This window comes from Micropterus salmoides, unplaced genomic scaffold (assembly GCF_014851395.1).
Source record: "Micropterus salmoides isolate LMB-PRFRI ecotype aquatic unplaced genomic scaffold, ASM1485139v1 Ms_hic_scaffold_19, whole genome shotgun sequence".
Lineage (NCBI taxonomy): Eukaryota > Metazoa > Chordata > Actinopteri > Centrarchiformes > Centrarchidae > Micropterus > Micropterus salmoides.
In genome coordinates this window covers 6,472,277-6,616,455 of record NW_024041039.1, presented here as the reverse complement: position 1 = coordinate 6,616,455, position 144,179 = coordinate 6,472,277, and the positions used below count along the sequence as shown (strand labels likewise).

Sequence of the window (144,179 nt, the reverse complement as noted above, 5' to 3'; positions counted from 1 at the left end):
GATAATTAAAACCAATGGAGGTGGGGGAGGTGTGAGGGGAGTGTGTATGTGTGTGTGTTTTCACATGTGCATGTTCACATGTTTGTGAGAGACGAAGAAAGAGGGATAGGCCATGAGAGGCAAAGGAGTGACAAGAGAGAGATAGACAGAGAGAGAGAGGGTGAACCCCACCAACAAAAGCAGAGATGTGTCCCCCCCCCGCCTGCTGTGGGCTTCCAATAGCCAGACATCTGCCTCATTATAGCCTGCACTTCACTGCATGCTGCCCATTGTCCGCAGCCATTCTGTTTGTGCACACCATTCTGAAGCTGGCAGAAATAGCTGCACAGCCACAATGTCTCTTAACACAGAACGAGTGGTGGCCCAGAGGAAGTGTTTTGTTTTGAAAAACCTGCCTTGAAATTGGCCATTGCTGGGGAGAGACAGCGATACCTGAGAAGCAAAGTGGGGAAATCACACTTCTTGTTCTGGACTTTTTTCACTCCGATTCATGTGCCCTTCACAGTCTGGTCAGAGGAGAGGTGCCACCCAAATCTGCAGGTTTCATTCAAACACTTTTAACAAGACAGAAAGCATCTAATCAGTGAAATCACCTGCTGTACTGAGGTGAAACTCGGACATTTTTGGGCATAAGCGAGACGGGACACACATTAAGCACTTCATTTCCTGCATTCTAGATATTTTTTTTGTAAATATTTCTGCCTTTTCAGCATCTATTTTTGGTGGAAATGTTGACATTATTGTAGAGGGAAACACATTCTGTATTGCTTTCAGATATGTAATCACCTATAGATCAACTTTTCCTTGCTGAGTCAACACACATGTGGGCATGATTTAGCCTTGAATTCATTTGAATGCATTTATAAACCCCTGAACATATTAGCTCCTGTGTTTCTTTCTGTTTTCTGCCCACGTTTCTGCACATTAAAAACAACGCCACACTGCAGTCCATGAGTCATATGTGCATACTGACACATGCGCATGACTCGCAGCAACCAATTCTGTTATGCCTTTATTCTTCAAATATTGCAATTTTTGTTCTCATTATGACTTAATTCTCCAAATCTCAGATTACTATTCTTTTTTACCCTAATAGCCATCGTAGGTGACAGACTACAGTTCTGTCTTTTGGTTTATGTTATTCTCTTGCTAATTAGGGGCTGACTGTTAACCGTTTGTGTACCATATGATGCCTGTGTTCCATGTAGTTGTTCAAGTTCTAAGATGCTATAGTTTTATCCATGCTGGCTCACTGCCATTCCACTGAAATGGAACAGAGCCATCTTTAATGTTAGTAGTTACACGTGTTTTTTTGATATTACAAGTCAAAGTGTTTGTGTGTTAATTGTACACAAGTTTGGTGAGCTGAGGTAATTCCCAGCATAGATGTGCCCAACGTTAAACTGAGAAAAGATCTAATCAGCCATATTTACTGAAAACAGATTGATTGGTGTCACCTATCCTCTGGAAAAAGTCTAGTGAACAATCCCTCCAGGAATTCATGGCCATTGCAGTTGTAGGAGTTAAGGCAATATGTTAAACTTAATTAATGCTTGCCAATTTTTATTAACCAAATCATCCAATGTAAAATCACTTTTACAAGACAAAATCAAATAAACATCAAAGCTCAATCTTCACAAACAAACTTGAGATTGATAGAACATGGTAAAAGGCACTAACGTTACCTTATAGACTAAATTCAAGACAAAATGCAATTTGATTTTTTGGGTCACAATAATGGAAAAGGAGTTTTAGATCTTAGATGGACTGACTAAAAACTAAGTAATAATATTTAATATTCATAAAAACTCTGCTGGGTCCTTTCCTGACAACCAGCTGTACTGTTTATTCAAAAGTCACAAACTGAACTTGTTCTCTGTCAGCTTCGGCTGCTGCTGTCACTGATTTACAAAACCTTCTGGAAGAATTTTGGGTTTCCAAAGAAGGCAGAGACACAGACAGCTTTTAAAGGACGACACTAATAGTTTGCGTGTGTCTGTGTGTCTGTGGTAGGTGGCAGTAGTTACACAAATACACACTATGTGCACTTATGTAGTCCTCCTGAATGTGTCTGAGTTAGAACACTGATAAAGACATCTGAAGTTATTTTCTGCAAATGACCTCTAGCGTTTATGTCTCTTGCTCACATAAGAGGAAATAATTATAATTTTCAAATTAACTATTCTAATACATACAGTTAGACTGACATGGGGTTTGAGTGCTAGGGGTAAAAAGTTTGTTGAAGGGAGAACTGATCATAGTTGCTTTATTCTATTTTTTGCTTTCTTGCTGTTACTTATTAACTTTGCCAAGCTGTTTCCTATGTGTTGTCTGCCAATGATTTTGCATTGAAGCAGCTGATGCCTTATTTTATGTGCCAGTCTTTTGCAAGTTATAATACAAACATTTAGGTTTTTTGTTTGTTTGTTTTTCAGGATTTCGCTTTTATCACAGTGGAAAATCCACTGAAACAGCAATTAGGCCATCATGGGACACTAAAACTAATGATGACTAATGAAACTTGATTCATTAGGAGAGAACACTGATTCACAGCCAGTATATACTTTACCTTTATCTTCTCATGAACATACACTTCACAATGTCAGCACATGCAAATATACTGGATGTTTGAACACACACGTTTCTTCATTTCTTCATGTTTTGTTGTCATTTTGCTTAAAACTAAAAGTATTAGACTTGCTGACATACAGTCCAAGTGCATTTCATCAGTCTTGGTCTACAGTGGGTGTGGATTTAGTCCAAGGTTAAGTAATAGCTTACTCTGAACTCTAACTTTCATAACAAGCTATGACAATCTAATCTGACTGACTTTTGTTAATTTTCTGCACTAATTACATTTGCTGGGTTTGCGTAGTAAAGGTGTTAATGCATCTGGCTAATTAATCTCTGCAGAAGATTACCCTGCTGCCTGATCTGCTGCATACATTCAAAACTTGAGACAAAAAATAAGAGAGAGAGGGAGAAAAGGGGATCAACTGTGTATATTTTATTAACCTTAAATTCCACTTTTCATCTTAAGGGTCTACAATGACTAAAAAATACAGGACTTGAACTAATTCTTTTGATGTTTTCTTCTGATGAACAAAACAGGTGAACCTCAGAGAGCAGAGCTTTTAATGTGAATATTTAAACATGTAAAAATTTATCATAAATTTTTTATTGCTTCTCTATTTTTTATCATAGATAGATATATAGATAGGCTGCCATTTATGACACAAACCTATCAAACTACTCAGCCACATCTTGATTTGTAAGGAATGCAAGCGCCCCTCACAAAAAAAAGTAAATAAAGGCGCCAGGACAACCCTCGCCTGCCTGCACATACCAAACAGGCACTTAGTTTCAAAGTAGCGCTGCCCAGCATGGCTTGCATACTTTCATATACCGTGCTCCCTTTCTCCTCGGGTCCTGAGGTGAATGTGGCCTTTGAGAGTTGGGGGAAAGCAAACATGTAGCCGGCAGCTCTCGCCTGGGAAAAGAACATCCAAACTGAGTGGGCTGTCTTCAGAGCGACAGCCTGAGCAAACAACCTGAGAGGGTTTCATGAGAGTGGGGGGGCTGCTGGGTGACTAAGGGGCTTCATGGAGCCAGCCAGGGTCCTACCTTTCATACAACATAGGCTCTGTAACATTTCAGCCTGCCATCGGAGTGAAAGACGGTGACATATGATACGAAACGACATTTGGAAAACACAAAACCTACAAAATGATTGATAGCGCAAAACCAAAACAAATTAGCGTGCCCCTCTGTAGCTTCAATTGGCAGCAAGAGGGAAGTGTTTGGGAAATTTATATTTCAAAACCCTCACCAGACCAGTGCGATGTTTTATACCTACGGTTGGGTTTTGATAGCATTTTCTCAAATCTGTATCCAATATTAAATTAATTTATCAAATCTGAATCCTTCTTGCACTTCTTGCTGCTTTTGGGGTTTGTATTTGATTAATGACCTTCTGGATCTGTAAAAGCATCCAAACCATACATCCAGACCATACACCATAGCTAAATATGGGCATGTGCTAATTGAGAATAGATGATGCAGCTCTTCATAATTGCTACCTCACTTTAGATTGAATATTGGGTTTGTTAGGTAGCACTAACAAATCTAAAAATGGTAGGCAACTTGGATCATTATTTGTGAAAATAACAGTTTAGGTAATTACTTACAGTATTTTTAACTAAAGTGATTTTTAGGTAGGGAAAGAGAATAAAACTCTGTAATTTGTATTTCTTTCTCATTTTGCCTATCAACGAACAAACAAAGAGGTTTAAATACGGAGCGATGCGGGCTGTGAGCAGGGGGTTTACTAGCTTGTTTATCCAAGTCGTGACTACTGTTCACACAGCCAGGATCAGAGCCCACAGATCCAGGCTTTGAGTGTTTAGCCCATGGATTAGCTATTGTGCCGGGCTAGCATGATCACCCTTACACCCAGCTCATTGGCCACGCAACCCACTACACCAACTGCACTGATCAATTAATACTTATAATGGCATCAGGGCTATCTTAGCTTGGGCTAGGAGACTTCAACTTTTTACCTGCTGTAAATCCTTTATTGTAAACAACAGCTGGTTACATTGATATTCAGGAGTCCTAGATATGCTGCAGAGAGGTACTGGATGGATGGTTAAACTGTTGTTCCTCAAGATATAGCTGCAGCACTTAACTCCCAGTCCCACTAAAAACCACAAACAGTAGTTGTATAATAATTTACAAATAATGTGTGCAAATGTGTGTACAACCTCTTACACAGTGATATTTAGAGGAAGTAAGCTAATTTTTGAACCTTGGAAATAGCAATGCATGAAATTTCCCCATGCTTACAGACATTTTATACTTTATGCTAAACTAAAGACTATAAAGAATAATAAACTATAAAAACTTAACACTGAAAACAGACAATATTTAAAGTGCATAACCAATTGGGCCACCAGCCTGTTACACATGTTAAATGTCGGCCTGTGGTTTTCAGCCAAAAATTTGTCCACTCCTTGCCAGAAGAGAATATATTACTGATTAATTTTTTTTATGATTTCAGTCCCCATGTAGTAACTCTGTACATCATCCTTTCACACAGCACAGTTTCATGCCACATAGCTGCAGTGCAGAGGTGATGACCTGCCTGAGCACCAGGGCCAAACAGATGGTCGACAACAGCCCAGGAGAGATGTCTTTGACTGGGCGGCAGCGCCAGGAGCTGCCAACAAAAAGCTCTCCAATCCAAGGCCCAGGGCGGGAACAATGGGCCAAATGCAGGGTGAGTCAGTGCTCATTCACTCAGCAGCTGGCTGAGAACCAACAGGTCGGTATACACAGCACTCCACATACAACAAGAGGGGAACCTCGCCACAACGAGTTGGAGAGGGAAAATTCGTCGGCAAATGATCAAAATCATCAGAGAACCAATCACGGATGGTGTAATCCCAAATCTCTTTGTTGGCTAACGGTTTTGTTGTAGCACCTGTTTGACACCTTAGCACTTTGATCAGTCTCTCGCTTTTGAAAGGGAATTCTCCTTTTTCTGACAATGTGCAGGTTCATCTCATCTCTCATCTTCTGATTTAATAATAATAATACATTTCATTCAATGGCTCCTATCATGGCATTGAAGGTCACCTTACAGCATATAAAATCAGCAAAAACATACAACATGCAATAAACAACAAAGCATCAATAATCAACTAACAACAGAACATATGCAATAGGCATAGCTCAATAAGTAAAAAAAAAATTGCAATACATAAAAGGATGCTGTGGTAGTAGTAGTAATTAAAGTGTAAAAATATGGGTTTAGTAGTTTTGAATTCAGTATGAAGATGTGAGGGGGAAGAGGGTTTTAAAGTTTGGGTGCAGCAGAAGGCACCTGGTACCCATTGTGCTGAGGTTGATGGCTGGTAGTACTAGCAGGCTTACTGCTGAAAACCGCAAGGAGGGAGATGAAGTCTGAAGAGATCTGTGAGATGAGCAAGGGATAGATTATGATGCATCATGAGAAATTACAGGATCTTATTTCCCTATTTTGCCTCTAATTGTAACCCAGAACAAGATAGGTGTTCTTACTCTCACATGGATATCTGAGACAGATTTGGCAAATATTGAGTCAGTCCATTTAAATGCAAGATTGGGAACCTCACAGGGCATGTAGTGTTCATTCATGATGTAATTCATTCAAATTTTGATGATTATTTCTCCAAAGAAAATTGCTAACCAAGTGTGTTACAAGCAAGGGTTTAATATCAGCTTTGCCTGCATTTGCAACCCTCAACCACAACTGTAAAATATGCAAACGTTTACATGTCATGGATACCAGTGGAAAAACGCACCTTTTACATTTTTAAAATGGAGTGTTAAGTGATTTATGCTTTACAGTAAGATGTACTTTAACTGCCTGTCTCCCTGTCTTGCTTTCTAATGACATTTCTGCCTATCTGCCCACCAGTCTGTCTGTCTCACACTCTGCTAGACAAAGTAGCCTGACTGAGCCCTGTTAAAGTTAATAGCTCTCCACAAGCCCAGAAGCCCAGACAGTCCAACACCAATAAAACTCAAACAAATTATATCAGAGAAAAAGAGGCACAAATGAGTCATTTTGTTATTGTGTTCAGCATACCTCGGCTTTGGATAAGGATCTTGCGTCATGCAGGAATAACTTTAAACACTGTAGAAATGATGCAGACTGTGGGCTTGAATATGCACACTGACTCTTGGCATGACTGAGACATTGTCGAGGCCTGGCTTCAACATCCTGAGAGGGTGAAAAGTGTCCTGGCAAAGCTCCTGTCCTCTTAGCCTCTGTCATAGACTGTGTCCTGTGGCAGATTGCCATTATTAGACATCTGGCTGGTTACTTTCCACCAATATATAGTGTGCAAAAAGTCGGCAGAATGTAGAGGTAATACCAGCATCACATACAGTGTAATTTTAATCTGAAATATTGTCTACTTTTTTACACAACTTTCTGTATTTCTAACAGATTGTTATAGGGTGTAAAATAATAACCAAAAATGATTTAAGATCAAATATAACCTATACACCTTTTATTATTTAATTTTTGTCCAAACTCTGTACACTTTGTTCTGTTTACCCAGTCCGATCTTCCAAGAAAGTCTGTTCACACTAGACGATTCTGCAGCATGATTTACACCCAATGTCAGTGTTGTAAGTAGTGTTTTCGGTACATAGAGAGGAAAAAAAGAAAAGGGTTTTACAGTTGGAGTGTTGGTGAGGTGCGTCGCCTGTCTGACTTTAATGCCAAAGAGTTTGCGTGCTCTCCCTGCATCAAAATCAAGAAATAACAGCATTTGTTTTTATAACTATGCCACAATTGTTCCCTAATCTTAACCATTCCTTTAACCGTAGTAGTTGCATTGTGTGGATGATTTAGGAATAAAACAATTAATTGTGTTGCCATTGATCATTGAACGAAAGTCTACAGCCATGCTAGTGGCTCTGTTAGGCTGTGCCAAACAGCATCAATTCTTCTCTTCTTCATCTAATCCCAGACAGCCACGATAATGTTGAGATCAGGGCTCTGTGGGGCTCATACCATCACTTCCAGGACTCCTTTCCTTGCTGCAGAATAAGGTTGGGGTCAATCAGATGACTCTATAATGGTATTGTTTCTTCCTGTACTTCTCAGCATTGAGAAGACCATTCATTCTGACCAAATCCCCAACTCTGTTTGCCGAAATGCAGCCCCATACTTGCAAGGAACCTCCATCATGCTTCACTGTGTCACTTCACCTGCAGACACTCATTCTTGTACCGCCCTCCACCCCATTGGTGAACAAACTGCAGTAGTCCAGAACACCTGCTGCTATTTTTATGCACCCCAGTTCCTGTGTTGTCGTGCATAGCTGAGTCGCTTGGCTTTGTTTCCATGTCGGAGATTTGTTTTTTTGGCCCTAAGTCTTAAATGAATGCCACTTTTGATCAGACTTCTCCGGGCAGTCGATGAGTGTACCAGGGTCCCACTGTTTTCTGCCAGTTCTGAGCTGATGCTACTGCTGGACATCTTCAGATTGTGAAGGGAAGTAAGCATGATGTATCTTTCATCTGCTGCACCAAGTTTCTTTGGCTGACCACTGCATCTGCGGTCCTCAATATTGCACATATCTTTGTGGTTGTTTAAGAGCTTGGATCTGAATTCCTAGGAGACTGACTTTGTGCAAGTGTACTTTGAAGAATTGATACTGTTTTGAAGGCAAATATTGATTTGTTACCAATGTTGCAATCCCTTGAGCCACGCCGCTAACTTGGCTAAAAACACTGATAAGTATGCCTTAGTGCAAACGCTTTGAATCCCTTAAGGCTGCAACGTATGGCACATAAACCTTCTATGTGTGTTAATATAATTCATCCATCGTCAACCGCTTATCCTGCGTATAGGGTCGTGGGGGGCTGGAGCCAATCCATCGGAGGGCACACATAGACAAACAACCAGTCAAACTCACACTCACACCTAAGGACAATTTAGGGTCACAAATCAACTTAGGCAGCATGTCTTTGGACGATGGGAGGAAGCCAGCGAGAACCCACGCAGACACAGGGAGAACATGCAAAATCCACACAGAAAGGCCGGGGCAACCGGGTGTTTGAACCCACGACCTTATTTCTGTGAGTCCATATTAATATAATCCATCAGAGAAAATAGAAATGCTCACACTATGGTTCAGCAACCTTTGAAAGCATGCTTATGTGTAATTTTCAGTTCAGTCCAGTGTAAAGTCAGTAAGAGAGGAGTTGTAAGTGAAGTCTAATATATTGCTAGGGTTCTCACATTATTTAACAAGCAGAGGTTCATGTGGTGATGCTGACACATGGTTTGGCTCAGTCTCCCAGTCTGACTGTCTGTTTGTATCCTAGTCTGGACTGGAAAGACTGGGTACAACATTAGTCAATGTTTTAAGGTCACCATGTACCAAGTGTTTATATAATTGAGATAAGAATTTAAATGTCAGAGTGTAGTTTTATGTGATTGACAATGAAGCACACAGTATGAACTGTGGTTAACTGCACTCAGCTGGTACACAAATAAACACAGATAAACATATGACATATTCACAGCTACTATTGGACCCCTGTCTCTGCATAATCGGAGCTCACTGCTCAACAAGACCTAAATCCCTGGGCACTGCCTCTGCCAAGCAGTGTAAATATTTAGGGTCACCCGTCGCACAATGGAAAATGAAAGCCATGACTTACACTGTGTGTGTGTGTGTGTGTGTGTGTGTGTGTGTGTGTGTGTGTGTTGTACGTGTATGTGTGTGTGACAAACACAGAAAGATAGAAAGCACTGTAAAAGCATGTGTATATGTCTGAGTACGTATATGCAGGTCTTTGTATTGTATGATAATGCAGTGCACATTTCGTGTGTGTTGTTTGCTCTCAAGGCAGTTCATATCCGTGTGTGTACACGAGCACACGTCTTTGTGTGTGTGCCTGTCTTTACAAATACATTTTGGTTTCAGTGGACAGAAGCCAGCAGCACATACCTGCAAGTGTTTGTGTGAAAACCCAGATTGCTTTTTTTACTTTTCAGTTACTTCACATGCTGGGACTTTGACAGGAGGCAGAAAACCGTTATCTTTCTGATGTGGAAGCCGTGGCATTCAGGGAACCACATTAATCACTGCCCGAGAAAAGGCTCTCTGCTTAACATAAACACCATCTTCCAGAAACAGAGCACGACACATTGCAAGGCCGAATGTACCAACTCTCACCTTTATTGTGTCAATCAGCAGCTTCACTCCTTTAATTCTCATTTTAACTTAGATTTTCAGGTATTTTGCTTGTTTTCTTATATGTAACGGCTAGTTGTAGATCAGTAAGAGTGTAACCAGAAGGGAAAAGTAAATAAATCAACCACCACTAGACTGAATACAAATGACCCTCAGAATTTTGTCCTTTTCAATGTAAGTTAACATTTGGACCATCATGCAAAACTAATACTCTCCACTGAAACTCCAGACATAGTCTACATATATTAGCTCACACGTACCAGGTCTAACATACCGGCTGTGGATTACACTACTGATATTTCTAATAAATTCTACAGACTGAGCAAAATTTCCAATCTCCCTAATAAGAGCAGGCCTGACAGCAGGAGGTCAAGTGATAAAATTGTGGAAAAAATTCAACTCTAGGCAAAAAAGGTTGAAATGTTTGATATAAACGTAAAACAGGAATACTGTTTGTGGGAGAGAGGGCTGTTATTCAGGATGATGGAGGCGACTTTCAGAATAAATAGAAATCCTGTTATTAGGGAACAGGGCTGAGCATTTACAGGAACTTTGAAAAGAGCCTCAGAGATGTTGCGACGAAAGGAAAACTAGCTGGAGACATGGGGCGATAAATATAACTTTGTGTGTGTGGCCTGTGGTGGACACTGCTGCTGAACATAGAGCCTATAGGGCTCATTTGCTCAGAGAGAACAGGCAGCATTGACCCCACAAGGAATCACAGCACGCCGGACCTGAACAACTCATAATGTTATCATCACTCAGCATTTTTACAAGAGGTAGGACAAGGTTCCAGTCCCACATTTAAAACATATTAAACTGGATAAATAAACTATTGAATAAATACCTGTGTTTGTTGCATGTATGACTCCCCTTGAATGGTCCGTATTCAGTTGGTACATAACAGGGCTCGCTTGTGCTCTCCTCAACACTCCCTGTTTTGATCTTTGGTGGTCATAAAAAGAGGTGAAAAGCACCCTATTACAATCACGCTACGGGGAAGTTGAGATTAATGTATCTTGACTCTATTTATCCTCCAGGGATTTACTTCTGGTAAATAATTTCAAAGCAATTATTTTAGTTTTTAGTTGACATAGTTTTGCCTTGACTCAAACCAGCATTAACCATCACAGTAACATTGAGACAAAAGATAATGTGAACGGTCGCTTTTAGAATTAGCCTTTTTTAGCTCATCGTTATAACAGCTTATTTAAAGTATGGTTCAATGGCACCACTACAGTAAGCAACTGTTTCATGCAAGCTAGTTTTAGTAAATGGAGCATTTAGCAGATAAACAGTCAGACATTTTTCCTAGGAGCTGGTGGAGACCAAACTAGAGCTAAACAGAGAAACATTCATCAGGTGCACAAAAACATGACTTAAATTGAATGTTGGTTCGTGTTTGCCAGATGTGTAAATAGGCCATTTGCTAACAAGCTTCTTAGCTTGTGATATGGATTACACTGTAAATCATTACAGCCCCATTTAGTTATGTCCACTTCTTCTTTTTAAATTAAAGAGCTCTGACAAGTTTTGGATTTTGAATTCAACTGTATGAGTTTTCAAAAGTTAAACTTGCATTCATTCATTGTGTTAACTATTTGACACTTTTGTCAGATATGTATGTGTTGATTTAACTTGAATATGTTATCAGTTGAAAAAAAAGTAATGGAAGCAGAGAAAAAAAATAGCCTAGTTGCTTCATCTTTTAAGTTTGAGAGAAACTGTTTTCTTTCAACCATGGCAAAGTTTAAGCATGGACATAATCAACAAATTATATACTGCAGATGAGTCGTGTATTCAAAGTAAAATATAGACACTTTTGTGGTAAACAAGAAAGGATTAGAGCCACCAGTGGAGGGACTGCCTGACAACAACACCCAACTCCCACTGCACAGCTCTTCTGCCAGCTTTTCAATAACTTTTTGTGTATCTTTCACCAGAGAGGCTCAGCAAAGTTAGTGAGCTGGACTGAATATTATGGGGAGGGATCCATGTGAAACAGAATGCATGTCCTTTAAAGCTATGTACGTGTCAGTATCAAATAAAACAATCTAGAAGTTCACATGTAAGGCCTATTAAAGTTGCATGGTAACCCTCATACACATTGCACAGTGCCACCAATTACTTCGGTGTCCGTCTCTGCCTCCTGCCCCCATTGTCCTCTTAAGTAAGTAATGTTACTGTAGTGAATGGGTCTTCCACTGTGGTGTTGTCCTGCGGCGTTATGTTGCATTATTGTATATTTTGTGTGTCACGTAAGAAAGTGGAGAAGCTTGAGTATCGGTAAAACGACAATTAATCTAAATTCAACGACCTAAATCAAACGGTGGTAGATCCGTGCTAACAATAGCTGGCTAATCCTGCCTTGCATAGGCTAGTTCAGAGGTTTTCAAAGTCTGAGACTGCAGGCCTCCCCTCAGACAAAGCTTTAGAAAAGGCACCCCCATCTTTAGTTTTCCTTGGTAATCTTTGCGCAATTCCTGAATGCTTATGGGATTATGATATTATTTGATCCCTTAGACACTCAACATTTGAGCCATAATACCCTAAAATTGCTGTTTGACATAACTTCTGACTATACCAAATAGTTTTTAAAAAGCTCTGTCCTAACGCATTTATTAGTTTCTGACTCTGATGGGATCAGAAACTAATAAATGCCTTACTCCTGTATCTCTGAACTCTCACACATGTGACTATTCTATGAGATCTCCTTTTGATAACTAATGCAATAAGTAATGTAATATTGTTTCACTTCCATTCACTGAGCCTCCCCTGAAACTGTTTGGAGCCCCCCTAGAGAGGCCCGCCTCACACATTGAAAACCCCTGGGCTAGTCTAAACTAATTGCCCCACATTTGCTTTGTTCCATTCATTTCTTGCAGTTTAAGTTCAACAGAAAACTGGTGGTACACAGGATAGTAATATGGATCACGTTTGCTGGTGAAGTAATGTGGAAAGCCACGCAACTGTAGTATTTTGCACCAGATAACGTTAGCAACTGTTCAGCATTAGCCGGTGTGCTAAAGTTATCTAACTTAAACCAGCTAAAACACAAAATTACAATATATTTCACATGCTTTGCAGTAATGTTAGTTTACCTGTCCAATATGAAAGCCAACTCTGTGTCAGTTTTGTCGGTTCCAAAACAAAGTGGAGGTCTCTCCGTGAGTCAAGCCTTTCTGATGTTGACTGTGTTTTCTTCCTAAGTCAATTTGATTCTTGTTTGGCCTTACGGACTCCAGCACAAAAAACTTTTTTGTTGTTTATCCATACCTGCAGTTTGTGCTGGAGTCTGTGTTGTGCTTGAAGCCGGTCACTTCTTGGTTTAAAGCAGACTCCATCTCGTTAGCTGTGGTATTGTTGCTGTGTGTAAAGTGCAGAATCGGCAAGAGGCTGCAAGTGCACATGCGATCACAGCCAATGTATTTTCCAGAAAACCCGCCCGGAGTCGTAGAAACAGGCATACTGGCCATCAGGGTTGGGAGGGTTACTTTATAAATGTAATCCGGTACAATTACTAATTACTTGTTAAAAAATGTAATCAGTAACGTAATCCAAGTACCACAAAATAAAAGTAATGTAACCTGATTACTTTTAGTTACTTTAGGATTACTTCAATACCAAATATGCAAATAAAGACAAGAGAGTATCAAAGATGCTCAGTGTAATTTTAGAGAAACATAATTAGAATATATATATAAATATCCCATTCCCATGAAATTAAAATCGATATTTAAATGTTTTTATATGAAATGCCTTGCACTGGGCTTATACTTCATATGGAAGGATCTGGACCATCAATGACATAAAATGTTTTTTTTGTAGGTATTCTTAATGACAATTTAGTATGTGTAATTTCCTGGAAAAATATTTTAAAATGTTGATGAATCATCCTGCACTGCGGGGCCTGGATTAAATTAGAGTCAAATGAAAAGCTTTCTTAATTTTTATGACGCTGCTGAAAAATAGTGTTTCTGGGACACGCACCACTGATTACTATACAAAAGCACTACTTTAACTGAAACTGGATCATATTTGATGGAAAATATTTTCTGGTTTTCTCTCTGATGTTTCCTGGCTGCTCTGCCTCAACTCTGTGATTTACGAGTTTCCTGATTGACATATAGATTTGCTTGTTGCTGTAGCAAGTCAGCTAACTGCTGCTAACTAGCTGCCATTATCTAATTAGCTCAGTTAGCCTGCAACTACTGGTCAAATTAGTTTACTCCGTTCTGACCTTCACTCAAGCACAGGAGGTTTTCAGTCTAGCGGTGGGGGGACCCGGAAGGGAATGATTGCGGGGAGCAGCACCAGGCGAGTGAGCAACGGAACTGCGATCAGCAGCCTCCCAGTGAACACGGCATGAACATGACCGAACAAAGCCTCATTAGTGGACTCAGCCCCGGGGTGACAAGAGACAAACCGTCAAGAAAACCTCCTTCGTACTGTAGTCCCAGTGATTAGACTGCCCTCCGTTCGTCTCGGAGGCTGTGTGCGGTCCCGGGGCCGGCTGCCGTTTTCACTCACTGGGAGCTGGAATCAGTCTGCACAGAGTCTGCATGACGGGGTTGGGCCGTAACCACATTCAACTACTAACTACACGCCAATCAGTATCTACAACAAATCCCTCCCTAACTTTGTGTTTTTAAGAAGAAACTAATAGCAAATAGCACTCATTGTTTCATAGAAACTTTCTGCTTAAACTAATCCCCGTGAGTAATCCGTGTTTTTACAAAATGTACCTGTATTCTGATTACGTCTTTATTTTTGTGTCCTGATTACATAACGCCGTAACATGTAATGCGTTACTCCCCAACCCTGCTGGCCATCAGAGGTTTTTATGTTAAGTTACCACCCCTGCACACACAGACAATAAAAAAGTGATCAATTTCTTTTAAAAAACTACATATAGCCCCTTTATAATAACATTATGTGACTTATCCTATGTCAGGTAAGTAATGTTACTTACATGATTTACGCAACTTACATAAGCTACGTAACTTCAATAAAAACATTAATGTTGACTTTTTGTTTCACAAATGGGAAACGCTACAGGGCTTCTGTCAGTATGTTGAACTGTGATGCTAAGGGGCTCCCCAGTGTGTCACAAACTTTTGACCATGCGTGCATATGGGACGACTTGGGAGTGATATGTTGCTGACAACACTTGTTTTAACTTGAAACTGTGAGTTGGTTAGATAGAAGTTATAGGAAGTTTTCTTGAAGTTTTCTTGCATTGATAAAGTAAAATAACCAATGAGGTGTGCTTAAAAGCTAAATATTCAATACTTTTACACACATTTAGGTTTACATGTGTTCTGTTTGTTATGTTTATTTAAATTTATTTGTTCAATATTATGCTGGCATGAGTAACGGTAAGTATATAAATACCTTGATGATAAATATGACTGGGATGCCGGAATATTGGCAGACTGAATCTTTGCATATAAATCAAAGGCATGTTTTATGCCATTTTTCATTCCTTTTCTCTTGCTCTCTTAAAGAACATAAAAGGCTTAAAATCATCTCCACGAAAAAATATAAAATATACATTTTTCATCATTTCAAATACCAAAGTTGTCAGTCATTCCAGCTGACTGACAACTTTTAGACGGTGATTTAAACAACTATGAAAAAAATATTTTATCTGGCAAAGCTAAATTAGAGTCGGATGGAGATATGGAGATACATTTTTCATGACTTTGAACGGATTCAGCTCTAAGTAATTTAGGTCATCCTGCTTTAGAGTCTTTGTCAGCAGCTTTCTCAGAGTAACTGAGGTTTGGAAGGCAACTTTGATGCCTGATTGGCTTAAGGAGTCTTGAAGTGTGCATTCAGTAAGAGAAAGTGTTTGACGTCAAGAGATTTAGAGATTGTTAACGGGTTCTTACTCCATTATTATGAGACACAATGATGTGATGAGTGAAAAATGGGTATTGTCCAAACTGATATTTTTATAGTGTGTGTAACAGCAGTAGCAACAAGTGAAATGGCAGCAAAAAAGTGAGCAGCATTAATTTCTTGAGTACACTGTCGAACTACAAAGGGTGTGTTGGATATGTGTTGCAGTGAGCAGACTGGAGTTGATTACCTGAACTAGTTCAGGGTTTGCTTCTTTAAACGCTGAAAGCTGGTAAATACGATATAGTGCATATAGGAATGCAGCATTCGTTCCTATTGTGGACATTCTGGACACTCTCCCCCTTTTTACCTCTGCTTCCTCACCAATCACAACTTTACATTATGTATTAATTAATATTTATTAAATTCTGTTGATTAAGATTTTGATATAACAAAAACAGGACTCACCCTGCAACTATAACTTTTCCACAGAACTTTTCTTTATCAGCTCACCAGGCGTTAAAATTAGGCTGCATGGAGTGCAAGGATGCAGCACCTTTGGGGGCAAATCTAATCAGCTCTCTCATGCCAGAGGAGATTGATGAATCACAGGTAAAGGGAATGGCTCAATTTCAAGTAGTAATAGAGTTTCAACCTACATTGGCCCATAACACAGTGCTAATCTCAAGCTCATCTGAGGGCTCTACCTGCTAGGGTTGGTTATTAGTTTTGGGGGAAATTAATGGGATAGGTGATGTGTATTAAATTAAAAGGAAACAGGTAAGCTAAATAGCATAACATGTTTATTTATTTATATACCTGTGGGAGCTGAGAGAGGTGTGACTCAATACCAGTGACTCAAAGATGTTGACATTTCTGGATTTCAGAACTCTAATCTGTTTTGGAACAAAAAGTTGGCCTATACATATTTTGGACTATATCAATAACTCAATAGAAATGATACTCATCCTTCTTACTGGTTATTTTACTGGGCCAATCACTTGTTTACAAACAAAAAATGAAATTTCAGCCAGTTAGTGTTCTACTTACATTTATTCATTCAGCTGACGCTTTGATCCAAAGCGACTTACAATTGCTACAAGTCAGAGGTCGCACGCCTCTGGAGCAACAAGGGGTTAAGTGTCTTGCTCAGGGACACAATGGGTCACAGTGGGGGATTGATCCCAGGTCTCTCATACCAAAGGCGTAGTCTTATCCATTGCGCCATTGCCACCCCCCATGAATTGACACTTAATATGAATTGAGTGAATTCATGAGAGGAAGCAGGTGCACTTCTCCTGTACTGAATTTCAATTCAGCCCGTTCTCCCTCCCAAGTCGTAACATGGAAGCATGGTCAAGACCCCTTGGCTTCAGTTTGCAACACACTTTCAGTCAGGGGACCGGTGATTGTTCCCTGTTTGAAACAAAAAGTCAACATTATTTATTTTGAAAGTTCAATCAAACGTTGCACATTTATTATTGCTAACTTGACTTGCATACTTTTTGTTGCTTGGTCAAGTGGTCTTGACATATTTGACGCATTGGGAGTGAGATTGTGTTGTTCAATTGGGTGCCCTGCCCCTAAAAAACATTATGTGCTTGTTTTATCAAGATAAATTCAGAAAGAATCTCTCCAGCAGGATAAAAGGAAACAATCACCACATGTCGTAAACATTTTATGTAGAACAAATGGACTAACAAAACTGCTGAAGCATTTCTGCATAAAGCCTTAATCAAAGCACGATTGGATGAACTTGCTTATTTGAACACAACAAATCTTCTGAGTTTTTTAGAAATTATTTGGAATTAAATTATGTCAAACTGACAGAAAATATGTCAAAATATCAATTTAGGCAGCATCACTCCATAAACAATCCTTTTTTTTTTTACTTCAAAATATAATAATTGCATTTTATGCCTGATGCTGCTGCAATATTGCTAACATCATTTGGGTCACCAGTGAGCTTGAAATTTTTTGGAAGGGAATTTACAGGCTTTCTCTCTAATGTGTTCTTTCCTCTTTTTTGTCCTGCTTAGTGGCGTTCCTTCATAAGTATGTGCAGATGATGCTGCTACAGTGGCCTTGAAAAGACTAAACTTAGTGTGTTTTCTGTTCTTCAGCAGCAGAGTTCTTTCAGTCTCTCTAAGTTTTACTCCCTGGAAGCATACTATATAATTTTCTCTAAGCCAGCCGAGTCTCTATTTTTTCCAACCACTAATTAATTATAATTCAGCACAGTTTGATGCAGTCAGGCCAAAGGAATGCCGGAGCCTGCAAGTCAAGTTTAGAGGAAAGGAGGAGGCTGACAGAGGGATGGATGGAGGGAGGGAGTCTGTGGTTTCTATCTAGCTCGCAGGCCCGGCCCATTGAAGGGATTTAATAACTTGTATCACCAAAGTCTCAGAGGCAAAGACACAACACACTCCTGACTGCAGAGGTGTGACCGATCACACCGCAGACAATTACTGAGGCTTGTCTAACCTCGAGCAGTTAATCTCTCTAGTCCCATCTTGGTGTTTGGATAAATGAGAAGAGCTGAGGGATGTCAAATGTCAAATACAGGTCCAAGCACTGCCAAAGCCATGTGTCTCTCACACAATATTGCAGTTGCAATGTGTCAAAAGTTCCCATTTTGGTGCCCATTGTAAGTTATTTCAAGTAAAATTAATGTCACACGTGCTAAATGTAATTTACATTTGAGGCAACACACATTTTTACAAAAATGTGTTGTATGTTTTGGTTTATGTGTGATGTCTTTCTGTCTCATCTCACCGTTTTCCCTTTTGCTTCATAGAGAGAAAGAAAATAAATCCAAACAGACACAGAAACTTATTTTAGGCCTTATTTCATTAGGATTGCTGACCTATACAAACACTATTGCCAGACAAAAATGTCTAAATTTGACGATTCAACAAAACCCCCGATTGAGTTCAAAGTTTTCCAAATTCTTGCTTTTCACAATATCTGTGCATGGCTTTTTTAATATACTGATGTTTTTAAAGGTACATGGTGTTATGGCAAACTTTGAGAATCCAAAAGCAGACACGTGGTGGGTTAAGTTCAAACTCAGATTGACTATTTGAAAAGACATGCAATAATGTGGATCCGGAGGGCGGGCAGACAGATAAAACAGGGCTCCAAAAAATACAGGACAAGGAAGGCAGCATTGTCACACACGGGGCTGGGATCTGAGTTAAGGCAACAAACACAGACAGTTAGTTGCAGAATCAAAACTCTTACAAAGCTTGAAACTAGGTCTGGACATAAATTTCGTTACCACAGTCGGTCAACAGATAATCTGGTGAGGACTGCTATGTAGAGCTGGGGTTTTATTGAGCAGGTTGACTGCAGAGATGAGCCTCAGGTGTGATGCATTGGAATACTGCGGGTGTTCAAGAGAGTGAGAGAGCTGAGGCGCCATGTCTTCAACCACAACCCTGCACATGACTGACAGGAACAGCAGGGAAGGAGACAGAGGAAACATGAGGACTAAGGAGGTGGCACAGCTAGTTCATGACACGTGGTTACGGTTAATAAAAATGCAAATGTCTCTTGCGTTAAAGTCAGACACTCTACATGCTCGTCCAACACAAGAATGTGTTGTCCACACTTGATGTGAATGTGAAGAAAGAAACAAACGACCAAAGTGTAAGATTAGACAAGAGCAGAGGAAATGTAAAAACTAAAAATCATACCTCCTAACTGTCCTGATTACAAAAGACCATACTGTTGCATTTGTAACAATTGAAATCTTTTGGGGTCTCCATTAGAGACAACAATTTTATCAAACTCTTAAATGTGAAATGTGACTATAACTGGAAATTAAACTAATTAAGGTGTCATTAGACCAAATAGTGAATAGAAAATCTCATTCAACAGATACGCAGACACAAAACAATTTCATACAGCTATAAAACCTTTTAAAGTACAGTAACTTGACATGATACATTTCAGTAAAATACATTTTTGTGCTAATAGGAAAATAGCAATACAAACAGTATTGTGATTTTTCTTCTTAGAAGTGCAGCCAAAAAACATTTCTGTATGATTTTTGGGCTGGCACTAAACATGACAATTGGGAGGGTTCAGAGTTATTGAATATGAATGTAATTGCTAGGGATACTGGACAACACGTATTGGTGACAGACACTGGTAAAATTTTAATTATTTTATAAATTTTATGTGCCAGAGCATAACTGTAAAACAGCATGGACACAACTTACTCAAGTCGCATTTGCGTCCCTCAACAGCAGTGGGGTTCAACCTTGTGAGAGCAGATTGGAGCAGACACTTGCCATATACACTCACTGGCCACTTTATTAGCTTCACCTGTTTAATTGTTGTTAATACAAATACGTAATCAGCCACTCACATGGCAGCAACTCAATGCAATTTGGCATGTAGACATGGTCAAGACAACTTTCTGAAGTTCAAACCGAGCATCAGAATGGGGAAGAAAGGGGAATTATGTGACTTTGAACGTGGCATGGTTGTTGGTGCCAGACGTGGTGGTCTGAGTATTTCAGAAACTGCTGATCTACTGGGATTTTCACGCACAACCATCTCTAGAGTTTACAGAGAATGGTCCCAAAAAGAGAAAATATCCAGTGAGCGGCAGTTCAATTCAACTTTATTTATATAGCACCAAATCACAACAACAGTTATCTCAGAGAGCTTTTCATAAAAGTGCAGGTCTAGACCGTACTCTGTGATGATATTTACACTTCCCACCAAGAGCAGCACTAGGCGACAGAAGCAAGGAAAAACTTCCTTTTAAGAGGCAGAAACCTCGAGCAGAACCATGGCTCAGGGTGGGCGGCCATCTGCCTCGACCGGTTGGGGGTGAAGGAGAGACAGAGAGGGAGAGAGGGAGACAGCCTACACAATATACAAACAAAGGTGATGTTGCTATAGACTGAATGAATAATGGTACAGAGTATTTATAGTAGTGTTAATGATAATAATTGTAATGTTAATGATTATAATAACAGTAATAATAACAATAGGACTAGTAATAATTGTAGCAGAGGGTGTCGAGAAGGAACACGGGGGCAGCAGGTGACTCGCAATCACAGATCCAGACTCCACAGCTCCAGAGCCAGAAACACCTACAGGAAGTGTTGGACGAAAATGCCTTGCTGATGTCAAAGGTCAGAGGAGAATGGTCAAACTGGTTCGAGATGACAGAAAGGCAACAGTATCTCAAATACCCACTTGTTACAACCAAGGTATGCAGAATACCATCTCTGAACACACATCACATCGAACATTGAAGCAGATGGGCTACAGCAGCAGAAGGCCACACCGGGTGCCACTCCGGTCGGCTAAGAACAGGAAACTGAGGCTACAATTCACTGGTGGTGGCGGTGTAATTGTGTGGGGGACTTTTTCTTGGCATACATTGGGACCATGTCCCTCCCTTTCTGACCACAGTGTACCCATCTTCTGATGGCTACTTCCAGCAGGATAATGCACCATGTCACAAAGCTCAAATCATCTCAAACTGGTTTCTTGAACATGACAATAAGTTCACTGTACTCCAATGGCCTCCACAGTCACCAGATCTCCATTCAATAGAGCACCTTTTGGATGCAGCAACTGCGTGATGCTATCATGTCAATATGGACCAAAGTCTTTGAGGAATGTGTTCAACAACTTGTTAAAAGTATGCCATAAAGAATTGAGGCAGTTTTGAAGGCAAAACTGGGTCCAACCCGGTACTAGCAAGGTGTACTTAATAAAGTGGCCAGTGAGTATATGCAATCTGACTTGAAATCAGACTTGAGCCTGACTCAAAAGTGACTTGAGTTAGCTCCATCTGTGAATAAAGACAGACAGGACATCTAATGATGGTGGCCCATTTGAGGGTTTCTTACTATCTCATTATATTTTTGATTCTTTATGACAAATAAGCCTCAGAGCAAGAGAAGTCATGCTAGAACTCAAGGCCTGATAGAGCAGCTTGCCATATGTTTCACCCAGCAGACATGAGCAATCTGTACTTAGAAAGAGCATTAGGTATTGTGATTGGAAAACTGTCATGGCCTTCATTTACAGAAGTGGTCTCAATTAGGTGCTAAACTGAGGAAAGCCGCGGCTGTTAAGTTGTGTGCATGGTTGTAATTAGCGCAGTAAATACAGCCTTAAATCCCTCTGGATACATGTGTCAGCTAAATGGCTAAAACTTTAATTTCATGCATCATGCAAACATTAAAATTCCACCTTTAAAATGTTTTGAAAACCAGACTCATCTGTCAATGAGGATGATAAAGTAAAAAAGCACAATTTGTAGCCTTTGGGCGTTGCACATGGAAAAGAGGCTTTTCACCACTCATCTTCTTCATAAAAAATACAAGTTTGTTGTGTTCCAGTGTTTACCACAAATAAATGTCGACAGAAAGTTTTGAAATTACAAAGCAGTTTGATTTAAAGATACATTAAACTTCCCTCTGTCATTTTTGCAGAATCACTTTGAATCCTTTGAAAAAAGCCTCCATTTCCCATGTTCAACATTCTTGTGGTGATGCTACTTCTTTGTTCATGCAGTTAAACAGCCCAAATAAAAATTTCCTCAATGATATAGCAGACAGGGCTAAGCGCCTCAGCCTGCAGTATCAGAAAGCTGTGTGGGTGGTCCGGCTGTTTTGTCATACAGGCAGACTTGTTCTGCAGGGGCGACGATGTCATCACGGCTGAGTCTGCATCGAGTCCACACACACAATCACACACACTCGGGGGCTGAAAGTTCAGAGGAGGGTGGGGATGATTTATGAATTATCTTTCAATATGTTCCAGAGAAGTTTTCTTTCTTTGTTTTTCACAGCAAAAAGCATCAGTCCCACCACTGTCTGTGACTGTAGTGCTTTCAAGCTTGCAATGCACATTATTCATCTTTTGCTCGGCGTTCATGAGACAGAGGAGCACCAAACTAAAACTTAACTGTGGGGCACTTTGGTCGAAATACCACAGACTTTAAATTGAGCAGAAGATTCTGTAATGCAAATACTTTGTGATGTGAAACTTTAATGAGAAGCCTGTAGGGCTTTGCTTTTCCTGGCTGTGTGTCATCTACGGCTAAAAACGGAAATCAAGATGACAGCAGATGTGGCCAGGCATCCCTACAGGAGGGTTGGTTGCATAGAACATGATGGGGTAGATTGGGTGTTCCTGCTAAAATCAATAATTTCATTGGGCAAGCGGTTACGACTAATATTTGATTATGTTGTTGTGAGTTGGTGAGGGAAAACTCCATGAAAGAATTCTAGCAGCTATTAGGTCCTGAAAATGGAACAGTCTGGTCTCATGACATTTTGTGAAATGAGTGCAGTGTTTTCAAACAACAAGCTCCCTGCAAGAGAAATGTTTCCCACATCACTTACAGGAGACTCAACAAGAAACACAAGAAAGTTCTTCATGAAAGTTGTCCAGCTTGGTTTCTAGATCCCATGAACTGCAGTGTATCATCTGACTGAATGTAGGCTGATGAATATGAGCTTGAAAAGGTTTTTTGAAAAATCTCACATTAAAAGTCCTTACTCGTGTGAATAGATACAGTTTTTTACAAGAAACAAGAAGACCGGGGCAGTTACAGTGTGTGCTGCAAATTGAGGATTGTTTCTTATTTTTCAAAATAAGTTTTTAATTCAATTGACCCTTCGCTAAGCCACGCCCCCCTTAGATACTGTTACGTCCGACAAACTGCCGGACCTGTCAAGCATAGCGCTGCCATTTTTCTGGTGATTGAATTATCATGTCATTGTTTTCCATCCAATCAGATATCTCTGGCCCACTGGCCAACAAATCTGAATTGCCATATACTTTAGTTTTACATGTTTTTATCCTGTTCCTATTTGCATCTCTGTAATTCAAGTTTGAGTAGTTACAGTGACTGGATCAAGTCTCGATGACTTAATTTCAAGAAAGGTTTACAAGACAAAAATTGCCAACTTCTTTATGTCATGAACATCTACACATCACTTTGCCCTCAATACATTATACATTCATGGTGGAAAAGTGTAATTTTGATAAAATGTTCAAGCCTATAAAAAATCAATCTTATCAAGTCATTTGTGTCTGTAAGTTTAGTCCTTGAAGAATATTTTGATCTTTCTTGAATGCCAGTCAGCCTTTTCTACGTATTGTTTAAAGTTTAATTTTTTTTTGCGATCCTAGTGCAGCAATCTACCTTAGTTATGCCTTTGTCAAGGTGCAGTCAAAACATTTTTGAAGAATTTATCTCAAATGACTTATAAAATAACTTGTTTTTTTGCAACGCAACAGCCCTGTTCAGTGCATTGAATCTAGTTGCCTTTATTCAGTGACCAATCTGGTCCTTTTCATTCTACAGCATGGCAGCAGTAACAGTGGGGAGAATCCAGTAAGTGGTGCCAATGTTATGGTCGGAGATTACGGTAAGGAGCTCTCTGAATTGGTGTCCAGTTATAGCTCAGCAAACCAGAATAACATGCTGCCCAAATACCCCAACACACACACACACACACACACATATATAGAAAACACATGGTTAGCATCCTAAATAACAGCTATATACTTTCACACAAAAACCAATGCAACTTTTTTACTCTCCCCTTTCAGGGACCGGCAGCTGTTCCGTGGGCATCTTCACCACAGGGCGGTTGTTTGCAGAGACCAGTTTAGGTCTGTTTGTCTCTCAGTCATCCCTCTGGGCCCCCGATAGATTAACTTCAGCCCCGTCCTATTACTATGCAACCCCACAAAACCTGGTCAGAGGTGCTCGATCCTGCCTCCCTTAAAAATACCACTGAGAAGAAAAAAACTAACATAGGACATGAAAGTCTTTGATATCCCACTTTGAAATTATGGGTGGACCCTTAGTGCTTCATTTCAGTTTTAGAAGTAAATGAGTAGAATCTAGTTTAACTTTGGCTATTTGTTCTCAACTCACAGACTTACTAACTGTAACTGAGAGCTGACTGTTAAGAGAAGGAATCTATACAGGATTATTTTAAGCTTAAATTCACCAGCAAATTTCCATTGCTGGACTGTAAAACTCACAATTTTACTCAGCTCTGTCCAGCGGAGCATTTAAGGGTACACATTTGTTTCACCAAGGCTACAGACAGGACTGTATTTGTACATCTTAATTCACACATGTGCACATTTCTCTAAATTACAAAACATGCACAGGCCTCTGAATCCTCCCTCTGTTTTTTATTTTTATAGATATAAATACACACCCAGTTAGTCTGCAATAAACCAGCTTTTATTGGGATATAAAACTTTTTTCCATCAACACCAAGCAACTGCTGCTGCTGCTGCACACAGGGGCATTTAGGAGGTTTATACTAAAATACCTCCACTCTGGCTCCAGAGGAATCTGTTCATCACAAATTCAACAGAATCACAATCTTCACATTGTTTCCCTGACTTGCTCTTCTGTGCTTCACCTCTCCTGGAACACTTTCCCTGCACAGATTACGTATTTAACCTCTGAGAAGTGTGTCTTGAAGGAATAGAGTGGAAAGGAGAAGCTTGGCAAAGAATCGAGGCATATCAAACAAACAGTGGCAAGGCTGTAGGCAAAACAAGGTACGGCAATTCAAGTGTTGGATTAAGATGTGCTATAAATAGATCCAACATAGAAACATGCAAAAGACAACTTGCAATAGAATAATATAATATTCCCTAAGTAATAAATCTACTGTAAGTCGTTTTTAACTGACAAGTCAAGGGTTGTTTTGTTTGGGGTTAGACTGGGAAACAGATTTCAGTATACACTGAAAATTGGCTGACATTGGTTGTTGTGCTAGACCAACCAATTCAACAACATTTTCAAAACCAAAATCTTAAAGGGGAAATCCATCCATTACTCATCCTCATTGTGATCACTCATCATGAGCGGTACTATGCCAAAAGTAAGAGAAAGACTTCTGTGACTTCTGGAAAAGCTTTGTCAAGAAGAAGAAAATGTACCCTGATGATGTAGATGAGGAATCCTGCTTTACAAACAATCTGCATGCTTTTGTCCATTTTATCCTTTTCTTTCAAGCAGGTGTAAAGCTCTCAATCAACCAGACCAAACGACCATGACCAAGACCTTCTGAAAAGGTGTACATTGGATTATACAGGAAAACCCCCACCCGCAGACCAATTCTTACTCTTCAATTCCCACCAGCCCCTGGATCATAAGCAAGGGGTAACAAAAACGTACCAACGTACAGATTGTTGATATCCAAACTGGACCTTTGTGAAAACAGCCACAAGATCCAAGAAGAACACCAAGGAAAAGAAGAGGAAACGCAACATGGTGTTTCTGTATGTTTCTGGATTGTCAGAGAAACTATGGAGGATTTTCAACAAATTATTGTATTAATGTTAAATTAATGTATTGTATTATGTACATATTTTAGACAGGGAGGGCAGATTGTTTGAAATAGGGGTGAAAGAGAACTTTTATTCCTTCCCAGGAAACTGAACAAACATTTACATTTGGCCTCATATAAGAATGACAACGACGGACGTTCAGATTTGGCCTCAGGTGTCTGCAACGACCACAACAGCCAGGAGCAATAACACACCAAGCAGTATCGATCACATTGACAATGCACACACAGAGGCTAAATAGCTGGGATTGAGAGGCAAAAGTCTTCGAGTGTCTTCAACCAAGTCCAGTTGCCCTTGATTTTAACCTTGCTTGGATAACTATGACCTGGATGACTAAGAATCTTCACAGAACTAAGAGGAGTAAACCTGAAGTCATATAGACTGACAGATTAAACTACTATTGAGCTACTGTCATCTTACATCATCAGCATCTCGTAGAACTATTCAAAAATGGGCTACTGTCAGTCTGTACAACTTTATGTTTAGTCTCTTCTGTTTGTTTGTAAAAGGCAACATGAACAAGAGAACTAAAAGGAATTTACAGTGAGGAAAATAAGTATTTGAACACCCTGCTATTTTGCAAGTTCTCCCACTTAGAAATCATGGAGGGGTCTGAAATTGTCATCGTAGGTGCATGTCCACTGTGAGAGACAGAATCTAAAAAAAAAAATCCAGAAATCACGATGTATGATTTTTTAACTATTTATTTGTATGATACAGCTGCAAAGAAGTATTTGAACACCTGAGAAAATCAATGTTAATATTTGGTACAGTAGCCTTTGTTTGCAATTACAGAGGTCAAACGTTTCCTGTAGTTTTTCACCAGGTTTGCACACACTGCAGGAGGGATTTTGGCCCACTCCTCCACACAGATCTTCTCTAGATCAGTCAGGTTTCTGGGCTGTCGCTGAGAAACACGGAGTTTGAGCTCCCTCCAAAGATTCTCTATTGGGTTTAGGTCTGGAGACTGGCTAGGCCACGCCAGAACCTTGATATGTTTCTTACAGAGCCACTCCTTGGTTATCCTGGCTGTGTGCTTCGGGTCATTGTCATGTTGGAAGACCCAGCCTCGACCCATCTTCAATGCTCTAACTGAGGGAAGGAGGTTGTTCCCCAAAATCTCGCAATACATGGCCCCGGTCATCCTCTCCTTAATACAGTGCAGTCGCCCTGTCCCATGTGCAGAAAAACACCCCCAAAGCATGATGCTACCACCCCCATGCTTCACAGTAGGGATGCTGTTCTTGGGATGGTACTCATCATTCTTCTTCCTCCAAACACGGGTAGTGGAATTATGACCAAAAAGTTCTATTTTGGTCTCATCTGACCACATGACTTTCTCCCATGACTCCTCTGGATCATCCAAATGGTCATTGGCAAACTGAAGACGGGCCTCGACATGTGCTGGTTTAAGCAGGGGAACCTTCCGTGCCATGCGTGATTTCAAACCATGACGTCTTAGTGTATTACCAACAGTAACCTTGGAAACGGTGGTCCCAGCTCTTTTCAGGTCATTGACCAGCTCCTCCCGTGTAGTTCTGGGCTGATTTCTCACCTTTCTTAGGATCATTGAGACCCCACGAGGTGAGATCTTGCATGGAGCCCCAGTCCGAGGGAGATTGACAGTCATGTTTAGCTTCTTCCATTTTCTAATGATTGCTCCAACAGTGGACCTTTTTTCACCAAGCTGCTTGGCAATTTCCCCGTAGCCCTTTCCAGCCTTGTGGAGGTGTACAATTTTGTCTCTAGTGTCTTTGGACAGCTCTTTGGTCTTGGCCATGTTAGTAGTTGGATTCTTACTGATTGTATGGGGTGGACAGGTGTCTTTATGCAGCTAACGACCTCAAACAGGTGCATCTAATTTAGGATAATAAATGGAGTGGAGGTGGACATTTTGAAGGCAGACTAACAGGTCTTTGAGAGTCAGAATTCTAGCTGATAGACAGGTGTTCAAATACTTATTTGCAGCTGTATCATACAAATAAATAGTAAAAAAATCATACATTGTGATTTCTGGATTATTTTTTTTTAGATTCTGTCTCTCACAGTGGACATGCACCTACGATGACAATTTCAGACCCCTCCATGATTTCTAAGTGGGAGAACTTGCAAAATAGCAGGGTGTTCAAATACTTATTTTCCTCACTGTATATATGTCTATATATCTATATATATTATGTATACAATTTCCTTCATTCAGACCAAATTAATTGAAACACAAATATGAAGCACCCTAAATCACTGGAGTACCACGACAAGGATTTCTAAAACAAATGCTGTACAGTATGTGACAAGTTAAGACTTTTTTCACATGGTGGATAAATGCCCTAAGCAGTTACTTAATGTAATGTAATAACCAGTAGTCAGTGATCACTGCAGAGATGGTCTAAAACACACTTGCTAAAATATTCAGCAAAGTGGGTGTTTTTCTATTTTACATTACAGATATTTTCAGACATTTAGCTGTTGCTCTTTTCAGAGTAATTTGCATTGACTGCTAAAGGAAAATAAACCTCCATTCTAACAGTGGAAGCTGCCATTACTAAAGGGGTTACAGGTCACAAAAGCAACCGTCCAATCTTATCAGGATAACAGCTAACAAAAACATACGTAACACGAGTGTTTGCAGCAGCCTGAAGAGCGATTTGTGGAGGACAGCTACTACAGTGTTAATGCTGAATTGTTCATTTGGCACTATTACTTAGGATCTGCAAGATCATGTTGTGCAATTTTAAAGGATTATCTAAGACTGGTACATGAAAATTAGATATTCCAAAGCTCCCCCCCTCTCCTTTATCCTCACTTATCCTTCCTCCTCAACACACACTCCTTCCATCTACTTTCCTACTCTTTTCCTTTACGCTCACCCCATCAGTTGCTGCTGTTGCTGTGGCAGCTTTCTTTTTTATTTTATTTTTATTTTTTTTGGGGGGGGGGGGGTTGCATTGCCAGACAGACATAATAAAAATAAAACTGGAGGGGTGGAAAGGAAAATCTTTTAATAGACACTTATTACAGGGACATATTCACATCTAATGTTGCAAATATTGCTTTTGGAATAACGCCGTTATAATCCAGGAACAAAACATCAGCCAAAGACACAAAGTTTAACAGGTCGGAAACAAGAGGAGGCATTTTTACTGCTAAAGCTCATCCACAGCTTGAATACGTCTGCTGTGTGAAATAAGGGCTACAAACAGTGGATTTATGCAACCCTAAGTACCAAACGCTAAAATAAAATACCTTCTAAGTATACTCATTATGTGTCTGGTGGAGGTTTTTTGCACTGCCACTGAAAAAGAAGAAAGCACCTCCAGGTTAAAATTACAGGTTTGTTCTGGAATAGGCGTCATCTCAATACTTTGAAGTTCAAGTTCATTTGTGCACTTCAATGAAAGAAACATGAGTGTAAACGTGAAATGAAGATAAATCTACTTATACTTAAATCTCAAAAAACAAAAAAATATGTAATAAATTTATAAAAGAATATGAGCAAAGTAAAACTGTAAGAAAACATATATTTAAATGAAAAACTTCATCATACAGTAATGCTTTGAGAAAAATGCTAGCGTAATAATATGCTCACAGTGACAGTGACTAATATGCTTCCATGCTCACCATCTTTGTTTGGCATGTTAGAATGCTAACATTTGCTAATTATCACAAAACACAAAATACAGCTGAGGAAGATGGGAAGGTCTTTCAACTAAAGAATTGGAGACATGTTGACCTGATTATGGCATTAGATGAAAAGTCAGGGGATCACAAAAGTTCAAATATAATGGCAATCCATTCAATAGTTGTTGAGACATTTCACTCTGAACCACCGCTAGAGCCACATTAGATATAAGATAACTAAATATAAGATTAAGAAGAGTAGACTGATCAGAGTATGAACATGTACATCTTTTATCTATTTTCTATTCTATTTTATTTATTTTTTTCCACATATCACTTTATGTGTCTTGTTTTTCTACAAGTTCTGTTGTCATTGAAATTTTCTTATTTAAGGCAGCTGTTTCTGAGTTTAGCAAGCTTGATTTATTTTACTGATAACATGTTTCATTACCTCCTGGGGGTGGATATCTCAGTAGGATAGAATATATTTTTATGTGATTTGGTTTTTTTAGCGTAGCACCATAAAGCTATAATGTACAGCTCCACACTATATGTCTTCATATTCAACATTACCTTGAGCACACAGTATGAACCTACACTCCTTGTATTCTCATGGTTGTGTGAAGGCGGTGACAGTGGCCACTGAGGTGACAGGATTTAAATTTGTCTTCCTCAGCTGTTGTCTGGCAGCATGTGTTAATCGCCTAGACGCCACTCTAATGGTTTAACAATAATAACGGACCAGTTTAATAGAAATGAATTACCGTCATTATACAACTAGGGCCTGCCAATCTCAGCGACTCTGGGCACCAACTCAGATGGAGGGGGTAAGCAGAAAACTGGAGCTCACTTCTTGGCTCTGCAGTTAAGTGATAAGTGAGGCTGTCAGAAGACTGAAGACCTGCCTCCAAAGTAAGGCAGCTGTCAGGTAAAAAACAAACATGTAACTGTTAGTTGCTGTTATCACCATTACACTTCTATTTTTTTTTTACAACATAGGTCTCAAAAGTAGAGTTAACCTCTATGATAAACCACATTATTTAAACGTTCGGTGAAAGTTAGTACTCAGCATTACTAGGGGAAATAAAGTAAAGTTGCCATTTACGTTTTAGTCACTACGTTTTCTCCAGTTCACAACAGGGTATTAAGTTATGGAGACTGCATGCTTTTAAAAACCCTTAGGGTCTTTAAGTGTTTTTAAAATCATGCAGTCTGCATGTCTTTAAATCAGCATGGTTATAAAGGACCATTAGATGGGTAATTAAAAGTTTCTGTTGTTCATAACAGCCATAGAAAGACACAGAAAGTCACCCACTTTAATGCAGTTGCCCATAATTTGCCCATACTGGTAACTTATATTATAAGAAATAGTAAAGGAAAATGCTCATTTGCTTTTTTGCTAAGAGTTAGATGAGAAGATACTACTTTATATCTGTCTGTATGCTAGGAGTACCAGATGACAATAGGTGAAATTCGAGACAGAGTTTGCAGGGGTGGGGGGGTGAGGGTACTCATACATTAGTATGTTCAGTGTCGAACAGTAAAGCCAACGAAAAACACAACAACTGTCAGAATGTAACAGTGGGTAAATCATGATGATCTGGTAGCGTTGTACAATTCATTTATTTTATTTAATTAATTTTATCAGTGCCGTGCCTGTCATGTCTGTGCAACGCACTTGTCAGATCTCTCATTCTCCTAGGCCGCCTGCAGCTACACTCCCCTGTGCTCGTGACTGTTACTTCCACTATCTTCATCTACACTAGAGCACAAAAAGAGGAAAAGAGCACCAGTGTTACTTTGTGGCTATGACAATGCTGTTGACACAATGTCTGCTGTAGCCCAAGAACTACACAACGATCAGTGTTGAATGTCTTTATTAAACAATAATCAAAACTCATGTTTAGTCTAATTTTTGGGACAAACAGGACAGGAGTCAGGACAACTGCTCGTAATTCGGGACTGTCCCGAATTTTTCGGGACGTCTGGTCACCCACTGGAGCTTAGCTTAGCATGAAGACATGAAACAGGCGTTAAAAAATCGGCACCTCCAGGTTATAATTCATTTGTTTAATGTGTACAAAAACTGAAGTGTAAAAACTTCATATGGTTATTTGCTGAACCTTTTCTTGGCATGATGTACTCATTTTCTGGAGTCTTGTCATCTGACTTGGCGGAAGCCAGGCAAGCAGTTTCCCCCTTTTTCCAGTTTTTATGCTAAGCTGAGCTAACTGGCTGCTGGTGCTAGCAAGCAAAAGTAGAAATCTAACTACTGATGAGAAAGCTGTACACTTACACCCAATCAGTGCAACAAAACAAATATAATATTATAATTATTATCTAAATTGTGGTAAAACCAGGACAATTTGGGAATGTTGAAAATAGGATATTTAAGGTTTTACAAATGTTTCTTGGGACTGGGGACATCCAACATGAAAATGGGACAATGTTGGACAAACCAGAATGTCTGTCACCCTATGTTATCCTGAAAATCGGGAAACCACTGAAAGAAAGCCAAACATCCTAACTGATTGTTGTTTGATGAAATGCTTCAGTTCAAACAATATCCACTTAAGCAAATGTTGAAATCAGCAAGAACACAGACGTGAAAAAAGGAGATAAACCTCATTCTTCAAAATGTTACTTTTGCAGGTAAGTCTTTTAGTCTGACAGTAGCGTGCTGCTCTCTGATAGATGGTTAACAATGACTGGAAACTCTCCAGCTGTTTCCTCCAACAAGCGGTAAGCAGGCTCGCATGCCTGCCTGTTTATGGCATGCCACCCAGCCAAAGAGGCATTGTTTTATTGTTGCTTTACACAATGTGAGTTGTTAAGCCTGAAAATAAACTCACATTGAATCAACAGCATCTGGTCTTGGTTCACTTTCTGGGATTGCTTCTAATGGGGAAGAATGTGTCTACCAGTCTCAACTAACTATCGCTAAAGAGCTTAAAATGCGTCTGCAGAACTTGTCTTTTGTAAAGTTAGATAAATGCAAAAAATTGAGAGGAACACATCTTTAAGAAGTGATGTCTAAATACCATATGTTATTGAAATTGTTTTTGCCGACTGTTATTTTGTTTTCATTTGTAGATGTCTCACTTTGTAATAAAACTCTTCACACCCGCCTACCTACTTCCACTTGTTATATTTTTCATTGAGCCAAAAGAACTTTGGGTGTGCTGATATCTGAAAAACAAGAGGCTCAACTTTCACCATAAATTTGTCATTTCAATCAAAATGAGATGATCTGAGCTTTAATGTAGTCATCGCTTTGTTCACACTCCTACATCATCTCAAAATACTTCCTCTTGCCAAAACCAGAAAGCAGACAGAAACAGACTATAAGCGACGGGTTTAATGCCATCACTTTCTCTGTTATAAATCTGAGACTTGTCTGATCTTATAATGTTATATATGTGAACAAGATCCTATGCAGCCGAGTCTTTTTAAGTAACAGGGTTGGGTGATTTTATTTTAGTCATCTCTCAGGTATGTATCTAGGTTGTCAGAACAGGTTTGTGCTCTAGTGCTTGGCAGCTCGGCTCTCTCTGCTCAGCTGCTGGAGATTAATGAGCTGTCAGTGGCAAGGGAGGCATTAAAAGACAGCCTTCCCCTGGTCAGAAAAGATAATTACTGTTGATCACTAGTGCTGTAAGAGTAATAACTGTCTGCCTGTCTCTCTGCTCATCTGTCTCTGCCTACCTGACTGCTTGCTTGCCAACATTTCTACCTACCGGTGTCTGCTTAGTCTACCTGTCTGGATGCATATAAGAATCTTACTGGTTTGGCCTTATACATTATTTTCTTTCCCATAATTTATGATTAGAACACAACTGAGCTTAAGGCTTTAACACAGGACACAGGAGTGCAATTGGCTAAAGCTGTCCATTATTAGCAGAAACATGTCTTACACATCTTACATTGTGTTTATTTCAACATGTAGAGATGGATTTAAAAAAATGTTACTGTGTAAAGTTACAAAAGAAATGGTCAGTAATGACAATTTGTGCGACAGTGAAACCCTCCTTTAAGTTTAAAGCGCACAAAAATAACTCCAGTCTTACAAAGCTTTCGAATATATTGCAACTGAGTTATATAATAAGCATGTCTACAGTGCACAGCAACTCTGCCATTTATCAAAGCTGAGTTTGCACAAAAGCCACAGAGAGTCAGTCTGTCTTCTCTGTTAAAAATTTAAACCTTCAGGAAGCCTTCAGTTGCGAAGACTTTGTTCACAATCTAAAGCTTCTCAAGAGAAAAACACGCTCAGAGCTCTCACAGTGTTCTGCAACACGTGTGCTGTATATTATCTGATGTAGCCTAAGAGCTGGATTCATTACTGATCCGTATTGCAAACTACACAGTGACAACAACAGCTGCAGACAAATTGGTTGCTTACTGAAAGTGTCAAGTCATCTATCTTAAAAACTGGCCCAGGTTAGGACTGAAAAATTATATGTTCCTCCTCCTAAGTGTTCAGGTCTTTGTTTAATGCAGGTCAATGAAATAAGGGTTGTTGCATTTGGATTAATTCCTCACTATCCTAGTTTGAGCTTTTTGAAAGATTTTTCTTCCTCTAAGGTCTTTTGACAGAAGTCAAAGTATTATTATTATAGTAATAAAATTATTCATTATGAAACTAAAGCCCAGCTACTTTCATATATTGAGCCATATGAATCCTAATCGTAGCATTGACAGCAAAAGGCCTCAGAGTAATGACCTCTCTTCATGTGGATTCTTCAGAGCCGGCCTTCTGAAATTACTTGCATCTGTATGTGCAACATACCTTCCATGTGGCGCAAGCTTCCCCCAGATTGATGTACTTCATCTATAGGACTATAATCAGTCTGTATGTTCTTAAAAACTGTGTGCTCACTGGAGAGTATCACACTTTTGTATGTGCTTCTATACAGACATGAAGCATCCAGGGTTGATGATAGTCCTGATTACATTCATATTGAAATGAATAGGTGAACTTAGCTAAAATGGATATAATTTTAATGTATTTACTGAATTTAACTACCAACGCATTAAAAACATAACCTGTTGTGAGCCTGACTAAAGACCACAATTTTGGGCTGTTCATAACAAAAGGTGTTTGTATTTATTTACCTCAAATTCTGCAAACATTTTATGTTTTTCCCCTCACCAAGACCTCCTTCACAGTCTCCTCTTCCTCCTCCTCTGAGGTTGCATGATGCATAGAAGTGTCAGCCAATAGTCAGCCAGTTAAAGTTCCTTTAATGTTTTGCCACATTTTCAAAACTTGACACCACCACAGATGGATGATGTGAACTGATGACATTTGAATTAAAAAAAATCATAAAGGGGCCAAACAGTAACCAGGTGTTGTTTTGTAAAGCAATTAAAGCGTATTAAAACATTCAAGATTTACAGCATTGCTAACATTTCTGATAATAAATCTGACATTTATCATAAAGGTAAAGAAACTTATGCTCATCCCCAGAGGCAGACTAATTATTTGCCTTTTATTTGACCTGGGAACGAGCCATGGTCATAAATATGCATGTAAGTGCTGTGGGCCTGGACAGGTTTCAGGCTTTGAAACATTTTTTCCCTGTATTTTTCTCCCTGCTTTTTGTTACATGCAATAGTAGTTTTACATTTTTTATTATCACTGCAGTTTATTAACAAATTTTGCAGCAGAGCAGTCTGTATTCTATACACATCTTCTTCACATTCAGTCAATTTTACACAAACTTTCTGCACAATCTTCCCAATATGCTACCTATCACCTAAAATGAATTGCAGCAAACCTCCTCTGTGTAACTGTAACAAGGTGAGGGGCATTCTTGTTTACATTGTAGCAATCCATCAAAATTTCTTGTCAGGATCTTAAGTGGACAACAGTTGCCAAACGTCACGTAAAGTCAAAATGACAGAAATTCTGAAATCTTCTCTACCTGCCAATATAAGATCCAGGACCACTCTGATTTTTTCATTTCACTGTCTCCATGACCTCACAGTATTTCTTTTCAAGAGCAGGTCATCAGTTCAACACATGCCTCTGAAATTGGCTGCCGGCAGCATCCTGCATTATTAACTTTGTGGTTGGAAGCAGTATGCCTCCTCACCAGGAGCAGCCATGGCTGGCTGGTAGATCCTCAGCTGCTGGAGTCATATACAAACATTAGTGGCTCTAATTAAGGATAGCAACAAAAGTGCAGCGTAATTAGTCATTTAAGGGTCTGGGAGAGGCATACTTGCAGCTACAAAGGTGCAAGATGTGAAGCTGCAGAGCTCCAGTTCCTCTAGAGCATTTTTTGCTCCATATATTGATATTTATGGTTTGTCTTTCATTTATGCCAATATATGCTGTATGAATTAAACATTTTCCCGTCCCCCACTTCTTTGTTTTGACAATTAAATTTGTTTACGTGAGGAAGATTAGTGCTAATTACCCACAGTAAATAATCTTAGACTTGAGTACAGAATCAAGGAGTGTCACATTTATGAGATTGTTTACCTGCCGACAACTAATACGAACAATGGTTCGACTGATTTCTGATGACCTGAAGGCTGTTGAGTAAGCTTAGATCTTTGAAGTTGATAATAGCTCACTGGTGGAACCAGATATTTGAAGAGCCTCATCTGCTACTGCCAACCCACATGCATCTGCAAGCAACAAATGTGGCTTCTTGAAATACTTTCAGAGAAATTAGTTGTTGCAGGCGTTTGCAGCCAAGAGAACGTGGGTATGTGTGGCTTACAGGGTGTTGTCTGGGTGTGTACATCAGTGGCGGCAACATGCAGTTTCACTGCCCTTCTGTAGTCTTATATTGTTTGTGGTTTAAAAAAAGGAACAGCCACTGCCTAAAGACTTGACATCCCATTGCTTTTAAGTGCAACAGGCACAGACTTGCAAAATATGTAATTACCAATGTCAACTCTCTTAACAGCAGGCATTGTAGTGTGTTTTCTGTCTAATGTGGGTCTGATCAGGGCTCAAAGAGGGCATAAAGGGGTTTTGGGATACCTGGATTTACAGATGCAATTAAAATATGTGATCTGTGATGGGATTTGCTCACCTGAAAGGCCCTAATACACTTAACTTTCAACCAACACCCCTCCCGCTTTATTTCTCTATTCATTTTCACATTCCAGCCAGTTTAATAAAACAAGGTACAGTTAAATCTGATTGAGTAGACCGGGAATTACAATTTTGTCTAAAAATAAGACATCCATACACTCATAAAAACATGTCTTAAAAATGGGATTGGCTGTACACACAAACCTGTTAATGTAGTTCTGTAGGAAATGTGGTTTTAATCCTGGTTCCATTAAATGAGTTGATCCACTACATTTATAAAATCTGGAAGATAATTAGCTTTTTTAGCTTGAATTCAGGTTTATTCACAGTGTTACACAAGCCAAGTTTGTACCAACCATCTTTGTAAAAAAGAAATGCAATCTTAAGTAAGTAAGTAGGTTAGTAGGTAAAGCTCATTTGGTATGGCACCTAAATGATGTTATTGTGTGTCGACAAAACTATATTTAGAGCAAAGGCTTTTGCTTGAAAAATTACTAAACTATATCACCAAAGGGAACACTACTAGCACTAGTGACCATTTTATTTACATTTTGTTTGTATCATGAATGCTCATGAGGGTCCACATTCCTACAGTCAGTTTCACTTTATCTGCTGATTGATAGTTGATGACGGCAATGCACAAAGAAGCATAGAAATGAGCCAAGAAAGACAGTAAAGAAGAAACTCCTAGCAAGCAAATATGGATATAAACAATACAAGGCTTAAAACATGCAACAAAAAAAAAGCAGTTGCTATGGTCATTCAGGCTCTACAGGGGCAATTAGAAGCTGAATATTTCTGCGTTTAAGACTGCCTTCAAAAGAAACATATTTTTACCTGATGGAGAAGATCAGCAAAGATCAGAGATTAGTCAGACCTTATTTAAGAAATTCCAAACTAAACTAAACTTAAGTCAGCACAGCAACTTGCCATGGATGGAGAGTCTTTAAAACGCCACTGCTCCATGTGCAGAAAACCCATCAGAGGTTACCGCGCTTCACTGCTCTGTTAATTATTTCTCACTGCTGGTATTTCACACCTGCCGGGGAATGTCGGCGCAGACCCGGCAGCCAGCAGCTGAGCTGGGGCATGATTGATATCTGTGGTTATTTCACTCTGTCCCCTCGCCCAGAGATGTGGCTGTACAATGAGCTTCTTCTTCTACTGTCTCCCACGCGTGTTGCTGCAGTTCTCCTGTGCTGATCGTTCTGGTACACCTTTACTGCTGGGAGGGAAGGCGGATTGGTAGACTGATGTGTGTTTGAGTGTGAGTGTGTGCTAATCCTTTACACTCGCGTAATTCAGAGCCACACTAAATGCACACACACCAGCTGCAGGTGACCCAGCTGACACATACTCACAGTGTTATTGATGTTACCTCTTAAGTCCACTTGAATAGGAGGTGCAGGTGAAGAAGATGAGGCTGGTTAAACAACAATTATTAATCTAGTAGACAATTCAGCCAAAATGTGGCCAGACCCTCTGGCTCCAACCCAATATGTGGCTCAGAGCCAACATTAGGATCATGTTCTTAATGTTTTGTCTTGTATAAAGCTGACTAGCGGCAGCTCTGTATAGAAAAACTATATTTAAAAATGGATTTAATTGTAAGCAAAGGAAACAGTAACTGTGATAAAGCCTGTGCATATCTGAGATATGATGTTTTAGAACTTGTGGATTCTCCATTTTGAATACTGACTATGGAAGAGCTCTTGATAACCTTGTCAGCTGTAGCAAAGCCCTGTATGGCAAGTGTCATGATTGTGGGAGAGAATTGGTAAAAACCAAGCAAACAATCCAATCCAAAAGATCAATCCAAATCCCTAATACGCAAAACCATATCAGAAGTCCAAGAATATGAAAGTACAGTGCAAATGGAGGCTGTACAGGCATATTAAAAAGAAGAGAAATTACATTTATTCATTTAGCTTTTATCCAAAGTGACTTACAATTACTATGTCAGAGGTCACACGCCTCTGGAGCAACTAGGGGTTAAGTGTCTTGCTCAGGGACACAATGGTAGTTGGGTCACAGTGGGGAATTGAACCCGGGTCTCTCACACCAAAGGCGTGTGTCTTATCCACTTCCCCATCACCACCCCTAGTAAAATCTATAAAAAACAAGGGCAAAATTTATATTTCATACACACATTTGAAGGTCTCGTTCCCTTAATATGTATATGGAAGTCACTCTTTACTTTACTGCACTTAAGTGGCAAAAGCAAAGACTATAGCAAATATATATATATATATGCATCAACAATCCTATTTAAGTATTCAAGATATTTGTTATAGTGGGTTTGTTTTGCCGCTGTGGCTTTATGGAGGGTCATATCACATGGAAAAGTAACTTTTATGTTTACTTTTATGCAGCCACTCCGAGCCTTTGTGATCTTTACTCCACTAACCTGTGCCCTTTTCTGCACAATAACCCACAACACAGTGATCTATATTGTGAAGCACAGACACACATACTGAGTGGGTTAGACAAGCATTTTTGTCACCACAAAGAGAACATCTGACAGAGAATGGTAAATAATGCAACTCTCTACTGCCAAAGTGCATTTCATTAAGGTTTGTTAGCACTTAAACAGTAAAGGCTGGTTGTAGTGGGCAGATACCAGAGCTGTGGCTTCATTTCATACTGCATCTACATACTAAAGAAATTATACATTGTACCATTTTTCCTATTTAAATCTATATAAAGTACAAGGTAGATATTTTTATCATTTTATAACACAGGGATGATTAAGTTGCAGTTCCCTTTATGCTACTCATAAAAAAACAAAACATTATATACAGAATTATATACAGTAGATGGGTGGATAAATAAGTCATATATAAGTCATAAATAAAGCTGTTTTACATGGTGCAGTGCTGAGGATGAATTAAGCAGTACCACAGCCTGAGGATAGAAGCTGCTCTGAAGTGTGGTGGTATGACAGCAGGTACTTCTGACTTCAACTTCCAGACTGCAGCAGGGTGAGCAGACAGTGGCTGGGGTGGACTGTCTTATAGTATCTTTATTTATTTATTTATTTCTATATTTAGTGTTGTATAAACAAATGTCACTGAAACTGTACCTCTGAAAAACGGCCAATTTAACTAAGCTATAGCAATATGTTTGTCCATAGATCTAAAGTAATATTTCTGCATTTTAGGAATTATTTGCTTTCTTTCCAAGTGTGATGTGAAAACAGCATTATGTTTCTGCGTTAGGTTCAGAGCTATAGTCTGGGGCCTTGCTTGAAATTACATGGAAGCCCCTTAAAACCAAAAATGTGTCTTTGTGTACAGAGGGTTAGTCATATCCTTTTTACACTAAAATTGGTGCTTTATCTGCAGACTTCAGGAAAATGCACTAAAATGTATTTGAGAATGAATGTCCTGTCTCTTTATAGAACACAGCCTTTACCTTTTTAGTTTTACAGCATGCTCCTCGAGCTGTTTCACAGCAGTCTTTAGAGCTGTCCACAAGAACCAAGTAAATTTAGTCTATATAGTATATCTTTGAGTTTCATTTTGTCACTTCTCCTCTACATACTCAAAACCAATACTGACTATACTAGTAAGAATTCTCTGATTCCAGCTTCTCAAATGTGAGGATTTTCTGTTTTATATAATTGTAACTTCATTGTCTAGTGTAATGGTTTTGTACTATGTTGTCAATTAAAAACTAATTGACAACGTCTCGGGGAAATGGGCATTTTAAAACTAAATGATTAATCAATTAATTAAAAAATCAACAATAAAATGAATCATTAGTTGCAGGCTTCACAAAATCCTTTTTGAATTGATATGTATAGTTCGGAACAGGGACACAGCTCAGGTGTGAACGCGCATTAAGAGGATAAATATGAAGCAGGATGTTTCTGAAAAGGAGCGTGCATGCTCAGCGCCCCCTGCCTGGATGAATGATGGCTAAATAAAGGTAGAGGAGAGGAAAGACAGAGTGCAGCTTCAGTGTCAGACTGGGGTGGGGTCTATCTTTGAACAGCAGTGGTCAATCGGTTCAGTAAATCCACCAGGATTGAAACACAATACTTGTGGGGTTTAAGGGGGGAATGGGCTGACTGACATTAACACCCCCTCCTCAGAGATCCTTTTTGTCTTAAGCATTCACTGGTGGACAGAGCAGAGCTAACAGGCCGCTCCTAGTGCTTAGCCAAGCAGTTGTGAAAACACACATATTCCGGCGCCAGGGATCTCACTGCGCTTTTTTGACCAAAACCGAGAAGCTCTGGCTGAGACAGAGGGGCTCACATGCAGCAGTGGGGAGGTGAGAGTGAAGATGAGGGGGTGGAAATTGAGGAAGATTTTTGTCCAAGGCTTTAATCAGGTTTCTGAGTCAAGGCTCAGCACATTTAAAGGGGGGGGTCTGGAGACAAGTAATACTTGGTGTCCTGTCAAAACAAGCTAACGTGAGAATGCATGGCCCGGCAATTGGAGGGCACATGGGAGGAAATAAAGGCAACCCACAAGACCAGCAGAGTAGTTTATATGAAATAGCTCTGATTATTTAACTGAAAGTGGTCAGTTTGAAGTACATATTATACAAGTAAATACATAATATGTGCAAAATAATGAGTTTATTTGCAGCGCCAAGTCAAACAGATAAACTTGTACACACAAAATACATATAGTAACAATAAAAGGTATTCAACCCCTCTTAGACATTTTAATGTTTATTGTTTTACAATATTGAATCAATGCAGTTTTTTTCCCTGATGAACAGCTGCAGACCCTTTGATGTCTTTTAAGTAAAAACATCTCTACAAAGTCTTCTAAATGAATTACAAATATAAAATACAAAACATTAATTTGCATCAGTCAGTTTAGTAGATCGTCTTTGACATCCTTGAGTCTGTGTGGATATGTCTCTATCAGCTTTGCACAATTGGACACGGCAATTTATTCTCATTCTTCATGAACAGTTCAAGCTTTACATTATTTGTTGATTACTTTAAATATTCTTTGTACACTACAGTGTAGGATGTAAAATGATGCCTAATGTTCTAAAATCTAAATCTTCATTATGTTTTTGAGTCAATTAGTTTTTTACTTTGCTGGATATTTCAAAAGCATGAACCTATGCACCCACTTGAATCATAAAAACATGCACATATATCTCACGATTCTCTAAGATCACTATGTGTATTTTGATGCCGATCCATATCCAGACGCTGACTAAGAAAAACTTTTCAAACGCCCCTTTATTGAAAAAGCAAGATTAGAAGATTGTGCTGCCTTGGTGGAGGTGTGCTCTCAGAGTGCTTTTTAGACTCTGTTGTTTTACAGGTATATTATGTGTGAGTGAGATTTTCAACTGCATACAGGCTGCTGTTAGTGTTACCAGCTGTTTATATGAAATATTAGTTTAAAGAATGAAACAAGCTAAACTGACAGGACAGGAGGCTTTTATATCAGAATTTAATCTGTATCTAAAGCACTCTGCTAGTGCTGTTCATGCTGAAGTGCTCTCAGAGCTCTTTCTATTACTGTGGGTTATTTGCGGTCTTCTATTTTTGATGCAACCTATTTAAGAGTGATGTCTGTGTTTATGCAGCCCTTTCGCCCCCACAGAAACACCCAGGTTACTATGCTGCAGTAATTAAGCTCCCTGCTTTTAGCTGTCATAACACAAAATGTTTGGGCTCAGGGAAAACAGTCTAGGTTGTCACACTGAACAAAACCGCTAACCAGACATAGTAACCCGTGTTTAACTGCAGCGGCCGGCTGGGCTGTAATACAGCACCACTGACAGCAGGAGGGAGCATGAAAGTGGGCAACTGTCCACTCATGCCAGACAATAAAAGCAGAAGAAGGGGAGAAAAAAAGAATATATATATATATATTGGCGACAGAGAAGAAATAGAAAGGAAAGGAGGAGTGGACTTTCTTTGAACTCAAAGAATGCTTTTAAATGTTGTTTATCACTTTTTAGATTTTGAGGGGCAGACAAACAGACAAAGGCTATGAAACAGAAAGGCAGTCAGACACAAAAGCAGATAAAGACAAGTAGACACTCAAATACAACAAGACAAATACAGAGACAGATGAAAGACGAGAGAGCTACTATGAGCAAACTGAGAGGCACCAGTTACGATCTGTGTGAGCTCTGGTCCAGCAGGATCCGCCTTTAGTCAGACTACTAAGCCAGGTCCGCTGAGGTGTTATTACTTTGCTGGTGAAGAATGGGCCGTTTGAAGATGATGAATGATCCTCAGGATGAAATGGTTCTGACCTAGCTTTCAGTTCCGCCTATGGACAAAAAAATATTTAAATATACCACAAAAATGTAAATGTAGTGAGTTTATTTACTTAGGCTTCGGGTCAAGAGATAGCCAGTAAAATGTCAGTAGACTGATGCCTGTTGAGACACCTTTGTTCAAGCCTCACCTGTCCTGCTAGACAACAAGAAGAATCAGATTGAAATAACAAAACAAAACAATGGCAAGATCACAAAGATAGCTTGTTACCTGGAAACTAGCAGAGACTCCAGCCAAGAAATAAATGCGAATTATTGTTTTTACAAGTTTTTTTATGAATTAAAAAAATGAGATATGACACGTTTAGAGATGCTTCAGACAGAGCCAAGCTTGCTGTTTTGCCTGGTTGCCAGTCTTTATCCTAAGCTATGCTAACCGGCTGCTGGCGCCAGCTTCATGTTGAACAAACAGATGTCTGAGTGGTAACGACTTCTCATCTAACTGTTTGCAAGATCATATTCCTTTAAATACAGTCAACGGTGTATGACTGTATGTATGGTGTGTACAAGTTTTAGTTTCTACAGTATCCTATCTCCCACATTCATTATTATGTTATATTGTGTTTGACTTGGTGGCCCTGCGATGGGCTGGCGACCTGTCCAGGGTGTACCAATTGTGTCAGCTGGGATTGGCTCCAGCCCCCCCGACCCTGTACGCAGGATAAGCGGTTGACGATGGATGGGTGGTGTTTGACTTGATGTGCTACGTTTCTAAACTTTCCTTTACATCTGATTTAATAGTTTGTATCAGCTAGCTTTGAGTCATCTCAACTCACCAGAGCAGCCAAAAATAATTACCATGCAAAGCTGAAACCTCAGCTCTTTGTGTCAGTACATGATGATAAAGCGGTCAAACAATAACCAACAAGTAGACACCAAGTTTTAAGCAAGAATCCACTGCAGTAAACTCTAAACTTTATCTTTTTTTTTCTTTCTAAGTGCATTAAAGACCAATATCAACCCTGATATAGGACCATCCTCTGCTGTTTCCAAGGTAACCACCAACTGCCATCCCTGTGAACCTCATCCACAATGCAACAAAACATCCATATATGTTTTTCTGTTTATTTCCAATTAAGGTTAGCCGCCATCGTTAATCACACCATTACCCTCGGGACTGCTGAGAGTCTGAGAAATTGATTTTGAGTATTATCATCATGATTGCTTTGTATGAGACAGTTTTTATAATCAACTAATGAAGTTCACTTGTTTGTTCAACTGAAATTAACGCTCTAATAATCGAAAGCTTTGTTTTGTGCGCTGCTTTAGCACTATTGTTTAAACAGTCATTACCATAATGCATTTATTTATTTGAACATAGTCTGGTCACAGACTGGGGAAGGGTGGAAACTTTTTTATGCTCCTGATGTTTGCACTTATGCAGGGAAGTTATCTCTTACGTGATCGCACGCAAACTTTATTTTTGGTTTGTTGTGCAGTGATTTGAGTGCATATTGAGTGGGTGTTTTGAAGGTAGCAGCTTATCCTTCAGGGCAAAAAGACAGGTATTAAACACAAAAAGAATCTAAAAACCGCTACATATCCGCGCTGAGCTGTTATCCACCTCAATCCTAACACTACATATCTTGAATTCTTCAGTCAGCTGCCTCTGAGGTCTCTGATAAAACCTGTACACAACTTAATATGAATGACGATGATTTTTTAAAGTGAGGCATTGTTAAACAGACACTTACGTGTAGGAAGCTTGTGTGTATATTTACAACCACCCCATACTCTGCTCCAAGAAAGTTCTTGGTTTAAAGAAATTACACTTGCTTATTTCCAGCTTGACAAGGTGGAACTAAGTGAGTGTAATTCCTCTCCAAAACTCAGCTATATAGACATCTTATAGAAAGGTTTTGTACAACGTAAAAACAAGGTGTAGATGTGGTTTCCATCTGGTTCTATTTCAAACCTACTTCCATATTGGGAAAATAATTCTTTCTGATCTGGACAATTGTACATAAAAGACTATGTGTTACACAAATGCAGCACTAAAACAGGTTTAGGGGGGGAATTTGTCTTCTTATTGCTCCTTGCTGCTATAATAATTACAGTGTACAATCAATTTTGTGGTGCGGGATGTGAATCTTGAATGTGGTCCCTGCTGACCTACTTTAGGTCCTTATTGTCCTTACTGCCATGAAAACAGATAAAAAATATGTTTAGGACTTTGTGGTATTTACACAGAATTGTGACTATACAAAGCTTGGTAATGGTTAATGCACCTGTGATAAAGAGTTTGAGTTAAACAAATTAAGCAAAACTTACCATTTATATCTCATTCTTTCTTTAAGTTCTATTGGTGTTTCAGATCGTCCACACATTAACAACAGAAATATGTAAAAAGTAGGCCTACACAAAGACTTGCACTCTTAAAACGTTTCAGTATCATTCAGTGTGATTCTGTGACTTTAGCGCCTCCACATAAAACCATTAACAAACAATGTACATAAATGACACAACCATAAATAGGTCATGTATGTAAAGTTCTACAGGACACTTTGCCAACCAACTGATTCTGACCCTCAAATGTGAGCTGAAAAATAATTAATGTATGTAAACTATCAATGCAAATACAAAAAAAGGCTTAAATACAAATAATAAACAATCAGCGACACATGTGACAAGGAACCATTTATAAGTTGTTGCATACAACTTATTTTGTTGTTGTCGTCAGTGTTACAAGATTCGATAGAACAGGGCACTACCAATGGAAAAAAGATCAGCATAAATAGCATGGCAGGAAGTTACCAACTAACAACAGAAAACACTAATTCAAGCATTATTCAGCTCATAGAAGTGTTTTGTGCATTTCCTGCTGGGAACTCTTTATGTCTCTTCTTACCTGAGAAAAACACAAATGATTGATAAAGGAACTGAGGTAAAAGACTTTACAGTACCTCCCACTGTGTTTGATTGACAGGTGAATAAAGCGCAGAAACACCACAGAGATTAGCTCTTAGCAACAAAGATGGAGACAAAACAAAACAAGAATAAAACACTGTTCCTCCTAAAGATAAAAGCAGTTATGCATGTATTCACATTGAGATGAGTGATCAAGGGGCCATTAGATGTTTATTCATATATTTTATCTTGTGTTGGGTGTCAAAATAATACACAGATAGCTTTATTTTAGCTCTAATTAGCCCAGTTTGAAGATATGTTATTCATTCTTTTTTGAAGAGTTGCACACACATGTTCCCACAACTTCGCCCATGAAGTGGAGAATGTGCCTAATCCTGTGCAGAGTTATGACATATGGTCACTGGCTTAAGTGATCTGGGGCCATCTTAAGATGTAAGAGGAATGCTTTTCCCAAAGGAGAGAGGGAAGGTAAATAAAGGAGACAATGCTGAGAAGATATGGGAAAATATTGATACTGCTGACCTCAGTGCTTAACTGATTAAGGACGGTAACATATCACAGCTGTTTACCTAACAGCTACCAGTGCCATTTTAAAAAAAATTAGCTCTATCCCAAAATCATCTGCACATATTTTTTTTGTGGGGGGTAGGGAATCATTCCCTAAATAATCATCACCATTATTTAATCACTGAAGTACAGATAATCCCGAGATAAGAAGTGTAATTGTTTTTTTAAAAAGCGGTTTCATTTACAATGCTCCATTTATTTGCTGTAATTTGGTTCATTTTGTGCCATCAGTAATATTGTGAGACTGACATGACATATGAAGATGCCCCAGGCAAAGAGGAGAGAGTCCTGTTGCCCCTTATTTAGTCACTTCTCAACATTACAGTTTTTCTCTATTGCTTAAACACATTTCTTGAAATTATGACTTTTTTTCTCAAAACTCTAAACACAAATCTTCTCAACCAATTCCCCAAACATCCTATTTTCAGGTCAAAATGAAGCTTTCAATTCAAAACCATTCAATATTGCTGAAAAACCAAACTTTGCCCTCAGACATTGACACACAAGCCGTCAGTAACACACACACACACTACATCACAGTCTTACACACTGGTGAGATAAATTCCAAACAATACTACAAAAACTGGTTAATAGTAATGTTGCTTGTGATTCTCACAAGATGAACACAACAAAAGAAATAACAAATTTGAACATTTGCACATTTTTACACACAACACACCAAACAGCTAATTATTCTGCTCCAGCATCCTGTCTTTGGTCTGGGACAGGCCAGAGATTCTTGTTCTCCACCTCTTCCTCCTGCCTACTCCACCCTGCTCCTGCTCCGCCTCCTCCAACTCCTCATCTTCCTCTGATTGAACAATATTAAATGTTAGTGCTTTCTCAATGACCACATGGTGTAGGCAATGAGAAATGAAGGCATTTGTGTGTAGAGAAATGGGCTCTTTTGGAAAATGGAGTTATGGTTTGTAAATTTTAGTTCAATATCCTGGTTAGTGTTTAAGCAATTGAGAAAACTGTAAAGTGAAGTTGTGAAGTTTTTGACCACTAGTGGCACTAAAGAGCAATCCCCTGACAACATGAAGGCTCGTGCAGACTATAAGACTTTCAGCGTTGGCCAATGGCCGTGCTGTTCAGACTACACAACTTGCAGTCTTGTGACGGGAGTCTTGAAGTCGTCGTGACGTTCACACTACGTAACTGATCGGTGACAAGGGTCACACACTACGCGAGCTGACAGCAGCTGCGTCACCTGACGCTGGTCTCCAAACCACGCCTATTGATCACTGATTTACCCCCGATCACAGCCCGATGGTCATCGAGCTTACTGACCGGCAAATCAGGCTTAAAGGTATTATGCTTTTTGCCTTTTTCCCTCTTTATTGAGTTATATACCTTTTTCTGCATGTAATAGGTTTGTAAAGTGAAAAAGTCCAAAGTCTAGCCCAAAGGGAGTTCCCATATCCCACAGAAAACTCTGCTCTGAACTGCCTGAAAACCGCTCCTTTGTAGTCCAGCAGCTTTTCCTTCATCCCTGTGATATGAAATGCGCATCATAACGCTCGCCAAGCGGCTAGTCCGATACACACACTCAAAAACACAAAACAGACAAACACTGACCAACTATAACACAGGGATCATACAGACAAAACCTAAACGAGAACACAGGACTAGAACACAGAGTACTGAGCAGAGTATACCAAAATGATGCAGAGAAAGAACTAGAAGAAAATACTACAACATGAACTAAGGCACAGGACTAGGAACAAAGACATGGAACAAAAACCCAGACTCCCCAACAAGACACACAGACAGGACTGAAACCCAGACCAAGAACCAAAATTAAAACACAGAGAAGGCATGGAAAAATAATATAATCCAGACAAGCTCATTACAGGATTGTGACAAAAGCTTAAAACTTTATGGATGAAAAATACTTTTGTTACAGATTAATAACTCACCACTCTGATACTCTTGCTCCAGTCCATGTCGCCAAGCTGGTCGGCAACATGTACAGCTGAACCGAAGCCGTGTTTTCCGTATAGACTGTAGGTTTACCGGCTTCTCACTGACCCGCCCTTCTCGGCTTCTGATTGGCTAGTAGTCCTTAACAAGGAACTGCGCATGTACAACTCCCCGCAAAGATCATTTAGAGACAAAATGTATCACTCCATAGCTAAAGTAAAAGGTTCAACACAGGGTGAAAAGAGGAGTGCAGCAATGTGCAGTATGACAAAAAATATGGTGTTTGTTGAAAATTAAACCAAAGCTGTTCTGTAACAAACCCTAAATAGGATTTTGAATCTGAAAGTGAGCATAATACCACCTCTTTAAAATCATGTAGTGTGAACTACGCTTTAGGTGCGTTTGACTTCTTGTGGCGCTGCGCAGCGCTGACTTAACGTGATGCATGCTGGACTTAAAATAAGGCACGTTGCAAAACATCACTTTGCGGGAGCAAGGTGGCTGCAGGCACCGAGTCCAGCGCCCACAGTTGCTTTTCTGCAGCTGCACAAAGTTGCAACCTCAAGCTGGTAATGTGTCTGACTTGACGGTGCCGTTTTTATACCCCGCCAGTGCAGTCGTCTGCAGCTCACGTTAGACTATCAAGCCCGCGAAAGTCAGCCGCACTCATCTCTAACTATTGTTTGTATCATGTGTACTTTTCTGATAACTGCAGAGGGTGTTATTAGTAGTAATACTCCATAAATGGCAGCAGTGCACCATAAACAGGAAGAAGAAGAAGACCGCAAGCTCATGTAAACAATGCAGATTTTAAAATGTAGTAAAAGACAATGCAGTTAATTTACGAGGTATAAAATAAAGGCTTTTAAGTTCATAAGGAAACATACAACACATCTCAATGAAAAGTAAAAAACAGTGTACGTTTATAATAAAAACTCCATGATGAACTGACATTAGTTTGTCATTCTCAGCATCATTTGGTTTATTAATTGTATTAATCATTGGTTTATCCTGGTTGGTAAAACCTGGTTTGGCAGGATTTGCAAATGTGGAAAGATGTCCAGCATCATTTTGCATTAAAACATTAAAAGTTAAAAGTCTGAAAGACCAGAGTTATGGCTTGTACTTAAGGTGCAGTTGTTACTCATATGCCGAGTCTGCACAAGCAGTACCAAAAAATCAGAAAGAACATAAGAACATATAGAAATCACAAATAAATAGCACTTCCTGGCAATTCTCTTCAGATAGACTCCACTGGTATGGTAATCAATATCATTCTCACTTTTCTTTTCTAACCAAAACTGTTTTTTGACAGACTGATGAATGTACGATGATTTCAAAGAGTGGGACCTATCATCACATCCAATACACTAATGTTTTCTGTGAAATACAACCACTGTTGGATGCGTTTCTCTCCTGACCTCTTAGGCCACATGATTACTGAGCTCCTGTGCTGATCAATACAGATCAATACTCAATATCTCCTCTGCCTGTTTTGGCTTGAGGAGAGGACACTCACAAAGGAAACTTGGATAAGAATTATTGCCTCAAGAAAGGGATCAGCCAAAACTATAGAATGAAGATGTTTTAAACAAGTTGATGACGATACATTGGGAAGGAAAATATAATTTCATTATGAAGCTGGCAGCTCTAATTGTAATTAATTTTGTATTTACCTTTACATAGTATTAGTTCTTATTTGGTTAGACATGACAAAAATGCAGTCTTTACGTTGTGTTTTGAATGCAAATCAAACGGATACATTTTTCAGCTCTCTGTTTGTCCATTTATGGTTTTGTGTCTTTCTTTTTTATTCACTAGCTAACTTCACCTTGTTTCTAAAGCTGTAATGCCTTGTGCAGACTACACGATTTTCAGCGTCGGCCTGATCGCCTTGCCGTTCACGCTACACAACTTGCCGTCTTGTGACGGGAGTCTTGAAGTCGTTGTGGCGTTCACACTACGTGACTGGTCGGTAACAGGGAGTCACACACTACACAAGCTGACATCGACTCTGTCACCTGACGCTGGTCTCCAAACCACGTTTTGTCAAGTAAACACACATGAAATGTGAAACGGAAATGACGCAAACCTACATATAAAACAGCTGTTGTTTGTTATCATAAAGATACCCATTATAAAGACAAAAAATATGGGTGAAAGAATGGATTAGCAGACTCAGGTAGCAGGGATTGTCTGAGCCACAGAGAGAGCTGGAGGTGAGTAAAAAGTGTTTTGTGGTGAAAAAGTAGCTGCCTGCTCTGCCAGCTGCCTGCTCTCATTGGCTGGATGAGGATGTCGAGTCGGCCAACTCTTCCAGATATTTGGCATGCTAAATATCTGGCTGGCGTCGGCTATGTGTCAGAAATGTGTCGAAGAGCCGTTTTGATGCGTAGAGTAGTTCACACATAACGACTGGCGACTGGCGACTGGCGACTGGCGACTGGCGACCGCCGATCGACCGCTGATTTACTCCCGATCACAGCCTGAAGGTCCTTGAGCTCACCAAGCAGCAAATCGGGCTAAAAATCGTGTAGCCTAATCTGAACACATTAATGGGCCTGTATTGTACCTTAGTAGAGTTTGACTGTGAATTTGTCATCATCTGAATGAAGAAAAATGACAAACACTGACTAAAACAGCCTACAGCGTTGCCACCTTCTTCTCATTTTGTCTTCAAACTCCTCCAGAGCTTCATCACGTGCATGCTGCAGATGTGACTACACAAATATTGTAAAGAACCACCGGGGGAAATTTGGGGGTTTGAACTCTCTAAAGCAAGAGACATGCACAAAATCAGCTGCACTGCGGTTTTAAAAGAGAAGTTTCTAATTTACAACTTGCTCCTCCTCATTGTTTCAGACGATGTCTTGTCGAGGGTTCTTCTCCGCTACGCCTGTTTTATCTGCTGGCCTTGGACTGATAACAAACCTCCCTCTTTAAAACACTCCACATACCACCCTCACATAAACACACACACTTGGTTTCACTTGTGCACACAGCATGACACACGAGCACCAAAACACCCACATGAAATTCATGCATGCATCGTATTGAGCAAGAAGCACATGCATATATACATACGTACATGCTCGCGCACACACACCCATACACACTTTCTATCTCTTTCTCGTACATGTGCGCGCGTGCACACACACACACACCACTTACTCACTTGCAGGGAGGGAGGAGTCAGCGCTATAAGACTAGTAATTTTTGTTTTGCCAACAAAGACTGGCTAATCCTGCAGAGGGCTTTGTCGCAGCTGCTATTGTGTGTTTGTGTGGTATGTGTAAGTGAGAGAAAGAGAAAGAGAGTGGGGGAGAGAGACAAAGGTTGAAAGAAAATGTGAGGGAGAGAGAAAGAGAAAACACAAGCAAAAGAGTATGAGAAAGAAAGAGAAAACTGAGCTTGATTGCTGTTGAGTCTTTTTTAATCTATCTGTGAGTGTGTGTGTGTCACTCTTTGTCCCAGCTGTGTGTGCATATCTGTGGGGGTTGGGTGTGTTTATTCGTCGCCTATCCCTCCTGGAGTTTTCGGCATGACAGAGCTCATTTCAGCCCATCTCCTTCTCTTCCCATGGCCACTCCTCCTCGGCCGGGCTCAGACCTCTGCTCCTCAGGCGGCCCGTGGTGCAGAAGGGTCGCGGAGGTCACAGGAGGGGAGAGCCGCAACGCTTGTTGGAGTCGTTTAGCTTAAGACGGAGATGATCCCTCTGATATCTGCCAGGGGGCCTCAGCCGAGTCGAAATAAAGTCACCAATGTGTGACAGGTGGAAAGAGAGCAAGCTAATAGCTTTGGAGCGGTGAGGTGCTTCAATCCTCCACCCTCCCCCCCATCCTGTCCCATTCACAGACTAAAAGAAACCACTAAATCAGACTTACCTAGAGAGGCAACCCAGCAGGAGGCTAATCAGAATTAGGCAAATTCATCAGCTGTCACAAAGTGTCTCTAAAGGGGAAAGCAAAGGTATCACAGGGATCATTTGCGTTTTATTCTCAGTTCCAGAAAATGTTATTGTGTCAGATCTTTTTGTTAGAATTTGCTGATGGGCCTTGTTGTTTGATCCAGTGGCCTCAGGGAAGCAACTGACATGAAGTCTGCACATTTTACTCTTTTCAGCGTGCTCTGCAGTGGAGAGGTGCTGAGCTGCTCTTGGCAAATTCCCTCCGTCTGGGAGCAGAGATCATAATCTGCATGTGGAGTTCAGTGTTTTTGCGCTGATACCATGTGACAGAGCATGCTGGTGCAGCTGTGGGCATTTGCAAGCAAACAGATGTGCAAAATACAATTTCAACACTGTAGCACATTTACAAACTGGGGATAGATAACAGTTGTGTTTATCACTTAGCTGTGATGTAGCAATGAATAGAATTGTTGGTAGACTATGACCAATCAATCAGCCCTCTGTTGCTTTGCCTGTCACTGTTCTAAACATGGTCTACTTGTTAAAAACGTTGCATGATATGTCTTTTGTTTCTTGTTTAATTCTTACTTTTGTTCTTGCTTACTTTTTTGAATATTTTTTTGTACAGTAGACAGATTTTATATATCTATTTCAAGGTATATATAATAAATTTTGAATAAAAGACAAGGTAAAACTGAAATTAAACAAATATATTAAATACATTATTAAAAGCATAAGAATATAGAACCCTGGTGTTAAAAACTTCACGAGAACATCAACTGGACTATAATGCAGGAAAATGTTTTTGTACTTTGACAAAATACATGCTTACATACTTAAACTAGACTTGAACTGACCTATCTGTTACCTATTTAATAAGCTGAGCTATTAAGACTTTTTGAATTAGATCAGCTCTCACACAGATAATAAATAGAAATGCAGTTCAAATGAGAACAAAACCTATAAAAGTGGATACATGCAAACAGTGTTGGGGTAACATTACGGTAATCATATTACTTTTGTCTGTAATGCAGTAATAGAACGCATTACTGTTGATAACTTCAGCAATCACATTACAGTTACTAATAACAAAATCATCACGTTACTTGCAAACTGGTTCAAATGTCCCTTTTCGTGCGTGTTTGTGTAACACTTTTCCAACCTAACTTTTGACTTTAGTGCCAGTTCATGAGGACACAGAAATGGCTGCCAAAAATGTCTTTCCCCAGGTGGAGGTATTACTTCATATTGTTTGTTGTTACAGCGATACCGTCTAGTGCTCCTGTGGCGAGGCTCTTTAGCCTGGGCAGTCTTGTGCTGACTCTGAGAAGGAACAGGTTGTCTGACAAACAATTTGAGAGACTCCTGCTCATCAGGTATAACTACTCTGTGATAAGCATGTCCAGTAAGAGGGAAAAATCTACTTGAAAGCCATAGTTCGGCTAGTGAGCTACAGTATGTTTGTTGTGTGGGTTCAGTCTGTTAAATACACAGTTCAAATTACATTACATTTGATATGTTTTTCTTTTGAAGTCTCAGCATCATTTGATATTTTGATGACGGCCAGTGTCTTATTTTTTTATTGATATTATTTTCAACAAATTAATATTTGCAATAGATGGTTGGAAGGACAACCTATTTTATCATTTATTTTTGCATTATAGTACTGTACTCTAGCCTTGTTCTTGTCTTGACAAATGTTGGGCTGATGTTCACAACTTTGTTGTCAGCTTTGTGGTATTAAAGAGCATAAAAGAGAGACCCTGTGTATGTCCTCATTATAATAAGGATTTGTGTTGATCTGAGCATACATGAGGTGTAACTTTATATTGTTATTGTGCATCACAGATGATATTTCGCAGCAATCCAAAAGTAGTGTAACTAGTTACTTTCAGCAGTACGTAATCTAGTAAAGTAAGGCATTACTTAAAAAAAACTAACTAGTAATGTGTAATACATTACCTTTTTTGAGTAACCACCCCAACACTGCATGCAAATAACAACTGAAAGGAGGTCTGCATGAAAACCACTCAACCACAAAAAACAAAATTCTCTAAACTAAAAAAAAAAAGACAGAAAATGAAAACTACAAAAAGCTCTTGCTACACTCTGTGTAAATACCTCACCGACAGGAACATTTACTATCAGTTGTGTAACATCTTATAAGGACAGCTTGTCTCATCGTAAAGCTATGCCTCCTCCTGCAACACACATCCAGCTCATGTCAGGTATTTCTCTGCCTTTATGTGACAGATCGGGGCCAGCTGAAGTGAAGTGATGACTGATAAATGCTGTGACATACCTGCAGTCTGCCAACAACACTCCCTCACAGGTCTGTTCACTACTGAGGACAGAAACGTTGGTAGAACCACCTTCCAGCACTTCTCTTCTATATGTTAAGACAGGGCTTTATAGTTTTTATGCACACACAAGGCTTTGCTTTTGTTTACAAATCAGTTATAGAATAAGATCAGTAACATCCAGCATCTGTTTGAACAGAATGCCAATAAATCTTGGACAAAGTCACTCACTTACTGAATGAGACTACAACAGTCTTGTAAAATCTTATAAAACAGATCACATATTGTGGATTCAAATCATGTAATTAAAGCCAATGGCATAAATAAAAAATAAAGTAATAATGTCACAGTTTGTCAGATAAGTTTAGACCGTATAGGACATTTCCCCAATATGATTTTATGTGTTATGTAGGCAACTGTTTCTGTCCAATGAAATGGGACAAGTTTGCAAATTGGGTTTTGCAGGTGACATAATATGTAGGTGTCATTTCACCTGCAATTTCCACACTCTGCTTTATGGATAGACTCCACTTAATCTTTTTGTGGTAAAGCACATTATAATTGTGGAGCCAAGGTCTGGCCATAGCCTCTGTAGACTGTAGATAGAAAACCTTTTATTTTGTGCAGGACATATTTTACAATTAAGAAGTGGAGGCACAAGATGTTTGTATAAGCACAATACTGACTGAATACTTTTAGCTCAATTCTCTAAAAGGTCCGACTTTCTTTTGCATTTTAAGAAGATTTTCTTCTGGATTGTTTAACTTGGGTTCAGTAAACAGTGATGAAGAAGGTCAAGTATATTGAAAAAACAAACACATGCTACATATTTAGTCACAATTTATTGTTTCATTCTGTGTTTAAACAAGAACAAAACACTTTATGTACACCTGTTTGGACAGTGACAAAGTAACAAAACCTTGCATCACTTCACAGTAGATGATATAACATCTATTTTAAGTGGCAGATTGTAAATCAAATCAAGTCAGTCATCGTTGTGCTCTATGTGCTGCTTTCACCCGGGCTTTACGAACAGGTCTGACTGGCCGTGTAAGTCTCTCCTCCTCCCACGCTGCAGCGCTTGCAATCCAGCGGACGAGCCCGGCAGTTCTGTGCAGGGAAATTAGAAACCCAGGGCAGAGATCCGCCTCTCCGCCCTCCCACACAGTTATTAACACAGCTAGGCACTGCAGAGACAGAAAACAGAGGAAAAGTATCTCACTCATGTCAGATGAAGACAACGTATTCTCTAATGTGTTCATGTGATAAGAACTGGCAGTAGTTGAAAGGGCACCACACTGCAACACAACTGAATCATGGAAGAAAGCGGCATCATTGTATTTGCCAATATGCAGTATCATTTTCATTTTTAATCCTTCTTACATCACCACACACAAACCCCGCCAATCCCCCACCTGTTCAATCACCTCTGCATTTACACTGCTGTAGCTGTGTCAGCGTGTTAGCACTGACCTGCACACACACACCCCCACACAGACACACTAGTGCATATTCTCCTGCTCTGTGAAACCCATCTCCTCTCTTGGTTGTGATTTTCTTTCAAGCCCCTTGTGGCAGTGGCTTTTTGATGTTGGTAAGAAACTGAGGGAGTGGTTATGAAAAAAATAGCAGGCTAAATATAGCCTTTGGATAAGAAGCGGGCAGAAAATAGCCTCTCATCTGTCTTTGTAGCAGGCCTTTCTTTGCTCTCGTCTTCTTTGACAGATAGAGCAAAAGGAAATATTGAGCTGAAAACATGCATGATATTTAATTATTAGTACAGGCTGAGATAGGGATTAGGTCAGATGGAGTTGGACAGAATTTCTGATGGTTTATCCTTTGAGGAAAAATGCCCAGAAAGATGTTTGGGTGAGTTTGAAGCAGTTGTACAGGTTTTTTCAAGTGACAGTACAGGAATACCTGCTCTTACATTTGCATACTTCTTTGATGGTTGTGAAGAACATTACCTGCCTCTAGCAACCGTTACGGCAGCTTCAGTGTCAGTTGAAAATGACATCAGCTCCCCATCCCAAACAAGAATCGGCTGACAGAATATATCAGACTGAATTAATGAAATGTAACAAATTAGCAATGCAGTCTGATCAGGCGGATGAAGTTCCCTAAGTAGATGACAAGAAGAGCTATATTTGACCAAAAGTGTGTTAGGAATTTTAATGTAATTGGTGAAAAAAAACGTCCATGGTCAAATATACACAATGCTCTGTGAGTAATTGGAGTTACCACTTATTCTCTGTGAATTAAACTGTAATCTGATTTGTTTTTGGGCAAATGCTGTCTTCAGCCTTCTTTGTGTTTTGAAAAAGTGGGAATATCAGTGGAATCTGCACAGTTTTTGGATGCGTTTGCAGCTCAAATATAAGGTTTTCTTTGGTAAATTTTGATACATGAATTGTAAAATCATAACCCTATACAATTACATCCTTCTTTACAAATGCAGAGTATTTCACAGAGACTACGGTGTGCCCTGCCTGGTTGTTACATTACAGAATAGTAGTTGGCAGATCTTTGAAGACACAAGCTGTTTCTGCAATGGATTCTGGTCTATTTTGGCATCAATTTCCACACTGTTGGTGTGGAAATGGTTTCTGTGCTTCTTCCACCATGGAGTCCTCCTATTATTGCTAAACGTTGGTGTGAAATTGCAGCTAAAGAATGAATCTCCTACTCTTTGACATTGAGGGACTGATACCAAACCTGACGATTACCATTTTTCTCCAAGCTTGATTGTAGCTGCATGCAAAATATGTGACCACGACATAAAGTCAATTATGTTGGGGAAGTTTTAATAAAACACACCACCAAAAAACAAAATCGCCAAGCTGCCAATGTGTTTCCCAACTCTTTTTAATCACAGTAGGCTTCCAGTCAAATTCATCTTTCTCCTTAATGCCACTTTCCTGTAGCTTATCTTCATCACCTTAGGGCCTCCACCTCTCTACCCCACTTCTCTGTCACTGTTTCAGCAGTAGCCTCAGGTGAACACACTACCCAGATGCCTGTGTGTCATTACCAATGAAGCGCGGATGTAGTGTGATCAGAGCGCCGGCAAGATAAAACTCAGACACTTTGATAATGTGAGACTGTGGCTCTGAGAGGAACAGCTGACCCAGTAAGAAGAGGAGAGACAGCTGAGTTTATGTAACCTCAACAGAAGAGCTTGTATACTGTTTTGGCTCTGTGCCTGCTCACCGCTGTGTTCAATGTATGTTTGTATAGTGAAATGTATAGTCTGCTGTCTGCTGTGTGTCTTGGACTGTCCTCTGGAACTGAGCATGAAGTCCTGCTGTCCCCCCCAACAGTGATGGAAGAAAAACTCAAATTAGTCACATCAGTAAAAGAACTGACACAGTGGAAAAAATACTAGCACAAGTTATAAAATGTACTCCCATATCCGTAAGAAAATAGAAAGGAAACAAGGATGGACAGAAGAAAATAAAGGACAGGAGGATATACTGAAGGAAGGAAATAAGTAAAAATACACAGACAGTTGGAAGAATAGAGGGAAAGAAATCAGGAGAGAAGAGAGGAATGGGAAGGGAGAGAAGGGAAGGAAGGATGGAAGTAAAGAAAGAGAGAGGATAACAACGGTGGCCCTGAAGTGCAAACCACAACAGCAAATCGCCACAACACGAATTGCAGTCGTGTTGTAGCGATTTGCAGTTGTGTTGTGGTGATTTGCTGTCGTGTTGTAGCAATTTGCAGTTGTGTTGTAGCGATTTGCAGTTGTGTTGTAGCGATTTGCAGTTGTGTTGTAGCGATTTGCAGTTGTGTTGTAGCGATTTGCTGTTGTGTTGTGGTGATTTGCTGTCGTGTTGTAGCAAACTGCCAGCCTCTTCTCATCTCAGGGTGTCATATACCAACGATTTGAGAAAGAGTGACAAAGCATAGACACTAAAGGGTACCTTTGGCGTCTGTGTGAGATGCACCGTCTCTATGAGACGCTCTGGGGCATCCCGTACAGACCGGAAGTGCTAGTTAGCTAGCGGTACCACAACCATCAGAAATGTTAGTACCTAAACCTAAGTCACTGACTTTATGCATGTCAACAGCTGCAAATTGCTTTTTTTGCAAATTGTGCGAATTGCTGTTGTAGTTTGCACTTCAGGGCCACCGTATATAACAGAAGGAAAGAAAGAAAGTAAGAAAGAAAGGTAATAAGCTTGTTTCAGAGTTCCATCCGTCGTCAACCGCTTATCCTGCGTATAGGGTTGCGGGGGTCTGGAGCCAATCCCAGCTTACATCGGGCGAAAGGCGGGGAACACCCTGGACAGATCACCAGTCCATCGCAGGGCCTGTTTCAGAGTTCAGTTAGTTTAACTCACATCACTTCTATTGCACTGGGATCTATTTTCTGTGAGTGGTAAGAAAGAAAAAAACACAGCTACATTCAATACAGATCAGTGTCTCCAACATCTCCACCTTGATTTAATAAAGTTCAATAAAGCTTTTTTTCTTTTCACACTGTCTGGCTGGCAGCGAGGCACTCCGCCAACTCTTCCAGTCACCCTACAGCTGATACACAGCAGGCTGAGGTTCACATTTTTCTAGATATTTTTTTTCCACCCTGTGTTGCTTGCCAAGCACTCGCAGCTGCCTATTTAACCAAGATATCACTTGACGTTCAGGTCTAACGATTAGATAACGTTGCTTTGTTTGATCAGCCTGAAGTGTTTAAGCCTGTGCTGGAAAAAAAGAAAAGCTTCATGGGAAGAGAAAACTACTCAAAATGTTGCTTCAATTATCTTTTTTTTTTTGCTGCCATGCAAAATCAAGCAGAATCTCATGCTCCATCTCAAAGCCAGTCATTTAGTTTGCTCTCTGGCCTCACAAGGAGACTTTCCTCTTGATTTTATTTAGGAGTTTTGTTTAAAAAATAAAAGTATATGTGTGGCATAATGCTTCAGTTGTTTATCCCCTGTAAACAGCAGATTTTCAGCAGAAAAAGGCTGATTGGTAGAAAATAAGAACACTGCTTTTTGACTCTTGGAGCTTTTGGGGGGGTGAGTGCATACACAAACACAGCTGAGGGCTTGTTTTGTTTGCCCTGTTGACTCTCAGTTTTACACCTCAGCTTATAATCAGAGCAGAAGGGAGGTAAAGCCAAAGCTGGAAATGGAGACGGACAGAGTGTGCAAAGGCCTGGCCGGAGAACAACCAGCCTCTGTGTGCTGGGACAACAGAGACAAGATTTAGCATCTCAGTGCTTTGTGCCAAACTAGCTTTGAGTAGCGGCAAACAATCTACTTGGAGGACCACATCAGTGGGATTTTACTGCATAAGGATGATTCAAATCCTCAAATTCAGAAGAGAACATTCACAACCCTGCTTCCTCAGCCCTAACAAGCTCCTACATACAGGGAAAAAGTCACAAAATTCCCTTCAGAAAATCAGTTTGATTTTGCCAAATTTTGCACACCTTGTGAAACACTTTCTATAGCCTATTCTTAGCTGTGAGTGTCTTTTCACAAACTATGATTTGAAATGTACACACCAGCATCAGCAGTTAACTGAAAAAAAACATCCATCCATCATCAACTTTTGATTCCCAACTGTCAGCCACTGTTCCTCGCCTTCCTTACATTAGTTTCAGTTTGTCCTGATATGTTATCGCCACTTGTACTTGATGTGTTTATTGTTTAATATGTAATACTAAAAATGTGTTGGAAAGTGTGCTGTATCTAGAGTAAGCACCTCCACATCCGCTTCAAATGTCCACAAACACCAACAGCCTCCAGTTTGGAGGATTGACCACTGAAATACCACTGAATGATTGTTGGATTTGAGAACAAACATGCCGCCAAATTCACCTAAAGCTGCCTGTCCCTGAGTCCATAAGTGGACTGACTCTAATTTTCTCCAAGGCTTAGGCTCAGTCCCATTTCACCCCTTGCCCCTACCACTTGTTTTCAAGTGTACCCCTTGGCCCTTAAGACAGAGTTACAAGGGCCAAGGTTGAATTATTCCCCCTACAAAATGGAACAACCCTTCAGGCACCTGATACGTCATCTGTAGTCGACGATGGCTCTGACGTTAACAGAAGCAACAAGTTTTTATAGGATTTCTCCATCACAACAATTGACAACAACTGCAATATGCCATCCTCCGCTGTGCTAATCTCTCTCGTTGTCACAGGTTTGTAGGGTTGAGCAGGTTGGAGGACCCAAATGCAGGACACAAGGCTGACAGGTTCAGTTCAATGATTTATTAAGGCAAACTAAAAGCGAGCACACTTACACGTAGAGTGGCTGAGTCCAATGTAAACCAAAAATAAACCAAAAACGAACAGAAAATCCAGAACGTGTGTGATCCTTAATCCACAGAACAAACGACGTGCAGGCAGGGTTCAGGCTGGAAACAGGCAGGCATGACAAACAGCAACCACAACACACTGCAATGCACTGCACTACAATGACCGGACAGAGACTGAACAGAAACAGCAAACATTTAACACCAGGGACTAAAGAGCAGGCAGGAGAGACACAGGTTAGAGGAATCAGGACTAACGAGACAGGCAGGCAGAGAGACAGCGGGGGGTGGGAGTGGGGATAGAGAGACAGGCAGGCAACAGACAGAACACATGTTAGAAAATACCATACAAGAATCTAACTTCAGACAATAACAGAAAACCATGTAAACAGACAAACACCAACCAACTATAATCCAGGGATCATAACAAACAAAACCTAAACGAGAACACAGAACTAGAACACAGAGTACTGAGCAGACTAAACTAAAATAATGCAGACAAAGAACCAGAAGTAAATACTAAGACATGAACTAAGGCACAGGACTAGGAACAAAGACATGGAACCAAAACCAAGACTAAATAACAGATACTGAACTGACCAAACAATAAACTCAGAGAACTAAACTCAACAGTACAGATGACAAGACTATAATGCAGATACAAAACCAACCTTAGAATCAAAAACCAAAACCCAGAAACAGAGAAACAAGAATCAAAATACAGCACACAGGGAACTCAGGACAGGATCGTGATACTCATATGGTAACGTTATCACACATCAAGCGATCTAACAAGTCACCAATTAAAAATGAAAAAAAACAGCTTCATCACCAGGTAACTAATGTTACTAGCGAAGCTTGCTAACGAGACAACATGCTACCGGCTGAACTAGTGATTTTTTAATGAATTTTTTAATAAAATCACCATATTACATTGAAATTACATTAAACTTAGAATAACGATAGCTAGCGTACATTACACAAAGAAAATAGTTATATTCTGGGAACTTTCTCATAGCCCTCCGTTTGGAGTGTGCCTCTGAAAAATCTCCGTTTCGAGGGCTATGTAGTCCTACCCCTTCGCCCTACCCCTCTATCGCAACAACAATCAGGACACCCTACCCTAGATGTGAACAAGCAAAATGGAGGGGTAGGGGCAAGGGGTGAAATGGGATTGAGCCTTAGTCTTTAGGTTTCACTAGCCATAAGTGAAGCATGCAACAGAAGGTTAGGCTCCTGATTGGTAGCTTCTTAGACCCAAACTTCGCTTTGAGGTAGCAATAAATGATATCAAAAAGCAGTTATTATAAATACCTCAGGTAAAATGTGTCTTGTGTGAATAGAACTAATATCTCACAGTAATTACATACATTCAGTTTCTTCATTGCCACAAGACACACAGTTCCCTCACAGGACCTCAGTCCTACTCTGAGGGTTTTGAGCACAGTGATCCAGTTGTGCCTGAGTGATGTGCTCTTTCAGTCTAAAGACGTATTTCACTCAGGAGTTCAGAGTCAAGCTGTCAAACTGTTTTGCGCCTTCACCAACATCTCTCACTGCGAGGAAAACATGGAGCCACAGTGCGAAAGTGACTCGCAGCTCTGTGGTCTACAAGAGACGTATAATGAGCAACTGTGCCAAACAGACGGACTGGCTCACTACTCAACCCTCTCCTCCAAAAGGCTCCCATTACTGAGGCCATTACACCCAGCAGAGATGGAGAGACAACACAAACAGTGTGCTGGAACCCTGCAGAGTCACAGAAGAACACTCAGCTCACCTTGCATCGTGCTTCCAACCCTCTGATCTCATTTCATTTTGAGGTGTGGGTGCTCATTGCAATTTGCAGTTACAAGGAGTCATTGCTCACGCTCTCTCATCCACTGCATCTCTCTGTGTTCTGGGATTATCGTTGCATACATCAAATGCTTGTTAGAAATCCCCTACTACAAACAAGCAAAATTTTCTGGAATGTGGAAAGATTTTCAGGTACATACATTGTATAAAGACAACAATGAATTGCCCATTTTACAATCTGTCTATCGCACAAAAATCCTCTAATACCAAATTTTCCACCTGAGCTTCATGTGTACATCACTGCCGATCGAAGCTGGAGCAGATAAATTCCAGTGACCAGGGAGTGAATGCCAATTGTGCCCTTTCATCCTTAAGACAAAAGACAGAAGACAGATGTTAGCGGGTGTCAGTGTTTGTTTTTTGTGTAAAAGTGTAAAAGGGCCTTTTTAAGCCATTTTATCTGCAAATTAGTTTTTTTAGTCTTGTTTTCTAAAAACAAGTTTTAAATAAACTTAATCTTTCTTGATTCTAGTGCAGCAAGCTCCTGCAACTGTCTGATCAGTACAGGAAAATTTCAGACAATTAACTTGAATCTCTGCGTTCAGTGGATTCGCTCTCAAACTTTTTGCATACAGTTCACAGTTCATTTGATGGATATCAACTCTCCAGTTTGCGCTGTTGTCCAATTGAGAACGATCTTACTCACTTCTGAAGGTGGTAAAGTCTTCTTACTCAAAACATAAAAGGTCTGTCTCTGTAGGGATTCTTTCCACAATGTTGTAGGACACTTAGAATAACAATCTGAGCCTGTCAGTCACAAAAACAAGCATTTTAGTGGACGTACTTGACAGGGCATAATTGCACGGAATGATTACGTTGCAGCATTGCAGCCCTTTTTGCCACGACCAGCTGGGGTGATCTACAGGACCAATTTCAAAAACCTTTTAAAAAAATAACTGATATAACCTTTAAGTGAAACCAACTACGCAAAGCAAACATTAGTCAGAAGAAAATGAATATTTAGTGTTTTTACTTCCCAGACCCCGTGACCCACTGGAGGGTTCCCAACCCCTATGATGGGAACCACTGGTATACAGTATGTTTGTGTGTGACAGCACCAGAGACGAACTGTGACAGTTGTGTAGTGTGTATCTGGGTCAGTCGCACAGAACAGTGAGCAGCATATAGTTGAGTGTGAAGTGGCCTCAGTTGATCAACTCCCTCCCTTTGTGCTTCATGCATCTTTGTCTGGCCAGAATCACTCGTGTTAATGATTAGTCCTGCTGCTTTTGTCCACCTCTCACAGACAAAGCTAGCGCGAGTCAATTGGTTATTGCCAACACGGGCAATGTGCAACACGCACCAAGCCCAGAGAGACAACAGTCAATGCCAGCGTCTTAGGTTTATCAATGAAACTATGCATGCTGATAACAACATCCAAATAATATTCTGGGCAGAAGAAGTTTTCACATTTCATGGATGTTTTCCTCTTTGGAACATTGCGGCTTAGTAATAAAACTAAACTCTGAGGCTTTTTTGTTATTGTTTAATTTTTAACTCAATTTTAAATGAAAAGGCCTCACCTTTCATCTCCTGCTGATCTGTTCCCTAGGGAATGAGGAATGTGTGTGTGTGTGTGTGTGTGTGTGTGTGTGTGTGTGTGTGTGTGTGTGTGTGTGTGTGTGTGTGTGTCTCTACATACATGTGTTTGTGTGTTCATTAGAAGGTAGGGTGTTGCGGGGGTGCGGGGAGGAGTTTTGTTTTTCCTACTAACATGAGCAGTTATGGAGAGCAGAGGAGAGAGAGTGTGTGTGTGTGTGTGTGTGTGTGCGTGTGTGTGCGTGTGTGTGTGTGAAGAGGTCATTTGGTCAGTTTGCCCATCAGTACTCGAGCTGTCTGACTGAGCATTCTCACCATCTGTATGACCTCTCCTCCTGACCGACTGGCTTTTGTTCCCGAGCTTGCCTCCCTCCCACCGGCGTTTCTCACAGAGCGCTTTAGTCCAAAGGGTCACGGAGTCGCCTTCATCATCAGTCTGCCCTCTTCTTCTTCACTTTCACTTTAATGAGAATGGCTTGTTGTTTCTCCGTTTGACTTTCCCATGAGATTGAGCACTGAAGCAACATCACCTGTATGTGTAGTTTATAAAGGAATTTTCCATAACTTTAGAGAGAGAATGACTTCTTGAGCACTTCGGGCTGCATTGTTGAAGGAGCTGTGAGACCAATTGTTTGCACCAGTGATGATGTTAATGCAAACAAGTATATTGTGTTTTATTTTTGTTTATAAAATGTATATCACTTTGTAGAAACTGCTTTTACTTGACATTGAAGAGTCTTTTTCTTTTGGTCTTCGTAAAAAAAAACATTTAATGTACTTAGAGTCAATGCTGTAAAACAATAAAACATGAAAATATCATGAAAAGGGGGGGCTGTATACTCTTTATAGCTACTGTAAAAATGTTGATTGTAATTATCATTCAGTTTTGAGCCATTTAGTTGATTAAATACCAAATATGTGGAGTAGATGTAGTATGCGACCATAGAACCAGTTTTGAAAATGTTATTAAGGTATAATTAGACTGAAGATACAAAGGGACAAAGGCAAGGATGGAGGAAACAGATTTACAGTCACATGCTTTTCAGGTTATATGGTAATGACTGTAATTATAATTTTACATCTGGTAAATACCATACAGGTTAACATCTATGTGGTAAGTACATTGGAAATTTTGTATTTTTCTAAAAATATCTGATATATGGTCGAAGGAAATGTCTGGCAAGTATTTGGATGCCTCATGTTAACCAAAGTACGTATTTCAAATGACCGAAATCAACATTTCTAAAACTGGGACCTGACTGATGATTAACAGATGAATTGTTTAATCCCATATGGTTCCCAACCACAAGGTTCACAAGATGAATCTTGTAAACATATATGAGGTGTCTCAAGTGGACTTGGCTTCATGTTAAATCACAAATAAAAATGGTTAAAGCACTGATTTAGTCCATGAAAGATCTAGAAATGGAGAAAAATCACAAGTTCAGAGTCCAACGTAATGTACTTGTTTTGTTAATAGTCCCAAATCCAAACAATTTACACTGATATAAACCAAATAAATATATCTACCCGATGATGCTCCTCCTTTTCACGCTATTTATGAGGTGTTGACGTAGATTGTCACAAATCACAGTGAAGAGCCCACATCCGCTGGGCAAACACAGATGGACAACAGCGGCACACTCCATCCAGCCTCCTCACAGTCACTTTGCAGAGGGCTGCTCTGCTTTATGGTGTCATAAAGTTTCCTTCTCAAAACACAGTTTAGATGACAGTAATTGGCGTGTTGTTTAAAGCACCGTCGAGTGCTATCACCTCTGTCCTGACAACAGTAATTAGCCCAAAGGCTGCAGTATATGGCAGATTAAATGGGTGGTTAATGGTAATTTACTGTTCACTCAGCACACTCTAGGGCAGACTGGTCAAACATTGGCTACAATCTTCTAATGACTGAACAGCAAATCTGCCTAAGTCACTTTAACAATGATTTGCTATGTAACAATTAACAGTAGTGAAATGGGTTATAGGAATGTCATAGTTACAGTATAGCAATAAAAGAAATGAATATGTGTAACATTTTTTTCAAAATCAGTAACGGTCAACCAAGCATCAAATAAGATGACAGCAATGCAAGACATTAAATGAGGTTAATTAGCATCTTTACGATTGGATAACCTGTACCCAAGAGGACACATTCATGCAGGTCACTGAGTAGAACACACTTTGTCTGTTTGGTACAAAAATAACTTTCATTAGAAATACTGGTCACTTGTTAAGAATGTGACAAGTGAATAGTTTAAAAACAGCTCTCATACACCACCACACACAAAAATGATCTCTAATCCCTGACATGTTCCAGGGCCCCTGTGCTGCTCTGGGCCTCCTGATCCCTGCAGAATTTTTTCTCCTAATGCTACTGCTGGAGATAACCAAAAAGACGTGGGTATTTACTGGTCACACGTAACTATCTCTAGACATTTGCTCAGTGGATAAAATTCAGCAGAGTGACATAATAGCATATTTCTCTTTTTCCCAAAGACAGCCTAGAGGCCCCTCCGTGTCCCCTTGTGGTTCCCAAACCCCACACTGGCCACAAATGACTGTAAAGCATTCAGAATTCATATTTAGGCTCATACAGCAGCTCTGCATTCTGCAATAAGGTCTAGCTTGATTGAGTTTTTCTGAACAAAGTTAAAGGAGAGATGGGAGGCGCTTGCTGCCTCCAGCGGTCCCGGAGGGCAGGCGCGCCGAAATCTGATCTCCCTCCCCCTGCTGCTGCTGTTAGTCCCGGCGGCGCTCAGCCCGGCGGACGCATTCCGAACCGGTGTGGGACTGGAGAGGAAAGCTGCGTAAAGTCGGCAACACACAGGCGCGCGCGCACACACATGTAACACACTATGAAACGCATGTGACGGCTGGGTCTTCAAAATAAAAGTATTTTCTGCAGCCTGTTTTTGTGGCAGAATGTGATATTACATAAGCTACTTATCTTACTTTTCATTTACGCACACAATTGCTGTCATGTTTCTTATTTGGTTCAGAGTTATGGTTGTCATTATCTCTTATCACATTTTAAAACAGTGGCAAGAAATTGCTTTCAAAAGTTCATAAAATAAGTGATTCAAGTGACAAGAAAACAAGGAAGCAAATTATGTAAGGGTGAATTATGAAAAATAAAAAATATATCGTTAAAAATTAAAGACATTATTGGTGTTTTGGTTTTCTTATGTTCTATATTTTAAAATAACTGTTTTAGACGATAAAAAATTTAGAATATACCAGGCATCATTTTAAGTTAAAAAAAATGTATTTTGTTTACGAAATATTCCACTTCAAATATGTTTAGCATTTGATTAAGCGTTCAGAAAAAGCATTTCATCACTGGGTCGGCGTCTAAGACTTTATTTTGAAGGTGCAAACGGGAACTCCTCCTGTCTCCCAGCTGGTTTCTCTTGACGGCAGCACCGTATAGCTCCTACTTCACAGGCAGCCCGCGGTGGAGAGCCACCAGTCCGAGTTAGTTGACCCGAGGCGACAAAACTCAACGACTGGCATCCGCGCAGGAGAGGAGCGAAGAGCCGCGTTCACTTCACTCCAGTCCTCCTCATCCACACTGCCCCGTGCACGACAGGATGAACGCATTGTGGAGGTTTGGAAATTTTGGACAGCAGCGCGCAGTGGAAAACAGGATTTAGTGGAGAAATTGGCTTTCGCAACGGCGGTGCCCGAGCCGAGGACTCTCGCTGTCAAGTCTTAAGGGGGATTTCTGACTTTTTTCCTCCACTGTTGATAAACTGCTCCGTGAAGCGCGAGGAATTACGGATTTTAAAGTAGTCTTGTGGAGTTTTATGAAGTTTACAGGATAATAACGGCAGTTTCTCTCGTTCTGAAAGCTTGGTGACATCTAAAAGGCTGAGATTTGCTGTCAGAACGGGATACTTTGGGTAAGAAGCTTATTATTAGTAGTATTATTATTTACGAACAACTATTTGCAGCCTCTGAGGCATGAGAGAAAGAAACAGTTTCACTTCCTTGTATATGTAGGTCTGACAGGTAGAGCTCTCCAGTCTCTCAGAGTAGAGTTGTCGTGTTGTACTAGACTATGTGTGAAGCGTGGAGTTGCAGGACAAGCTCCAGCGCCGTGCAGTCGCACAGGTGCCGCAGAAGGAACGGCTCGTGCTTCCCAGGTCTGTGCGCAATCGGCGCACCTTGGCCGGAGTCTGAGGACTCTTTCTGCGCATATTATTGGTTTGGAGAAAGCGCTCATGGCTCTCTGTTTATTAGCTTATTAATGCTGGCTGCATTATATGTGGCGCAAGTAACTGAAATTACGTACGCAGCGAGGCTGAAAATGACTCTCCACCCCCCCTGGAATTGGCAAATGATGGAGCCAAATTCTCATTATGAACGCAGTGACTCGCCTCATTCTGTCCAATTAAGATATTTGCACTATGGTTTCCAGAAAAAGTCCTGAAATGAGTGAAAATATGTGAAAGCAAGTGGCAGAATTTTAAGAAAGGGCAGATGTATGTATGAAATTACGCACGTTTATCTCTCTATCGGGTGGGTTGAGGATGCCCATTTGGTTCGTCTAATCTGAGATTGGTTTCCATTCATCATAAATGAAACGTTTCCATGAATAATTTCACTCTCAAAAAGTGAAATATTGACTTTCATCGCCATCCTATGCTCGTTTGGATGAACACGCCTTTTCTTCTCACTGCAACAGTGACGTCTTTTCTAGTTAGGAGCAGAAATATGAATTACACATCAGCCTCTTTCAGAGTCGCACTCCCTAATGCCTCGGATCATCCCTGAAGTTTCTCCAGAAAGCAGATTTCTCCCTCCCTTTGAATGAACGAACCGTGCGGTTCTCTCCCCTCAGCAGCGGATCAGTCATCCCCTCTTCAAACACATGCGCTGCAATGGGATTCAGATGGTGATTTTGGCCACTCAGCTCAGCTTTGACTCCCACCATGTAAAGTCATCACCGGAGAAAATTACCGGATTATAGCATCGTAGGAGAAGGGGGCTGAAATGAGATTTGGGACTTGTATTGCATTATCCTATTAAATTCTGGAGCCATAAAACAAGCGTGCGCATGATAATAGCTGGGCTAATGCTGCAAATTAATTGTATCTATTGACCCGAGAAATAACGCATGCCAGTTTGCAGCGTTTTCAATCAGAGGCGAGCTGCAGACACATTTCGGTTCCAAATGAGACTCTGATTGCCTCTTTTCATTACCAAAATTGGCCCGAGACTATCCCCCTGCGTGGAGTTTTGGGTGCCTTTTTTCTTCTGCTCTTTTATAAAGAGGGGAATACTGCATTAATTGACTCTAACTTGTCTAATTTGAGAAGAAAAGCAGATATTTCACATTCCAATAATAAAAACTTATGTTGCAGCAGTGACCTTATCTGTCCTTTCGCAGATTTACATCTTATTCTCTCTGGGACTTTGTCTCTTAGAATATGTATTTGATACTTAGTGATGAACTTAATTCTTAGTATTTTTGTTTTAAAAGTCCCATTTTTCTTTATAGGACCTCATACTGCTTCATAAAATTCAAAAGACAGTTTACAGTGGCACTATAGCACTTAATGGCATTTCCCTATAGCTTCACTATAATATCCCTATTAGGTCTTGTAATGTATCTGAGGCAGTTAAAAACGAGTTTATATACAATCTTATTAAGCTTTATGACATTTTCATTTTCCATGGTATCTGCTTTAATGTTCAAAATATAGTCTCAAAGAGAGTTATCTGTGTCTTAAGCACTTGGTCAACCCATTCTTCGGTTTATTTACTGTGTTTTATTATAGTATTTCTTATATCTTATCTTATTCTTATCTTTATATTTCATGCAGAAGATAAATGCGTCGACCGTCTTTTACATGTGCGGTGTAGGACACATGACACAGCCTGCAGCGTTTTACACCTGGAGTCACACTTCACCTCTGACAGCTTTAAAATGCAGAGCTCTCTCTGCCTCTCTGCTGATCAATATCTCTTGACACCTGAGGGTGTGTTTGAGTGTGCTTTGAAAAGAGGGTGGTGATAAAGGCTGGGAGGAGTAGTGAGAGGACAAGATAAAGGGAGACAAGGTGAGCAGCAGAGAGACGGCAATAAATTAGAGACATTTGAAAGAAGGGGTACGAGAAGAAATCGGCACTGATATGGAAGATTACCCGCTTGAGTGTCCGTCTGTCTTTCTCTCCACTACCCATCTACCCTCTGCCCAGTTGCTGTTTGCACTTGTGCTCTTCCAAAAACCTCTAATCCCCTTTTCCCAAAATGACAAAGTTGATCCGGGCCCGGCTGTTGATTTTCCGGCTTAATTATTAAAGATTACTGACACTCTGGAGAGGTGTGACTAGCATGTGACCGCCTCGCATTGATCCTTACTAAGGGGAGAGGGATGACAGGGATTTGAACCCCGGTTAAAACATTTTTCTGCCTCCGAGCTATTACAATGTGAAGATACTTCTGCATGATTAATGTTCATGTATTATTCACCGCAGTGGTTGTATTTCCCTTTCATGCTTAAAGAAAATATTAGCATGAAAACACTTTGGAGGCTTTGAACTCCTCACTGGGTCTTCGGGATCCATGCCGCCTCCTTTTTTTCTTCTCTGCTTCTTGAGGTTGTTAAGTGAAATCAAAGAGTTTTTAGTTGGCTCTCTAGAGTTTATGTCCAATGTTCAGCATGTCCGTGTTGGTGTAAAAAGTTCTTAGTTGAGTTTAACGCTATCAATCATGCTCCAACACTTGACTGCTCCTCAAATTCAAGGACTCAGTTTGTTCACGAGGTAGTTGTAACTACCTGTCACCACATTAGTCAAGACAAAAGCCTGTATTGTTTTCCAGTTTTTTCTCAGTTGGCACATGTCATTTTACTTGTCTAAACAGATCTGCATGTTGACATGAACAACTCCGAAGCTTTGTCAGCTCTCAATGTGAAGTGCCCACAAAAAGCTGAGATTTTTTTCATGTGTGTCTGTGCCTGCCAGAGAAAACAAACGTTTCAAATCAGAGAGGCCTGCAATCAGCTACCTCTACGCCTGGAGAGCGAAGGCCTTATCATGCTATATAAACAAACCGCAGCAGCATGTAGGCATTTTGTGTTGTAAGAAGGTGAGGATGGGCTGAGACAGGAAGAAGCGCTCCCTGAAGTGCCTATAGAGAACATGAAAGGCTTCAATATGTTGAAGCATGAAAGGTGCAGTGGCAGTGTTTAGATTAGGACTCTGTATGTGTGTGTTTCTACTGTTTTATCTATTCATTTGTGTCTTGTGAAGTTTTCCCAGTTGCCGTTTTCTGTGTTGGAAGAGTGATAATGTGCAAACAGAGCCTCGCAGAGCCGGCCTGGGTTACAATTTGTGCTGAGCAAGGAGTGGGTCACAGGTCCTCTGAGAGAAAGAAAAACAGTACTGTTAAGACTTAAGACAACACAACCTTTCTCTGGACTGTGTGTGTACAATACACCTCTGTGTGTGCAAGCTTAGCCCACTCTGAAATGGTTGCGTGTGTGTTGGCCGAACCTGTGCGTGTGTTTTTGTTGGGGTGGACGTCTCACAGCCAAGGCTATTTTGAAGCTGGACAGAGCCGCTAAAGTTTAAACTAACAGTGTGTGTGTGTGTGTGTGTGTGCGCGTGCGCACGTGTGTGTGTGTGTGTGTGTGTGCGTGGGGGGGGGTTTGTGCTTTGCTTTTCTGGGCACCTTGCTCAGAGCTTTCTCCGCGAACCTCAGTGCATTCCAGCTTCTCCCTGCTTAAGCAAACAGAGGGCAGAGCACTCTGCCGTCGCTCACCGTAGCCGTAACACTCCCTCCCCCTCCTTCTTCTACAAGCCGCTGGGCACGTTGGGCAACTGATAGACTTCTTAGACTGTAGACTTTGCCATTCCCCATCCTGCAGGAAGATTAGTGAATCCGTGTCAATCGGTTGCTAAACCATGCAGAAGAGTTTCTCAAGCAGAAAAGAGTCCTGTGGAAGGAATGACAGGCTGTTTAGGTCTGAAATAATGTGTCTCATCAACTAATCCTGTTGCAGCAAGTTAATTGATTGGTGAATAAACTTGTATTTTAGGTTGGGGGAATGCTACAAAAGATTTCTTGAGCTCTTTGATTAACGATCAGGTGCTCTGAGAAAGATTCTGAGAAAAACTGTGAGGGATTTCCACCCTAATCCTTGAAATCTGTGTGGAATGTCAGGTCAGAATAACGTTGCATTTGTGCAGACCCCAAGTTGCTTCTTTGTACTGTCTTTAATTTGCAATCTTATTTTTCTTATTTCAGAGTTTGTTTATTTTTCTGCCTGGTTGCATATTTGGCTTTAGTCAAATCTCATGACGAACATCCAGACATCTCTCTACTATTCAGCTCCAATTGATTTTTCCTCATGTCTGTTGTTTTTTAGGTTAGCAGCGGGGAGTCGTTGGATAGTTTCTTGCGGCGTTGGAGGCCGCCCTTCTGTTGGACAGTATGCGAACGGAGGATGTTGTCTGAGTCTGAGTCGGGCCTTGCTGCTCTCACCTCGTCGTCCAGAGGAATGACTGCTCTGTGGTGCTCACTCTGGTTTTCCTTCCTCCTGCCTCTCTGCGTCACTCCAGCCAGGCTGCCCACTGCTCAGCCCACAGGTAAGACATTGTGCATAGTCCTGCAACAACCAGTGATTATTTTCAAGAAAATGCAATGATCAGTTCACAGACACCAGAAAACTCCTGCAACATTTTGAAGCAACTTGACAATTCTCAAGACAAAAAAACAGCGTAGTACATGAAATGCAATCATGGTGTTACTGCTTGATACTTCATTCAAGAGTAGTAATCAGCTGACTCAGAGGAAAGAAACCTTTTCTGTTAACATCACAGCCAAAACTGAGTAGAAATTGTTCCTCAAGGGATCATGGCTGTTATACTACAATGATGCTGTTTCTTCAAAGTCCAAGAATTAAATACATAAAGAAACATGAACAACTTTTCATTGAGAACATGTTCTAATTTGTTGTTGATTGTGGTGAAATGTTTAGGTGATTAATTGATTTATTTGTCATTAAGCAAGCAAAAACGCCAAATATTGAATGTTTTCCAGCAGTTTTCCAGAGGTTTATCTACTTTTCTCGTCTTATATCACTGTGAATATAATATCTTCTGGTTTTGGACTTAGTCGGACAAACACGCGTCTTTGAGAGAAAAGAAAACTTAATGTGATACTTTTCTTGCAACACAACAACAAAACACAGCCCAGAATAATTCTCCTCAAGTTGGCATTGCACTCTGTCATAAACCAGGATAAAAGAAGCCTGAAAGGGTGCTTGTCCAAAAACATGAAAGACAATGTTTAGCTGCTCATATACATTCGCTTCTCTTCCTCAATTGTTCTTTGCTTCATTTTCCATGCTAATATGACATCTGCTTAGAACCATGTTCAGTTTTCTGTGTGTTCATCACTTCAAATAGGGGCATTTCAAAAGGAACATTTATTGTTTATATGAATGTGGTCTTTTTTACGAGGAGGATTTAATTGGACTCTTCTTGGTTCGCTGAGCTTAGCACGATTTTCCCTCTTTGTTCTGGAGGCAGAAAAATACCCAAAGATCAATCCAAAGTAAACGTTGACTGTGTTTGCTTTAATCTCGCCGTATTGCGCAAAAAAAACACAGCAGAGTAATCTTTTTCTGAGGCGTTAGCCAAGTTGTTGTTTTTCTCTCCCCCCTCCCTTTTTCTTTTTATGTGAGAGTTATTTAAAATGAGTCTTTGACACACTATACACGCTACACTGCTTTAAGAAAGACAAGGAGCCGGGCACTTTCTGGAGAGGACCCAGCATCTTATGCAAGCCGAGTTACACTCGTGTGTGTGTGTGTGTGTGTGTGTGTGTGTGTGTAACATGGACGTACAGTTTGACATGGACTTGGCCCAGAAGATTTAAACAGCTCTGCATCAGGCTGATCTGGCAGGACCTCTACCTGTGTGTGAATTCCACTCTTATAGCCAAGAGATCCCTCTCCTCTCCTTTTTCTGCCCCCCCTGCCCTCTCTCATGTAAAACCCCAATGTTACAATAGACGTGTTGTGATTCTGCCCGCCTGATTGCCTTCCCTGCTGGGAGCCATCACAGCCTATCATGCTTGGCATCGTCCAAAGAGAGTGTGTTTTTTTTAAACCCCTCGGGGTGGCGAGTGTTCAGGCTGTGATCTCTGTGTACCTGCACGGTATGCAGACATGGCCAAATATAGCCGGGGCACATCGTTCTGAAGAGGATATTGTTTTAAGTTGCTCATGTTTGTCATGTTAAGGTATGATGATTAATTGGATGTGAAGAAGATGGTCAGGTGCAACATGTGCAGCCATGTTTCCATTAGAGATGTTTTCTGGTGAGAAGGAAAGTTGTTGGTTAGACTAATGTATTGGCCTTTTCAGACAGTTTTGTTCTCCTTTGATTTGAAAGAACGTCCTTCATGACATGAAATCACTAAATGTCTAAGATTAATTACCATCCAGCTAAAGGTTTTTACTCAGAAGCAGCTGTTATTTATTAGCTTTTCTCACGTTGATCTGGTACTCTGTTGCCTCTGTTTGGACTGATTTTTAAAAAAACTATCTGTTAAGAAAATCTTGAAATCATGCAGTCTTAGAAACCTTAGATACTGAATCTCATGGTCAGACTCCAAAATAGAAAAACTCATGCTTGATGGTTGCTTATCTTCTTTAAGCTTCAGGAACAACAGTATCCTCCAGTACTGAAGTCCTTGAATTTACTATACTATAAGGAGGTAAAGAAGGCTGTGAAGCTCACATACAGCGGCCTCTGTGTATGGTAAGCATCTCCAGCTTGCGTCTTGTCGACCCTGCGGCCCCCTGGCCTCCAGCAGAGTTCCCCACGTCCACAGATGGACAAGCAGTAGGGATAAAATGACTGTCGTTTACTGGCAGATGGCACAATTTCCCCCTTCAGCCTTCACAGAACTGGGCAAAGTTGTCACTTATGTTTGTGTTTTCTGTGTGTAATGCTCTGTGTTAGCGTGTGTGTGTGTGTGTGTGTAGTGGTTGTGGTATGTGTGTGTCTGTGTCAGGTTCAGAAACTAGCCTATGCTAAACACAAAACTGCCCTTGAAAATTTAGGGCACAACTGTAAATATAAATTAAAATGAATTGTGCTGCCATTTGGACAGCCTTATTAATAATTTTAATTGTTTACTTGTTTACGTCAGTGGACAACAATAGGTACGTTTTTGGGGATGAAAAATGTCTTTTTTTGGCTGGAAAACAACACAGCTTGATAAGCTGTTTGAGTAATGGTATATATTAAAATTATGATTCAGGTAGAGGGTTTATCTCCCAGAAAGTCATATAAACAGATTATTTAATAGTTTAATAAAATGCCCAAATAAACCAGAACTACCCTATTACTAAAATGCTCATGGGAATAAATCTCCAGGGCTATATTTATGTGACATAATGGTGTGTGTGTGTGTGTGAGGTGTAATTCCTTGTTTCCATTAAGTCCACCATAATGTTGTCTCAAAGCGCCTGTTGTATATTTCTCTAAAGGCTGGTGACATTTCCAAATTGTGGTGGTTTGGGGGGAGTGTTTGAGAGAAGTTGACCAATGTGAGAGACTGATGACAAAGAGCAGAGGCTGTGAGTTTGTGTAAGTGTGTGTGTGTGTGTGTGTGTGTGTGTGTCTTATTTCCCTCCCCTGTGTATTTACTGACCACACACACACCCCTACGGTGGCCCCGTGGAGCTCAGATGAAATATGTGCTCCTCTGCTCTTACGTTTTCTGTGGAATGGCAGACATATAAACTCAACACATTCAGCTGCCATTGCATCTGAGTGTGTGTGTGTGTGTGTGTGTGTGTGTGTGTGTGTGTGTGTGTGTGTGTGTGTGTGTGTGTGTGTGTGTGTGGGTGGGTGTGCACATGCGTGTGCACATGTGTGTGTGTGTGTCTGTCTGTCTGTTTGTGTGTGACAGCAGGTCTACGTGGAGTCTGCAGTTAAGTGAATGTTATGTCTGTATGAGCAGGGGACTATGAAAGGGAGGCAGTAAAAGAAGATGAAAAGAGAAACAAAAATTGATGGATAGCAGAGAGTCTGTGTGTCTGTGTTGTAGAGAAAGAGAGGAGAAAAAATTATACAAGGGGAGAGAGAGAGAGAGAGAGAGAGAGAGAGAGAGAGAGTGGAGTGACATTGTATGTGTTTTCTTGTGTTTGTGTGTGTGTGTGTTTGTGTGAATTGTAGAGCCAGTGCGTAAATCTACGGATGGCATGGTTTTAACGAGTCTCCTAACGGCCTAAACAACCCCTGCTGACATTTACAGTCCTTGCCAGGGGGGAAGGCAGGGGGTCAGAGACCTCACCCACACCCACACAAACAGAGACACACACCCACACATACACATACTGTGGTTTTCTGTCTCTAAAAATGGCACACATATTTGCTTTCTTCTCTGGTTGAAGGGCATACTGACCACACGCACCTACACTGTCTCTCACTCACTCACTCACACACACACACACACACACACACACACACACACTTGTCTATAGGTTTTTGATACTAGCAGTGTTGTCCTGACAGCAGTGTGTGTGTGTCTTACAGTAAGTCCGTGCAGAGAAAACTGGCTCTTCCTACCTTATGGGAGCACTTTGGATTCATAAGGTACCCTTATGGTCAGCCAAGTGCATCTCTTGTTGGGCCACATCTCCCTCTAGTCCACCCAAGTGCACTTCTGGTGTGCCAATTGCCTCTAGTCTGTGCCAGTGACCCTGAGGTCTGTCCAAGTGGCTTACTAGTCAATGTAAGTGTCTGTCCAGTTCAACCAAGTGCCCTCTTAGGCCCCATCCACACTACTGCGTTTTTGTTTTAAAAATGACTTTTTGCTACGTTTGCACCTCCCGTCCACACTAAAATAGCTTTTAGTTTGAATGCGCTGCCGACCCCGTTTTTCGTTTTAAAGCTCCAGAGGGCGTTTTAGTGAAGACGGGCAAAAACATATGACTTTAGAAACAATGACGCAGACGCTCACATTTGGCTCTGATGTGATTGGCCACTAGATGTGCGTTTTCAGCATAGACTATATATAAAGGTTTTCAGTGGTTTTAATATAGACTATAATATCAACTCTGATATAAAGCTAAAACGCTGTTGTGGACTGAGATAGTATTTGTTTTAATTCTCCTTTTTTAAACTAAAACAGATTAGTGTAGATGGGGCCACATGCCCATCTAGTCTGTGCAAATGGCCCTCTGGTCCGCCCAAGTGTTCCCACTGCCAACAATGTCAGTTGAAACTCTAAGTTTGTATTGCAACATCATAAAAATGTTTCCTTTTTTCGAGTTTCCTGCATTTCCTGCAAGGATTAAGTCTAGTCTCAAACTAAGGACTTATTTCAGTATGAATCTCCATTAAACGTAGTTTTAGTTGAGAACTATGCGGAAAAGCTGTCTGTTTCAGCTTAGCTGTCTTTCATAGTACTAAAAATACCTGGGCCAATTTCTGATAAGCAGATATTCTATGAATTAAAAAAAATTCTGCATTTTAATAGCAGTTGAATGCTGAGATAAACAAAAGAGCACTGTGCTTGTTGTCTGAACAAACTGACCCGGCAGGAATCAGTGGTGTCAGCAGTCTAGTTAACAACTTTCTTGTGTTCCTTTTGTAAAAGGTGAGGTATGACAAGACTGTGTGGGATTCACTGCTATGCTCTTTAAGGAAACCGGCTTTTGAAATATTTATTTCAGAAGTTACTGAACGGTAATATTGTTCACACATACCCAATGCGCACTGTTCCTCCTGGACACACTTTTGATGATAGGCTTTCCTGCTCTCCTGAAGTTCAATGTGTTTTAATCCTGAAGAGATACTGCAGCTCTGCCTCTCCAGCATGCATTTATAGAAAGGTTATTTTCTAGTATGATGGTAGTGTAATTTTCTGTGGGGCACGCATCATCACTACCCTTTAATCATCCTATTATGTAAATGAGTACTGCTCCATGTGTGGGCTTTACATGACTCCCTGAAAATTGGACCGTTTATCACAACTTAAGCGTAAAGTTTATCCAAGCAGTTTCTCTTCTTCTGCAGCAACACTTTTGCTTTGTTAGTCTCTGCATGAATGTTCATTTCCCTGGCAACATTATCAAGAAATCTTTTGGCAAGTGTGGGAAGCGTGCAGGCCAAATACTGTAAGCTTTGGAGAATGACGATTCGTTGAACAATGGCTGTTCTATCCTCAGTCCATCAGGCACTTAATCCAGCAGATACTTCAGACACTTAGTTGGATGGGAATTAAACACTGAACACATCTCAGATTCCCATTTACCAATGGATCATATTGGGATTTACAGCAAAACACTTTCACCTATAAAATTTTTTATTTATTAACCTGTAGAAGGTCTTCACTCAATGGCCACATTTTTAACAACATGATACTGTAAACTATGTATTTTTAATAACACTTGAACACGCTATACTTTGTGCTTATCTGTCTAAGCACATTATGTATTAGGGAGGTCTTCATTAAGCACTTGCAGAGTTTTACTGTCTAGACACAGTATTTTTCCAAGGATAACACGCAGTTGAGCACAAGTGGAAAAAGACTGTTGCTAAGCAAAATGTTAATGAAAGTTTTTTATATCAGATCACAGACAAGTGAAAATGGTCATCTTAAATCAGACTAAATTGTGAAACATGTGCCTCATATTTCAGGACCTGTGCTGGGTATCGAACCATAATACTTTATTGGTACTTACTCACATTCAGTATGTCTGATGGATTGAGTACTGTAAAGCCTAGTTCACACTACACGATTTTAAGCACCATTTGCCAGGCTGTGATCAGGGGTAAGCCAGCGATCAATCAGCTGTCGCCAGTCATTATGTGTGAACTAGTCAGAGATAACTGTTGTTGTGATTTGGTGCTATATAAATAAAATTTAAATTAAATTGAACTGAAAAACTACTCAACAACGCATCAAAACGGCCCCCCAATGCATCACTGGCACATTGCAGACGCCAGCCAGATATTTAACAAGCCAAATTAGAGTATGACTACTATTGTTTAGATATAATGTGATATTTGAGAACATTGCATTCTTAATGGTCGATAAAGGTTAACATTGCCTTATTAAAAAAGGTTTACACATCCAGCAGATAAGAAGCAACATTATCACTCATTTGTGTCTCTGGTCAGGACACAAATGAGTGATAATTTACATCAAATCCTTTTCGCTCTGTTTTGCGTCTCCACCAGCTTAAGTATCTGGCTTAAGCTACTAAATGCTCTGTAATGTTTGTTAGCTAGTCACTAACTTTGTCTTTGGTGGTTGGCAAGTAGCATCCAGTGGATTTATCAGAGCTTTTTTTGTTATAAACAGCTGTCTGCTGCTGGAAATAATATGATATTGGTTAGAATGAACCAAAAACAGCAATACTACTTACAATAAAACCAAAATAATGAGCTGAAACGCACTAAAACACTTTTTTTGATTGAATATCAAAATAACTTGATTCACTGTCTCTCCTTCCTCTGCAGTCATAGAGTGTAAAATCCTCCCAGAAGTCATCAGACTTTCTCAGGTTTGGATTAAATTTACACCTAGGCGAGCCTTCAGTGTCTATGGAAAAAATTAGCAGACAGCTGTAGATCAGTAGGTCATTGCCAGCCAGCGGCCTTCGCGTAAACCTTGTCTGCAGGCCACAGCTATGTATGTATTAATACACCTCATTAATGCCCTTTGAAACCCCCTCTGCATGTCACTCGATGAATTATGGATGAAAATACAGACCTGTCTGTGTGTTCTGCTCACGCCTCACCCACCTTTTCCACAGTGGGATTTTGTTTTAGACGTTTAGTTCTCTCCCTTTTGGCACACATCCACACAGAGAGGTTATGTGACACCTACACAAACACATTTTAATCCTTAAATCTTCACAGATATCTGCCCATTTTTTCTTTCTTTATTTGGCGTTTTGTTCAAATCTCCATCAGTTTCGGAGCCTTTTGATGCCTGCTTATACTGCCTGTTTCAACCTTATGATGTCTTTGCAGCGCATGCACACACACTATGTTACACACACACCTGTTCATGTCCTCTGCTCTACCTCTGGCTGTGGTTCAGGGCGGTTTTTATCCCGCTGGCTGACAGCAGCGTTGACATACAGCAGGTTTTTAATTACAAAGCTCCCCTTAAGGAAATTGTTGAGATACTTAACAGATAGGGCCGACATGGAGGGGAACAAAGAGGCCCGTTGTGTTGTATCAGGAGAGCTGCTTTTGGAGGGCACAATGATAGGGGAGCTGGGGGTTAGTCAGCTGGAGCTGCAGTCAAAACTGACAAAATCTTTCTGTGCTATGAAGTGACTGGTTGATCGTCTTATATTGAAAGTTATGTGTCTCCTTTCATCTGCATCTCCCACTTACTTTTCACTTTCTTCCTCTCTCACTCGCAGTATTTTTTCCCACTATTTCACCCTGTCTCTCTCTCTCTTTCTCTCTCGCTCTCTTGCGCTGACACCTGTATTTATGGCCCCCATTGGGATAATTGCATCATTTTGACTGAATTGTTGTGATGGATGACAATTGCAAAATTGAGCCAATATGCACTGTCCTCATGCATGTATAAACATGTTTGCATGTATGTGTGTGAGGCTGTGTGTGTGTGTGTCCCTTCTTTGAGCCAAGCCCGTTGGAAGAGTGTATTTTGTTGCTGGCTGAGGCAAACAGATGGCAGGTTGTGTGCTGAGCTGTAAGGAGTCCAATACACACACACACACACACACACACACACACACACACACAAGGGAGAGAGAGACAATCCAGGCTTGATCCGTCCCTCCAATCACTCAGCCCCCCTGACTCCCCCCTCTATACCCCAAATGGCTCTTCAGTCCCACACACATATGCACATACAAACAAATCTTCTACTTGTTTCTGTTTCTTTGTGCTTCTATTTGATGTTTTCCCCCTACAACTGATGTTACTTTACTTGTATTTGCTCAACTGTTGTTTCTCCACAGACAGACATTAGCACCACATGAAAAAACACAGCCGCATTTATTTAAATGAGACCACAGAGACTTGATGCAAAGGGGGTGTCAACACAGTAAAAAAACACACGGAGCTGCTGGCAAAAAACAAACAAACATGCATCTGGCTCAACTTTTGCAACAATGCAATGCAACATCATCCGGAAAGGTGGCGTGGTTGCTGATTTCAACAACAGTTTAGCTGGCGATTGTGGTGATAAAGGTTGAAATAACCACTGTGACAACTTTACAGAGTAAAATTCTGTATCATAGTATTACAAAACTTTTTGCAGTGTTTTGGATTTTGATAAAGTTCCAAACTCATGGATCTATTAATTAAACTGGACTTCATCATCTCACCAGTACCTGAAACAACGCGCCACCACTAATGTAATTTTCAGTGTGAATACCCACTAATTGTGAAGCACTTTGAGCTACATTCTTTGTATGAATTAATATAAACAAATTCCTTCTAATTACCAATTGTCTTTCACTGTAAAGCATAGACATATATCTCCTAGCTTGCAGGCATACAGACTTATTCTATAAGTCTTTCTTTATTTCTCTTTTGCCATCATAAAAACACACATATAACATATAACCTATCCCAGCTCCCAAACATATAGACAACCATTAACTTTTACATTCAAACCTCATCAATTTAACTAAACTATGATAATATATATAAAAAACTACTATAATATATACTGCGCTGCCATAATATATTCATTCATAACATGAGATATTTATCATGTTATATTGATATGGTCAATGTGTTCAAATCACATCTATGAAATGCTATGTATCTCTCTCTCTCTCTCTCTCTCTCTCTCTCTCTCTCTCTCTCTCTGACCACTAACCAGAAGCAGAGCTGTCCAGTCTGGCTCTGCTGCACCCCATTTACATTTCTGTGAATGGAAACCGAGTGCCAACAGACAGTGTACAATGTTGTGTGTTTGTGTGTGTGTGTTGGGGAGGGATGGGGAGAGAGGCAGTGTGTAAGGGTATGTGTTCCCTCCTTACTTGTGTGTGTGTGTCGCTTTCATCTTCTTCTTCACTCTGTCTGTCTCTTCTCTCCTTCTTCTCTTTCTCTCTTTACCCTTCCCTTTATTTATCTCTCCTTCCTTGTGGTCACACTCACACATCTGCTCACTCTGCCCCTTCATCCTCCACCTCCTCCAGACCTCCTCTAATTCTTTGCGTCTGCCAGGACAAATTCAAATTAGCTTTATTGTCTTGACCATAATTAAGTACAGTACTGCCAAAGCCTTCTCTCTCTCTCAGCTGGTTGATCCATCATCTTTGCTCACCTCGTCCGCCCCTGCTTCATTCAAAAAGGGTGTCTACTTGCACCCTCAAGTACGCTTCTGTTTAAAGCCCCCCCACATCCAGGGCAGCTGACACATCTAATATTGAAACCAAACACGGCTTCCATCCCTCCCACGTCCCTCCCCCACCCCCACCTCACCCTGTCTCTCCCCTTGTGTTATTTTGCCAGGAGAGCTAAAATAATAAACCCTTGTACTGTGTGCAGAGTGTAATGGAAGGCTTTTTCTCCCTGGATAGAAGAGAAAGAGAGACTAAAAGCAGAGCTGACTCTAGTTTTGGTTTTTTAGAATAACTCAGGTCAAAACATTTTTCAAAATTCCCATGATATGTTATTTTTAAGTGTGGTGTATCTGGTAATTGACTGCATTTTTTCCTCATGTGACAATTTCCTCCTCATCGTTGGAGCAGCGTACGACGGTTTGTCTGCTGTGTATCATCACAAAGTCGGAATCAGAAAACATTTTATTATTTTTGATTGTGTAATAGCCAGGGTTTAACTTTTTATTTATCCAGGGAGGAGCTCTACTTTCGAGTGTGTGGTCTTCTTAAGCATCACTCGGTTGCAGAATTCTCAAAATGATGCCATCTGTTAACCTTTATCGACCACAATTTCTGACAAGGAGACAAGTTGCAACAACACTGATTTCTGACACCCTGCTGATACAGTGGCCTCTAACTGAGTCAGACTTCCACAACAGGGAGCAAAGATACAACTGATAAAGAAGTAATAGACAACAAAGCTAAATGCTGGCAAACAATAACTCAGGAGCAAGACTGGCTGAAATGGTTTTGCAGTGCTGGTTTCTCGTTTGTTATTCATCGTAGTCTAGATAACAATATAAATACAGTGAAGTCTGATAAAGAACACTAACGAATCGCCCTAAACTGTGTGCAATTATGGTAATTTTACAGTGCATAAAACATGTATTGACCCTTAAAGTACAAATTAGTCTTTTAATTGATTGCCGATTAAAAGAAAATTGATTAACAGTGATTTTGATCAATAAATTCATTAGGTTATTTAATGAGCAAAACTGTTAAGTAGTTGCTGTACATGTGAGGCATTGTAGATTTTTTCGCTCTTGTGGATCATTTTAAATGAAATAGTTGGGGTTTGGGGCTGTTGAGGTGGACAAACAATTTTTTTCTCACAATTTTCTGAAATTTATTTGACTAAATTAATAGAAAACTTATAATTGGGGCGGCTTCTCTGGATCACTTGGGAGTCAAGTATGAGCACTTTGCTCAGTGGCATGTTGACGCTGGCTGAATAGGAAAGCTATTGAACATTTTCATGTGTGAAGCACTATACTGCTGTATTGTCCTCCATAGGAAACTCCATTGACTCTTTAATGAATGGCAAAGCAGGACTGTAGGCCACAGTGGAGAGAATCACATACGGGCGCATCACCCTGGTTACTGAAGTATACCATCGGCATGTTGGGCTGTCTGGGTACCTCCAGAGCATGGCTAACTAGTTAGCAATGCTAGCACTGTTTCTTGAGATACATTAGCATTGCAAAATTCAGATTTTTGTAACCATTACCAGTGAAATATAAAACAAATACGAAAGCAGATGTTTCATATTTTGGCTAAACAATTAATTTATTGAGTTATTTCATGTTAGCTCTGGTTTCAGATGACTGTTGTACAGTGTCCAGGCTGTGTTACTATAGATGTCTGGTATAGATGTCTCAGGACAACTGTGCTCCAGTTGTTCTTTCTTCCAAACAGAGGCTCCTCTCTGTGGCCTGTTTGTGCTGTAAGTGAAGGCAGGTCCTGGAGGGAAACAGGAGGGAGGGATGATGGGATTAGAGGCTTTCCTGCTCTCGTCCTGCTCTCATAAGCAAACAGTCTTAACACACCAGTCCTCCGTTCAAGAGTTTCACCATGTTCAGACGGAGACCCGGGGGAGTCGATATGTTGATAGCATTGTCATTTATTGCTTTCTCATTAAACTCTATTAAACTCATCGGTGAATTTAATAGATCATCAACAAATGAGTAAGACTAAGATTAAAAAGGGAGATGATAGATGAGGGGTATGGTTGGTTTCACAGTAGCAGGCCGGTACGGGACAGGAAGCAGCTCAGGAAGTGTTTGTGGGTGCTCCTGGTGATCAGAAGCACATGGCAGCTGAGAGCAACAGCAGGTTTCACGTAGAGAGGTAACAACCAGAGAGAGACGGACCCACGCAGTCCCACCACACTAATAAACAACATCATAAACAGAACAGTAAACGCTTTTATGTCCTGCTGATCCCAACCATGGGACCCCCACCCCCTGCCCTCAGCTTCCACTTTCAGACCCTCATCGGATCAAACGGTTTTACAAATTCATGCTGCAAATGTAAACTCTTGATGTACTTCTGAAATTTACACAGCATGATTTATAGGGGCTTTCTTAAATCATGACACATGGACCAAATTAAGTTTCAAGTTTCATTTTAAATCATCATCAGGATCGAATAATTTCAAAATTCTGTGGGGTAAATATTGAACTCTTGAATTGAAACTGCATTTGTAGACAAGTATTTTTTTAATATATTGAGTCTAAAAGTACTTGAATTAGCTTGGCGTACAAAGGACATGACCTCAGCTCCTCAATGTTAGCTACAGCCCTGCATAGGATTTACACAGAATGCGCAAAACTGCTACATGTTTGTGGTGGCAGAGAGTTTTTTACAATTGAAGACAACATATTTAAAGTTGAAGTTATGCATGACGGGTTAATTAACAATTTCCAGATGAGGTTTTAACTTTCAGTTTAAAGCTTCTCTTCTCTGAAACACAAAGCCATTACAAGAGAGTGTAAACATAATTTGGTGGGGATTTCTTATAGGATGAATACACAACACTGCTGTCTAGGTTGGCAGCGTTGCTACAGCAACGCCTCAACGCAGAACAATCCAGGCTTTGGTCTTTTTATATATATATATGTCTGTGTGTGTGTGTTGAAGTCAAAAAGACCAGTGTGCCTTTACATTGATACCCTCCATGACACTGAAGTCTTATGTCACCCCTCACACAGACACACTATCCCACCAGGGTAGGACGTTATTTATGGAGGCAGGTCACCTCAGCTAGAGAGTATCAAAAGTTGTGTGCCAGTGTGTGTGTGTGTGTGTGTGTGTGTGTGGATGAGGGGGGGGTGCACTTGCCACACTGAAAGGTCAGGGCAAGGGTTGGGGTCAGCAGAGGTCAGAGTTTAACATTTCAATCAGGCGTCTTCTTGTGCTGTGTCAGTATGTTCAGAGATGGTTTCCATCAGCTGTCTTTGGCGTTTTGGATGAGACGCATTCAGACATTACTTTGAAATTTTAGAAAAAGTGCTGTTTTTAATTAATGTTGATAATTTTGGGGTTTAAAGACTGGATTTCCCCTAAAAACATTTAACCTCCAGATGTTTATCTATGATTTGTGCAACTAGTGTTTGGTATATTCCATTAGAGGTTTTTTCTCAAACGTAAGAGATTTTGTTATAAAATTTATATTGGCTATTCCTTTAATATCTCTGCTTTTATGATGGTACCTTGATTTTTCAGGTATGTTAATCAATAGATTAGCCAAAAAAACAGACTTAAACATCTGGTTATCGATGTATAAACAGTTTCCCAATTGAATTTCCAGGAAATTAACTATGGATTACAATATAGTAATAAAAACATAATTTTTCTTTAGTTTTTAAATTTTCAACTGAACCTCATGAGAAGAATTCATTAGAAAACACTAACAGATAGCATTGTGGGCATAGATTCAGTAGACTCCGTTTGTTCTTAGGTTTTTAGCTGATTCTCCATGTCTAGCACAAACTTTTGTCTTTTTTTATTTTTGTGCTCTTGCCCCAAATTCTGCTTTTTGTCTTTTTTTTTGATCACTTCCCTGATTCAGCAAGGCTCTCAGAACACAGTTGTGCTGACCGAGCATTGTTTTCCCTCCAAAGTCTGTGTGAAGTAATGTGGGTTTCCCAGAGTGACCTTAAATCAATAAACTGCAGAGCTGCCTCATAAAATATCACCTCTGCTCTCTTTGTTAAGGGAAAATTATGTATATATGATGTCCAAATTCTGAGATCCAAAAAGCCGCCTTGTAATCGGATTGGTTCCTCGCTGTTTATAAGGGCAGTGTGATTATGTTGTATAGTAGCCCCACACACACTTCGCAGACATCCTGGCTTTTGTGGGGCGAGCTTCTTACACTTTTCAGTTGAATTGAAACTAGGCCAGTTCGTCTTTGGAATGACAATTACCATGGACCAAACCCAGGCCCTATTCTGAGGCTGGAGGGATGGAGGGCAGGTGGGGGTGATGATGAGGGTATGAAAGGAGCAAAGACGATTCGGCGCTGCCAAGATGCTCTGGATGTACAGTAGCTTCCGATGCTCGTTAGCACAGCCGAGCGGAGGCCCAGGCACGGGGAGTGGGGGATAGGGAGGGAGGGTAAGGCTGGCACAGGCTGGGGCGGGATGTTTAGAGGCAACGTCTATCTTTAACTTGATTTTAGAGGCTCTTTTGAAAAGCGCGGCTCAGCTATGCGAAGAATAGAGGCAACAAGCTGGGGAAGCCCTCCCTCCCTCTCCTCTTTCCTCCTTGATCTCAGCCGAGCCATCCCTCTTTTCTCTCCATCTCCTCCTGGCAGGCTTCTCTGCAACGGTGTGAGGATGTCAGGCTGGCCCAGATTAAGGGCATTGTCCAAAGGTATTTACATCCGGCCAAACCATATTAAACAGAGATTAGGGGTTTTCACTGCACATTGCAAAAAAAGAAAAAATAGAGGGGGTAAGAAAGAAGAGGGAGGTTTTCCAGGACCAACAGGATTTACAATTGGCATAGCTGTGAAATGGAGGAAGAGAAATGTGCTCTTTATGGAGGGGAAGGGGGTGGAGGGGCCCTACAGATCCTGTTTGAAGGTCATGTGATGCTGGCTTGTCTGAGGGGGTGTTGAGTGTGCCAAACGGTTGGCAGCCGGTCCAGTTTTTCAGCATAGGAAGCAAAAGTAAAAGAATCTGTTGGCGGGACACAGCGAGCAGACGGGCTGCTGTGGAGGACATCACAGTCTGAACCAGGCTGTCTGTCTGTGTCTCTAGCTCTTCAGGAAATTTCTTTAAAAGATCATCTTTTTTGTAATTACAATGAAGGTCTTTTTAGTTTTGCCCGTCAATCCTGTTGGTACCAGTGAGACAGTACTTTTACTAATAGAGTAGCAGTTTTACTAACAAAATCTGGGAGTGTGGAAACATTGCAAGAAACAAAGTCTGATGGGGCAAGAAACACGAGCAGTCAGACAATCTGACTTCACCAAATTTAGTTCACAATGACAACAAAAGGGAAAGGTAAAATTATTAAACAAACAGGTTCAACTTCTGTCTCCTATCTAACTTGCTATATTATCTTTCTGAGAAAAGAAGATAAGATAAACCAGAATTATCCACTACAGTCAACATGCATTTACTCTGTGAAATACTGCACAGAGACACTTTTTGATTGACAGATATATATATGCTGTTGTCACTGCAGAATTAGAAATACACAATGACGTATGTAGTGACATACTGTACCCTTCCCAGCTTCACGTACATACACACCAATTGACCATACATGATTACAGAAATGTGGAAAGTGTTTACTCTCCCTGCTCAAAAAGAAAAGGATAGTCCAGTCTTTTTCAGAAACAAACAGCTAATTACCTGCAATAAAAAAGGCCATTTGTCACTGAATTGTTTGCGGCTGCTTTGGGAGCAGCCCGCTCTGCACATGTTGGAAACATGGCCTTGTTGTATTATTAGCTCAGCGTAGTGAGGAGGAGGAAAAAAGGAAGCTTGATAAAGATGAATGTCTCCCTGGCCCATCTGGAATCTATCACTTTCAAAAGCAGTTTAAACAGAGAAAAGGTATGTGTTGCTGCTTTTCTACCAGACTCAATAAAAGTACCTGTTAAGCTCCCCTAAAGAAAGAGAGTCTTGTAATCGTTCACTGTTTATGATCCTTCTTGTCGGCCTGTTTGAACTGCAGGGATGCGTCTTTATGCAAAGCACTGTGGCTGTAAAAAGAATACGTCGTTCTGAAACAGCACCGTAAATCAGTCAGGCGAGTCAGTAGGAAGTTTAAAGGATAATAAAATTGGCAAAACTTCTGAGAATATCTGGTATTATTGAAGACCCACAGGTTTAGTGTATTAGCACAGCTGAGATGAGACTCAGTATTTCTCTCCTCCAGAGCAGAAAATGAATTCATCAAACTGTCTGCACAGTGATACCACGATTTAGTTGTTTACTGACAGATGTGACATTCATAAAATATCCTACTCACTCTTTTTTTTTAAAGAGGGAAGCATATCAGGAAACATCATGCAAACACTCAAAGACAAAACAATTTTTTGAGCAACATTTCAAGGATCGAGCCTTTTTCACAGTTGTCTCATTTTAATGTGGAGATGATTTTTCTATTTTACCTGCTGTTAACTCAAGCCTTGGTGCCAAAACCTTAGACAGCCATGTCAGCTACTGTCTAAGTTAACAAAAGTTGAATATGGGCTGACAGTTCACATTGGCAAATTCTGCAATTACAGATTTGCTCTTGAAGGAAAAAGAAAGCAAAATTGTTCAGATGTTTTTCATCTGAATGCCTATCTGCATCAAAAGAAACAATCTTAACATACATTTGACTTTTTGTTGGAAGAGTTCATTTGTTTTGAATCTGCACCAAAAAGCATATCATTATCATTTGCTCCTTGAACATGGAAATCCTACTTTAATCCTGCTTAATAAAGCACAAAGCTTCACACTCCTGCTCCAAAATTTTCAACCTGGAATTGTATTCTTTGAGTCATTGTACATATAACAGTGTGTTCAACCACCCACAGAGGGTCAACCTGTGTTGTAAAGTCAAAAAAGGATTTAAGTTCCTTTACTGAGCTAAACGTCATCCGTTTTCTGTCCAGTGACCTGATACGACAGCAGCTATGGCGAGAGCTCCTTGGTCTGGTCTACACTCCTTCCTCTTCCTCCAAGATCCCTCAATCATTCCCTCAGTGTGTGTGTGTGTGTTAGAGAGGGAGAGAGGCAGGCGTGGAAAGGCTTCCCACATAAAGAGGCCTTTTTATCCCTAGGGCCGCAGCCTGCCTGTCTGCCCCTGGAGGAGTTTGTAGAGGATAAATAAACCTCTTCAGATGCTCAGAAAAGATGGAGTCTGTAAGCGGCGCATTAACGGACAGCATGCCGCAGTATCTCAAAGAGAGACTTTATATTATTCTGAAGGGCTATTTGTTATGATATTGAGCCGAGAGGATAAGAAGGGCCAGGAGGGCAGGGGCCTCTTGATTTATGTAGTGACTGTCCAGCTTGTACTGCACCACACATGCGCACACACACGCACACGCACTGTTCCTCGTTTACAATCACAGATTCATACGTACACGCACACATATCAGACACATTCACATTTACACACAGAGTCAAAGAGTACATATCACACATTGCTTCCAGCTGGCCTTAGGTTCCGGCGAGAGTGCCCCCACCCCATTCAAACACACACACACACACACATATACACACACACACACCAGGCAGCCGATAGATCACACATGCCACGCCGGACGTGAAAACAGCGGGAATGTCTAGATGTTGTTATGAGGCTGGACGGCACCAGAATGCAGCAGCTGAGCTTTCATTTATCTGCTTTGTGAGAATCACTTCAGGTCTGATTTATTCATGAAGTGCTTTAGCATCAAACAGGTTTGTCATGGGGCAACAAGAAAGATTTTAAAAGATGAAGCCTTTGAATTTTAATCACACAGAACAAAATATGTACAGGAATTTCTCTTTGCGACATCAGTACAGTCATTTCTACTACATTCATTCATATTCATGCTATATTTGCTGTATGGTTAGACCAATAATGTTGGCCAATGGCCTAATCTATTGCAGATACTTCTCTGACCACAGCCAAATCAATGAACCTTTAATGGATTCTAATTTTTGTTTGTTTGTTTGTTCAGTAGTTGTATTTTGCAAAACAGTTTCTATTGAAATAATTTCTTGTTATTTGTTTTAGGCAGAATCTGTTCAAATGATTTTCAACGAGGACAGAATTGAACATTTGAATAAAAATAATGGATTACAGAGCTTTCAGAATCATGGTGCATGTGACAACAGCAGCACATTAATGCTTTTGTTTAAGTTCTGTGTGACTTTAGTACATTTACAGGCACCCAAGAAACCAGTTTACTCAGTAAAACCAGGTAACAGTTAATTAAACTACCCGTTTACATGCACCATAGTAACCTGGTTAATGTAAATCCATGTGTACATTCAGCAGTCGTGTTGATAAATGGTGTTTGAATAATGCCATATGCATGGTGTTGCAGTTTTTGCTTTGTGTTTGATCAATAAGCAAAGTTCAGTTCTGCTAACTCCATTCAATAGTTCCTGGGCAACCTAAAATATTCCTTCAGGAGTAGAGATTTCTGCGGGGGGGCAGGAATTACAACTGGAACAGTTCGTGCTGTCGAAATGCAGGTAAAGATCCTGAGTTCCTTTGAGAGTTTGTGGAAAACGTCCTGTGGTCAAAATATGGACATAATTCTAGTCTTCCCAGGACTCCGGTTCATTTAACCTCACTGTCAGATGCACAGAACCACAACAGACAAACTGGCCCTGTTTGATTTCAACTTACACTCATATTTTTAACTTTACTCACGTACATGAAGGTGAGTAATTGAAGCTCTGTTTCACATTCATTCACTTCTACACATTGGAGCTGCTCAGTACAGCACAGTCCTCCACAGCTGGATACACAGCAGCTGGAAATTTTTCTTTAGGAATTTAAATAGCTCACTTATAAATTGGGAATTCCCTTCTTTGCATATTTCACTGTGACACACTTACATGACCACATTTCAAAGAACTGTCTCTCGTCAATCACGTCAATCAAACCTGTGACTGTACATTACAGGACGTCCACTGGAAGGGTACAACAAGGCAGCTACAGTCTCTCTACTGAAGCTCAGTGGCTGGTAGATCTGTCCTGAAAGGTTGTGCAGTGGCACAAAGTGAAGCCTTTCAAACCAAATCCACTTTTATTCAAAGCAGCTTTTTTTCCACATTCGAATCTGCATTTCAAAGTGCAGGATCTGAAGCCGAAACAGATATTTTGTCATTGATGATGACCAAAGAAAGGGGGCTTTGCTCTTTTGTGTGACACCTGAGAAATGGGTGTTTTTTTAATGTATGAGGGATATATATTGTTTTGTTTTGTTCTTCCTGTAAATTGCATTTGTTTAGCCTCTGGTAGTGTAAACATCCGAGCGGTGCACAAACGTTCCTCCTATCTATTTCCCCAGGATCAAAGCAAAAGTATTAATTTTAAACCAGGATCATACAAATACATTGCTTTGCCTTGCTATGAACAAATGCTAATTAAAATAAGGGTTAGCTGTAATGTCATATATAAATGTAGAGAATAATAACAGATTTAAGAAGGCTAATTTCGCGCCAAATATTGCACTATTGCAAATAAAATAGTTTTCATTCTAATCAAAAATGCAATTACTTTTTCATTTAAAATATACTGATTAATATTTAAAGGATCTGTCCACCCAAATGGCAAGAAAGAAAATACATTAAAAAAAATATTAAAATGGAATATCTCAAAACCTCAGCATGTAAAAATGAAACTATCTGCATTGTTAGATACCATTAGGCGTAAGTGAGAAAATCTATTTTTTAATTTTAGGTGAAGTAACCCTTTAAGAAGGAAAGAAGTGCCTTATACAAAGAAACAGTTCAAGTCAAGCCTCTATGCTGCTGCTGCTCATTCAGAGCTGCCAGAGGAGGTTGTGCTCGAGTGCTCGGGCTCCATAAAGCCAAAGTGAGCTATGAGTCTCTGGAGATTATTATATCTACCCCATAAAGCCCAATTCCCCATGTTTAAGACCTGAAGATATTCTAAGACCTATTTTCTCCTTTTCTTTCACAGAGGCCATAAGTAATACACGAAGGTAGAGAGCCATTCATGCTGGGCTTGAATTTATGCTCTGTGCACCATCGCCTCAGTGTTTTTCTTTCCTGAATGGGCCTTTTTGCTTAAAAAAAAAAAAGGTGTTGTAAATATTGTTGTCAAAGCCAGAGGCCATGCGGAGACGCCATGTTAAGCACATTACTGCTTACCTCAACATCTCCGTTATTTTAATGGGTTTAAACAATGCACAACTCATCTATTCAGTTTAATTTATTAAGACCCGTAAGATCTGCAGTATATTGAAGATAATCTTTAAGCGTGTCTGAAGTATTCAAGGCTGAGATGAAACAGGAAGAAGAACATGACATTTTAAGTGCGTTGCATTTGCTCACTTTTTCTACAGTACATTTCTGAGGAAAACTATGTTTTTTACTCACTGACAGTGACTTTTTGAAAATAGTACGTTACGGTTTTTTGTTCTACTTTTGACGTTTGTGGATTTATTCCCTAATACATTAACACACTACTTTTTGTAATGGAGAAGTAATTTTCCATTGTGGTATTACTACTTTCACTTTAAAGATTTGTGTACTACTTCAGCCTCTGCAGATTGAGTTTGGAGGAGTGACAATATGCCTACAGACAGACATGTTTCAAAGGGAATCTGGCAGCGCTACCTTCTGATTCTCCCACATAAACAGTACCTCTGTCTGCGTTCGTTTCCTTGGCTCGCGTTTTGCCCGCACCAGCAGCCTGCCTCACATTGAAAGAGGCCATCTATAATTTAGAGCACCTATTATGTATTCTCCGTGAAGATTGTCTCGTCTGGGCTGCTCTTGATTTCAACCTTGCCTCTCAACTCCAATTTCCTAATCTCAGTTCCATGGCTGTCTGTGAGAGCGCTGCATTCACATTCGCTGCTTGTCAGCGAGCCTCTATAAGGCCGCTGCCCTTTCAGCAGGTCAACAGTGAGTGCATTCGCCATCATAAATCACACTCTTAACACACCTCATTCAGTCTTTCCCATGGGTGGGTGGGGGTGCATTTGTGTGTGCAAACAAGTGTGTGTTGTGTGCTCTGTTGCCCAAGCAGCTCACTGAAAGACCCCCACAGCGTTGTTTGTGCTACATGCTTGCATGTGTGAAAGTATGCATACTTCTGTGTGCATATAAGTGTCCTTGTGTTTGTGTACATCGTGGCGTTCACTTGAATGGTTGCCAGAGCGACCAGAGTGTGCGTGAGGCTGTCTTTTTTGTCTTTCCCTGTTGGCCATGATTTGTAATTGATGTCTGGATATGAAGACACCTCTGATGGAAGGATGAGTAGAAACACAAGTATCCAGAAGTGTCCCTCCATTTCTCCTCCATTCTCAGATGAGGCCGGCATCCTTAGTGAAGCTAATAAACATGTTGATTTTTCCCTGCCTCTAACCAAGCAGCCACATGGAGCTCCTGGAGTAAATGAGCTGGTGTTTGACGGGGAAGGTTCAAGAGTAGGTGGAGGTTCATTTCCACACAGCCCAGATCTGTCTACTTTTTCGTGTTGGAATAAAAAGTTGCACTTTTCTAACTTCCCGTAGCAAATTAGCTGATAGCTCGCCAGCGAGTCGGCGATTCATTCTCCATCACTGCCTCTTTGTTTATCAAGTACCTCTTAATAATACTGTGAAAAAAGGAAGACAGTGTTTATACAAAATCTTAAACCCATAATAATTAGATATCTAATATATATATTGGGGGGGGGGGTTATTCTGATTTTACACGTCGCAAACAGACAGATGTCGCCTGACCTGCCTTTTCCTTCCTCAGTATTGTCAACATTGTGTCCTGACTGTTAGCTGGCTGTTGCTAGCAATTTACTACCAAAGTACCAGAAATCTAATTGTTGGTTAGCTTGCTGTTTAATTTATTTCAAAGCAAAAGTCCAAACCACATTCAATTTACAGAGATATAGAATTATGTATCCAACCATGCAGGTGGAAAGAAGCAAGTCTTCACATTTCAGAAGCAGGACCAGAGATTTTTACTTGATAAATAATGACTAGAATTTACCAAAAAATGACTCCCATGAGTAATCTATAAATTTAAGCTTTTGGTACATTTGTGTTAAAATTGAAAGATGTATACGTATATATTATGTATATATATACACACATGCTGAAAACAGAACACCTTTCTCATAACCCGCTGTCTTCTTTTGTGTGCAGACTCTGTGTCCAGCGAGACAGCCTTCCTGGAGGAATATGTTCTGGGCACGGGGGACACCCTGGAAATATCATGTGACCAGGAAGACCACCCAAAACCCATTGTCTGGTTCAAAGATGGCGCAGGGCTGGTGCCTAGCAACCGGACACGGCTGGGCCAGAGGATGCTGCGCATCATCAACGTGTCATACGAAGACTCGGGCATCTACTCGTGCCGGCATAATCACAGCAACATGCTGCTCAGCAACTACACTGTCCGGGTGACAGGTGAGAACAACAGGAGGGTGATTTTAAATCCTTAGTCCTTATAAAGATATAAACCTATGGGCATACTAATTGTTTCTAACAGAGCTCCAGTGGAAACAGACAATTTCTGCCTGTCTGAGAGATACTGAGAATCAAAGTATTTCCTATCAATAAATGTTGTCGAGCAGCTACAGACATGACGGCTGTTCGTAGAAAAACTGTGAAAACTTAGCTCAGGAGAAAAGTTCTATTACTTTTTCCTCCTGCTCAGTTTCAACTACCGGTTAGCTCCCTGCCAAGCTGCACACACACACACACACACACATATTTACAGCATCACACCGGCACAGACTTTCACCGGCTAACACCCAGCCAAGTTTCACACAAATTCCCCCTCTTGATGCACAGTCAAAGGTGAAATTCATTATCGTATGAGGGGATGAGTAACGTCTTAAACAAGTGTGTGATGCAAACAGAGCTCTAATAGGAATGCAAGAGGGGAGGAGGGAGGAGGGGGAAGGGGGGGTCAGAAGGCAGCGAGCAGTAGCTTAAAAGTCTGGCGGCTTTTCCTCATAAAACTCATGGACACCAGCTGAGCCTGTTATTGACAACTAATTAGAAAGCAATTAGCTTGAAACATTTCATCATTGAAAACAGATGGGGTGGCAAGAAATGAGAGGGTTCGTTCCCTCTCAACTCACCCCCCACCTTCACACACACACACACACACACACACACACACACACACACACACACGTGTTTGGCTGCAAGCCGTAGAGAAAATGGCCTTTTCCAGGACTGATCAGAGGTGGACAGCTTCTCTTCCTCGACCCACATACCATCTCCAGACTGAAGGAAACACACTCCCCACATTACTGATTTAAAAGGAAAGAAACATCCATCTTTCTTCGTCATGTCCAGTATTAAAATCTGAAATTTCTTGAAAAACCACACAGGAAGCAAATTCATCACAGCCCATTGTCAGACATTTTATTTTATTTTAACACTCAGTACGTGTTTAAATTACTTGTGAAGTCAGACATTTTGCACTCTGCGACGACAATATCCTGTTCTCCCCCCTAATGCCTCCCACTACTCTAAACACTGAGCCTCAGCTCCATCTAAAACACACATGGACTATTGTGTTTTTCCTCAAATATTTGAGTAAGGTGTCAGATATTTAGTAGCGGTATCAGATTTAGTACCTGGACGGCATCCAGACAGCAGAGAGCAGCCAGCTCATACTGTACACACACACAGTACACATGTTGGAAGCAAGGGGCCGTAATGTGAGGGAATGAAAGAAGTTATCTGCAATATAAAATGTATGAAAATAAGCAACTTTAGTTCCGAGATTTTGTCGCTCGTGCCTTTAGATATGCAAAGTATTCTTCTGTTCCCAGACTGAAATATAACATTTCAACTGCCTCAGCTATACTTTGTGTTTAGTGCTCATTAGCAAATGTTAGCATGCTAACATACTAAACAAAGATTTTCTTTGTCTTATTGTCTGAAGTGTCACTGCTTTTCTCTGGTTTCACTAGTTTCAGTAATGGCTCACATATATTCTAAAAGTTGGTTTCATTTCTACAGTAATAGTTCATATAGACTGTAAGTCAAACTAGGTTCTTTCTGCTGAGCTGCACCACAATAATAGAGTGAAGTCGTGCACAGAGGTGTCAAATAAAAAAAATAAAAAAAACTGCGTAAAACCTGCTAGTAAGGAGTTTCAGGAGCAGTTTTAGCTCACCGGGGTTGTCGAGTTAACAGCTGGCTCTCATTAAACAGACCTGTGCAGCTGAACCAGAAAACTTCAAGGTTGGATTGAAAATAATTACGCCGCCATGAAAATGTGTGATACAGCAAATCTAAATAGTCATTATCTGAGGCTGGGAGAATAATTATACGTCATCTGACACGCTAACTGTTAGCAAGTGTTAGTGTGTGTTGCAAAGATAGAAAGAGTTGTTTTTGTATGCGTGTGTGCACACTTGAACACACACACGAGCATGTCGGAGCAGTACTAATGACCCTCTCATTTGTAACGTCTGTGGAAATGTTTTGGTTGAAATATCTGAGCGAGCCTCCACGCTACAGAGAACTGTAGACTCATTCATGAGTTTCTCAATGAGCAGAGTCAGTTTTAATATGCATTCATGCATTTACTTGTGTGTGTGGATCTGTGTGAACATTTGTCTAATCATACTTGTTTGTGAACACATTTAATCTCCACTGGGAATTTAACATGCACAAAATCCTTTGTTTTTTTTCTCTCTTTATTTTCCTTTTGCACAAAATAAATTGCGGGCTACTGGCTTTCCAGATGTAATTCTCGTGTTATCTGATGGTTAACGTGGTTCAAGTAGTCTAAAGAATAAACACATTTTATTGAAATTAAATTGTCCAGGTGAATGAGTACAAATGCAAAATAAGATTTGTCCACCATTTCTTTTCTTCTAAATATAAATTCCCCTCTGTTTATGTTCTTTTTTCCTCTGAAGATTCTTTGTCGTCTGGTGATGATGAAGATTATGATGAAGATCCAGAAGATGCAGGTAATGGAAATGGTGAATTCTTAATTACTATTTTTAAACTACATTTTTTGAGTTAAACAATGTAATTTGGTGTAAGTAAGGCAATATTTTGGAGCATTTCCTGCTAAACTGACAATCTTGTTAAATTTTGTGAAAGTACATCTTTACAAAGTCAATAACCTAACTTTCATAATTCAATCCCTACTTTGGAAGGTAACAAAAAGGTATACAAGTGGGCTGTTGTTTCCATTTGTTAATTTCATCAGTAGACTGACAGCTCAAACTTCACAAATTGTGACGAAAAATGCAACCTCCAGCTGTTTTGTCACCTAGCAACAATATACTTAGTATTTAGATTACCAACCAACCATTATGGCAGCATGAGCTACATCGTTAAGTTTAATGAGCAGCACCTGCCACACAGACTGATGCATGAACCTGGGAGTGGGAGTTGTTAACTGCTGTGAGTAGGTTAGAGTTAGGGTAAGTTTAGTTCCCTTTGATTGAAAAGGGAAATATTTTAAGCAGTTAAAAATATTTCATCCCTAAATGGGAAATATTGATTTTGAAGGTTGTGCATACAGTAACAAAAGCTGGATATGGATCAGTTCACTCACTCGTTTTTACTAGCCTAGTCAGTATAAAGTACAAACAGTATACTCAATACATTGACAAAATATATAATACATATTTACTTGACTGTTATTTAATTAAAAAAATAACTTGAACTTAGATGGATGGTTTAAATAGAATGCTGTGAAGTATTCTTTCAAACAAAACATGATACTTGCCTTCCAGCCGTTCTTACAAAGGTTGTAGGCCCTCTGAGTTTCTTTACCTTCCAGGTTTTTTAGGAATTCTGGTGTTGCTAACCCCAGATTATTAGCAAACTGACACGATCAACAAGTGAAAAGTGCTAGCAAAGTGTGTAATGTAGTTATACTGTTGTTTTGTCGGACAGAAATGGCCTCTTCCCATTATTTATGTCAACCATTTATCTGCATTTTAGAAACTTGGGCTCATTTCACTTGTCATTGTGATAAAAGATTTTGTCAGTAGGATCCACAATAATTGCTCAGAAAGGAGCATTTACTGGCATTTATGTGACTATCATTGGATTTATGCAACTGATTGGAGTTTTACATCTGTAATTGGAAATATATGACTCTTAGAACCGCTCACTGTCTTGCTGTGCTCACATTAAAGCTTCTCCCCAGAGCATTAAACTAAACGGCACCTTCGCACAGATCAAAAGCTGCTGGTTCTCCAGTGGTAACACCCCTCTCAGCGCTCTGTTGTGATGTGTGCTGTTTTGGCATTTGGAGACGTGCAGAGTTCAGGTGCAGGTGAACAAAGAACGATGAGCAAATGCTTCTGCTGGCAGCTTTACACGCTCCACACTGTCAGCTAGCATGACTCCAGAGACATAGAAAGCATCTCCACCCCTTGGCGGGCTCTCGACCAGCCAGACGCCACACTGAGCTGCCTTTGTTGTACCGTACAGAGGGAGACAGCGGAAGGAGAGGCGCAAACAGTCAGACATAGACAAAAAAAATGAGATATATGAAATGATGGAAATATTGTAAGAGATGATGGGATCCAAGTGAAGCAAGGGAAACAATAGAGGGCCTGATGCAGAAACTGAGAAACCTACGGAAAGAGAGATGGATAAGTTATGTGTATACCATTGCAAATGCTTAACTTTCCACTACATTGTATAACTGTTAGCATACTTTGACAATTCACAGTAGTTCAGAGAAGAAGGATTCGATCAGACGAGTCTACATCTTGACAGTGGACTGCAGGCGTCAGTGGAAAACAGCATAACATGCTAGCATTGTCAGACAGTGCATCATGTCTCGGACCCCAGTCCACCTTAACTGCTTGAAAAAATTGGTGCCAGAAGCAAAATATGGAACTGTTTTGGTGACAAAGTGACAGGCGGACGCCCAACCCAAATCAAAGCCCCTTTGTAAATGCTGCTACAAAGCTCTGACCAAATCAAATGTCGTCACACTCAACTCAAAATAAAATACTCAGAGTGACAGTGGCTCACAATGTGGCTGCCGAAGCAGCCCAGATGCTGCATGGTCATCATTAATGTTTCACCCAATCAGCACAGCAAATGGCTCCTGCCAGGATAAGGGGCCTTTGTAAAAAGAGAACAAAAAATGCCACAGAAGAGTAAATGAAATAAACACAGAATTTTAATAGGGTCGTTATGGAGGATGTCTTTTGTGGAGCTGTTGAACCGCATTGCGTTATACAGAGAGGTGTTTCTGTTATTTAGCCTACACTCATTGATACAAATATGAAATTGTTAGCAACTGCAGCCTCCAAAATTATCATGCAGTTGAATCAACACCTCTCTAAACCACATTTAACAAAAACTGATCATAACATTCATAAAGATAGGATTTAAACTGGCAACTAAGTGAACGTCTGCTGTTAGATTGTGGCTGGGGACCTTTGTTGTCATGCCTCTGTCTCTCCCCTCATTTATTGTCACCTCTCTAGAATCAAAATAAAAGCAAAGCAAGCTTTTAGTAAACACATCATGTTAAAATTCGTTATTCTTTCATTTTTACAACAACAAAAAATGCCATTTAAGCTGTTGAGGTTTCGGTTGATGTTGAAATTGTTAAGGGTTTGGGATGCTGCTGCTGCTTTTCCCTTTCTCTTTTTTTATGTTAAGGATTTCCTCGCTGTTAGAAGACAGGAAATAAATTTGTATTTTAATGAGTCAGTTGTTGCTGATGACAGCATGCAAGGAGAGCTTTGAGAAAGACAGACTGTCAAAATCAAGAAACCACTGCTATTAAGGCTGGTGCTTGGAAAAATAAGAGTAGGCCCATTTATAGTGTAGATCAATAATCCCCTGCTAATTTATCCTAATTATTTTCTCTGAAATAAGAATAATAAGACCAATAATAGTTGTTATTATTATAGCACTCAATCATTTAATGATGTTAATATTCTTTGTCTTGGTACTATCACTTTCACCATTTAATTCCTGCATTCTGCTTACTTCGGATGATGGCGGATTAAAAGTGTAATCTAGCTTCATATTCATACAGTATTGCCTTTTTCTTTAAGGCGTTTAGCTGGTGCTCTTATCCAGAGAGATTATAGAAGAAAGCAGTTGAATAAGCTGTAGAGTAACACTGCAGAAAGATTCATGTTGCTGTTTTTGTATTGAAAGTCACTGTGGACTTGCAATGTAAAACCCGAATGTGTTTGAATGCGCAGCTTCACTTCGTGGTGAAAGCCTGGAGTGTTTTCTAAATGGGCTGAAGTGGCAGCAGCAGCAGCTTACTGCAGACATCCTGAATGCCAGTAAATAGCCTCAGACTGCCAGACCTAATCTCTGGATGTAAGTCTACCTCATGACATACGAGGCTCCGATTTCCTGGCCAAAAGGAGAGGGATTAGCCCAGAAATGTTAAACCCCATATCGCTGCTTAATGTCCGCTAAGCCACTGCTAATTAGCCGGCTGTAGCAGGAAGGAGCCATGTGACGAGCCACACAGCCAGACGTAGAGTCCCTGTCGGTGAGCGGAAGAACATCTACATGCAGGGAGGGCGATAATAGAGATGTGGAGATGGTGAGAGAGTCAGGCCATTAATGAGGGAGAGGGGAAAGAAAACATTTGCTGATTGACAGCAAGACAGAGAAAATTGCAGAGAGAAGAGAAAGGGATGGCACAAAAAAAATAAGATTTGAGGAGTTGAGTCACTCTGACTTGTCACTGTAGCTGCCAGTTGAAATGATGCTTCTGGCCACAGCTGACTGTTCTCAGAGGAGAGACAAACACACAGAAAGAAAGACGACAAGCTGCTGCAGTCATGAGCTCATTCTCCAACAACCTTCAAAACTTGCTCAGCTGTCTCCCAAGGCTTTTTTGGAAAGACAGAGAAGGTAGACGCAGTGGAGACGACGCTGCACACAAATGATATTATCGACCAATTTGTAAGATTGACACAAGATTTGTGCACTTAAATCTCAGGCATCTACTGTGAGTGAGCAGGTAAAGGTTTAGCAGGCCGTCACATAGAGTTATGGTATTGACCAAACTGGGGTTGACATTTGGCATTTCTATTCTGGCAGGCAGCATAAAGAAAACCACTTGGGTTGCAGAAACTGCACAAAGTCAGTTTGTTTTTCGAGTTTAAAATGCCTGAATATATCCTAAGAGGGGCATTGTCACCATTCAGAACATCAGAACATCATGGATAATTCCTGTCATTTATTGTCCTTAAATTTGTTTACAGTGCAATGCATTCTTAAATCAAGGTCTTGAAATCTTTGGAAAGTAACTGTACCACGAAAAAACTGCAGTGAAAGATGAGCCACCCTCATCCCCTATGATACAGTCCTTATATTAAAATATTTAACCTGTTTTGACTTGTAATTGTCTAATAGTCTCTCCACTTTTGACCTCTCAGAATATATTTGAAAATGGCAAAACCCATTTGTAAAATACAAGTTTCAAGATCATGTGGACCTGACAGAAGAGCAAATAAAAGGTCAGAGATAGAACCATCGCCCGCCCTCACATGATGAATAAGAGTTATTTAAGGGAGCATTTTTTGCAGTGCGGAAAGCGGTGTACACATTCAGAGCCTGTGTGAAGTGAAAGGGCAATGTGTGTGTCGAGGGGAGGAATGTTAACAGAGCCTAATCTGTGCTCCTGAGCTATGCAGCCTCCTTGTTTACCCTGGCAGGAGAGCAGAGAGCCGGACGCCGGGCCACGCTACGCTGCTCCGTGGCCGCCATTCCTCCGACTCTGTTTGCCTTGAGTCCCTACAGGCCCTCTGGGGCAGCGTGCCTTCAAAGAGCCCCAGTGTAATCTGTAATGAAATCTGCCTGTGTGCTCGCAGGCGTCAGCGAGGGAAAATTATACAATTACACAATTAGACCCCCCCTCCTCCTTTTCCACAGATCGGTGTCTGAGTGCTGAAGGGCCTTGTGCTGTGGCGATCGGCACCGCGGTGTGTCCTGCTCCAGCTAATTGCTGTCGCACGGAAGTTGGGCTGATAGAGAGCCACAGTCACGCTCCTCTGACCCGCAACACAGAGCCAGGAGTCAGAGGAAAAGTGAACTGAGAGCTGCAGGGGTTGTGTGCGTATGTTTTAATATGTAACACTTCTAACGGCAATGTTTAGTCCAAATACAAAGAAGATGTAATCATACTCTATTTTGTTAACAAAAAAGCACTTACACAGAGCATACCCCTGCCAAAGCTGCACAATCCTCTAAACTTGTTATTTTAATAACAAAGTATTTAGACGATTTTAATCTGCATCTGGATCTGCATCAAAATTCACACAGTGACAGATAATCACTCCTGGATACATGTGCCAGATTTTCCTTCCTTTTGAGTAAGTGCAGTAGTTCATGAGAAAATTTTGACAATTTTAAAATTAAAAGCACCATCTTGCAAGAAAATAAATGCATTTTTCTGTAAAAATTCATCATTGACTTTTTCACCCTTCGCCTTACTTTTCATCAAATTTCATTTAAATTTCATTTTAAGGAGCCCTTCTAACTAACAGACAAACAAACCAAGTGACTGAAAATATCATCTCTTTGTCAGCATTGATAGAAAACTCTACAGATACTTATGGTGTCTTGTACGAAAATCAAACCACTAATTAGGTAGCAGCAGAACTTGAATGGGTTGTAAGGATACACAGAAACCTGAAATATAGACTTTCAATTTTGTACTTGCTATCAAATCATACTCATCGTACTTTGAATATATCACTGAGTTAGGCTTACACAGTTACAGTTAACACTGGTACCTGGTAACTGTAATAGAATACTTTACCCACCAAATATATCAATCAAAAATTTGAATTCAGGTCAGTTATATTTAATTGATAAAGTGCCAAATCACATCAAAAGTGAATGTGTTTGTTAGTGTGTAAATGCATAAGATGTTCTGTGCATGTGAATGGGATATATCTACCCCCCGCTGACTGACCTCTCTCTGCTGGAGTCTGTTATCAAGCGTAAACCAAACAAACAGGGCTACAGTCATGCATTTTTAAGCTCCCAGAGAGATTCCCCTCCTCAGTTAACCTCTGCTGCTGACAGGTGGACTTGACACTGTAACTGCTGAGCTGAGAGAAGATGTTATAGTATACCAGTTTCCACTACAGTGACTGCATATCCACACAGGGCAAGGTTATCGCTTAAACCCCACAGGGTTATCGTCCCTGTGGGGTTTAAGGGGTATCTGCTCTGGCCCCCCCGCCTCCCTCATAGAAAATCCCACTCCCCTCTGCTAAGGAAATACCATCCAGCCAATTAGACACGGGATGGGATTCCTGTGTGTTGCTGAGCGTACAGAGCAGGACTCCACAGTAAATCTGAATGAATCAGTTTTATTGCCAGTTATGTGTACACATACGAGGAATTTGACTCAGGATTGTACATTGCTCACGATGTGCTTACTTATACAATAATACAATAACACAATAATAAAATAATAATTAAATAAAATCAGACACAAACTACAGAATAGACAACACTAACATACACACTATGAACAAAACAATATAGACATATTGACAAATAGTGCAGTGATCAGAGTGCAAAGGATGCAAGAGTAAACTATTCTCATTATGTACATATTGAAGGTGGATATGATATACAGGTACACATACATGTACACATGTACACAGTGTGATGGAGCATAGTGCAAAGGATGCTGGAAAAAATAAATAAGACCTATGACCTTATGACCTGAGGTAGGTGTATCGGTATACAGTATATACAATATGACATAGTTTGAACGTAGTATGAACAGCACTGAAATAGAGAATGGTGAATAAATAAATAATAAGTGGAAACCAGTAAACAGGTGGCTGATTAGAGACAGAGTTACTGGGTTATTGCACAGGAATTGTTCCTGACACTGTGAGTCAGAAATCAGCTGTTCAGAGTGATGGCTTGTGGGAAACTGCTTCTGTGTTGGTTTTGGCGTACAGTGCTCTGTAGCGCCTACCAGAGGGGAGGAGCTGGAACAGTTTGTGTCCGGGGTGAGATGAATCTGCAGTGATGTTTCCTGCCCGTTTCCTGACTCTGGAAATGTATAAGTCCTGAGTGGAGGGCAGGTTGGCACCGATTATTTTTTCTGCAGTCCTGGCTGTCCATTGTAGTCTGCTACTGTCCTTTTTGCTAGCAGATCCAAACCAGACAGTGATGGAGGTGCAGAGGACAGACTGGATAATGGCTGTGTAGAAGTGGATCAGCAGCTCCTTAGGCAGGTTGAGCTTCCTGAGCTGACGCAGGAAGTACATCCTCTGCTGGGCCTTCTTGATGATAGTGTCAGTGTTGGGCTCCCACTTCAGGTCCTGGGATATAGTGGAACCCAGAAACCTGAAGGATTCCACAGCAGACACAGGGCTGTTGAGTATGGTGATGGGGGGCAGAGTGGAGGAGCTCCTCCTGAAGTCCACGGTCATCTCCACAGTTTTGAGCGTGTTAAGCTCCAGGTTGTTCTGACCACACCAGAGAGCCAGCTGATCAACTTCCCGTCTGTAGGCCGACTCATCACCGTCCCGGATGAGGCCGATGACTGTTGTGTCGTCAGTGAACTTCAGGAGTTTGACAGATGGGTCCCTGGGGTGCAGTTCGTTGGTGTAGAGGGAGAAGAGCAGTGGGGAGAGCACACACCCCTGGGGGGCGCCAGTGCTGATAGTCCGGGTGCTGAATGTTATGTTCAAGAACACGCTGAAGTCTATATATCAACTGTTGTGTCTGATTTGGAAGAGGCCGCAATTTTTACTTTATCTGACGGTGCAAAGTGCCTGTAGAGCCAACAAATCCCTTTTGTCACAAGACAAAAAAAATAATTCAGGTGATACCCACTCAGCTCCTTTAAAAAACAGCTGTATTATGTAAAAATAAATTGCCTGGGTTGCTAGTGTGGAATAAATAAAAGAGGAACAGGGTGGTTAGCATGAGCAGCAATTGCGTCCGTCTCTGAACAGACAAAAAAAAATCAAGCACCACTTGCAGAAACTTAATTGCCATAAAATCAGAGGAAGAAGCCGCCCGCAGTTTGATTGACAGGTGATCTTTTGCAGAAACACAGCAGTTAGCACTTAGCAGTTAAAAGTCAGTGAATAAACCAATCTTAATGTGTTTTTGGGACAAAACCATGGAGACGAGCATCCCAGCTCGTACAGAATCTACACAGGCGTCTATTTTGGGTAAAACACATCATTGTGGCTGAAGGATCATCACCAGCAAGAAGGTGTTTTCAGGCACAGATGGGTTCAGGAGCAGCAGCAGGGAGAGGAGGGGGAGGAGGAGGAGAAGGAGGACCACACATCAGGAGAGAGACTGTTTAAGAACTCAGTGTGTGTTTCTCTTTGACCGAGTGTGTGTGTGGCTGATTATGATGCCAAGAAAACAATGTGTTCAGACTCCTTGGAGGGTTGTCCCACGCTGCGCCAAGTGTCGCTCCAAATACGCCGAGACAGAGGAGACACAGAGAGAGAGAAGTAATGAAATCCAACAGATATTTCCCTTTTAAGGTGGAGGACGTTTGTGTGTGTGCGTGGTTGCACGTGGAGAGCGTTTGTCTTAGCGAGCTGGGGAGTCTCTAACTCAAGCAGGGAGCAGTGTTCAGCTGCTCCATTAGAGTTTGTAAACACACAGAGTTTATAGTCTGTTCAATAGAGTGAAGTAACATTCTGTTTGTTTGCTTTCTAAGAAGATACGTCTGTGTCTTTCATCACTGAATCTCTCTCTCAGCCTGGTTGTAATTACTCTGTGAAGCCAAAGCCAAAGTTTGATGGCAAGAGCCAAAGAGATGTGTGTCAGAAATATATCAGGAGACTCCAGGCAGTATGATAAACAGGCACACACATATGCGGTAGACAAGACACAATCACAGACAGGTATTATATTTTAATGTTGACATTTTTCTGATTGACATCTCACCTGAGGTGCCCACTATGTAGTGCTCGAGGGTGCGACCTGACCCACCGGAGTAGATAACATATTCACATGACCACACAAAAACACACACACAAGCGCAGACATTGAGATGGTAATTAGCTCCTCTCTCTCCTCCTGCATTTAGAAAGTAAAAGAGACATCTGATGACCGGTCAGCCACCTCCCCAGCTTTTGTCCTGGGACACACACACATACACACAAACTCACACAGACCTATAAAGAGAGAGAGTGAGCCATGCCTCATTGCTTTCACCCTCCACACCCACACAGCAGGAACAATAGGCCTCTCTGACTGGCTAAACTCTCTTTGTCTGCCGTCTTCTCAATACAACTCAATAAATCGCCCTGACAGGTTTCCAAACTCTCAGAATCAGACAATTCAAATGAACCCTTGCATTATTAGTGGGGGAGGAAGATGATAAGAATTGTTTGGTCCTTGTGACGCTTCACGCACATATTTTGTGTTCTTTCAACATCCCTCAAACTGTGTTTTACACTTTTTACGCATCTTGAACTTAACCATATCTCTTGGGACAGACGGGTTGGCTTGACATTGCAGAAAGATAAGCGCTGGTACTATGTTGTTTATCAGAGCGTGAGGGAAGACCTCCAGTGAATCCACAACCTCACATCTGTTCTGGCAAAGTAGGTAACTCATCCAAGATGGACCAATTTGAAGACAGGGCAGAAGAGTAAGTTTTCCCATCTGGGCCATATTTTAGCAATTACAAAAACATGTAACAATGAATTCCTGTAGGGCTTTCCCCAGAAATTATATAATCTAATACACCGGATAATAGAAAGTTAGGGTCTGATCTGAGGAAAAGAAAGTGGTACATTTTGGCAGAGCGGGTCAGATTCTGAGAGTTCTGACAACAGAACAAAAACCTTCAAGTTTCAGCTTTTGGCCTGATAATATCACAGAAATATATTCATTGAGAGGACTTTGTCCTAACTACATATTAAACACCTCTTTAATTACTGTTCCGTTTTAATAGTCAGGATTCAGATCTGAAAGGTTTGCATCTTAACTGCTTATGAAGACTTGGACTTTCCCCTCATGGACCAAATGATTTCAGGTTTTGTCTTATCTCAACAGACTAGAGACTTGACTTGGACTTGTCTCAAATGACTTGAGACTGGACCTTTGACTACTTGTCTTGTATTAATTGAGATTTGACTTGATCTCGTTTCAAAGAACTGGAGACTTGACTTGGATGTGTCTCAAATTACTCCACACTTGACTTGTGACTTGCACCGACTTGTGATTTGACTTGTACTTTTGTCAAAATTGCTTGAGATTTGATGTTGACTCGTGTCAAATCACTCGAGACTTAGGACTTGTCATTTGACTTGACACCTTGACTTGGACGTCTTAGGTGAGTGGATACTTGAGAGTTATTTCAAATACTTGAGAACTTTCAGCACTGCATAATGTATGTTTGGTTTTAGAGAAGTAGTTTTCCATCACTGATGCAATGCCCTGTTTTTTGTTTTACCAACAGAACCTCCATATTGGACTAGGCCTGACCGGATGGACAAGAAGCTCTTGGCCGTTCCAGCCGCCAATACCGTCAAGTTCCGCTGTGCTGCAGCCGGAAACCCAACGCCGACCATCCGCTGGCTGAAGAACGGCAAGAATTCAAGGGAGAGCAAAGGATGGGAGGCATCAAGGTGAGAGAACTTAATTTCAAACCTACCTAAAGGTTAGAGGACCAGGGCTATGATTTAAAGATTCAAATCTTCACGCCAGCTCCAAAAATCTGCCTGGAAGAGGTGGTGCTCTGCCCTCCTTGAGCTACCATCAAAGTTCCTTTTAGCAAGGCATCTCAATCCCCTGCTTGTCCAGTGGAGCTGCTGTGCATCTATCAGTAGATCAGTGTGAGTGTTGCGATGCTCCCTGGTGTGAATTTCTATAACAGGAAGAGTGTGAAGCAGAGTGCTGAAAGAACGCTCATACCGTGAATCTTCTCACGGTAACTAAAGGTCAGAAAACACGTCGCTTGGCTGGATGTCCCCGGCAGGACTCGGGCCACTCTCAGCCCCAGCTAAGCTGACCAAAATAAATTTACAGGGTCAAGCCGCTGTGCTGAAAACAAGAGTGGTACACAGATACATGCATGCTCGCGTGATAGCTCAATGTTGACAGTAATGCAGCGCAGCAAACAGCTGTTGTACTCAGTTTTGTCATCGGATTCACTCTAAACACTGGGCTCTCATGTGGAATGGCACTGCTTAAAGTAACAGGGCATGGTTTACTTTTGTGTTCCTTTAATGGCCCTGAGCTGTAGGATTAAAAGACAGACTCAGTGTGGTAAGAACATTGGAATTCAAACAGTCAAAATGTGTGTTTTGTTTCCAAATAAACTCAAACTTAATAACATACAAATTTAACATTTTGCCTGGAGATGGAAATTCTTGCATGATCATTCTGTCCTGTATTTTATTTTTCACTCGGCCCTCACACGTGATAAAGTGATGATGAAGGACAATTTACCTACCTTTAACTACTATAACAATAAGTACTGACTTACATTATGAGGAAACAGTAGTGTTACTACAATAAAACCTAGCTGAGCACCCTTTCTTTTCAAACTTTAATGCCAGTGCTGCTACATCTTCATGTAGCTCAGCTGCACTCGGAAAGAATCACACACAAAACATATATTAAGCAACAAAATGTTTCAAAACATATACAGTCCATGCTAACAGGGAAGGAAACATCTATTGTAGTGTTCACTTTTGCAACCTAAAGTAACAATTACAGGAAAATGGAAAATGCTAAAACTTAGCACAAGAAGTCATAAAGTCAGAACTAACTCAGTAATGTGTATTATAGAGTAAACTTTTCCTAATATTTGCTAACATCATGTCGGCTAACATTCGCCACCATAAGCTACTGTTCATACCAGACCAAGTATGGCTGTAATAGCTTAGTTTATTTACCTGCTGAGTTGCGTATGAATTCAACTTTATATTTGTAAGAGGAAGAATGAGTTTCTTCTTTCAGAAGTTACATACTCTCAATTAAATTAAATGTCATGTTCCATAAAACTAGGAGAAACTTGACCACCTGTAATAAACATATGCCAAAAGATGGAAATTTCAAATTGTTTGTGTGACAGTGACATTGCATTTTCTAACTTCAGCAGAGTAAACATGTGTCAGGCTGGTAGTGAGAGGCAACGAGACACTTTCTCCCCAGTGAAGGTTTGGCATTTAAAGAGTTAAATGTAATGAGATCCTGCAGCTATTAACAGTTTACAGAGATCTCCAACATCTGCTCCCAGCAGACCAACAGCAGTTGTCTCGCTCCCTCTGTCCCCACTCACACACAAACACACACACACACACACATTCACACACCTGTCAGCAGCCCTCAGGATACTCCAACTCAACTGGAGTGGCTCTCCAACAGCAACAGCATTAAGATTTGCTGGTGATAAAGTTAAACCCTAAACTGACCAATTTGAACACTTACATTAGATAGACTAGATATTTTTTTCCATTATCCACCGAATCTCTGGCTTTTTCTCCAAATCCCTATCCCTTTACGTCATTGTTCTACAAAATGTCACCTAATCTACCATCATCATGGTAGACCGAACCTGTACAGTGCCTATAGCTCAGTCTATTTCCCTCTGCAGCACTAGCCATTTTGTACTCTCCCCTGCTCTAACACATGCTCCTATAGGATGTTAAATGCATAATGAGAGTACAGCTAACTATCCATAGTAATCCCTTACAGCTTATATGAGGTCCTGTTGGCCTTGTACTGTGTTGAGTCAGTGTGAGCTGTGACACTACAAATTCTTGTATATTTTCTGCTCTGTATAGCTCAGTGGGTCGAACTTGGCACCAACCTGTTGCAGTCGGTTTAGTTCCCACTGTGGCCACCCATGCTGAAAGTATAGGCACTCATGTTGCAGTGAAGTATTTAGGATAAAAGTGTCCAACCAAACAGGACATTTTACATTTGTCGATTCTGATTCTGTCAGAGATATTTGGCAGTTACTGTTGGTTTAAACACAAGTTTTAGCTATCTTAAATTGCCAGCAAGCAATACAAGTGCGAATGCATCGTTTACCACACCTCCGGTGCCTTTAAGCACATGTATCAGTAATTTAGATGGAGATGTAAGATTTGAGATGGCAGTTATTGAGTCGTTGCTTTCTATGTCTTTATCAAGATGCTCCTCCCCTCCCTCTCTCCTTTCCCGGAGCTGTTTTAAAATCCAGTTAACCGATCACCATATGTCCGCTGTTGGCCTTGAATGAGGTGAACAAAGAGGTCATCCTCTTTAGAATCAGGGTGCTGGGTGACAGACAAGCCTGTGACACTGCCAGGCTTCAGGGGGGTCAGAGGTAACAGCTTCAACCCGTCCTAATGTCAAAACATCTGCTAACCCCACTACCACCCTGCAACAAATGTCCATCTTAAAATGTTTAGTGTCTTGGCTTTTTATCAGTACCTTTAATTACTCTTTCGTAAATAACATTCTTATTCCATATTCCTCTACCCCAATAAAAAGTAAGGCGAACATCTAATCTGCTCAGCAGCATCCTTCTATGAAAGAAGTATCCTGGCTACTGAAGATAAAACAGGCGTTGCACATTTGCACTGAAAATAAATCACATTATCTGCAATTAAGTTGAGTGATGTGCCTAATACAATTATATTTTCACCTAATTTTTAACATGGTTATCCTCCTTTTCCTCCTGCCATACATTCATTGTTGTTAGTGTTTGTGCACTGAATTTCCCATAGATCACCTGTCAGTCAAACACTAGGAGAAGCACCATGGTGCATTGATTTCTTTTCTTGATGACTAATCTTGGCCTATTCATTCATTTTTAGAAAGATCACTGCGTTGTGGAAGTTACAGGATAAAATGCATAATCTGGTCTTCACAAGGAAAAAATAGTCCAACACTTTATTTAGTATGTCAAACCTTTATAAATATATATGAACAGCACCAAAGATGAGTCCAGCAATAATTTGGGAGACAACAGAAATACCTTTTTGGCAATCATACAAATTAATATTAATAAGCTTGTTCAGCTGTACAAAAATTAAAAAATTTAAATTTTTGCCTATATGACACAATAGAACAAGTTTGTTTACCAGTTGTCCGACACTGTCAAAATCAATATTCATCTTGAGAAGGGGTATATTCTTTATTATAAGCATTAAAAAGACAATGAAAACAAACAAATATTTATGAAGAACATAAGGTAAGAAGAAGAAGAAGATTGAATCGTCATTACGTAGACAGACACGTAAGAGACATAAAGGAGTGCATTCTGTCTCACGTGTCACAACCCTTCATCTTGCAGGGTTAGGGGTAGATGGGAGGTGGTGATGGTGGTGGGGGCACCCTGAGCCTTGACAGCCTGACAATGGCCATCTAAAGACTCTATTCCTCCAATAGGGTCCTCAAGGTGAAGCTGTCTTCCTCTCACATCTGTATTGATTTGACAGCCGTAGTTAATTCCAACTGAATGAATCGCACCCGTGTCTGATTATTAAGGTTTGGACAGGTGATGGGATGATTTTGCCACACGAGGCTGGGAGTGTCTTTGTGACTGTAACTGACTTGATAACTGATCCATGCTGATCAGGACAATGGTATCGTCTCCACTCAGCACTGTTACTAGCAAGTTTGTCATTTACTCTGAGTGTCTTCAGATATGCACTAGTGTGAGAGAATGTTTCTGACTGAGGCGGCCATTAAGGTCCATTACCCGCCTACATAAATGCCTCCCGTCTTCACATTGGAGTGGGTGAAAGTACCCTTTCTAAAGATGCACCATGTTCTCCTTTGTTCTTTAAAGCCATGCATTTTAACAAGCAGTTTCATCTTCTTTGCAGGCCTAAAATTGCATTTGTTTTTGTAAAATATGAAGAGATCTATATAGTATTATTTATATGATATATAATCCTATATGAGACTCAAATGACACTGGATAATAGGGATTTCTTTGCAGCATTATTCAGTGAGTCATGGTAACGTTAATACCAGACTTGCATGCTATACATACTTTAATGGTAAAGACATTTAGAAGCGATACTGCAGAGCAGAATAGACTTAAGAAAATAAGGAAATAGACTTAGGGAGATTTTATCATTATGTTACTGTCATAAAAGAAAAGGAATACGAATAAAATATTAAAGTTTTATTATATATCAGATATTAGCCAGTCATTGTTGTCCAGCTCTGATGTAATGGAGTCCTTTGTCTGACCACAGAAACGTCTTATATTCAGATTTTCTTTTTTGGTTTTCTTTTGGTTCATTAGTAATGGACTTTTTAGGGCAGTGTTTCCTAGATATTCTATGATTATCCAGTCCTACGGGCCTATATACGTAGATGCACACTAACATCTTCTCTGTACATTCTTTCCCAGGAGCACACACAAGGTTGTTCAGACATTCAGTTCTATTTTAGTCCATTGAAAGGCAAGACAGAGAATTAAATGGTACATTTGTTGAAGCTAAATGAAACGGTAAATAGGATGTGTGGCTCATTTGTAAAATAGAAAATGAAATTCCAGCAGGGCGACGTGCCGGAGCATTGTTCACCTTCCTAGACGACGGTGGCGCTCAGAGCCTCCTCCATTATGGAGGGACAGGGTCTGAAGGTTAAAGTTCACCTCTCTATTGAGCCATCAGATGGAGGTGGGGAGAGATGGGCGTGTTGACTGCCTATTGAGATGGCCTGAGTCTTTGACAGCCAAAGCCAATGCTGTTGTATGCTGCCACATATGGCTGAAGGGATTTAATTGTGTTCATGCTAAACCTTGGCGGCACAAGCGAGACAAAAGTTGACAATGTAATTATTGTGTTTCATTCCGTACAGGTCGCTCAGTTCTCTACAGATTTTGCAATCCCTGTTTTGACAAGCTTCCAAGGCAGGGCTCTTAAACTGGCTCCACACTGTTACTTTTTAAGACTTTAAGTCCTTGTTTTTCCAATCCAAATAACACAGGCTGGATTGTGAGTCTGTAGGCCGTGTACGAATTTCTGTACTTTTTAATTTTAGACCTGCCATGGTCATTCACTTTTCTCCCCTATCATTTTACCCAAATATACCATGGATATCAAAATACAGATTATCCTATTTATTTGGTTTTCTGACTCATTTTTTTCTGCTTTGAACTACCATACTTTAAACTTTGCAGTCTTCTCCTCTATGTTGATACAGTGGCATGTACGGGAAACAGACCCACAAACTTTGCCAGCTTTAATAGCAAGCCCTTAGGGCCGCTTCTATCTGTTTCCGCTTTCTCTGTGGGTCAAATTAGATGGTAGCACATATCCGAGCCACTGGTCCGCTCTGACACACTCATAAATTCTAGTAACTGGCCCCGTTGGTTCTGGCAGGGCTATTTTGCGAGGTGAAGACGGAGGGTTTGTACTATAAAGGGAGCAGAGCTTCCTGTGTTTTCTCAGACAAGTGCTACACTGCAAAAAATGTCTATATATTTTTATGAGCCATTTAAGCTGGCATTCTAGTTGTGAATTCCTTATTGTAAGTCATTGTGGTATCTTCACTGTTTTCCATAACAGGCTCTGTAAGGCAAGCAAAAATACCTCAAAATAAGACAGGTAACATTTAATTCTCTCAAGATATTTTATACACAATATGTTGAATTCGATACAAAACCCAACATACTCCCTGTTTCTTTTTCCTTTATGCAAAGACTCCTTCAGATGCGCACTTTTTGCAGTGTGAAACTCTTGTCCATTCCCATGGCTTGCGCCCTTCTGTAGGTCCACAGCCAAAGCCCTAAAAGCTTTAAAGCCTCGTATGACTCTAACGTAAGCTCCTTAATAATTTAATTCTGTTTGGAATCTGGCGTGATTGGAATGGATGGGATTATCACGTTTGGGGACTAATACTACAGGTTCAACAGGGTTAGCCAATGTAACATGGTAATAAAAGCAAGTGGAATGTATGGAGAAAATAATTAAAAGTGCCAAGGAAAAGACAGAGGGGAATTAAAGTAGAAATGTCACTTAAAGTTAATAATAAACCACAAATTAATAACTTTGAATTTGAAAATTGCCTTTTCTCTAGTAGTTATCCACACTCTAAGGAGCTGTAAGTGGGGGCAGTAAAATTCCACATTTAAAGCAAGACTATGTAACTTTTGCTAAAAGCAAAGGAATAACTATTCATCAATTATGTTATAACGTAGTGTAACAGTAGCGGAACTGAGTCAAAAGCCAAAGTGAACTGAAGTTGAAATAGATTACACAGCAATATCTACCTTAAATTTTCTAACATTAGCCAACATAAGCTACTGGTCATACCAGACTAAGAATGTGAATAAATGTTTTTTAAGATTTGTAAGTGGAAAGTTGTTTTATTTCCAATTTAAAAAGTTATGTAGTCTCACTTTTAAATGACATAAAAGTAAAAAAGTATAAGACACAAAACAGAAGTACTTGGAAAAAGTACTTATTTCCTACTGTCCCTAGTTTGGGGATTTTCATGTGGTTTAAATGTCCCTCTACAGATTGTGTCAAAGATATATGTTTTATTGAGCTGAAACTAAGCTGTGATTTTGAGCGGTGAAATGCAAGATGTTTTTCTTGACAGCAGCCATGATTGCCTGAAGCTGAACATAAAATTTGAATATGCACAGGAACTACAGCTGTCAGATAAATGTGGTGGAGTAAAAAGTAGCATCCATCCAAATGAAATAATTTCAAAGTAGCAGTACCTCAAAAGAAACATAGAACTTAAGTTCCAGAAATTATAATGAAATTAGGTCTTTTAAATGAGACGAAGACCTAAATAAGACCATAACTCTGATCACAGTCTCTTTCTGTTTCTGTTGGTGGTCTTGGCCTCTACTGAGCATCGACTTCAGCTCATATTTTACCACCTTTAAGCTTCCCTCCCTATGCGTTGCCGTTTTTTTCGTTCCCCCTCCTCTCTGCTGGGCTTGGGGCTCAACGACCACAGCAGAAGGCGTCACTCATCTGCTCATGAGAGCAGCCATTGACTTCAGTTTGACTCCTCGGCTCTGAGAGGGGTAGACGGGGTGGAGCCAGCCACTCTGAAAAACATTTGCCAGCGTTGAGCGGGCTGCCTGGTCTATGTTACCATGCAACTGCAAAAAGCACACACAGGCATAATATTTACACTGTTACATTATTTTCCGCATGCGCCTCCAAGAGAGAGTCAAGGAGTGTATACTGTAAGACAGAGGGAAAAGAAGGAGGGGAGGAGAGTGTGATCCTCAACCTACAAATATATACGTTCTGTGAATGGTTGGCCACTTACCTAAACACGTGGGGGTTAAACGTTTGTGAAAACACTAAGCCCTCTCTGGGTCGGCACATTTTCCTACGCAGGTGATGTTAAGTGTTCCACCCTGAAAAGCCTCTTTGTTGACATCACTCACTCCTGTCTTTAGTCATTCTGACCTCTGTCGGAGGTGTTCACTCTGCGCTTGTCTCACAGCAGTAAGCACAGCAACGGCATCTGCGCCGCATGTTTCCACTTAAGCTGCGGAGGTCATCCCTCGTGGCCCATGGAGACTCTGCTTATCGAAGCGTAGCAGGTCCTCTGTTCTCGCCTCGCTGTGCTGGGCTGCTCAATCTGCCTCTGAGCAGCTTCTGAATCTGTCAAGTTAGTATCTGCTTGCTGCTGCCATCCAGCCACACCTGGTTTGAATTACTACGCAGAATTTACCCTTCGACTCTCCAGGGATAGATTGCTCTTGACTGGCACAGTGGAACCAATTTCAGAGGTGCAAAAACGCTGCCTCCTCTCACTGCAAGCAGAGAGAAGGAAATGCTTTTAAGAGACTTTGCAGAGCTGTCTCATGAAATGTTCTGTCCAGCTGTCTAATTACTGATTGAGGCTTTGTGGTATTCTGTTTTTAATTCTCTTACTATCAGTGTTTAGCAATATGTTGAGGAGAAATATTGCACCTTGAGAATTACTAATTATGTGCCATCACATTTCTTCTTTTCATGTTGTTCACTGTAAAAACTAAAAAATAATAAAATATGATCCAAAGTCTGCGCCAGACACCTAATCAGACTGCTCCCTACTCATGAATCCTTTTCATCAGTTTTACTTTGTGCTATGGTCACACAGAACTGTTTCCCATCAAGACGTTTACACCACGTCAAAAGATTGTTTTCTGCTAATCACGTCTGTTCTGCATCAACCAGTATGTAATTAATAAAAGGAGGTTAAAGTTGTATCACCATTTTAAATGTTTGTTGAAAGGGGTTGGCACCTCAGTAAACATTAGCTGAACACAGCACACTCTTGTTTACCAACCTGGCTGTTCTGTGATGTTTTAAACCAAAGGATATCAAAGGAAGGAGTGAGGAAAGACATCTCACGCTGGGAAAGATGGTTTCTCTGGACAGAGCGCTTATATGTGAAAATAGAAGGATTTTTTGTTTATGACAGCAGCATTCGTTTCTATATCAGCTTCGGTTACTGTACAATATTTATGTGTCTGTAAGTGTATCTTCACACCTTATTTGCAAATCATACATCTTCTAAATCGGTAGATCGGTAGTTATTGTATTCTTCTTGTAAAGGATGACATATAAAGTCCTGAGGCAAATTCATAAACTTAACATGATTCTGTGTGCTATCATAAGTGGTAATATACCAAATAAGCACTTTTCAGGCCTTCAAATATGACACCAAACTCCCCCTGAGATTTTTTTAAATACCAGTATCCACACAAATGTAAATGTTGTAATGGCATATTTATTCTTTCCTCTTCCTTCTCGCCTCCCTCTTCCCTTCTCCCTTTCCTCCTCCCCAGTTGAGACACCAGCAATGGAGTCTGGTGATGGAGAGTGCCGTGCCGTCAGACCGCGGAAACTACACCTGTGTGGTGCAGAACAATTACGGCACCATCACCCACACCTACCAGCTGGATGTGCTAGGTAAACAACACGGAAACATTTAGTTTCACTTCTGCTTCTGTGTAAACAACGAATAAATTAACACGCACAAGTGGTTTTAAAAACCCACGAGAGTTGTTGATGGTAAAAAGATTTTTATAAGACTACTTTACGTCTACATTTCCTGCAGCACATCATTCCCATGCATGATTTATGCCAATGTGCTTTCTGTCTCAGAGCGTTCCCCTCACAGGCCTATCCTCCAGGCAGGCCTGCCAGCCAATCAGACGGTGGTGGTGGGCAGCGACGTGGAGTTTCATTGTAAGGTGTACAGCGACGCCCAGCCGCATATCCAGTGGCTGAAACACATCGAGGTCAACGGCAGCCGCTATGGCCCCGACGGCGTCCCCTATGTCAACATCCTGAAGGTGGGTCTGGTTCAATTCTCTAATGAATCACAGTCTCACCAGCGTATGCCTGGAGTAGATTTCAGCAGTAGATATGATAATTTCACTCATAATTAATCTCTCCTAAATGTCTTGTTTAATAGGTTTTTACAGTAGGTGAGTCTGCGGGGCCACAGGCTCTTTTCACTGCAGCATTTAATTGAAGAGCTCATTTCTCAAACACTACACCTTCAATATGGGGAAGAAAAGCTTCACCTGCACTTTCTTATGTACTGCAGCATATAGAAATGTACATTCATTAACCTGATAATATCTCTAGTTTCTGCTCATGTATGTGGCACCTGCACTACAGTTTTGACTAAACTTAAAGAGATTATGGATTTTGGCACCTTATTGTATTGTTGGCCTGAACAATGGTTAATGGTGGATTAAATGAAGTGAAATCATAATTAAAGGGGGATTATTGTTTTTCCTTCAAGGTGTTATGATTTTCTTCTGACAATAAGATCAATAGGATATGTAATTTGTTATATACCTTATTGTGAGAAAGGAAGTACATGCATGTACATTTATTTATTATTCTTGAGGTAAATCTGCCTTGATACAGATCATATCTTTCCAGCTTTGCAAAATACTAATTTGTTTAGGTACTAAAAATTTGATTATTGCCAAAATAATCATGTTTACATTGTTTGATTCACATGTAATTGACCTCATAAAATCTACTTTTTTCCAGGCTTACTGAAAAGAAAGAGAGTAACAAGGTCTTTTTCCGTCTTGCTCCATGTTGTCTATCAACAATCTCTATTGAGCTCTCCGTGGCCCTAATGTACATTTCTTTCCTGAACTTAACTTGAATTTTTAAACAAATACTAGACGACAATAGGCATCTTCATTTTAGGGCTGTATCAAATGTATTTTTCAGATTCAAAGCTTCTAATGAGGTTTTCAAATGAAGCCTCAAATGTCTGTCGTCATACTTTATGATGTCATCCCCGTAAAAGGGTGGAATTTGTCTGTCGCTGGTTGCAAACACACATTCAAATTTGGCTGAGCGTCATAAAGCGAGGACAGGAGTGTTTGCGCGAGCTGGAGTGTGAATGAAGAGAGGGCGAGAGCAAAGCAGTGAATCAGATAAATGAAATGGAAACAATCCTACTCAGCCATCACTGGAATCTAATTCTACGAAAAGTATAATACTAATAAAACAAGTGTAGCCTAATCTTTATCTGCAACTGTGCTGAAATACTGTGTTTAGAAAGAACAAATTCTAATGTTAACGTTATGAATACAGCTTTGCACTATTCGGTACAGCCCTACTTCATTTTGACTTTCTGAAAGATAAGAAAAAGGGCAGATAAAGAAAAGAAAATCCTAGAGGACAAAACAAAAACTAAAATATATGAGATACTAGCACCCTGACAAAAGCATAAATCTACCTAAAGGTCATACCTGCTACACTGGTAGTCCAACTTTGATATGTGAATCAATGATGCATCTTGTTGCTGACTGGCACAATGTCATGTTTTGGAATGAACTCTTAAATTATACATTAAGTAACGTGCAAGGCTGTGAAAGAGTGTCTACCTGACTTGCATCTCCATGTATTCCTTATGCATTAATCACTGATATTCTGGTGTGTCTGGCTCAACACACACATTGCTCAATCACAAGCACTCCCTCATGAAATAAAGGTTAAATAAATGCAGTTGGGAAGTCGTCAGATAGTCTTAGGAGGGTGTGCTCCTATTAAAGAGCAACTCTTGGAGGTGTCATCCCCTCCCCAGACAGTGGTGGTGTTCAAGTATAGAGTAGTAAGCATTCCTCACAAAGGAGGACAACACCCTGAACCCACTGTGAGGCATGCTTTTTTATTTGGGGTGAAGAGAGGAAGACTCCCATTGAAACACCAAGAAGGCTTTTGCTTTTTTATTTGGCCTCTCCCTTTTCTTTCTCTCTGCCTCTAGAGAGAGCGAGGGAATAAAACAAACATCTGGTTTGGACTAAGTTAACTGCCGCGGTGGCGGCAACGCAGGGAGAGAGACGGGCTCTGTTAACCGCCACTGCCGTCAGATGTGCTGCGTCGCGTGGTTTGAGGAGGAGGAGGAGGAGAAGAGAGGAAAGAGCAAAGAGGCAACCAAAAAAGCCATGGAAAAAATGAGTGGAGGAACACAAGGAAGGGCAAAGTCAGCAGGGAGAGAGAGTAAGTGTGACAGAGTGGTGGGTAAAGACAGCGGGCGAGAGACTTAGAGAATGAGTGGGAGGGAGGTGAGAGAGGTGGGGAGACAGAAAGAATGAGAAAGAAAGAAATAAGAGATGAAATTGAAAAAAGAGAAGAGAGTGACAAAAACAAGTCCTTTTCAGACATGCAATCTGTAACATATCTGTAACACTGCTGGCTTCATTTTCTTGAAGTGACGGAATTGGGGCTTTCAAGCTTAGGTCTATTTTATTCAGCAGTGAGTTAAAAAATAATCATATTAAGGTAGAAGAGTGTCCTCAGGCTCTCACCTTTGCAACCGGCTGCATCAATGATGAATTATTTTGCAGTGGAAGCCTTAGATAATAACCTTCGTGAGTGCTAGATATCACCCTAGCCTCTCACTAGTTTTCTAATCAATTATTAGATCGAAAGTACGATATATTTATATATATTTAACAGTTGGCATGGAAGTTAAAATGAAGGGGAAACTGATGGACTGATGATTATTCCTTTTCTGTCCCTGAGTTGCGAGAGATAAAAAAATATTGAACACACAGTAAACATGATGTGACATAAGTGGAACCTTCTCAACTTAAAGATATAGTTTGAAATAGCTTTATTCACTTCTTGCTAAAAACTTGATGAGAATATTGATATCACTCTCATATCTGTACAGTAAATATGAAACCACAGTTAGCTTAGCTTAGCAAAAAGACTGGAAACAGCTTGCCTTGCTCTGTCTAAAGATAACAAAATATTCTTACCAGAACTTCTAAAGCTCACTAATACAATTCTGAACTGGTCATTTAAGACTGGCTCATTCACAGTATTTAATGATTAGATAAATTGCCTGAAACAGCGTTTAAACTTCTTTTTCTTTGTGCATAAGAATTGATAATTATGAGAAATGTATTACAGTGTTCTAAGAAGACAGAACAAGACACCCATTCAATCTCTCTCTGTTTATTTAACCTTCTACATTCTGTAGCCTTTACATTAAAGTGACGGCATTTGATTCAGACTTGATGGACTTGTTGGAAGTGTTACAGAAATGCTTCTAGATCCGATTGCCGTCACAACTTTTACAACCAATACGTAAAATTTCCAGCACATTTAAGGTGCATAACTGAAAGGGGATATAGAGTGAGAGGAAGAGAGGAGGAGGTGGTGACTGAGAAAGAGAAAAAGTAAGATAGAAAGAAGAAGGAGGAAGAGAGAGAGGAAGAAGGAGAGAAAGAGGAGGAGAAAGACAGGCCAACAGAAAGGGTGGGGGGGAGCAGGCCTGTCAGCCTAGACCGCGGCTCCACGCTCTATTTTCGACTACCACATAATTGAAACAGTATTTACTGAGATCTGCGTGTGCCTCTCTCTGTCTCTCTCTATATGGCCCCACCACAGTTCATTCAGACTCCCTGCGACATTTCATGTGTGGCATATACTGTAGCAGTTAAATACAGCTGTGGGTGGGAGGAGGGTATCATACTATTTTTTTTTTTTTTTTTTTTGAGAAATGCCTGAATCCTCTTTTGATGCCTGGAAAAAAGAGTTAACGATGAGCGACTAGCCCCAGCATGGAGAGGGAGAGGGAGGCGTCTGGAGCCGAGCCCTGAATGTTCATTAAGCAGCCATAAAACATGATATGTTTTCTCCTTTATGTGCTTTGCCCGTTTAATTATTCATCGGCAGTTTCTCTGCTGGAGTCACAAGCAATGTGTGTGTGAGAGCACGTGTGTGTTTATGCATGCAGCGCACACACTTAGTGAATATAGACATATTGAAATTCCTTTAATCTACCAATAGACAACTTGTGTTACTATGAAATGTATGGAGCATGTGTGTATGTGTGTGTGTTTATGTTTGTGATCTTACAGGTTTGACATTGTAATGCTTTTAATCTCACAGACAGCTTGAGACGTGTGTGTGTGTGTGTGTGTGTGTACATGTGTGTGTTTGTGTGTCTTTCTGTGTATGTATGTCTGTCCAGGTTTCAGTGTAAATTAGCAGTACTTGTAGGCGTATAGTATGTGAACGTACTCACTTACAAGTCAAAGTTCTGCATTCGTATTATACTTAATGGAATAATTTAGTATTGTATAGCAATCAAATAAAAATAACTTACTGCACTGGCAGCAAAACTTGCTTGTTTCCACCAAAAAAAGCTCATATCTATATTGTTTTCATTTGAAATTGATCAAGCATTTCTGCATTTCTGTATAGTTAGTAGCTACTTTCTATTTGTCATACCTTAGCAGATATAAACGCAACAGTAAATGCTAACTAGCAATATACTTTACATTATTTCCCTTTTGAACTGTTGAGATATAAAAGTATACAAATTAGAAATTAGAGTGTGTTTGTGTGTGTGTGTGTGTGTGTGTGTGTGTGTGTGTGTGTGTGTGTGTGTGTGTGTGTGTGTTCTGCAGGTCTACATATATGTTGTCTACATCTGTTGTTGCAGGAACTTGCTGTAAAGGCCTCACTGTGCCTCTCAATTTCCCCTTTACAGAGTGTTGTCAGTAAACACACTGAGGCCCACAGTAACTTGAATCTGTTCAACGTGACAGAGAAAGATTCTGGGAAGTATTGGTGCCGCGCCTCAAACTTTGTAGGCAAATCAGAAAACGCTTTCTGGCTTATGGTACACAAACCAGGTAAATCATGAGCGCCGAGCGACAACCGCCTTCACCACATTTTATCCTCCGCTGTGTCTCCTCCTCTCTGCTGGACTCCTATTCATTGTGGGTTTGATTGGCTCACTGGCTTGCTAATAGGACAAACACATACACACACACACACATGCACAAGTCCTCTGAGTTTAAATGCTCACATTCGGTTAGCTAGGAGCTATCATCCATTTTAACGCCCAGTGCCACTTTGTCTTCCTTCCCGGTCAATAACAAACACAATATTGCACCTTTAATTACTGCAGTAACTTCAAAAGTCTCTCCTCGCTCTCCCCCAAACCACCTTTACACACACATATGAAACCCCCCCACCGACCAAATCGTATCACACACACACAGGCCGGTATTGATTTCCCTGGGAGTGTATTCTCCAGCTGTATTAATGTGCTTTTATTTGAAAGCACGGGCAGGAGTCTGATTCATGACTGGGTCTGGATGTCACTGTTCATTACTGAGGCCTGGGGAACAAGAGTACCCAACCCCCACAACCCACCAAGCCACATCAGACACATACTCCCCCACTGGTCATCAAACCAACCATTAATCAAAGGGGGAAAACTCCGTGTTGCTCAATTTCAAGGTTATTTGAAATAGTGAACTAAATTTTAATGTGGAATTTGTGTGATCAGCAAACAACAATAGTAGAAGATCTGTACAAACCATAAAGAAGTCTTTGAATCTATTAACAAAAAGCAGTGGACCCAGAACAGATCCTTAAGGCATCCCTAGCCATACAAATGTAAAAATCAAATAGAGCTAAAAAAAAACATTCAAGAACAACATCCTAAATTCCATGCTTGAAGCTCAAATATAAGAACAGTATAACAAACTCCATTAAAGGTTATAAAAGAAATCCGATGTTGCCTGCACCCGGCACCATCATTTCTGCAGACAAGGCCTGTGGTGAGGGGTTTTCTTTGCTTTGGTGTCTGGTAAACTTTACGCTGGTTTAATTTAAACTCATGTTGTAGCAGCAACACTGACAAAAAGTCAGCACAAAAATGTACATCTTATCAAGTCATTTTTGTCTATTACTGAGCACTAAAATTCTGGTTTCTTAAAAGAAATGATAAAAGCTGATATTGCTATAAGAAAATTTTAACCTGTTTTTAATACAGTTTCTCTTGTTTCAAGGATTTTCTACACTGAGTATCTTTAAGGAAGACAATAAAGCAGATTGCCATCCTACTATATAAACTTTAACGTTCTTGAAACATTATTATTAGTTAGTTAGTTATTAGTTTATTAGTGTTGGTTAAAATAAACTTATTGTAATGTCAGACTTTTTCACATGTTTTAGGACATAATAACAGGTAAAACAAAAATACTTGATAAGAGGAATATTTTTTTGCAGTGGGAAACGTTTCTGGGTTGTGTGTGGTTTTAGATTGAACCAGCAAGCTTCTTTTGCAGCATGGTGAAGGTGCTGCTTGGGTGTTTTCAGGTGTTGCTGGCGGTGCAGTGAAGAAAACAGCACTGCTGACTCCTTCAAATCCTCTGTACTGTCCTTTCCTTCAGGGTGTATTTGGTGTTTCCTCTAAGAAGCTTTGGGCTTATGATATCTCTTCCCTCTCTCTTTCTTTTTCTCCCTCCTCAATCTTACCCACCCTCCCTCTCCATCCTCCACAGACGGCTGGTATTAACACTACAGATAAGGAGCTAGAGGTTCTCTTCTTGACCAATGTGTCTTTTGAGGATGCGGGCGAGTACACTTGTCTGGCAGGGAACTCTATCGGTTATGCTTACCACTCTGCCTGGCTGACAGTGCTTCCAGGTATATTCCTCTTCTCTCTGTCTCTTTGGACTCTTGACGTCTTTTTTTTCCACCTCAAATGTTATAAACTCCATGAAAATTTGATTGCTACTGTCCTGTTTTTTTTGGACAATTTCATGTTTTGTTCAGTAGCGGAGTTCATTTTCAAACCTAATTATCGTACATTATCATGGATTGCTGATTGTTAGCACCTTTCAAGTGCACTGCAACTGTGTCATTGCCCCTTTAATTGGACGAACCGAACATGCAATCCAGCCTCCACTGAAAGACGCTTTGTAATCAGAGCAGATCGTCTGTTTAAATGTCTCAAGGCTACGAGGCAATTTAAAGACATTTCTGTGTTCGGCTCTCAGCACAATAATTACCTCCCCAGGAAGAAGCATATCACAGGTGTAATTACCAGCTGCAGGATAAAACTACAAGCTGATTACTTTATGATATGTTTCTGGTTTGATTTATAGATGTTACTCCATAGAAAACTGCTTTTTTCCATTTGGGTAAAAGGTGCTACTGAGCAAAGCAATATTTCTTTTTAATTATTTACAAAAAAAGATGGGTCTAGGTGTGGAATAGAATAAAAAACACTAGATTATAAAAATGTTATTGTTATGTTGATATGTCATGTTTTTCATGCAATATGTGTATTTTGACTAACTTCCCATGCTTGTGACATCCTCCTCCAAAAGCAGTGAGCCCGGAGAAGGAAGACTACTACGCCGACATACTCATCTATGTTACGGGCTGTGTGCTCTTCATCCTCGCCGTGGTCATCGTTGTCCTTTGTCGCATGAGAATGACCACGCAGAAGACGCTGCCCACACCGCCTGTGCAAAAACTATCAAAGTTCCCCCTCAAGAGACAGGTAACAGAAAGTAGATACAAGATTCGTATAAACACTTTTACCTCTTTTTCTGTCTGTTTAGTTTAACGTTTATCATATTTATAATAACTTTGGTTCAACATAGGGCAGATGATGTTGAAATTATGTAGCAATATTGCATTTTTTTCTCACAAAACTGTGAAAACATCATCCGAGCCACTAGAAAAGAGAAAAACACTAAAATAAAACTACACCTGTCATCTTAGAGGGACTTTCACCATAACTATTGCGCAGTTTTTTTAATTCATCAGCATTTCACCAAACTGACTTGGCTTCCTTAGGAGGTTTAGAGACATTGCAGCGGTTGAGAGTCCTTGAACTCCTGGAAAACTGTTGAATTTTCTGGGTGTAATACAGATTATTTAAAAGAAATCAAGAGATATCCAGAACTTAAACACATCCGTTGCATCAGATGCTGTTCAGTTGTTTTTAGTTTTTGAACTGTACTGAAACAGAATTTAGATTATTGTGAAAAACAACCTCAAGGAGGGAGAAACATTATTAACTCCAGGAAGCACCCTGTATTAGTAATCACTGACATGGAGAGATGGATGGAGAGTCATGGAAAAATTGTGTAATTTTTCTGCATTTGTGCCACAATGAGAAACTTGCAGAAGTATTTGCAATATTTGTCTTTTCATCTTCTGTAACTTATAACTAAAGAAGAATTGCACGCAGGACAGGACTCACACAAGCTTATGAATATAAATAAATAGAGATGGTTATTATATATACGTCTATCTGTCATGGATCTCTCACTCTGTCCTGCTGTTTTGATGACGATGTGCGGACGCTGGAAGGCATCACACTGGTGACATGTGTTCACATTTATCTTGGAGCATATTCAGCTCAGGGATATTTATGCCCTCCTGTGACTGTCAGTGTTAGTTTTAGATTTCACTCTCTGTGTAACACACACTCGCCCCTCAACTGTTTGGAGAGAAACATAAAGTGGAGCAGCTGCATCGCCACAGCCTAGTCTGCAGAACTCTTCCCAACATTGTCTCTTAAGACCCCATTCAATACAAGCCTCTGTCAAGTCCAAGTCAAACCCAAGCATAAAGTTCAAACATGATAAAGAATAAAGAATTTTTTTTTTCAATAAAGTATTTCTAAAGTCTTAATTAAGACCAAAATAGTCAATTGACTAAAAGCAAGTCTCAAGGATTACAGGAATAGTTTGGCATTTTGGAAAATCTTATCTCTTATTTGATTTGATATTTAACAGACAGATGTGAGAGTGGTATTGATCCTCTCATCTAACTCTAGGCAAGAAAGCAAATAATCCTATTTTCCAAAACATCAAACTATTCCTTTAAGTATGAGCAGCTCTAAACAATGTAGCTCCAAACCGAACCACTGAATATATAGAGCATCAAAGTTTTTACGGTTTTAAATCTTTTGACTTTTGTATAACTGAAACATCAAAAAACTCTCTTTATCTTTTTGTAGGAAAATAGAAAATTCCAAAAACACAAAAAGTTTTGGACAAATCTGCAACTTTGGTGGTCAGACATTTCTTGATTAGGTCAGAGTTGGTTATACTGTGATGTAGATCCACATCTGAGTATTCTGGTAGATTACCATTTAAATGTATCTTAAAGGTATGTTGGTCAGAAAAAGAAATACATTTAATTTACAGTCTAGGTGCCTGTGTAAGTGGTAGGAAATTATGTTTATATGGAAAGCATTGGCTTTGCAAGATTGTTCAGGGGGGTTGCACAGACAGGCAGGAAAGAAAGTTGAGTCAACATCCATCAGTGGTTCGACCAGGACAGGTCTGAGTCAAAACAGGAACGAGAATCAGACATGTCCAAGAAGTGAAAAAGGCTTTCTGAAGACCAAGCCAGAGTACCTTTCCTTTTGCAGGCTTTCCCTGTCCAGACTAATTAGTTTGCCCTCACCCTCATCTTCGCCTCTCTTCACTCCACTTTACTCTCACCAAAAGACTTCTGAGCTCCTGAGCTTCTATTTATTTTCTTATTACTTCTCTGTCTTATATAGTCTTCCAAACAGGCAGTTCAGTTTGGCTCTCATTCTTTTGGTTTCTTGCAATGTTGCTGGGCCAGAATGACTTACATCTTGTGATATGTTTGAGTGCAAAGATCATCTGAATGTCTAAAATGCAGATGAGCTTGTCATTCTCCATCCTGCCCCACCCTGCTGGACTCCCACTGTGTCCAGGACACAGCCGCTGGGTGGTTGTTCTGTGCGAGCTCCAGCTTTCCAGCTTCATAATTGAAGGGTTGTGATCCTCAGAATGCGAAAAAGATGCATTTTTAGAAGAGAAAACTATTACTTGAAAGTCACGATTCAGTTCTTGGAAAACAAACACATGCCTTTCAAAACCAAAGTCAGGATTTAGCTGGAAAGGTTGTATTTTTTTGAAACGTAAAAGCAGCCTTGTTAGGTTATATCAAGTATAAACCCATCTTTTGAAAGATGCTCTAATTGTAGCCTCTAAATCTTTTCTATTCTGCTACCTTCATATACTACATGCTCTTATAAGGTAGTCCAGGGAAAGATCTTATTGCATTTTTCTGTAATCTTTGCTTAGTTTTTGTAAAGCTAATCTCCTGGTTCTCTCCTTTCTTTTTCATAACTCCGAGTAAATCTCCCATAAACCCCCTGGCATGTTCTATCAGATATTACTTTTCATGCCTCTGAAATTGTGGTTGGGGCTGGGTTTTTTTAGCTTCACAGTGTTTTTCTCATTTTCCTCCAGTCGAGAAGTTGAGGAGGGAAGTCTGGTGAGTGGACATGTTTGTTTCAAGGCACTACCTGAAGGGGTTGAGCTGGCAGACTCTGACACAAACAGATTCATCAAAAGCAGGGTCGGAGCCATTAGCTCTCAGCAGTCAGATAAATGATGGGGGACGTCGAGCCCACAGACTCGACGGCAGGACAGCCGGTCTGGAAATGGAGCTCGCTGATGGATAGAGACGTCCATCCCACCTGGCCACGCGCTCGCCCACCTCTGCATCCTCCTTCATTCATCTTTGTTACTGCCTGCTTCCTCCTGTGCACAGCCACAGGCCGGCTGTTTGTAAAAGTCATTGCCGGTGTCAGAAGTCAGGCTGTTTTTCAGAGAAACTCTGAGCTGCTGAAAGAGCCCTGACACTGGTCCTGAGACGTGTCATGTTTGCAGTCTGTCGCTGCCAAAAAGCATTCCATCTTGACAAGTTATTCCATCATCTTTTTCAGTCCTAAAATGTTGTTTTTACATCAAAAAGTTCAAACCAAGGTTAACTGGTGGCAGTTCTTCTGTGAAGTTTCATACTCACAGTTTCTCTACAAACCAGAGCTTAAACGTTTTCATCATCTTACAAGGAAATATTTGTTTTAATTGCGTTTAAAATTTCTGTCGCTGGGTTATTGGCCTTGTCTTTGACATTCAAAATCAATTAGCCTTTTTTAAATAGTCTACAAGTGACTGGAAATTAATTTAGTTTCTTTAAAGCAGTTCAATTTTGACTTGAAAAAAAGGTCATTACAATCTGTGAAACTACCTATCCATCAAGATCAAGAGATATGTTCTGTGTTGGGTCAAAGGTTGTGTTAGGCTTTCTCTCTTCACTCTATCTCTTTGTTTATACACACATCACTTCACCCTTTTCAGAGACTATAACAGTTTGTTTTTGCACCCAAGCAGGTATCCTTGGATTCAAACTCCTCCATGAACTCCAACACCCCATTGGTCAGGATTGCGCGCCTGTCATCTAGCGATGGACCGATGCTGGCCAACGTCTCGGAGCTGGAACTGCCCTCCGACCCCAAATGGGAGTTTCCTCGAACACGGTAAGAGACACACAGAAAAATTATTCATTGCTGCTGTTTAAATGCCTGTCAGAAAGAAAACATGGTGGTCTGTGGCTTTTTCATACTGCCAAACAACATATTTCAGAATTGACAGATACTGTGCTGTTGTCCTTGTACCGTTATGTGCTGTGAAAACATGTGAGCCGTCAATACATCAAGGTCACCATGACACCTTCCTCCACGCTTATTGTACTTGGCAATAAAATCGCTCTCATTCAAAACTGCAGACAGAAATATAAAAACATCCCTCAGTGCTGCTTGCAGCAAAAATCCAAACTCTGAGATTTTCTTGCTTTTGTTTCAGGCTGACTCTGGGTAAACCTCTGGGCGAGGGCTGCTTCGGTCAGGTGGTGATGGCCGAGGCCATCGGCATCGACAAGGAGAAGCCCAACAAGCCACTCACTGTTGCTGTGAAAATGTTGAAAGGTTAGTGACTGTTGTGACTGCACTTCATGAATCAATACAATGACAGTGGCAGTGATGGTATTGTGCTCTGTGATTTCCTGAAGGAAATCAGCAGCATTGTGTCTTTCTTGCTGTGTTTTCCTCATGTATTCCCTTTCCCTGCATATATAATAGTTTATCTGGTTTGTGATTTCTCATGTCTCCCATATGCTTAAAAATCTTTGTCCTCTCCTGCTTTTATTTTTGTCCTTTCTCACTTGCTATTCTTCTGATCTGACTTCGTTCTTTTTGTTCATCTCAGATGACGCCACAGATAAAGATTTGTCAGACCTGGTGTCAGAGATGGAGATGATGAAGATGATTGGAAAACACAAAAACATTATCAACCTGCTCGGAGCGTGCACGCAGGACGGTGAGGCCACGCTGCATTACAGAGGAGATGATAACACAATAATTAACTGTGTTCTGAAAGTGACTCTGTGCTCTCTGTTGCATGCAGGTCCTCTCTACGTCCTGGTGGAATATGCCTCTAAAGGCAACCTTAGGGAGTACCTGCGAGCGCGGCGGCCCCCGGGCATGGACTACTCCTTTGACACCTGTAAAATACCCGACGAGCAGCTCACCTTCAAAGACTTGGTGTCCTGCGCCTACCAGGTCGCCCGCGGCATGGAGTACCTCGCCTCGCAGAAGGTCAGCCGCCATGCTGTGTCGCGAATAATGAAATGCAAATACTGTGTGCTATTTGATTGAGCTGAGCGTCTGTGTGTGGATGTATCCATGTTAAGGAGGATCTGTCCCTACAGCATGTAAATATTATACTAAAGGAAATGAAAAGACAAGGAAAATCTTCCAATATAGGAATCTATTATCTAGTACTTATCTTTCTAAACTTTCTAAGATTGACAAGTGTGAACAGAAATTGACCTTTGCAGTGTTGAATATTTTTTTATTCAATTATTATTTTTTAAAGTTTACAGGAGTTAATTGGAATGGTTTAGGGTTAGGGTTAAGATTTTTGCAAAATAAAAATAACCTCACTGGGATTTGGTTTAAATCAGTTTTAAAGCTACGGTATTCTCATTTTTGTGTCAGAGCATTTGATTTTTTGATTGCTGTCGGGATAAAAAATAAACAAATATAACAAAAAATGATTCTGAAATGAATTATCAATCCTAGCTTTAAGGTTAGTTAATGGTTTATTGTTAATATGTTTCATGGTTATAGGATGAGGTTTTAGGGTTTGGGCAAAGGTCAATATTTGCCATGTAGGCGCGAGTAATAAAGTCAGACAGTGATAAATGAAAGTTGTCCATGGTGTACGAGTGTACGTGTCTGTGCAATGCTTTGTCTTGATGTGTGTTTGATGTATTTGTACTTCTTCCCTCAGTGTATCCACAGAGACCTGGCAGCCAGAAACGTCCTTGTGACGGAGGACAACATTATGAAGATCGCCGATTTTGGTCTCGCCAGAGACGTGCACAATATAGACTACTACAAAAAGACCACAAACGTGAGTCTCATTCCATCAGGTTTCTTCTACTTTTTTTTTTTAAATGAAAGTGTCCAGTGTCATTATCAGGTCACAGAAGGAAACAGGTTGAGGGAGATACAGTTTACTGAGCTACAACTGTCCAAAGAATTGAGATGATATTCATGCTCAAAATATCAATATGACACTGATGAATTTTTGTGGCAGTAATGAAACCTTTAGAACTATATTTGTGGAGCTTGTGGAGTGAAGATTACAGACATAACACTTTATACCTGCTAAATGTATGTGGTAGCAGTCTAGCTGAAGTTTAACAACAAGGTGACAGGACAGTTATAGCAGGACGAGACACAACTCTGTTGTTTAGGTCCATATTTCGCTGTCTGCTCTGTACAGAATGGTTCTGCTGACCGAAGCGGTTCTGTTGTGCCTCTATTGTTGCAGGGTCGTCTGCCCGTGAAATGGATGGCTCCGGAGGCTCTGTTCGACCGGGTCTACACGCACCAGAGCGATGTGTAAGTTTGCACAAACTAACCGTCGTATGCCAACAGTCCACTCATGTGGTGCTGCTGTACACTGGAGGAATCCGGGTGTTGAAATATCGTGACTGAGCGTATTAGCATCAAACGCAGCATGCGTGTGAATATGGAATCATAGCATTCCCTTTCCAAATATTTCCCCGCTCGCTGTCATCTGTGTTCACTTGATAATCCTGAGCTTCTTGCATATCAGCGGCTCCACATTCCTCGCTGCGTTTGTTCTTTAATCTCCAAACACGACATCAGAGAGAGACAGAAACACAACGGAGCTCCAACATCTTATAGTTGTTTTATCAGTGCAAATCCAACCTGCCCCATAACAGAAGGAGATAAGAGGGTCAGTGGATTTATCACAAGGTGTTCCCTCGGGGCATTTTTCCAATTTAGCAATTCAAAGGAATCGGGTCTGTATAGACAAATGCACCCTGTGCGACCCCTGATTGCTCCTGTTTTGGCTGCGATCAGGAGAATAAAGGCAAGTTAGGCGAGGAGGTCACAAAGTCAATCTGTCTTGCGGTTGCTGAACACCCCCCAAACTGCTCCTCATCCTCCCACCGGTTGCAGCCAGACGCTGTGTCCCCAGTACAGCCATCCAAGCCAAACACGGGCCCCTGTCAACACTGGCTCGCCATGTGATTACACTAGACTGGGAACGGTCCGAGAGGAGAATCAGCCTGCTCTGTTATTTCAGCAGGTCTGGATTACAGAGTCAATCCTCCGGCCAAACCTCCTCCTCCCTTTATACAGTAGTCGCTCTGCAGCCAGTTTACTCTCACAGACCCCAGGGGACTTTGACTTTTGACCTGTGATGATTTTCACTGAAATATGTTTCGCTAAAATAGATGGGGGACAATTAAAACACATTAAAACAAATCTGTCACACTCACAGTCAAACAGCAAGAAAAGGAATATGAGGAATCTTTTGCCTGCAGCAGCTCACATGGCACAACTGGCAGTGAGGCATTTTTGTAGGATGTCGTGTCACACATTTTTTGTACAGAAAAACAGTGTGCCTAAAAGTAATTTGCTTCATCACATTGCGATTCCAAGTGACAGTTTCTAACAAACTTAGACCTGAATTCACTTTTTAAAATACCAGAGTTATTTAGTGCCAATATAGACCTTTTAATTCTTCAGCCATTGGGGTTTTCCATCTGCCAAAATCTTGGAGGTGAGGATTTTATTTTGAACAGCTTCAGAGGTGACAGTCTGTACAAGCTGCAGAACAAAGAGAACACACCTCACTGCACCTTCAGGGCGACGTATCAACCCATTAAAAGCAGCAAATGTGGATAGGGTGCTGAAGCCCAGCTGTCATATTAAATATGCAGCATATATGAGCTTTTGGTGTTCACATAAATAATTTAAAAGATAGAAAGCGTACCAATAAGTCAATAAATTGATCACTGTACAGTCGAACAATAGACTTTGATGCTGGTAGGTTTTGCTCTATCGGCAAGATTAACTATAGATAGGGTAGGGCAGTATGGATAAGATCTATAAGATCGTGATTTAAATACCTAAAAACCCTGGTTTGCTTTTACATAGATGAAAAAATCCCACATTCCCCACATATATTAAAGGACTGACTTCCTATCATGATTTCACCAAATCCTATTACAACCTATTCCTAACTGAGCTGAAACGTGTTACAAAGCATCTTCTGACATAAGATCTACAGTGTCTTGGTTGACAGCCTATACAAAAACCTGTGGTTAAGTGGTTATAAAAAAAAACAGGACTGAGACTACAGATGGAGGCTGCTCCTTGGATGCGTCATTAGTTGCAGTAACAGACTAAATGATGTTGGTGTGGTGTTGTACTTCCATGTGAGTGAAGAGTGAAGAACTCCAGTTATTGTTGTAGAATTGAGGTAGTTTTAAAGATTGAAAACTCCATCAACATTTTCAGTATTGACAACAACTTTATTGATAAAACTTGTTATAAAACAACAAAGTTGCTGTTCTGTTACTTTTCACCATCAAAATTACCCCAGCCACTTTGCTAGTATAGCTAAGGTTCTGCAAGGCAGACTTTTCATGGGATAGGCTGATGGACAAATAAAGCAGATAGCATTGGATAATGAGTAGTAATAATATATTTTGGCTGAGCCAGAAATCTATGTGCAAAAGGAAAGCACAAGAAACTGTCTTTGTGTCCAAATTTGATCTTAGAGTGTTTTAGTCTTTGTCTTTGATATTGTTGTAGATGCAGTTTCAGATGCAGCTTTCCCACATTGACAGGAATAAATACTAAACCCTTTTGGGATTTTTTTTTTGTCATGAAACAGGTCACATTTTAACGTATGAATAACAGAATCAATCATCACAGTGATGTTGGCAGTTCATGTTTTATTGCTAAAGGTGCCAATGAAAAATAAGGTGTTAGCATCTTGATTACCTCCCATTAGCCACCTAATAGCTTGTGAAAATTCATGCCAGACGACAAGCAGTGAATATAAACAGCCTGAATCTGTGGCTGCCGATTCCTGTAGTCGTCCCTGAGATCGTCCTGAACCCGTCCCGACCCTAAAGACCTAATTTGTTCACGTCCAGAACACAATGATAATGACTTAGTAAGAGTTCAGTTGTCTGGCTGATTACTCTCAACTACAGCTCTGTCTACTGTTTCTGTATCCCCTATTTTACCTCTGAATATAGATGTCTCTCTTTCACCATAGTCCTCAGTCTCCTTTCACTCTCTGTGTTTGCATGGGGGACTAGCCGTCTCGGCCAGTATCGGCTGTTTTCAACCCTCTGGACTCGAGCGTGGATAATTAGATTAAGCCCGCTGAGAACCACAGTGGGAGGAGGGGTCTGATTCTGATTCACTGGACGAAAAGCCAAACAATAGTACACTGGGTTAATAGACCACCATTATCTGATTATCTTCCCTCATTTAGCCCTTTAGGAATAATACAGCAGTAAACTCGAGCTGCTGCCACAGACACAGAAAGAAAAAGAGAGGACAGATCAGGTTAGACATATAAAGAGTTCCTAGAACAGGCAGCAGCTGGACTGTAACTGTAGATACAGATTAATAAATTTTTCCATTCATGTTTTGTGCTCACTCGCTTTGTATTTTTGGAAACAGTATGGTAGTCAAGATACATTATGAGCCACGTCCAAATGTGGATGCATTTAAAATAGTTGTTTATGTGTCAAAAGAAAGTTTCACATTGGAGACTAGATGTAGCTCACATAAGTCCAGTTTCAAAGGATCTGACAGGGATAATTTTTGAAACGGAAACACAACCAAGATACAAAAATGCTAATATGTTGCTGATTTTGATCTGACTTTTTTCGTTTGTGTTGAGTTGGTTTTGTAGTTTATCTGTGCAAATTAGCCCTTAAAGGATGCGGCATGGATAAAGCAAAATCGGTCTTCCATTTCTTTCTAATAAGTTTTCGCTTTCTGGCTTGAGGGACGAGTTGTTGATTTTTACAAATATTGACTGACCGTCCCTGACAATGAGACTGTCAAATTGATTCTTAAATTGGGTGCAGTAAACATTATTGAAGATCAATATTTCCCCAACCAAGATTCATTGGGGTTTTTTGCACCTTGACTGCTTCAGGTCATGAGTGCCTTTTGACCTCTAATCTGTATTCAATGTGTGTTGGGTGTGTGTGTGTGTGTGTTCAGATGGTCCTATGGGGTGTTGTTGTGGGAGATCTTCACCCTGGGGGGCTCACCGTACCCAGGGATCCCAGTAGAAGAACTCTTTAAGCTGCTGAAGGAGGGACATCGGATGGACAAACCTGCCAACTGCACCCATGAACTGTAGGTGTTTGAATGACTTATAGTTCAATTTGATCACCTTGTTTACAGGAGGCAGATTAACCTTACCTGGGTAGGAAAAAACACAATAATTATTATTATTATTATTATTATATTATTTTGGTTTATACCTGCTCTAGTTGGAAAGATGATAAACCACTTTCATTTCCGCTTAATTCGTTAAAAGTTTCACATAGTAACCGCTGTCTAAAAAACCTCCAAATCATAAAATCAGATTTTATTCTGTACTCATATTCAGTGTTCTCTCTTGACAATGAGCACAAAGGTTTAGTGAATAAAATAAATAAGTTTATCAGTGTTAATTTTGAACATTCAAAAAGCTAATCTAAAAGTCTTGAAACAGCTTCATTGAAACTGTAAACACTTTTTAGTTTAGTCATTAATACAACTTTGAGAGATGCATTGACGCAATCAACAACTCAGTTGGGTTTTCTCCTCATTCTGTGGTTGTCGCATGACGACTTCCTTTACTGTAAACTGTGGTGAAATGCGTCTACTTGCAGCAAATCTTTAAAAAGATTACTTTGCTTTAACCTTAATTACAGACCATGACAATCCAGCTGCAGATCAAGTAGACCAATATGATTCATTGGAAACAGTAAAAGATCTGAGAATATTTGTATTAAATACATTTTTAATGGATGAGATGCAGAGTAACTGATGCTTGATGTGGGTATTTCAGGTATATGATCATGAGGGAGTGCTGGCATGCAGTGCCGTCACAGAGACCAACCTTCAGACAGCTGGTAGAAGATCACGACCGGGTTTTATCAATGACCTCCACCGATGTAAGTCTACCTGCACAGCTGCTGCTCATGAGCACAAAACTTTCACCTTTTCACGACAGTAATGTTTCACTTCATAAAGCTATAACTAACTAGAAAACACATTTCTTAAAGTTAAAGCATTTAAAGTCACAGAGTTGGACAGAGTTAGTTTATTATGTTTTCTTTATCAGTTCCTTCTGATTTTATTGCACTGCTAAAAAGTGGGCATGGTATAGCGAGTGGCCTTTACCCATATTGTTTGATCAGGAGTCTGAGGACAAGGGAAAAATAAGTAAACTAGAGCATAATCACATTCTTTGGAATAGTCAAATTCAACTACGACCCACAAGCTAACTAAACTGTAAAGTAAAATATGGTTTCATAGGATGGGCGGAGATAGCTAGTCGCCCGATATCATATTTGATCGGACACATTTACATAATACGCTTCCAAGTTCAAGATGAGTTATCAGGAAAAAAATTATGTTTTACAGGAACAGAAAAGAGAGTTTTGATATAAAATCATGTTTATATCATATGTTTATCTTATAACAAGAACAATGAACACAGGGATGCAGGATTATAACTTGGAAAATGTATTTTCTACCTAAAATATTTCACTGTGTCTTTAAAATGTTAGGTTGTTTGTGTTCAATGAATTTGTACAAGTTAAACTCAAACAGAACTATAGAAAATAATGTGCAAGTCTTAATAATATTCAGTATTTACAGTGTTAAAGAAATGTGTAATGGTCTGTAGAACTTAACATGCTAAAAAAAACTATATAATTCGTCATTTGATTATTTGACCAGAGAAGGGATTTGTCTTTGACACCACGGTCTAAACTTTGACCTCTCCCCTGACAGGAGTACCTGGACCTGGCGGTGCCCTTCGAGCAGTACTCGCCCACCTGTCAGGACTCCAACAGCACCTGCTCCTCAGGAGACGACTCAGTTTTTGCCCACGACCCGTTGCCTGACGAGCCCTGTCTTCCCAAACAGCTTCCCAGTAACGGGGTGATTAGGACATAAAACCTGAGCTGGGAGGTGGGGGGGGGGTTGGACTTTAACCTCCTCTCACAGTTTGTGACTAACAAACACCTCTCAGTGACTCACGCTCCTCAAGATATGGAAATGAAAACTCTGCATGCAATACTTCCACAGTGCTTCAGCTCTTCGATTGGTCTTAAACTCTTTGTCGAAAATCCTCTGAGTTTCTTTCCTCCCCCTCCTCCTCCTCCCCAAGACACTCTTGAAACATTGAAGGATTATTTTTCGCCATGTTTGTGTTCTTCTTTTCAGAAATGAAATTATATTTTTGTACTCGGGCCAGTCTTTTGTTACAGACAATCTGTGGGTTGAAACCATTCCGTGCCTACTGGGATAAAAAAACCTCCGGAGACTAAAAAAGAGAGACAAAAAGGATATAAGAGGAGGGAATGAAGGGCATTGGTCAGTGACTGGCTGGTGATCTACTAGGCGAGGATCTCAGATTTTTTTTCCTGTCCTCTGCGTGGAGACCTCAGATCACGAGTTCGCGATCTTAAAGAAAATCCGTTGACAAGAAACCAGCAAAGCCAGAATCGACTCGATGATGGTACTCGTTCTTCAGAAGACACTCAATAACTTGTCTCAGCTTTTACAGAAGACGTTCAACAACAGAGAGGATTACATGAGCATATAAATTTTTTTCTCATGGATTTGTACGCCATCGTCACATTTAAGTATCCCGAAAAACAGTTTTGTGATAATCATGGAACAAATTCCTCACCAAAAGTGAGGCAAAGTTTCAGGGCCCTTCAGTAGTTAGTAAAGTAAGGTTCAGAGTTTTTTTTATGTATCTAGAAAATGATTTATTGTAAATATATAAATGCAAATATGTATCATATTGCTGTTCACAGCCATGTACTTAAAAGACAAAAAATTACATTTTTTAAAGTATTGTTTTAGGATGGAAGAATTGCAATCTAGAAGACACTGTCATGAAAGTGTAAATCATTTAATCATTGATACAGAAAAGGTTTATTTGAATAATTAACGTGTATATTTGTAAAGATATTTATAGACTTAACATGTGGTTCTTAAGTTCGAAAGGTCTAGTTTAGGATTTTAGTACTGTACGCAAAGATTTTTATTTTAATTTTTTTTGTAACTTATTTTACAACAGAACTGCAACGTTATTTTTCACAACTGGCAGGCTCCTCTGGTTTTTGATCCATCTTTTTTTGTTTACAGTTTTAAAAAAAAAGAATGTATGACAGACACGAAGATGATTTTTGAGAGCGAGTGTGATTCAACCGCCAGAGCCGGACTCAAGAACTGAAGGCTCCTGCCGAAAAGAGCTGGATGTTTCCGCTGATTTCAAATTCAGGTTTGAAAAGTTGACGTTTGCAATATCAAAGCAACGATTAACTCTTGCTGGGCAAGAAATAGCAGCGCATCGAGATATGTACCAGAGAGGCCTTTTAGTATGACTGAAGTACTTAAAGACATATTGAACAACAACTAGCTGTGAATCATAAAAAGCCTTCAGAAAACCTCAGCAGCCTGTTTAAGGAACAATCCTCCTACTGATGCTGTTTCACTGTTCAATCAGTAATGTGCAATCCATTCCAGGATGGATTGGTAGCTTGTTTGCTACCTAGTGTAAAAATAACAAATCCCACAATGCAATGCTTCCCCTTTACTCTTGTCTAAATAAGAGTTTATGCAAAACCACACCTGTCAGCAGCAATGCTAGATGATTGAATAACAAAACCATCAGATATGAGAATAGTCAATCTGTGGACAAGTGAGCAATTTCAGACACTACTTAAGTGATGAACTACATTTCTTTTCAGCAGTTATCAAAGAATGTACTTGAACTTGTGGCATTCAGAAAAATGTGAAAACATGCAAGCTAGTTCAGCAAGCTCTCGCTCCTTAATTCTGAGCCCTAACAACAAATCTGACATTTAGCAATGGCAAAACGACCCAGCAATTCAAAGTATTAGGTAATTTTTGAACAGTGTTAATGCAGTTATAGGTGGATTTTTTCTTGTAAAGGTCTCTCTGAAGGCTTCAAACTCTTATATTATAACAGAAAGGTCACAGGGCCGGTGCTTACAAGCTGCATGCAGTGTCAAAGTGCGTTTGAGCAAGACACTCATGGATACAAACATGCAGAAATGTGAAGCTGTTATGTTCTTTTGTGCTTGAGTGTTACTAAAAAGCCTGGCCAGATGCTTGAGTTTTTATCGCTGCTCTATAGTATTAATACTGAAATGAAGGCATGCTGTGTGACAAACAGATCACACAGCAAAAAAGAAAAATATATACAGTAAATATGTTGGTTTGTTAAAGAAGACTCTGAAGTCTGTGGCTGATCCTTCTTCAAGCTTAGTTTGCTTAAAAAAGTGCCAAATTAGTCTTAAAAGTCTATCTCTTCAGATCTCTGAACCAAATACTGCACTGTCGAATGTAGGCGGGTGGAGGTTACATGTGCAGGGAAGGATCATGGGATTGCCAAATGGATATCTCCCTTTTTTTATGCAGTAGTCTCTCTAGCTGACCCCAAAAAAGCGCAAGGGTTGAAATGTTTACAGAGTCTGTTTTTAGCGAAGTCACAAAAGGGAAAACAGCATTCGAGTGGCAATGAAGGGTTCAGAAACATGATTCACTCGCTGCTAAATGGAAACGGTGGTAACGATTTACTGTGCAAGGGCCTTGTTCCAGTGTGTGAACTGAATTTAAGTAGATACATTTTTGTAATTACCCAACAAGACCGTGTGAGTACTTAATGAAATCTCCCCCAATTTAAAGTACTTAAAATAGTAAATTTTTATATTTAATTCTATTACTGCACTGGGAGATTTCTATGTTTTTAGCACCAAATTATGTACTTTTTCATTGGTTTATGCACAGAAACAAGGCCTTTGTAAAGTGGAAGGTTGCACACTATTGTTTTTTCTGTTTTCAGTACGGTTTTGCAGTTTTGGCCCAAATCTATGAAGTGCCTGGAATAATTTAGTAAACAAAAAGGAGATTAATTGAATCATTCTGATCATGTTTTGAATGTATAATAGCAAAAAAAAAACGTAACTGAAATAAAAAAGCAGTTCTTACTAGAAGCAGGCTATGTAAATATTAGCCTCAACATTGTCTTTATTTTTCTTTTATTTGAACAAGACAAAAAGGAGCTTGTGTAAAGATTGGATGGATCTAATGAAACGGATGGTGTTTTCTTTTATTTATTCTTCCATGCTGGGTAAAAGCTTTCCCTATGGTGAGAGTGTTTTTATTCATATCGATCTGCTTTTCAGTGTTGTTTCTCATTAAAGAGCCAGAAGATGATGATACTGATGATGATGATGATGTAGTCATTTTACTATATAGGCTACTGATGCCCCCCATCAGGCTTTGCTCCTGGTTTAATTTAGCCTTTCCCTTCCTTTTTTCTGTATCCTTGTCAAGCAAGCATGGTTTTACTGTGATGCTGACAGCACCTGTTTTTCTGTAGGATTTTTAAAGAGTATGTGTTGTTTTTAACATGTGTCTTGTTTAAGGCAACAAAAGTAAAGTTACTGCATGTTCCAAAATGCTGAGATCCATAATACACATATAAATAAATAAATAATTAGGCTACTAGTTATAGAAAAGGACACTCCTCATATCGTTTTCGATTCAACACGCTTTCTTGCATTTTAAAGTACTACCGTGATAGATTTCTGTACATCCATGGGTACATTGCAAACAAGAACTGTTGATAGCTAATTCTATTCCTTTTAAAAGTGTTAATTTGTAAATAAATAACAATAAAAAAACTTAAAGCTTCTGGGTGGGCGTTTCCCATTTGTGGGCCACCGTTGCTATTGTCAATTACCGTACGCGCCATTGTCCTGTATCCTTCAAGCGTTGATGCAAGACAAAGCAAGCCCACATCGTGCTGGTTATACTGTATATCATTAGTTATTTAAGACGTGTCCCTTTACAACATTAAACACTGGGAGGACCCATTACGCTATGCTGTTAAGTTTGTTTTTCATTCACAAAGTGGAAGATAGCAAGTACGGCTAACTTGCCTCCATTTGGAAAGTAGAAGCTAATTAGCCTAGCTTGCTAACACTAATCCTGATTCCCTCTAGACGTTACTTTTGGTTCATGTTATTTCAACACCTCATCAAAACTGGAGATAAATACATTTAATTGGACAACAACGAGACAGGATACAGGAGTTACATTTGAGAAAATGTGATAGTTATAATAATGTGTCCTTTTAATTTTGATGCTGCTTAACCACTACAAACAAAATCAAATATCTTAAATATCAGTGGGCAGTTTTGATGTCCCATAATGGTTTAAATTCAGTTTTTTTATCGTGACACGAATAACAAAATCCTAACTTCAAATTTAACAGTGTTTGTATCAGCAAATATATATTCAGTTCTATTGCAACAATATCAGTATTAGCCTCGAAAAACATGCGTTGTTCAACAGACAGATGTTAAAAACAATTTAAAAAACAACATTATTTTAAGAGTGAACATGTTTCCTTTACTATTGAATGAATAAACACCACGGCCACAGCAGGGAGAGACTCTTACTGTATGTACAGTCACACATCTGCCTTTAACCACCTGTCGTCTCCACTCTGACTGACTTATTTATTCTCTTTCTGTTCAACAAGAAGTGAAATCAGGATTGAAGATGAAACTGGAAGGAAAGAGGTATACCTTGACTGAGGTGTCGGAGATACACCTTTCCTTCCAGAGATATCAAAACGATACATTCTTCTCATGTTGTTTTTATTTTATTTTCCAAGTTGGAATGGACATTTTTCACACAGCTCTCCTCTGTTTTTCATCCCATTTTTAATTTCATCATGCAGCTCTAACCTGACAATGTTAGTCCAGATTAATTTAGAGTTTGAAATATGCTTTTACGTTGCTGATGTACATGAGTAGAGTTTTATGTAGCTATGTGAGCTATTTTGTAAGAATCTTAGAGAGGAAATGATTTTCATATACATTTTATTTTATTTCCGTTACGTCACATTTCATTTTGCATTCCACATCAAGTTTATTTTACAACTAGTGAGACAAAATCATGTTTGTCCTTTGATTTTTTTTTCCAATCCCATATAATTTATTTCGCCTCCCTCTGTATTCATGTTTCTAACATAGAAAGGTGGAACTAACTATTTGGCATTATGTGATTTTTTTTTTGTTATTTTTAAATCATAGCATGTTTGTTGCAATGTACCTGTTTTGAACATGATGAATCCTCTGTAACATTCCACCACAACAGCCCCTCTGGGTAAACATCTCCCACTGGGAAAAAACAACTATTTCACAACTCTCTCTTTCTCTTTCTCAGTCTCACTCTCTCTCGCGCGCTCTCTCTCTCTCTCTCTCTCTCCGTGCCTGACAAACTATGCTGTCAAAAAAGGTTTTCAATAAACATGTTATAATAGCGTTTGCTGTCACCGGTGTGTCTGTCACTGAGAGCATATATTTGGAAAAACAAACAGGTCCTGTGGTAAAAACAAGTCAAACAAAAACCCGAACAGACGTTTTGATTCATGGTGAACAAATCAGAAGTTTAGAAGTTTATCTTAATGAAAGGAAACCAAAATACCATAGAATACACACAACAGTGGATTTGTTTGCATAGTAGCCTGAGTTTGTTTTGTCTGAACTCTTTTGTTTGTACAGTCGCAGATATCAGGGTTTGTTTTCCTTCAACACAAACTAACCCAACAGTCAGTTAAACTAAATACAAGAAACCTTTGGACATGGCACACATTGTAACTAGACTAAGAGTCTATGCTAGAGGCTCTGTGAGACTGGCACAGCAGCATTTTGAGCTAAATGCTCAACTCTGCATGCTAACATACTGATGTTATGCAGGTATAAGGTTTACCATGTTCACCATCTGAATTTAGCTTGCTTGCATGCTAATTTGCTAATTAGCACTAAAATATAGCTGTGGCTGATGGGAATGTCAGTGTTCCTGGTATTTAGTCATAAACAAAAGTTTTAGACAAATTACAATTTTGACTAGAGTTAGTTACAATTGACGTGAAATTGTGTAAATGTCATAAATTTCAACCTTATGGTGAAGCTAGAGTTAAAGTCGGGGGATCACCAAAGTTGCTGGCCTGCAACTTCTGTATTTCTTGGTAAACCATGACCATGGGTTCTTGAAGTCATCTGGAGGCTGCCATGCAACCTGCGAGACTCCCAGAAATCACTACAGGCCAGGTGTAGATATACAGTATGTAACTTCCGTGAAACCACCGCCATGTCATTTTTACACTTTCTTGTACACGCGTTGTGAACTTTAGAGTTACTGGTATATTTTAGAGCCAGGCTAGCTGATGCACCTGGATCCAGTCTTTATGCTAAACTAAGCTAATTTTGGCTCTGTTTTGCACACATAATAGTGGTCTTTGAATCTGGAACACACTCCATACATCAGACTAACACCAGGCTAGAAAGCGAATACATTTATTTCCCCAAGTGTCAATAGATTGCTAAATGTTTAAGCATGTATGTGTGTGTGTGTGTAACAGAAGCCAGCGAGGCTGTACAGTGAGTAAACCTCCCCGACATCTTAAGAGATGCGCTGACGATCGATGCTAGTACTTATAGGTTTTAGCCTCCTCGTTAGGGCATCCACCTTCCATATTCAAGGTCGCCAGTTCAAGTCTAGACCATGCAGTAGTACAACCTTGGGGAGGGCCATTACACTGTTGCCGTGACCCGGGGGTGAGTGTAACGGAAGCCAGCGAGGATGTACAGTGAGTAAACCTCACTTCCCAACATCTTAAGAGATGCGTTGGTGATCAATCCTAGTGCCTATGGGTTTTACCCTTCTCATCAGCGCATCCGCATACCTGAAGTTGCCAGTTCGAGTCAGGACCATGCAGTACGTACTCGTTTTATGTGCATATGCATACAAAACACCAGTATGCAGGCCATCTGCATGTAGCCTATGTGGTTAAAGACTATTGCAACACATGTAAATGCATCATATAATCATATATCTTTCCGTAACCTGATTTCTTCATCTGATTTGATTACTTGCATGTGAAGACTCTAATTCGAGGGTTGTTTTATAGCTGTTGATTTCAAGATAGTATTGACCTGTAAGATATATATTTTA

At 40.2% G+C, this 144,179-nt stretch overlaps 1 protein-coding gene across 1 annotated transcript; it reads left to right on the top strand.

Annotated features, from left to right (window-relative positions):
* The first annotated feature begins 67,582 nt into the window (after positions 1–67,582).
* fgfr3 (fibroblast growth factor receptor 3) lies at positions 67,583–142,487 on the top strand. The gene is given in 19 exon segments (XM_038728496.1): positions 67,583–68,048; positions 72,524–72,743; positions 94,626–94,889; positions 97,370–97,423; positions 107,884–108,012; positions 108,015–108,052; positions 117,187–117,310; positions 117,506–117,696; positions 124,192–124,336; positions 125,023–125,198; positions 128,866–129,014; positions 129,340–129,461; positions 129,742–129,852; positions 129,940–130,130; positions 130,828–130,950; positions 131,374–131,444; positions 135,114–135,251; positions 135,952–136,057; positions 136,902–142,487. Coding segments are annotated over 18 exon segments (2,439 nt in total). The 5' UTR covers positions 67,583–68,048; positions 72,524–72,601; the 3' UTR covers positions 137,067–142,487.
* The last annotated feature ends 1,692 nt before the right edge of the window (positions 142,488–144,179 follow it).